Source organism: Rhinoraja longicauda, chromosome 14 (assembly GCF_053455715.1).
Source record: "Rhinoraja longicauda isolate Sanriku21f chromosome 14, sRhiLon1.1, whole genome shotgun sequence".
NCBI lineage: Eukaryota > Metazoa > Chordata > Chondrichthyes > Rajiformes > Arhynchobatidae > Rhinoraja > Rhinoraja longicauda.
This window is the reverse complement of record NC_135966.1, coordinates 3768205-3912383: the sequence shown is the minus strand read 5'-3', so window position 1 is coordinate 3912383 and position 144179 is coordinate 3768205. Positions and strand designations below refer to the sequence as shown.

General features: G+C 43.6%; 3 protein-coding genes across 5 annotated transcripts in view; 1 reads left to right on the top strand and 2 right to left on the bottom strand.

The window, feature by feature from the left end:
* The window catches only part of LOC144600005 (rho GTPase-activating protein 7), a 110594-nt gene extending 99477 nt beyond the window's left edge, over nt 1-11117 (top strand). For 2 of the 3 annotated variants that reach the window (XM_078411314.1, XM_078411313.1), the window contains 5 exons: nt 1493-1607; nt 4014-4211; nt 5798-6015; nt 8487-8660; nt 10636-11117. In XM_078411314.1, coding sequence (XP_078267440.1) covers nt 1493-1607; nt 4014-4211; nt 5798-6015; nt 8487-8660; nt 10636-10753 — 823 coding nt within the window. In that variant the 3' untranslated portion in view covers nt 10754-11117. The remainder of the gene's footprint in view (nt 1-1492; nt 1608-4013; nt 4212-5797; nt 6016-8486; nt 8661-10635) is intronic. The other variant, XM_078411315.1, reaches the window with a different exon arrangement.
* A 3288-nt stretch (nt 11118-14405) lies between these two features.
* On the bottom strand, nt 14406-56580 carry rars1 (arginyl-tRNA synthetase 1). The gene is made up of 15 exons (XM_078411316.1): nt 56509-56580; nt 49573-49707; nt 44108-44296; nt 42694-42802; nt 40933-41033; nt 38927-39048; nt 36995-37115; nt 33597-33726; nt 30598-30702; nt 28691-28869; nt 27485-27594; nt 25990-26095; nt 23506-23678; nt 19613-19860; nt 14406-16234 (listed from the first exon to the last, which is right to left on the bottom strand). Exons 1-15 carry the CDS (start codon nt 56551-56553, stop codon nt 16125-16127), a joined length of 1983 nt encoding a protein of 660 aa, XP_078267442.1. The 5' UTR covers nt 56554-56580; the 3' UTR covers nt 14406-16124.
* A 3911-nt stretch (nt 56581-60491) lies between these two features.
* LOC144600003 (protein KIBRA-like) lies at nt 60492-128453 on the bottom strand. Its single transcript, XM_078411312.1, has 23 exons — nt 128106-128453; nt 104565-104674; nt 101953-102156; nt 100797-100873; nt 99861-99940; nt 92375-92504; nt 91038-91184; nt 89804-89877; nt 89005-89247; nt 88027-88116; nt 87008-87690; nt 82952-83072; nt 82590-82667; nt 82013-82099; nt 81192-81384; nt 80000-80167; nt 78083-78183; nt 76262-76427; nt 75266-75427; nt 73692-73784; nt 70469-70699; nt 69470-69597; nt 60492-68986 (listed from the first exon to the last, which is right to left on the bottom strand). The coding sequence occupies exons 1-23, from the start codon at nt 128246-128248 to the stop codon at nt 68920-68922; spliced, it is 3576 nt and encodes a 1191-aa protein (XP_078267438.1). The 5' UTR covers nt 128249-128453; the 3' UTR covers nt 60492-68919.
* Nucleotides 128454-144179: the final 15726 nt, after the last annotated feature.

Here is a 144179-nt window from a genome sequence, read left to right as displayed (position 1 = left end):
CTACCGCTGCGCCACCGTGCCGACCTGCAAACCTGGGGTTTGGGCCTGGGTTTTGTTTTAGTTTAGCTTATTGTCGCCTGTACTGAGGTACGGTGAAAAACCTTTCTGTTGTGTGTGGAAAGACTATACTTGATTACGATTAAACCATCTACAGGATAAAGCGAATAATGGGATAGCATTTAGTGCAAATAAATGGAATAGTATTTAGTGCAAATAATGGGAATAATGTTTAGTGCAGGATAAATGGGATAACGTTTATAGGCAATAGGTGCAGGAGGAGGCCATTCGGCCCTTCGAGCCAGCACCGCCATTCAATGTGATCATGGCTGATCATTCTCAATCAGTACCCCGTTCCTGCCTTCTCCCCATACCCCCTGACCCCGCTATCTAGCTCTCTCTTGAATGCATTCAGAGAATTGGCCTCCACTGCCTTCTGAGGCAGAGAATTCCACAGATTCACAACTCTCTGACTGAAAACGTTTTTCCTCATCTCCGTTCTAAATGGCCTACCCCTTATTTCTTAAACTGTGGCCCCCTGGTTCTGGACTCCCCCCCCCCAACATTGGGAACATGTTTCCTGTCTCTAACGTGTCCAACCCTTTAATAATCTTATACGATTCGATAAGATCCCCTCTCATCCTTCTAAATTCCAGTGTGTACAAGCCTAGTTGCTCCAGTCTTTCAACATATGACAGTCCCGCCATTCCGGGAATTAACCTAGTAAACCTACGCTGCATGCCCTCAAAAGCAAGTTTAGTGCAAACGCACTGCAGTGAGTCAGGACCCAGCTGATATGTGCTTGTAGCAACTGGTTGGCTGTCGAGTGGCCTGTTGTTTGTGTCTTGACACAACGGGGGCTGGTTCTGTCCCAGTCTCTACTGCTCACTGAATGCAGTCGCTCGTGTGAGAGAATGTTGGGTTATCTCCCGCAGAGGGAAACTGCTTTGAATTTCTGATTACAGATAAAGCCGCTCTTTAATTTTATCTGGCCTGACTTCAAAGCCGTCAGAAACGCTGGCTGCAGGCTTGCCGCTTCCTGAGAGTTACGGCTCTCTGCTGGAGTCGAGGAAGGCTGTGAGATAGGCTTTTTCTTAGACTAAATGTTACTGTATATTAGGGTTGCCAACATCCTCACACCCAATTACGGGACAAGGTGACATCGCCGCCCCGCGTGACCTCAACCAGCCAGCGGCCACGTGCTCCCACCCGTCCCGGGCGGCCGCCATTGGTAGAGCGGGAGCACGTGGCCGCTGGCTGGGTGAGTTCACGTGGGGCGCGGGGCGGTGACATCACCCTTTGTGCCTTATTTGGGAGTGAGGAAGTTGGCAACCCTACTAATACGGGACAAACCAATTTAGCCCAATTAACGGGATGTCCCGGCTAATACGGGTCAGTTGGCAACCCTGCTGTATGTACACCTCCTGCTCAATGGATGACACCAGCTAACCGGAGAGGAATTGTGAAAGTTAATTTTATTTTCTCGTCTCTCTAGGGTGGGCCAGAGGAAATACAGTCTGGGCAAACCGGACCAGAGAGACCTGAGTGAAAACCTTGCAGCCACACAGGGGTTGGCCCACATGATTGCAGAGTGCATTCATCTCTTCTTGGTAATAATGATCTGTAAACGCGAACCCTTTTGCTCGTTGTGAAATCCATTCTCTATTTAATTATTATTTACTCTCAAATCATTTTATTTAGAGTCTTGCAGCGTGGAAACATGCCCTTCAGCCCAACATGTCCCATCTGCACTAGTCCCACCTGCCTGCGTTTGGCCCATATCCCTCTAAATCTGTCCTATCCATGTACAATAACAGCTAAGAACACACGGAAAACAGACAATTTATGTATCTTTTATTTATAATGAATGATCTCTTGCTCTCTTGAGATCCTCTTTGCTGCTGTAACGCTGTAAATTTCCCCGGTGTGGGACGAATAAAGGAATATATTATTATTATTACCTGTCCAAATATTTCTTAGACGTCACTGCCTCAACTACCTCCTCTGGCAGCTCTTTCCATTCACCTCTCACCCTTTGTGTGAAAAAGTTACCCCTCAGATTCTTATTAAATCTCCCCCCCCCCCCCCCCCCCCCTTCACCTTAAACCTATGTCTTCTAGTTCTCAATTCAGTTTAGTTTAGTCTAGTTTATTGTCACGCGTACAGTGAAAAGCTTTTGTCACACGGCGAGCAGTGAGCGGAAAGACAATGTATGATTACAATCGAGCCGTTACAGTGCATGGATTGCTGTCGGGGCAGAGATTTAAGAGTGTGGAGCGATTGTAATGTGTGATTGTAGATCTGCTTCTGTGGCTGGCACGCAAATAGTCGCCTGGGTTGGGCGCCAACCTCCCCGAACCTAAATTCATAAATCACTGAACGTAATGTTGGCTTCTTGGTTTCATAATGAATCTTGGAAGTAAATATCTGGCTCGGGACATATACTCAATATCCAACCTTCTTGCAAGTTACTTGATTAAAACCCCTATCTAGTGACTGGAACATGAAGGTTAACAGATTAACTACCGTCTGACTAAAGAAGTTCCTCCTCACCTCCTTTCTAAAAGAGCGCCCTTTAATTCTGAGGCTGTGGCCTCTGGTCCTAGTCTAGACTCTCCCACCAGTGGAAACATCCTCTCCACATCCACTCTATCGATGCCTTTCGTTATTCTGTAAGTTTCAATGAGGTCCCCCCTCAACCTTCTAAACTCCAGTGAGTACAGGCCCAGTGCCGACAAACGCTCATTTGCTAACCCACTCATTCCTGGAATCATTCTTGTAAAATTTCTTGTAAAAGTTGTCAAGCAGGGCTAGAACCATTCACCTGTGCATAACCCATGTCTCTCTAAACCCTTCTCATCCATACATCTGTCCAAGTGTTGTTCAAAAAATCGCATTTGTGTTTAAAAGACGCAATTATATCATTAAAAGTCTTAATTACATCATTAGAGTCGTAATTGTGTCGTTTTTTTTAAGCCAGAGTTAAATCGCTGTTGACCTGGAGTGAGGGAATGTAGTGATCCTTGTGAGACAGGAAATGAATGAATTCAGGAATTTCTACATTCTTGCCATAGAGGGAGTACAGAGAAGGTTCACCAGATTGATTCCTGGGATGGCAGGACTTTCATATGAAGAAAGACTGGATAGACTCGGCTTGTACTCGCTGGAATTTAGAAGATTGAGGGGGGATCTTACAGAAACTTACAAAATTCTTAAGGGGTTGGACAGGCTAGATGCAGGAAGATTGTTCCCGATGTTGGGGAAGTCCAGAACAAGGGGTCACAGTTTAAGGATAAGGGGGAAGTCTTTTAAGACCGAGATGAGAACGTTTTTTTTCACACAGAGAGTGGTGAATCTGTGGAATTCTCCGCCACAGAAGGTAGTTGAGGCCAGTTCATTGGCTATATTTAAGAGGGAGTTAGATGTGGCCCTTGTGGCTAAAGGGATCAGGGGGGTATGGAGAGAAGGCAGGTACGGGATACTGAGTTGGATGATCAGCCATGATCATATTGAATGGCGGTGCAGGCTCGAAGGGCCGAATGGCCTACTCCTACACCTATTTTCTATGTTTCTATGTTTCGACAGGAATTTTGCTGAATTTGCTGGGAAATTTTATGATTAAATTATTTTCTTTTCCTCCGTCACCGGCCTTTCTCCTCTGCTCCCCCCCCCCCGCCCCTCAAATAGCTTTTTATTAACTTGGTTTTTAGGAATTTAGGTATTCCTGAAGGTAATTATTTTTGTTGAGCAAAACAGAAAGCTCTGGAGGAACTCAGCAAGTCGGGCAGCACCTGCAAGTCAGGCAGCACCTGCAAGTCGGGCAGCACCTGCAAGTGGGGCAGCATCTGCAAGTCGGGCAGCATCTGCGGAGGGAATGTGCAGATGACCAGAGACGTCACCGCCACAGATGATGCCGGACCTGCTGAGTTCCTCCGACTCTCTGTGCCTTTGCTCAAGGTTCCAGCATCTGCAGTTTCTCATGTCCCTGACGTTCTTTGTTCCTTCGTTCTCTCCAGGTCCCTGAGCAGTGGGCTGGGCAACACGTGACCAACTATCGGCATGTCCATCATGGTTTGCACGACTCTGAATGGTATTGTAATGCCAAGGCGACGCTGCACAACTCTTCGCTGAGCCTCCTGAGGGAAGCGAAGGAGAAGTTTAGAAGCTGGGTCAGTTGCTGTGGATTGGAACATGTAGAGATCGCATGCAAGAAGGTAAGCAACGGCCACAGTTTAATGTCAACACTGCAAGACTGTTTTGAAAAGGGACAGAGGTGCACAGACGGATTATGGCGTGAAGACCAATAGTCCAATATTGCCACCTGTACCGAGGTGCAGTGAAATTCATTTTTATGTACAGATCAGCACAAGTATCACTATACATAAGCACATAGATACCCCTTAAAGTAAAAGAGTTTTACAGAGTAGAAATAGACCCTTTGGGCCAACTTGCCCACAACGGCCAACAAGTCCCAGCTACACTAATCCCTCCTGCCTGCATTTGGTCTATATCCCTCCAAACTTGCGCTATCCGCGTACCTGTCTAATTGTTTCTTAAACGTTGGGATAGTCTCTGTCCCCAAGATCATCTCTGACCCCTCTCACCCTGGCCACAAACTCTTTGAAGCACTTCCCTCTGGAAGGCGACTCCGGACTGTCAAAGCAGCCACAGCCGGACATAAAAACAGCTTGTTTCCACCAGCAGTAGCTCTACTCAACAACCAAACGTCTGTCACCTCCTTTTGCTCTGGTATTTTATTTCATTCTTCACATGTTTAAACTATAATGTTTTATTCTTAATGTTTTAATGTTTCATGATTTATTCTTAATTGTTTACTGTACGTCGTGTTGTTACTTGTGAGCGGAGCACCAAGGCACATTCCTTGTTTATGTACATACTTGGCCAATAAAATTTATTCAATTCAATTCAATGATTCTCCCTTTAATCAGACTGAAACCATGGTGTGGAGGGATATGGGCCAAACGCAGGCAGGTGGGACTAGTGTAGATGGCACATGGTGGGCTGAAGAGCCTGTTTCCACGCTGTATGACTCTATGACGCTCTGTATTTGTAGTTGTAGAGTAGGGGTTGAAAGCCATAAATGCAAGTTAAATTGTTGGTCCACAGGCCCAAGTGGAAAGACGTCCACTGTCAATGCGTTAACTGCTTCCAAGATGGCGCCCAACCCAGGCGACCATTTGCGTGCCAGCCACAGAAGCAGATCTACGATCACGTATTACAATCGTACCACGTTCTTAAATCTCTATTCCTACAGCAACATTTCTTACTTTAGCTATGATATTCAGGATGGCACGGTGGCGCAGCGGTAGAGTTGCTGCCTCACAGCGCCAGGGATCCAGGTTCCATCCCGACTGCGGGTGCTGTCTGTACGGAGTTTGTACGTTCTCCCCGTGACCTGCATGGGTTTTCTCTGAGATCTTCGGTTTCCTCCCACACTCCAAAGACGTACAGATTTCTAGGTTAATTGGCTTGGTATAAAAGAAATGTAAATTGACCCCAGTGTGTGTAGGATAGCGTTAATGTGCGGGGATCGCTGGTCGGTGCGGACTCGCTGGGCCAAAGGGCCTGTTTCCGCGCTGTATATCTAAATTTTAAAACATTTGCTTATCATGTGTCTGTACAATGTAAGTGGCTCGATTGTAATCATGTCTTGTCCTTTCCGCTGACTGGTTAGCACGCAACAAAAGGTCTTCAATGTACCTCGGTCTGAGTGACAATAAACTTAAACTGAATTTAATCTCTTAAGTCATCGATGGGCGTGATGTGCTTATGTTTTCAGATGGATGATAATCATCCCTTGCGTTTGTGGAAAGTGTCCATTGATGTGGAGAAGTCACCAGGGGAGATACTAAACCGTTTACTTCGCGAGCACCAGCTTTGGGAGAAGGACCTGCTCCACTCGAAGGTGGTGGAGACGCTGGGCCACGATACTGAAATATATCGTTACACCATCAGTAGCGCCTTCCCACACCCACACAGAGAGTACGTTGTTTTAAGGTGAGCAAAATTCAAAAACGTGAGCGTCATTTAGCAGTTTCCTCAGAGAGAGGAAATCCACTTTAGCGCGATCACAGAAAACATTGACCTCCAATTTTAGGTAGCATAAGAAAATAACTGCAGATGCTGGTACAAATCGAAGGTATTTATTCACAAAATGCTGGAGTAACTCAGCAGATCAGGCAGCATCTCAGGAGAGTTATCCACTTTGGTGGCAAGAACAGGAAAGCAGAGTATTACCTGAATGGTGAACGATTGGGAGAAGGGGAGATGCAACGTGACCTGGGTGTCATGGTGCACCAGTCATTGAAAGCAAGCGTGCAGGTGCAGCAGGCAGTGAAGAAAGCGAATGGTATGTTGGCATTCATAGCAAGAGGATTTGAGTTTAGGAGCAGGAAGGTTCTACTGCAGTTGTACAGGGCCTTGGTGAGACCGCACCTGGAGTATTGTGTGCAGTTTTGGTCTCCTAATCTGAGGAAAGACGTTCTTGCCTTAGAGGGAGTACAGAGAAGGTTCACTAGATTGATCCCTGGGATGGCAGGACTTTCATATGAAGAAAGACTGGATAGACTAGGCTTGTACTCGCTGGAATTTAGAAGACTGAGGGGGGATCTTATAGAAACATATAAAATTCTTAAGGGGTTGGACAGGCTAGATGCGGGAAGATTGTTCCCGATGTTGGGGGAGTCCAGAACCAGGGGTCACAGCTTAAGGATAAGGGAGAAGTCTTTTAGGACCGAGATGAGAAAACATTTCTTCACACAGAGAGTGGTGAGTCTGTGGAATTATCTGCCACAGAAGGTAGTTGAGGCCAGTTCATTGGCTATATTTAAGAGGGAGTTAGATGTGGCCCTTGTGGCTAAAGGGATCAGGGGGTATGGAGAGAAGGCAGGTACGGGATACTGAGTTGGATGATCAGCCATGATCATATTGAATGGCGGTGCCGGCTCGAAGGGCCGAATGGCCTACTCCTGCACCTATTTTCTATGTTTCTACGCCTTCGTCTCCCATCGTTAAAAACAGGGGCCAAGTTATAGAATGACAGGTGACAGACACAAGGACGAAAAAAACAGCCCGTTTCATTTTCAATTAGAAAACTTTACTTTAGTTTATTGTCAGGTGTCCCGCGGTACAGTGAAAAGATTTTATTTGCATGCTAACCAGTCAAAGCAATGACTATACGTGATTACAATCGAGCCGTCCACAGAGCACAGATAAAGGATAAAGTGCACTACATTCAGTGCAAGATAAAGTCCGATTAAAGATAGTTTAAAAGTCTCCAATGAGGTAGATGGGAGGTCAGGATTGCTCTCTAGTTGGTGAGAGGACGGTTCAGTTGCCTGATAACAGTCCCTGAATCTGGAGGTGTGCGTTTGGCAAGGGATGTTGGTAGGATTGCCAACTGTCCCGTATTAGCCGGGACGTCCCGTATTTTGGACTAAATTGGTTTGTCCCGTACGGGACCGCCCTTGTCCCGTATTAGTAGGGTTGCCAACTTCCTCACTCCCAAATAAGGGACAAAGGGTGCCGTCACTGCCTCGCGTGACCTCACCCAGCCAGCGGCCACGTGCTCCCGCTCCACTAATGGAGGCCGCCCGGGTGCCTTCCCTGCAACCTTTCCAGCTGGCAGATGGGACGAGTGCAGGGGGACCTTGGTTGGCTATATTTAAGAGGGAGTTAGATGTGGCCCTTGTGGCTAAAGGGATCAGGGGGTATGGAGAGAAGGCAGGTACAGGTTACTGAGCTGGATGATCAGCCATGATCATATTGAATGGCGGTGCAGGCTCGAAGGGCCGAATGGCCTACTCCTGCACCTATTTTCTATGTTTCTATGTTTCTACGAGAGAAGGAATGGGCGACGTTTCGGGTCGAGACCCTTCTTAAGAAGCATTTTGTGAATAAATACCTTAGACAGTGATGTAGAGATATATAGAACAAGAGAACCTTCATCGGACTGACGTCCAGAGTCCGAAGAAGGGTCTCAACCTGAAATGTCACATGTTCCTTTTCTCCAGAGATGCTGCCTGTTCCGCTGAGTTACTCCAGCTTTTTGTGTCTATCTTTGGTTTAAACCAGCATCTGCAATTCCTTCCTACATTGAAGGTAGACACAAAATGCTGGAGTAACTCAGTGGGTCAGGCAGCATCTTGGGAGAGAAGGAATGGGTGACGTTTCGGGCCGAGAAGTCTGAAGAAGGGTCTCGACCCGAAATGTCACCCATTCCTTCTCTCCTGAGATGCTGCCTGACCTGCTGAGTTACTCCAGCATTTTGTGAATAAATACCTCCAATGTTAGGTATGTGCGCGTGTTATGTATGTGCGTATGTGCGTGCGTGTATATATATTTTTGTGTGTGCACACAAGATTCAAAACTAACTTTGATCTCCTGATATATATAAATAATGCACAAGTTTCTCAGTCTTATGGACTTGTACCAATCCTAACTTTAACTCTGCTTCGATTGTCCTTCAGAACCTGGCAGACAGATTCGCAAACTGGATTGTGTGTGTTAGCTGCCACATCGGTGGGTGCCAAAGAACTTCCTTCGCAAGGAGTCCAAGCAAATGTAATCACGTCCCAGTATCACATAGAGCCTGTGGCAGCCTCAAAATCTAAACTCTCTCACATCTGTCGAATAGACACAAGGTAATTAAATAATTCGGAGGCAGAGGCAAGTTTTTTGATGTAGCATGGTGTCAATCTATTAGAGACAAAGTGCTGAGTAACTCAGTGGGTCAGGCAGCATCTGTGAAGAACATAGATAGGTGACGTTTCACAGAGTGCTGGAGTAACTCAGTGGGTCAGGCAGCATCTGTGAAGAACATGGATAGGTGACGTTTCACAGAGTGCTGGAGTAACTCAGCGGGTCGGGCAGCATCTCGGGAGAGAAGTCAAGTCAAGTCAATTTTATTTGTATAGCACATTTAAAAACAACCCACGTTGACCAAAGTGCTGTACATCAGTTCAGGTACTAAGAAGGAATGGGTGATGTGTGCAATCTTTGTTGGCATGGATGAGTTGGACCGAAGGACCTATTCCTGTGCTCTTTGACTCTCTCCTATGTAAAATTGTATTATAGGGCCTCCTCCTCCCTCTAGATGTATTTTAAAAGCTACATATGCCACCTTTTGTCACAGCAGGGTTTTTTTTAACAAAAAAAGACAGTGCTGGAGTAACTCAGCAGGTCTGGCAGCATGTTTATGTTCTCCAGAGATGCTGCCTGACTTGCTGAGTTGCTCTTAAACCTTTGTTGAATTAAGGGGCCACAGTTTAAGAATAAGGGGTAGGCCATTTAGAACTGAGATGAGGAAAAACTTTTTCAGTCAGAGAGTTGTGAATCTGTGGAATTCTCTGCCTCAGAAGGCAGTGGAGGCCAATTCTCTGAATGCATTCAAGAGAGAGTTAGATGGAGCTCTTAAGGATAGCGGAGTCAGGGGGTATGGGGAGAAGGCAGGAACGGGGTACTGATTGAGAATGATCAGCCATGATCACATTGAATGGCGGTGCTGGCTCGAAGGGCCGAATGGCCTCCTCCTGCACCTATTGTCTATTGTCTAATTAGTACCCAGCGAAGATGTGCTGCTGCAGCTATTGCGGAGACAATATTGCACTGTGGCAGATTCAAACAATCTGTTGTAGCTCACAGATGTTGAATTTTTAATGGCAAGTAAAAATGCAAGCATGTTTGAACTGGAAAAGACAATCATCCTCAGACAATCATCCTCTCCGATGTAACTGAAAAAATAGGTGTGCATACTTGTAATGCAATTCCCTCCCAGTTATCTGATGGAGATCTTTTAGAGGTAATCTTATAAAGGTGTACAAAATCATGACAGGGATAGATTGGGTAAACACACAGTCTCTTGCCAAGAATAGGGGAATCAGGAACCACAGATTAAAAAATATATATATTATTTTTACTTTTTTAGAGATACAGCGCGGAAACAGGCCCTTCGGCCCACCGAGTCCGCGCCGCCCAGCGATCCCCGCACACTAACACTATCCTACACACACTAGGGACAATTTTTACATTTACCCAGTCAATTAACCTACATACCTGCACGTCTTTGGAGTGTGGGAGGAAACCGAAGATCTCGGAGAAAACCCACGCAGGTCACGGGGAGAACGTACAGACGGCGCCCGTAGTCAGGATCGAACCTGAGTCTCCGGCGCTGCATGGCAGCAACTCTACCGTTGCGCCACCGTGCCGCGATGAGGTCTAAGGTGAAAGGGGGGGGGGGGTAGGGGGGGAGAGGGAGATTTAACAGGGGCCTGAAGGGTAACCTTTACACAAAGGGTGGTGGGTGTAGGGAACGAGCTGCTGGAGGAGGTAGATGAGGCAGGGACTATCGCAACGTTTAAGAAACATTTACAGGTAGGTATATGGATAGGACAGGTTTAGACAATAGGTGCAGGAGTAGGCCATTCAAGCCAGCACCGCCATTCACCGTGATCATGGGGCATGTTGGTCGGGGTGGGCGAGTTGTGCTGAAGGGCCTGTTTCCATACTGTATCACTCTCTGAGTTGTTGACATGCTAAATAAACTTGGGACATTCTGCCTTGTTAAAGATGCTCCATCAGGGAACACAGCTTCACTCTGTCACTCCGCTCTCTCTGCAGGGGTCGGACTCCAGAATGGTATAACAAAGTATTCGGCTATCGCTGTGCTGCCGAACTCCTCAAGATTAGAGATTCCTTCAGTGCGTCCGACACTGAACTGCGAGAGACAAATATATGAGCGTGTAATCTGAAAGAACCGCAGATGCTGGAAATCTGAATTCGATTGGGAAGCTGCTGGTGAGGCAGCATCCAAGGGAGGAGGAAGAAAGAAACACGTTAATGTTTTGGCTCCATGATTTTTTTTTCTTCTTCAGAACTGAAATGTTAACTATGTTTCCCTTATTTTCTACGTTTCATGATGGAAATGCTATTCACTTTAATGGCTTGGTTGTGAAATGTTTAAACTAATGCGAAAATGCGTTTTTTAACAATTGCATGCCAGAAAATGCTGGCAACACGACAGTGATCATTGGAAGAGTGGGAGGGAACCCAGCGTGTTTAACACTGTTTTTAATTTGCTGGGCTGTTTCTGGACAACAGGTGGTTGGGGGATGGAGGGATGGATGGGGGGAGGGGAGGGTTGGTTGCTGGGGAGGTAAAGAGGCTTCAGTTTTGAAGATCACGGGAGTTTTTTTTCTCAAAGCATCAAGTAACATCTGTGACTGTCATTGGAGTGTATTGATGGTGAAACGTTGTCCCAAATGCTTGTAGGTTGTGGATCCATTTTCCCCACCCTGTATGTCGTAGCATTTAGAAATATAGAAAATAGGTGCAGGAGGAGGCCATTCGGCCCTTTGAGCCAGCACCGCCATTCATTGTGATCATGGCTGATCATCCACAATCAGTAACCCGTGCCTGCCTTCTCCCCATATCCCTTGATTCCACTAGCTCCTAGAGCTCTATCTAACTTCTTCCAACTTGTTTCGGTTATCCAAAGGGAAATACTTAAATCACTCGAGCTACGAACAGTTGGTGAGGGATTCGCACATGATCCTCATGGCAAACGTTGTCCCAAGTGCTTGTAAGTTGTGCACCCAGTCTCCCCCCTGTGGGTATTGTGTTTCTTCTAACTCCAAATGGTAAATCTTGAAATCACTTGTTACAGATAGTTGTTCAGGAGTTCATTCGCCTTCGATCCTCATGGCAAACTACGTCCCAGGTGCTTGTATGCATCCCCTGCACCCTGTGTAGTAGCATCTCTTCCAACTTGTTTTGGTATTCAATGGGGAAATATTGAAATCATTCCAGTTACGGATAGCTGGTCAGGAGTTTGCCAGTGATTCTCATCGCAAACTGCCCACTTGTAATGCTGGTCACTTGCTGACTGGTGACGTAGGCCTGGTCTTGTGCAAGAACATTGGACATGGTCGTATTGGAGGGAGAGGGAGAGAGGGGCCATGGCAGAAGCCCAGAGCTTCCTCAGGAGGCAGAGACCTGTCATCCTCTCAATCAGACGACAATGTTTAAAAACCTAGCCTTTTGAGTCTTAGCTTATCACTAAACCCACAGAGAACACCTTTCGTCTCTGCTGGCTTGATTTAATCTCTACACCAGACAAAAGATGCTGAGAACTTTGCACTTTTATATTCAAAACTCTTATTCTCAATTTGTAATTAATTTGGGCTCAAAAAAGCCACTGCGGTCGGTCGGTCCATGTAAATGTTTTAACGTCCCCTTTCTCCAACCCCATCTCTGAAATTGGCTACTTCAGCAATACATTAAGTTTTTTTTTGTTGCAGATTTAAATACACATTATACATTGGTAAAGCCAATAGCAATTCTTTTCATTAAGCAGGGTGTCACAGTCTGATCTGTCTGCATTAACTTTGACTAACGTCACTAAGCAATGATGCTGTAAATCTTCTGTTTTATTTGGCAGTTAAACGTTATCATATACAAGATTAAAAACGTCAGTAATGTGGCCATAAAATTAATTCAATTTAGCAGTGACAATTCCCCCCACAGCAGGAGAAGTGCACTTTACTTTTTATGGACTATTATTAATGACTTGGGAAACTACATCTTCAAAAAATTAGAGTCTGTGTGCCTGTTCCAAATGTGTATTTTAATTGTGCTATTAACTTGAGATAATGAAAAGTAACGATGGAAATCCACAAATTAGTTGGCAGGCATCTGCAATGAGAAAACCGTGCAACAGAGGCTTTGAGTAAGATGGAAGATAAACAAATTCTAGACGTAAAGAATGTAAAACATTTGGTGTTCTCCAATGTAACAAGTTACTGGGTTTGTTTTTAAGATTCTAAGTTAAAATCTTAACTTAGATTTTAAGTTAAGATTTTAACTTGAATTAAGACGGTATGGTGAAATTTTACTTTAGATCTTGAATCCTGATTCTTTACCGAATCTTGTAACTGTGAAGGAAAAAAACTGCAGATGCTGGTTTAAATCGAAGGTAGACACAAAATGCTGGAGTAACTCAGTGGGTCAGGCAGCATCTCGGGAGAGAAGGAATGGGTGACATTTCGGGCCGAGAAGTCTGAAGAAGGGTCTCGACCCGAAACGTCACCCATTCATTCTCTCCCGAGACGCTGCCTGACCCGCTGAGTTACTCCAGCATTTTGTGTCAACCTTGCAACTGTGAATTACCTCACATCTCTTAACAGTTTGTGACCTCAGTGGTAAGATAAATTTGTCCATTAAATCAGGCTGATTATGTGAAAACTGTTCAGTAATTGTTGATGGAACAAGATTCAGGCAAAGTAACCAAGGATAAGCTGACCGGGTACACACACTTTGTCTGTAGCCCACTTTGCTCGTTTCTGTGTTCTGCCAGCCTTTACTGATTTATAGTGGAGACACTGATGGCACTTTTTAATTTGTTAGTGGCAATGTCAGATCGTGACAAATCAGCGATGAACTGTTTGAAATACTTCTGGCCAGTGGTGAATGATTTAAAAAGTACATAAAATTCAGAATATGCAGAGCAGCTTTATATCAATAACTGTGCAAATAATTCAAGTGTAGCCTTGCCCAAGTTGTTTCACGTGATGACATTACAGTAAGTTAATGGATGTTAAACCTTGGAATAAATACTTGTCCTTGCAGATACTGGATTGGCAAAAAAAAGCAGCTATTTATATTTAAAGTTGATTTATGACAATTTTATTCATACAGCCAAAATTAAGAATCAAAGTACTATTTTTTCTATTTATGTATAATCTATACATTTTGTACTTCATTTATGTAAATATTTACTGCATTTGTAAACTCAATGTCCAATAGCTCACTATCCCATTTATTGAAAATGTAATGACAACTGTTTAATGTAGGATTGTATATAATGTGATATAAATCTTCAATTGCACTAGAGTATTTGTCTTGTTCCCGATCTTCAATGGTATCAGGCTGTGTTACCAGGACACTGGGTCTTCTACATAAACCAAACTTCAGAGATGAGGGAAGTATCGAGATCAGGGGCCAAGTTTGCAACGAGCTACACGTTTACGGTTGTAATTAAAGATCATCTAACTGCAACGTAAGACACAAGGAACTGCAGATACAGATTAGGACAAAGTGCTGGAGTAGCTCAACAGGTCAGGCAGCAGCATCTCTGGGGAACATGGATAGGTGATGTTTTGGGTCAGGACCCTTCTTCAGGCTGATTGGGAGGGAGGGAGGCATGCTGGAAGAGAGCTGGGGCTAGGACAAGTCTGAAAAGTCCCAATCTGAAACGTCACCTATCCATTCTCTGGAGATGCTGCCTGACCCACTGCGTTACTCCAGCACTTTGTGTTTACCTCTGGCAGGACAAAGCCTGGCACGTGATTAGGTGGACCCCCCCCCCCCCCCCCCCCCCAATCCACCTCATGTGTATCCACCTGTCACTTGCTAGGCTTTGTCCTGCCCCCAGGTCTCTTCCCAGAAGAGTCCCGAGACTCTTCATAGCGAGAGGATTTGAGTATAGGTGCAAGGAGGTCCTACTGCAGTTGTACAGGGCCCTGGTGAGACCACACCTGGCGTACTGTGTGCAGTTTTGGTCTCCTAATTTGAGGAAGGGCGTTCTTGCTATTGAGGGAGTGCAGCGTTTGTTCATTCCCGGGATGGCGGAACTGACGAGATTGGATCGACTGGGCTTGTATTCACTGAAATTTAGAAGGATGAGAGGGGATCTTATAGAAACATATAAAATTCTTAAGGGTTTGGACAAGCTAGATGCAGGAAAAAATGTTCCTGATGTTGAGAGTGTGGGGGGAGAGAGTCCAGAACCTGGGGTCACAGTTTAAGAATATGGGGTAGGTTATTTAAGACTGAGATGAGGAAAAACCTTATCAGCCAGAGTTATGAATCTGTGGAAATCTCTGCCACAGAAGGCAGTGGAGGCCAATTCACTGGGGATATTCAAGAGATAGTTAGATAGAGCTCTTGGGGCTAATGGAATCAAGGGATATGGGGAGAAAGCAGGAACTGGGTATTGATTTTGGATGATCAGTCATGATCATATTGAATGGCGGTGCTGGCTCGAGGGGCTGAATGCCCTACTCCTGCACCTATTTTCTATGTTTCTTTGACCCAAAATGTCACTTATCTGTGTTCCCCAGAGTGCTGTTCAACATCGTGAATACTTCCAACACTATTTTGGTTGTTCCACTAAATAGCAGTCAGGTGAACCAGGGTTGTGCAACATTTGATGAATTTAAAAAAACAAAGTTAGAAAGCCAATTGTTGCCAGTTGCTTAATGTGGAGAGATAACACATTGTTTAATCAAAAATTATATACGTCAAACTTCTTTGAATTTTGGTCCAGTAACACACTTGCTCCCTTCATGTGGAAGGGCTACCTCGTTTCTCACCTGCTAAAGATCTGCTTGACACCTTGAGTTAAACTCCAACATAACAAATTAATACTTAATTCATAAGTGATAGAAGAATGAGACCATTCAGCCCATCAAGTCTACTCCACCATTCAATCATGGCTTATCTATCTCTCCCTCTTAACCCCAATCTCCTGCCTTCTCCCCATAATCTCTGACACCCGTACTAATCAAGAATCTATCTATCTCTGCCCTAAAAATATCCATTGACGGCCTCCACAGCCTTCTAGAAACATAGAAAATAGGTGCAGGAGGAGGCCATTCGGCCCTTCGAGCCAGCACCGCCATTCATTGTGATCATGGCTGATCATCCACAATCAGTAACCCGTGCCTGCCTTCTCCCCATATCCCTTGACTCCTCTAGCCCCTAGAGCTCTATCTCGCTCTCTTAAATTAATTCAGAGAATTGGCCTCCACTGCCTTCTGTGGCAGAGAATTCCACAAATTCACAACTCTCTGGGTGAATTTTTTTTTTCTCACCTCAGTTTTAAAATGGCCTCCCCTTTATTCTTAGACTGTGGCCCCCTGGTTCTGGAGGCAATGTGTTCCACAGATTCGCCACCACTCTGTGCAGCATTTAGCTTGGAGTTATTTTACAAAGTATTTGGGTGTGAGAATTACAGTCAAATTGTTGAGATACTTACAAACAAGCACATGGTCCTCACATTGAATTTTTATTGGATGTTATGGCAGAGCCACTGTTAAAAGTAAGAGGAATTACATCTTCTGTACAGGCTTCAGTCCCAGGATGGCAAACCCCTTGGCCATGACAGCGGCAGTGGCTTCACACAGCAGCATCCGCCACATGTTCACCTTGACAACCTCACCTGAAAGTTAAAGATCACGGATTTTTAATATTTAAATGCAATCTGGACATTATTACCAGTGATGGAATACAAATGAAAGTGTTGGGGGGGGGGGGGGGGTAAATGTTATTCATGTTATGCACTAAACATTATTCACGTTATTCTCTTTATCGTGTGATTTATACACTGTGAATGGCTCACTTGTAATCATTTATTGTCTTTCCACTGACTGGTTAGCACGGGACGTAAGTATTTCACTGTACCTTGGCACATGGGACAATACACTAAACAAAACCGAATGTTGCCAGTATCTAAAATTAGGCTAAAGAAACCTTGCTCTCCAAGTCATTACGGTAGATGTAATTGGCTAAGCACCAGTCAATCAACCAGCTAGTCTGAAGAAGGGTCTTGACCCGAGACGCCACCCATTCCTTCTCTCCATAGATGCTGCCTGTCCCTCTGAGCGACTCCAGCATGTTGTGTCTGCCTAGGTTCACCAGTTGCTGGGTCTTTGGCCTCCCAGAGAACGTTTGCATGGTTCAAGCTGTAAGCAAGGCTTCCACTGGGCAAGTGGCCAGGCTATGCTCCCCAAATGACTTTAGCAAGGGGGTCAGGTAACCACCCAAAGAGTTAAAGTTGGGCTGGAATGGTTGTAGATATCTTTGGAATTCAAAAGCAATTAGTTATCGAAAACTAACAATGTTGGAAAAGCACTCTACTTCCAGCAGTTGTTCGATTATAGTGGAACCTATTATCTGGCAACAGAATTCGCAGAGTCAGCAATCTCAGGCAGTCGATGCCACCCGGTTAGGATGCCCTACATTCCACGGATTGCTGAGAGCTTGCTGCATTTTCACACAGCCATTTAAACAATAGCAAAATCACATAGCTCTGCCATTTTAGTTTTAAAGATACAGCGCAGAAACAGGCCCTTCGGCCCACCAAGTCTGCACAGACCAGCGATCCTAGCACCTTGACACTACCCTACACACACTAGGGACAATTTTACGTTCATACCAAGCCAATTAACCTACAACCCTGTAGGAAAAAAATCTGCAGATGCTGGTTTAAATCGAAGGTAAACACAAAATGTTACAGGGAACCCACGCAGGTCACGGGGAGAACGTACAAACTCCGTACAGACGGCGCCCGTAGTCAGGTTGGAACCCGGGTCTCCGGCGCTGTGAGGCGGCAACTCTACCGCTGCACCACCGTGCCGCCCATTGTTTAAGCAGATCAGTTCTAATGACTCTAACACAATTCCAGTCAAAATGGCGGCGCTGCCATAGCAGCTGCGACTTACCTGCGGTCCATTTGTCGTTGTTTTTTTGTCTTAATTGTAGTTGTGATGTCGTGTTTTTGTGTTTGTGTACTATGTGTGTATGTGGGGGGGAGGGGGGGGAACTGTAAAATTGTAAATATGTGTCCCTTCCGAACGGAGACCCGACCTTTGTTTTCTGGGTGTTGTCTCCGTTCCTGCTGCGGCCTACCATCGGCCCAACTCCTGGAGCTGGCGGCCTCCAGGGCTCTGGTTCGCAGAGCCCGCGGATCGGACTTACCATCACCGGAGCCGGCCGTCCTCGGAGGCTGCGGGAGCGGCTGCGACTTGCCTTAGGCTCGGGCCGCGTGGATGCCGACATCAGGAGCTCCGGCAGCGGCAGCGGGTTCGCCCGCCCCGGATCGCGGGGCTTGGGTCGAGGACATTTCACCGTCCGGCGCGGCCTAAAAGAGGCCGCGGGATATTTCTCTGCTGGGCGGGGGCTTCAATGTCGGGAGCCACGACCGCCCCGACGTGCAGCAACAGCGGCAACAGCAGCGTGTTCGCCCGCCCCGGATCGGACTTATCATCGGCGGAGCCGGCCGTCTTCGGAGGCTGCGGGAGCGGCTGCGACTCGCCTTGGGCTCGGCCCGCTGTGGACCGTCCGGTGCGGCCTGCAACCACAACAACCTGACTGCGGGCGAGGACAGCAGGAGAAGGGAAAGACATTGTGGCCTTCCATCACAGTGAGGAGAGAGAGGACTGGAGGAGGAGGAGACTCACTGTGATGGATGTTTCTTTTTTTGTGTGTTTTTGGGGTTGTGTAATTTGAATGCCTATTTTATGCTTTTATTGTTGGACTGTGGGTGACTGAATTTCGTCCAATATTGGATGACAAATAAAGCTATCTTGAATCTTGAATAAACAAGCCCCAGCCTTTGTTTAAAAAAAAATCTTAAAACCTCATAACCACAAACATTTTTCAGACTGAAGAAGGGTCTTGACCCGAAATGTCACCCATTCATTGTCTCCTGAGATGCTGCCTGTCCCGCTGAGTTACTCCAGCATTTTGCGATACCTTCGATTTGAACCAGCATCTGCAGTTATTTTCCTACACAACATTTTTCTCCCTTTTATCTTTTGAGTTTAATGCCTTTGCAGTCCATATTAAATACTGAAGTGGCTGTATAAAGCAACCTCTCCCCTCTCCCAGTAATGCACGAGTCTACTAATGTACACAGAGCAGTGCAGCATCGGAACCACAATGTGTATGAAGGAAATAAATGAAGGTATAAATGTGCAGTGAAATGAAAAATGACCCGCAGTTCAACAATAAGACCAATAAGAATAATCAATAAAAATGTAACCCATACAATCATAAACCAACACCAAACAAAAGAAACATCCATCACAGTGAGTCTCCTCCAGTCACCTCCTCACTGTGACGGAAGGCCAGAATGTCTTTTTCTCTTCCCTGCCGTCTTCTCCCGCGGTCAGGCTGTTGTAGTTGCCACGTCGGGGCGGTCGTGGCTCCCGACATTGAAGCCGGTTTAAACCAAAGATAGACACAAAATGCTGGAGTAACTCAGCGGGACAGGCAGCATCTCTGGAGAGAAGGAATGGGTGACGTTTCGGGTCGAGACCCTTCTTCAACTGAACTGATCTCTTCTGAAAATGGACTCTTTAATGATTTTGACTATATGAAAGGTGTTCGCAAAAGTGCTTGTTCAGCGATTTAAAAGGCACTTTGCTGTATTCATTGGTATTAACCACCAAAGAAATAAACAAAAAAAAGATGACAACATGGAATCAAAGGGTTTGCAGAATGCTGCAGGAAGGAATTGCAGATGTTGGTTTAAACCAAAGATAGACACAAAATGCTGGAGTAACTCAGTGGGTCAGGCAGCATCTCTGGAGAGAAAAGGAATAGGTGACGTTTTGGGTCGAGACCCTACTTCAGAAGAAGGGCCTCAACCCAAAATGTCACCTTTAGTTTAGTTTAGTTTAGCGTTTAGTTAAGCTGATTCCAATTCACCTATAAAGGAATCACCTAATCCTTTTCTCCAGAGATGCCGTCTGACCCGCTGAGTTTCTCCAGCTTTTTGTGTCTGTCTTTGTGTGCAGAATGCTGTTTGACTCACCCGTCTGTCTGTCCTTCTCCACACAATAACAACTGTCGTAGAACTCGGTGAAGGTTGTGGCCAGTTCAAAGAGGTAGTCACAAAGGGTGTGCAGATAGAGGTCTTCCAGGATTTTGTGCAGGATCTCTGGGAATCGCAGGATGCATTTCCCCAGCTTCCACTCTTTGTCGTGAGTCAGCAGGATAGTTGTTTCAGCAGCCGCTCTCTGTAGAGTTGCATCATCGATGCTTGCAAGTCGAGTTATGGACCTGCAAGGAGATTGATTGATTGAAAGATGCAGAATGGAAAACAGGCCCTTCGGCCCGTCGAGTCCACGCCGACCAGCGATCACCCGTTCACACTGGTCATATGTTATCCCACTTTTACATCCACTCTCTCCACAGTCTGTTCCTTTCCTATATGTAATCTGACAAGTTTCATATCCACTATTCGTAATCTATCTTCTGTAGGTTCGCCAACTGTCCCATATTAGCCGGGACATCCTGTATTTTGGGCTAAATTAGTTTGTCCTGTACGAGACCGCCCTTGTCCCGTATTACTAGGGTTGCCAACTTCCTCGCTCCCAAATAAGGGACAACGGGTGACGTCACCGCCCCGCGTGACCTCACCCAGCCAGCGGCCACGTGCTCCCGCTCCACCAATGGCAGCCGCTCAGGCCAGGAGGCACCTTGTCCCGTATTTGGGAGTGAGGAAGTTAGCAACCCTGATCTTCTGTGCACCAACCATCACCAGATACCCGCATTTTAGCTGAGTGTTTTAAAAAGGGTCCTAAAAACAGGAGTCAAAAACATTGAAATCTCCAGGACTCTGTACTAAGAAGGCAAGTTTGGTATCAGCAGTACAATTCTTCACAGCTATAATTCTACTTCCTGCGGAGATATAGTTAACAGACTGGGCCTATCTCGAATAGACCCGGTTAGACTAAAAGAGCTTTTTAATTATTTTTTAAATTTGATAGTTTAACAAGACAAATATTTTCTCTGGACCTGATGTTTCACCTATTGAGTCTGAAAAAGGGACCTGACACGAAAGGTCACCAGTCCATTCTCTCCCCAGATGCTGCCTGACCCGCTGAGTTCCTCCAGCACTTTGTGTTTTGCTCAAGATTCCAAAAACTTCAGTTCCTCGTGTCTCAATTTCCTCTGGTTGACAGGTTAGTAAAATTATCACTGAATTGGACAACAGCAAATCTAAAACCCTCGTTGAAAAACCAAGCAGCCAGAATAGTCAGCTAAACCATACTGAACCATGATGGTTCAGTTGCCTGAGAGCAGCTGGGAAGCAACAACTAATTTTGCTGGAATTTAATTTTTGTCTAAACTATGATTTTGGTGAGGGAAAAATTAACTGAAACTGTTATGCAGAACTACCATGTGTTATAGTTAAATATTAAATTCTGCAGCTTGTAGAAGAATCTTGTTGCATTTTAATGCATTGAATACACCAGGTCTATTGGGAAATTAATTGTAAAAGTGGTATTGAAGCAGGCCATTACAACTTGACTACAAGACACAAGTTTTGAAAGTACCTTGGCAGGTCCCTCTGCTGATGTACAAATCATTTTTTAAGTTATGGAGATTTAATCTATCATGAGGTTAAATTTGTGTCAGAGGTTACGTGGCGAAGTCAGGAGAATGGGGTTGTGGGGGAAAGAAAGATCAGCCATGATTGAATGGTGGAGTAGACTTGATGGGCCGAATGGCCTTATTCTGCTCCGAGAATATATGAACTTATGATTAAGTGAAATATACTTAGGTCTTTAAAGACAACTAGACCAAGTGGACCCGTTGGGCCCAAACCTCTCCTGCATTGGTGCGGCACCCTGTCCTCCCCCCCTCCCTTCTCCCCCACTCCCCCCCCCTCCCTCCCTCCTCCCCTCCTTTTAAACTTAAAAATGTGAATAACTTTAAAAATATAACACCGATTTCAATAATACTACTTGCATTATCACTAAAGTGACAATGGTGAGGAAGGTGGGCCTAAAATTGTCGCGCTATCGTGTACCGTTTTGGCTGAAGTTCAGTCACAAACAAGATAACAAACGAGAGTTTTTGTATATAGATAATCAGGATAAAACAATATAAGGGTTCCTATAATAGTTTGAGTTGACAGCAAGCCAGCATGGACTTTTTGAAAGCAAGAATTATGTGAAACCAGGGAGAACTTAGAACAATACAGCACAGGAATAAGCCCTTAGGCCCACATTGTCTGGCAGACACAAGGTCATAACTGGTAGGAGCAGAATTAGACCATTCGGCCTATCAAGTCTACACCACCATTCAATCATGGTTGATCTATCTCTCCCTCCTAACTCCATTCTCCTGTCTTCTCCCCATAAACCCTGACACCCGCACTAATCAAGAATCTATCTATTTCTGCCATAAGAATACACATTGACTTGGCCTCCACTGCCGCCTGTGGCAATGAATTCCACAGATTCACCACCCTCTGACTAAAGAAATTCCTCCTCATCTCCTTCCTAAAGGCACGTCCTTTTAATGAGGCCAAGTTAATAAATACAACTTCAAGACAAAGCTAGATAAATAAGTGAAGTAGGCAATATTCAGGGGATTAAGGTGTGACTGTTTTAGCAAAGTGCAATAACTAAATACGGAGTTCAAATGTCTCTTTTAATGGAGAATAACTTCTGTGGTGCAATGGGATCCTCTAGTGGCAGAATGCAATTATTACAGTCAGACAATATTTCATGTTCAGTTAGAAGATGAACATGGTTGATCTATCTCTCCATCCTAACTCCATTCTCCTGCCTTCTCCCCATAATTCTAGTGGAATTCTCTGCCACTAAAGGTAGTTGAGGCCAGTTCATTGGCTATATTTAAGAGGGAGTTAGATGTGGCTAAAGGGATCAGGGGGTATGGAGAGAAGGCAGGTACAGGATACTGAGTTGGATGACCAGCCATGATCATATTGAATGGCGGTGCAGGCTCGAAGGGCCGAATGGCCTACTCCTGCACCTATTTTCTATGTTTCTATGTAAGATGGGCTAAGTTTGGGTGAATTCTATTAGTCCAATGGGATTAATTTATTTTCGATTTACGTTCAAATAGAATAGATTATAGAAGGTAATATTTAAGAAAAGAAGAATTCAAGGTAGTTGGCATCATTGTGCATTGTGGCAATTGAAAAGGGCGGTGAATCTGTGGAACTCATTGCCCCAGATTGCCCCAGAAGCACTTTGATTTTAACAGTGCCAGGAACTTCGAACAGCTTGCTAACAAGGACATATAACAGGATTGGCTCAGTCTGAAGAAGGGTCTCGACCCGAAAAATGTCGCCCATTCCTTCTCTCCCGAGATGCTGCCTGACCTGCTGAGTTACTCCAGCATTTTGTGAATAAATCTCTTCGATTTGTACCAGCATCTGCAGTTATTTTCTTATAGGACATATTGTTGTAATACGAGACTGTATAAAAACGCAACTGCTATTTCATTGGATTGCTTTACGCAATGGGCTTTTAAACAAAGTGAGGACCTAGACTAACATGCTTGCAACCATTACCAATGGTCACTCCCCCTTCTCCCCTCTCCCATCAGGCAAGAGGTACAGAAGTTTGAAAACGCACACCTCCAGATTCCGGGACAGTTCCTTTCCAGTTGTTATGAAGCAAGTGAACGGCCCCTCACCAGCTAGAGTGGGTTCCTGACCTCCAATCTACCTCATTGGAGACCGTTGAACTTTATCTTGAACTAAATGTTGTGCCTTTTATTCTGTATCTGCGGACAGCTTGATTGTAACCATGAATAGTCTCTTCTTTGACTGGGTAGCATGTCAGAAAAGCGTTTCACTGTACCTTAGTACATGTGACAATAATAAACAAAACTAAATTAAACTAATTCCTAAAAGGAACAACTTTTGCCCAAAAGGGGTCTCACCTGATTCTGGTGAGGGCGTACAGCAAATAGGCTGCAGTGTTGCCCCGATCATCCAACATCTTGTCGAAAGAAAAGACGTAATCATTGGTCCTGTTGTGAGAAAGGTCAGCATACTTAATGCACCCAAATGCCACAGCCTCTTTTGCTGCATTAAGCTCATCAGGGGTCAAAACCTAGGAAAGGACATTCAAAACAAAAATATTTTTCTTGGTGGGAACAGCAGAAAACATTTTTTTGCATAGCATTACCACATAACATAATGGAGACAATAGACAATAGGTGCAGGAGTAGGCCATTCGGCCCTTCGAGCCAGCACTGGAGTGTGTAGAAAGGAACTGCCGATGCTGGTTTAACTCAAGCATCTCTGGAGAGAAGGAATGGTTGATCTTTTGGGTCGAGAGCCTTCTTCAGACAGGAGTGTCGGAGGCTGAGGGGATACCCAATAGAAGTTTATAAAATTATGTGAGGCACAAATAGTCAAAGCCTTGTGCCCAGGTAGGAAATGTCAGGCACTAGAAGGGAAAAGTTGGAAGGAGATGTGTGAGACAGGTTTTTTTTAAATAAACAGTGTTAGTTATGGAGTCATAGAGTGATACAGTGTGGAAACAGGCCCTTCGGCCCAACTGCTGCAACCTTTCACAACCATCTTCACTATCTGCAAAACCGCTAACTTTTGTATCATCAGCAAACTTGCCTGGAATACACGACTAGGGCAGGTGGTGAAAGCACCTAGACAATGACGTTTAAGGTGACTGAGGTAAAACCTCCTCCACGCAATTATCCAAATCTTCCTGTATTGAAGAGAAGAAATGGGGAAAATGCCATGGATTCCTTACAGGGAGTATAATCAAGGGAAGCACGAGTGTGAAAGTTAATGGGTTTGAAGCATACTGGCTGTTAATCTACCCCTGAAACAGTAAAGGTGGAGAAGGAGAAAGGATGTGGACCTGGTGAGACCAAGGGAAATGTTGCAAAGATTTATTTTTTCCACAGCTTTTGCAAATCTTGTCAAACTACACTTCCAGTAAACCTTGAGACATTTACATATCCCTCCACGGATGCTGCCTAATCCGCTGTGTACTCCAGCACTTTGTGTTTTGCCCGAGAAATCATGCTTGACAAATCTACTGGAATTTTTTGAGGATGTAACTAGGAAAATTGACAGGGGAGTCAGTGGATGTGGTGTACCTCGACTTTCAGAAAGCCTTCGACAAGGTCCCACATAGGAGATTAGTGGGCAAAATTAGGGCACATGGTATTGGGGGTAGGGTACTGACATGGATAGAAAATTGGTTGACAGACAGAAAGCAAAGAGTGGGGATAAATGGGTCCCTTTCGGAATGGCAGGCAGTGACCAGTGGGGTACCGCAAGGTTCGGTGCTGGGACCCCAGCTATTGACGATATACATTAATGACTTAGACGAAGGGATTAAAAGTACCATTAGCAAATTTGCAGATGATACTAAGCTGGGGGGTAGTGTGAATTGTGAGGAAGATGCAATAAGGCTGCAGGGTGACTTGGACAGGTTGTGTGAGTGGGCGGATACATGGCAGATGCAGTTTAATGTGGATAAGTGTGAGGTTCTTCACTTTGGAAGTAAGAATAGAAAGGCAGATTATTATCTGAATGGTGTCAAGTTAGGAGGAGGGGGAGTTCAACGAGATCTGGGTGTCCTAGTGCATCAGTCAATGAAAAGAAGCATGCAGGTACAGCAGGCAGTGAAGAAAGCCAATGGAATGTTGGCCTTCATAACAAGAGTTGAGTATAGGAGCAAAGAAGTCCTTCTACAGTTGTACAGGGCCCTGGTGAGACCGCACCTAGAGTACTGTGTGCAGTTTTGGTCTCCAAATTTGAGGAAGGATATTCTTGCTATGGAGGGCGTGCAGCGTAGGTTCACTAGGTTAATTCCCGGAATGGCGGGACTGTCGTATGTTGAAAGGCTGGAGCGATTGGGCTTGTATACACTGGAATTTAGAAGGATGAAGGGGCATCTTATTGAAACGTATAAGATAATTAGGGGATTGGACACATTAGACGCAGGAAACATGTTCCCAATGTTGGGGGAGTCCAGAACAAGGGGCCACAGTTTAAGAATAAGGGGTAGGCCATTTAGAACGGAGATGAGGAAGAACTTTTTCAGTCAGAGAGTGGTGAAGGTGTGGAATTCTCTGCCTCAGAAGGCAGTGGAGGCCAGTTCGTTGGATGCTTTCAAGAGAGAGCTGGATAGAGCTCTTAAGGATAGCGGAGTGAGGGGGTATGGGGAGAAGGCAGGAACGGGGTACTGATTGAGAGTGATCAGCCATGATCACATTGAATGGCGGTGCTGGCTCGAAGGGCTGAATGGCCTCCTCCTGCACCTATTGTCTATTGTCTATTGTCTAACATTTCTGGTTAAGAACGATAAACTCAGGATCTTGTAAAAAGCACATTTGGCTGCATTTTTGAACAAGGCAGACAATAATAATGGCAACTAAAGGCATTACCATCTCTCGCTGCTTTTCCAACAGTTTATCCATTGATCTTTTCAGACCCTCATCCAGCAGGTCCGCTAATCTCACAGTTTCACCAGATCTAGTTTTGAACTTCTTTCTGGTAGAAAATATTAAAATAAATTGTTGTTAGAAAATCTTGTTTTAGAATACGATTCAATTGTTACTCCAAACCTCTCAGCTTAAAGAAGCTTGTGAGAACCCTAATGTGTAAAAAGGAACTACAGATGCTGGATATATGCCGAGGACAGACACAAAGTGCTGGAGTAACTCAGCAGGTCAGGCAGCATCTGTGGAGAACATGGATAGGTGACGTTTCACAGAGTGCTGGAGAAACTCAGCGGGTCAGGCAGCATCACTGGAGAAAAAGGATGGGGGACGTTTCACAGAGTGCTGGAGTAACTCAGAGGGTCAGGCAGCATCTCTGGAGAACATGGACAGGTGACGTTTCACAGAGTGCTGGAGTAACTCAGCGGGTCAGGCAGCATCTCTGGAGAACATGGATAGGTGACGTTTCACAGAGTGCTGGAGTAACTCAGCGGGTCAGGCAGCATCTCTGGAGAACATGGATAGGTGACGTTTCACAGAGTGTTGGAGCAACTCAGCGGGTCAGGCAGCATCTCTGGAGAAAAAGGATGGGTGAGGTTTCACAGAGTGCTGGAGTAACTCAGCGGGTCAGGCGGCATCTCTGGAGAACATGGACAGGTGACGTTTCACAGAGTGCTGGAGTAACTCAGCGGGTCAGGCAGCATCTCTGGAGAACATGGATAGGTGACGTTTCACAGAGTGCTGGAGCAACTCAGCGGGTCAGGCAGCATCTCTGGAGAACATGGATAGGTGATGTTTCGGGTCGCAACTGAAGAACATCACCCATTATCTTTCTCCAGAGATACTGCCTGACCCGTTGAGTTACTCCAACACTTTGCGTTTATCTGTGAGAACCTTAAAATGTGTTGCTGCCTGGGATCAGTTTTATAAATGATAGATATTTAACTGCTTTTCTCGTTCTGACATCCTAGTCACAAAATGCTGGAGTAACTCAGCGGGACAGGCAGCATCTCTAGATAGAAGGAATGGGTGACATTTTGGGTCGAGACCTTTCTTCATACTCCATTTCCTGTGGAAACAGGCCCTTCGGCTACGGGTGCCGTCTGTACGGAGTTTGTATGTTCTCCCCATGACCTGCGTGGGTTTTCTCCGAGATCTTCGGTTTCCTCCCACACTCCAAAGACGTGCAGGTTTGTAGGTTAATTGGCTTGGTAAATGTAAAAATTGTCCCTAGTGGGTGTAGGATAGTGTTAGCGTGCGGGGATCACTGGGCGACGTGGGGCGAAAGGGCCTGTTTCCGTGCTGTATCTCTACACTAAACTTATTTTGATAGTACCTCTAAATACTATTTGAATATTGTAGGATGACACAAAGAATTATGAAAGTCATAATCAATTATATGCAGAGGGAAATGATGAAAATCTGGATGAAGACTACTTACTTATCTTCACCTAATACCACACCAAATCCGGTATGCTCCACTCTAATCTCCTTAGGGTCATACCAACCAATCATCCGTGCTGCTGCAAAGACGGTCTGGAAATGGACACTCTGGTGTGGAAGGGAAAAAAACGTGATCAAGATTAGACTAAGGTGGGAATTCAAGCAATCTCCAATATTGATGCAATGAGAAATCTTTAGACTTTAAACATTAGTGATACAGCATCGAAATAGGCCCCTGGGCCCACTGAGTCCGCGCTGACCAGCATTCCCTATAGACTATAATGCTATCCTACACACTAGGGATAATTTACAATTTTTATCAAAGCCAATTGCGAGCGGAGCACCAAGACACATCCCTTGTATGTGTACATACTTGGCCAATAAACCTATTCATTCACCTACCAACCTGTACGTCTTTGGAATGTGAGAGGAAATCCACACAGTCACGGGGAGAACATGCAAACTCCATACAGACGGCACCCATGGTCAGGATTGAACCCGGGTCTCTGGCACTAACTACAGAAACAGTGTTCACAAACCACAGATTGACAGCATCAATTAGTACAACTGCTTGCTTACAATACCTCAATGTAAATTTTACGTTCCTGTACAAATGACATTTCAATCCATTCCCGAGAATCATCTGAGAATTCATAATTATTAGTTTTGAGATCGATTGGAAATCTTTTTTAAAGATAGAAAATGTGACTGGTTCCGCTTTTGATATGTGGAACAAATGAGCAGTGTGGAAGTGGGTGCTGTGTTTCTATTAGTCATGAATAATTCTAATCAACAGATTTCTTCCAAAGTAACAGGGCGCAGCGATAGAGTTGCCACAATCAGCGCCAGAGATCCGGGTTCGATCCCGACTACGGGTGCTGCCTGTACGGAGTTTGTATGTTCTCGCCGTGACCTGCGTGGGTTTTCTCTGAGATCGTCGGTTTCCTCCCACACTCCAAAGACATACAGGTTTGTAGGTTAATTGTCTTGGTATAATTGTAAATTGTCCGTAGTGGGTGTAGGATAGTGATAGTGTGCGGGGATCGCTGGTCGGTGCAGACTTGGTGGGCCGAAGGGCCTATTTCCGTGCTGTATCTCTAAACTAAACTAACAAAGGTAAAATGCACAGTGAATGGAGAACAGGTATCTGAGATATTTTATTGGTCTGAGGGACGGAGGTACAAGATTTCAGCGTTTAACCCACCTGACCATTATCCACAACGTAGATAATGATATCAGCCTTCTCGTCAAAGATCCTGTGTCGAAGAGCAGCCAAGTCTGAAGTATCGTAGGTGAAACCACCGTCCGACTTCACTATTGTCAGTGGCACCTGGCAGCCTGGTGGAAAAACAATCTTTCGCCCTTCATCAAGTTGGACCAAACCTATTGGAGAGAATTATGCAGGCCTGGGATCATACAGCTGGAAAACTGGCAAAACAAAACAAAATACACTGATCACAACGGCTTCTTCACGCAAATGACAAGTCGGTAATAAACCAGTGCAGAATGGCTCTTTGGGTATTTATTTTATAAATTCAACTGCCAATCAATAACAGAATACTAAAAGGTGTAGAGGTGCTCCTCAACTTACGATGGGGTTACGCTCTGAGAAACCCATTGGAAGCCGAAAATATCGTAAGTGGAAACACATTTAATACACGTGATCACGAGGCCGGAAGCGAGCGGCACCCTCGCAAAGTCGAAATATCGTATGTCGAAGCATCGTAAGGTGGGAAGCAACTGTACATAAAATCTCAGATGAGTTTTTAGTACGATGTAAATTCTTCTCTCTCGGGCGCCACGGTGGCGCAGCGGTAGAGTTGCTGCCTTACAGCGAATGCAGCGCCGGAGACTCAGGTTTGATCCTGACTACGGGCGCCGTCTGTACGGAGTTTGTACGTTCACCCCGTGACCTGCGTGGGTTTTCTCCGAGATGTTCGGTTTTCTCCCACACTCCAAAGACGTACAGGTATGTAGGTTAATTGACTGGGTAAATGTAATAATTGTCCCTAGTGTGTATAGGATAGTGTTAGTGTGCGGGGATCGCTGGGCGGCGCGGACTCGGTGGGCCGAAGGGCCTGTTTCCGCGCTGTATCTCTAAATCTAAAAAGAAATCTAAATCTTTACTGTCAGCAATTTATTTAGTATAATTGTTTAGGATATGTAACAAGTAATATATTCCAAAGCTTTCAAATTTAATTAACTAGGCTGCCATAACTTGAAATTATTATTGATTATCCAAATCGAATGCATTTTACTTTTCGACAGAATAATCAGCCTTTAACTTACTAACGGGCAAGTTTATTATTATTTGGCTGAATAATAAATAAATCAGTGACTTCAAAGAAAATTGGCAGGTATCAATTCATTTGTCCACTTTATTCCCATTTACAACTCCAGATTTAGAGATACAGCGCGGAAACAGGCCCTTCGGCCCACCGTGTCCGCGCCGCCCAGCGATCCCCGCACATTAACACTATCCTACACCCACTAGGGACAATTTTTTTTACATTTACCCAGCCAATTAACCTACATACCTGCACATCTTTGGAGTGTGGGAGGAAACCGAAGATCTCGGAGAAAACCCACGCAGGTCACGGGGAGAACGTACAAACTCCGTACAGACGGCGCCCGTAGTCAGGATTGAACCTGAGTCTCCGGCGCTGCATTTGCTGTAAGGCAGCAACTCTACCGCTGCGCCACCGTGAAGCATGAAGATTTGGAGTTCTTTTAAATGATGCAGAAATTTCAATATTCTTCACATCAGCTTAGCTTAGTTTAGTTTACTTTACTACAGTTTAGAGATACAGCGCGGAAACAGGCCCTTCGGCCCACTGAGTCCGTGCCGACCAGCGATCCCTGCACATTAACACTACCCTACACACACGAGGAACAATTTACACTTTGACCAAGCCAATTAACCTACAAACCTGTACATCTTTGGAATGTGGGAGGAAATCAGAGCACCCAGAGAAAGCCCACGAGGTCACGGGGAGAACGTACAAACTCCGTACAGACAGCACCCGTAATCGGGATTGAACTCGGGCCTACTGGCGTTGTAAGGCAGCAGCTCTATCGCTGCGCCACGGTGTTGCCCTTAAGCCTCCTTACCTTTCTCCTCAAATGATTTCACAACATCCTTCATCATGCCTTGATAGTATGACTCCCCCCTCTCGATAAGTTTTATATCCAGTCTCTCATAAATTTTTTGAAATTCTGAAAGAAAAAAAGAATTGGAGAGGAATTGAGAAGAAGGCAGCCATAATCAGACTAAGGATTGGGAGGGGGGGGGGAGGGGGAGGGGATAAATGCATTCAAGAGTAAATCGCAGTAATACAGGGAAATAGAATATTCCAAATCATGGGTCATAGAAACATAGAAAATAGGTGCAGGAGGAGGCCATTCGGCCCTTTGATCCAGCACTGCCATTCAATGTGATCATGGCTGATCATCCAAAATCAGTACCCCGTTCCTGCTTTCTCCCCATATCCTCCTGATTCCATTATCAAGGGTCATCCTGCAAGGCTAGTATAAATAATACTATTCAACCTGAGAAAGGAAATGGTCAACAGAGAAAAAAATGAGCCAAATGTAATACCCAAAGAAAAAGACAGCAAAATATTCTGGGATTGAGTTTTCTACCAAGAAGACATCAAGGGCCTTTAAGGTGGGAGGGGCATAGAAACATAGAAACTAGGAGCAGGAGACCATTTGGCCCTTCGAGCCAGCACCGCCATTCGAATTTTGCCGACTGGCCCGCTGCAGACTGCAGGAGTACGTGCTGAGGGACGCACTGAAGCTTGGTGCAGCCAACGCCAAGGCTCTGTGAGGGAGGGCCACAGTCTAGGGTCCTTCCGCTGCTGGACATGGGGGGCAGGGTGTGGTGGAGACGCCCCTCCAAATAAGGGATTCTGTGTAAAATTGGAAATGAATATCTGCATTGAACGTGTAACCTCCGGAAATGTCGGATGGGGTTTTTGAAAAGAAGATGTTTTGTAAATATTTATTACTTGAATAAAGTATTTTTGATATTAAAAAAAGCGCCGCCATTCATTGTGATCACGGCTGATCATCCACAATCAGTAATCTGTGCCTGCCTTCTCCCCATATCCCTTGATTCTGCAAAGTTTGAAGGAGATGTGCGGTGTAATTTTTTTTACACAGATGGTGGTGGAGTGCCTGGAACGTGCTGCCTAGGAGGTGGTTTAAGGAGATATGTTGGTGGCATTTAAAAGATTTCTGGTGAGGCACATGGATAAGCAGGGAATGGAGGGTTATGTGCTAGGTAGATAAGTGATGGTCTCGGCATCATGTTCAGCACAGACATTGTGGGCCGAAGGGCCTGTCCTTGTGCTGCACTGCTCTATTTCCGAAGGGAAATCGAGATAGCCCAGGAAATTATTGGCCGGTGAGCCTCACGCCAGTGGATGGGAAGCTACTGAAGAGGATTCTTTGTGATAGGATTAGCTCTCATTCGGAAGAGAATGTCAGCAAGCATGGTTTTGTCTGAGGCAAGTTATGATTTATCAACTTGATTTGTGATTTTTGAGGAGGCACGAAGGTACTAATGAGGACAAGGGACTGGAGGTATCTATTTCACAAAATGCTGGAGTAACTCAGCAGGTCAGGCAGCATCTCAGGAGAGAAGAGAAGGAATGGGTGACGTCTCGGGTCGAGACCCTTCTTCAGACTGATGTCAGGGGGGCGGGACAAAGGAAGGATATAGGTGGAGACAGGAAGATAGAGGGAGATCTGGGAAGGGGGAGGGGAAGAGAGGGACAGAGTTGGAGAAGTCAATGTTCATACCGCTGCAAGCTGCCCAAGCGAAATATGAGGTGCTGTTCCTCCAATTTCCGGTGGGCCTCACTATGGCACTGGAGGAGGCCCATGATAGAAAGGTCAGACTGGGAGGGGGAGGGGGAGTTGAAGTGCTCGGCCACCGGAAGATCAGGTTGGTTAAGGCGGACTGAGCGAAGGTGTTGATCGAAACGATCGCCGAGCCTGCGTTTGGTTTCGCCTAAGAACCAGCTCTGCTAGGCGGAGGAGAGTGTTAGTAGATGGGGATTGGCTGGTTCTACGGTCGAGGAAGAAACGGAAGGCTTCAATACCATCCTTGTGGGGGATGGAAGTGTAGAGGGACTGGATGTTGTCTACATGAATTTTAGAAAGGAGATGTGTTGGGCAAGTTTTTGTGGTGGGTGCCTGAAACGCGATGGGTGGTGGTGCAGGCAGATGTGGGAAATAAGCTGCTTTTAGACAGGCACATAGATATCAAGGAATGGAATTTATATGGATCACGAGGGCTAAAGGGCCTGTTCCTATACTGTACGGTTCTAGAAATCTTCCAAGGACAGAATTCTAACTTCAGAAACAGTATATCTGTGAGTCTTGGTAATTAACCTAAACAAGGAATGCCATGAATGCCCATTGACTCTCCAAAATAACAGTTTCCACACATCAACCGTCCAGCACGGCCTGGAACGTGGCAAGTACAACAGCCTGACTGTGGGAGAGGACGGCAGGGGAAGAGAAAAGACATTCTGGCCTTCCATCACAGTCAGGAGGGGACTGGAGGAGACTCACTGTGATGGATATTTCTTTTTTTTGTGTTTAGTGTTGGTTGGGGTTGTGTCATTTACTTATTTTATTGCTCTTATTGTTGGAATGTGGGAGACGAAATCTCGTCCAAAAAACAAGACTGAGGAAGTCTTGAACCGAAACATCACCCATTCGTTCTATCCAGAGAAGCTGCCCATCCCACTGAGTTACTCCAGCAATTTGTGTCTATCCTCAGTGTAAACCACTATCTAAAGTTCCTTCCTACACAGAACACAAGGAGATACGTAGTGAAATTACTGGCGAAACAGTTTTGCACGAGTAGGCCATTCAAACCTTTCAACTCTAATTTTTTACTCAGCTTCAGTTTGACTACTCTGGACTTAAACCATAATTATCTCCCTTCGGTCCTCATCCTTTGATATCTTTACCATGAAACTTTGAAGTTTCTCATTTCCAACCAGGTTTTTCTATCAGGTGGGCTAATCCTTTTTTTTGACAAATCCCAGATCTCAACTAAATCCTTTCCATTATTCACTGGATTGCTGGCTTACCCTTGCGAGAAACATCGCAGATCATATTCCAAGCCTTAATAACATCTGGATCGTGGTTCTGTAGTTTTACCACGCACTGGTAAGCCCTCTTCTTGAAGGCTTCCTCCTCGTCAAATCTTTTTTTGGATTCCTGTAAAGAGGTGACAACTGCTGAGAATTGCAATGAAGTACAAGATGAAATTAATGGCCGAGATAAAGGAAACACGTTTTTCAGATTTATTATTGAACTAAGGAGGGATGGGTTGACAAACAGATACGATATTTTAGGTGTGCAAAGAAATGTGGTTAGACCGCACAGAATACTGTGTTAGATGTTCTGGTCTCCTTATGACTAAAGGGTTTTAGAGACAGGCGAATATGTAAAAGGTTTTACTATAATGTTAAAGGTAGACACAACTGGAGCAACACAGCAGGTCAGGCAGCATCTCTGAAGAGAAAGAATACTATAATGTTAATGGGTTTGAAAGGTTGTAACCAGGTGATCAGTTCCAGTAGCGTGAAGATAAAAACAATAATTACAACATCTAAGCAATGAAAAAAAATCTACCAAACTATTTACTCTGGTATTGGAGTTGAATTTACTTATAAGTTCTGCCCAGTCAGGAAGAACCAGGTAAACTACATTTAATAATAATATATTCCTTTATTCGTCCCACACCGGGGAAATTTACAGTGTTACAGCAGCAAAGTGGATAGCAAGAGATCATTCATTATAAATAAAAGATACATAAATTGTCATCAGTTTTCTGTGTGTTCTTAGCTGTTATTGTTGACTGGTCTGCTGGGAGCAGTGCTGGTTGTGCAGTCTCACAGCAGCGGGAAGGAAGGACCTCCTATATCTCCCCTTCACGCACTTGGGGTGAAGGAGTCTGTTACTGAAGGAGCTACTCAGTGCAGTGACAGTGTCCTGCATGGGGTGGGAGTCGTTGTCCAGCAGCGATGTTAACTTTGCCAGCGGAAGTGGCGGCGCCTAACGGCAGCGGCTCGCTAGCAGTCTGTTCGTCTTTTTTCCTTTTTTTTTTTGTTGTGTGTCGGTGTTGGGATGGTTTTTGTATTTTTTTTTGGTTGTGTATGTGTGGGGGGTGGTGGTGTGGGTGGGGGAAACTTTTCTCTTCCTCACGGCGCGGGGTGCGGCTCGGCTGCGGGGCCTAACATCGCCCGGTGCGGCTTGGCCGCTGGACTTTACATCGCCCGGTGCGGCTTGGCCGCTGGACTTAACAGTGCCCGGTGCAGCTCGGCCGCGGGACTTAACATCGCCCGGTGCGGCTCGGCTGCGGGACTTTACATCGCTGGTGCGGCTCGACCACGGGACTTTTCATCGCTGGTGCGGCTCGGTTGCGGGACTTTACATCGCCCGGTGCGGCTCGGCTGCGGGACTTTACATCGCTGGTGCGGCTCGACCACGGGACTTTACATCGCCCGGTGCGGCTCGGCTGCGGGACTTTACATCGCTGGTGCGGCTCGACCACGGGACTTAGCTGCGCAAGGCTTGGTCGCGGGGCCTTCCATCGCCCGGCTCGGCCGCGAGACGTTCCAATGCCCGGTGCGATTCGGCCGGGGGGACTTCCATCCCCTTGCGGGGACTGTGCGGGTCGGTCGGGGACGAGCTGTCTGTCCGTGGGCGTGGGGAAGAGAGTGGAAGTTTTGTTGCCTCCATCACAGTGAGGGGGTGTTTGGAGTCACTGTGATGGACGTTTGTGTTGGGGCTATGTGTCTTGTGTTCTTTTTTTCTATGACTGCTATGTAGTTTCGTTCGGTACTTCGGTACCGAATGACAAATAAAGCTCTGTTATACTGTTATACTGTTATTACTTAAAGGTGCAATAGTCATGCGGGAATCAGCAATAGGAAACAATGATAAAAACATAATATATTTAACTTTATGTGTATTTTTAGTTGGTACAACACAGCAGCTTGCATAAAGGTTGTGAAACTTTATGATATTGTTTTTAATCGCAGCAATGTCTTTCGGGGGGGTAGTTGATACGACTATCAATTACAGAATCAAGGGATATGGGGAGAAAGCAGGAACGGGGAACTGATTTTGGATGATCAGCCATGATCATATTGAGTGGTGGTACTGGCTCGAAGGGCCGAATGGCTCACTCCTGCACCCATTTTCCATGTTTCTGTGAGTAAGAAACTGTTTTTTTTAAACCTTGAAGGGATACGTAGAACCATTTAAAAAATATTTAGGAGCAAAACATTTGTATTTCTCACACAGGTCTTGACCTTTTAATTGAGTGATGGAACCAAACAGCTTATTCCTTTTTTTAAATCGCACAGGATAATGATCAGACTGATTACCTGAAATGATTCAACTCATTTTGAGGCATGGTTGCCGCAGTGACGATTTTTTGCAACAAATGAATGCATCCAGTGAAATATAATTTGTGTACAGGAAGGAACTGTAGATGCTGGTTTACACCAAAGATAGATACAAAATGCTGCAGTAACTCAGCGGGACAGGCAGCATCTCTGGAGAGAAGGAATGGGTATCGCTTCGGGTCAAGCTGAGCCGAGCTTCTGAAGAAGGGTCTCGACCCGAAACGTCACCCATTCCTTCTCTCCAGAGATGCTGCCTGTCCCGCTGAGTTACTCCAGCATTTTGTGTATAATTTATGTTGGTAGCTAAGACACAACACCCGGCACTGTGGCACAACTGATAGAGCTGCTGCCTCACAGCACCAGAAACCCTGGTTCGATTCAGACCTCTGTGTGGAGTTTGCACGTTCTCCCTCTGGGCTCTCTGGTTTCCTCCTACTTCCCAAAGGGTTCGTAGGTTAGTTAGCCTCTGTAAACTGCCTCTCATGTGTAGGGAGTGGATGAGAAAGTGGGATAACATCGAAGCTGTAAAGTTCTTATGGAATGCAGTCCAGCTCCTCCAGGAGCAGCAGCTACCCGTGACCCAGAAAGAAAATGAACTACTTACTGCAAGAGAATCATATTTATTTTTAGGATTGTCATGAAAGTCACAAGATGTTTTATCTCACGCAAAAATCAAAAAAAGAGAACTAAAGAGAAAATATGCGTAAGAGCCAGGATGACAAGTGACAAGCCTATGAATGGAAAATGAAAACGATGGAATAAAGAGAAGTAACGATAGAAAGATATGACTGGCAGATCTACTTTCGTAACATCACAGTTACTTTACAAACATTGATGTTACTTTCTTAAGTTTACGTATACATTGAGCTAGATAGAGCTTTTAAGGATAGCGGAGTCAGGGGGTATGGGGAGAAGGCAGGAACGGGGTACTGATTGAGAATGATCAGCCATGATCACATTGAATGGCGGTGCTGGCTCGAAGGGCCGAATGGCCTCCTCCTGCACCTATTGTTTATTGTCTATTGAACAATAATCCTGAAACACCTTGTGCAGCACAAGAGAAAACTTACTTTATAGAAGAATTGAAGGTCACTGATGGGAGGGGAAACGTTGAGGTAATCTGGAAATTTGTCATGCAAGTGAGCGATCAACATCCCAAACTGTGTCCCCCAATCACCGACGTGATTCAACCTGAAACCAATATACACCTGGCGTTAAAACTCCAATATAAAGGGCTGTAACCAGGAAGGGGCGGAAAAGTGTAAGAAATATTTCCATATAACCACAGTGGAGTGCATAAATCACACCTTTACACTTCCTCACTGATAATCAATATACTTATTTATTGACATTGCACCATTATTGTTTGTTTGTTTATATATATATATATATATATATACACACACACAAACAGTAGTGGAATAATGAAATTCTTACTTACACAGCACAACAGGTATATAAACATAGTACTCTGTAAAAACCATAATAAACAACAAAAATATTTTATATATATATATATATATATATATATATATATATATATATACTGCGATGTCTTGAGAGGTCGGGAGCTTTTCTCTTGAAGGTTGGGAGGTGTGGGTGCCGGAAATGAAGACAGCAACGTTCTTGTTTTCAAACTTAAATTCCATATATTTAGTCTTTACCAAAAACAGGTAAACTTAATTGTTTGCAGACAGGTACACAAAACCAAAACAGGTAGTTAAATCAAAACTGTAGCTTGCTGCCTTCATACAAAATATAACTCAAACACTGCTTCTCTCCTTCTCTGCTCCAGTCGTTGTCTCTCTCCTTCTCTGCTCCAGTCGTTGTCTCTCTCCTTCTCTGCTCCAGTCGTTGTCTCTCTCCTTCTCTGCTCCAGTCGTTGTCTCTCTCCTTCTCTGCTCCAGTCGTTGTCTCTCTCCTTCTCTGCTCCAGTCGTCGTCGTCTCTCTCCTTCTCTGCTCCAGTCGTCGTCGTCTCTCTCCTTCTCTGCTCCAGTCGTCGTCGTCGTCTCTCTCCTTCTCTGCTCCAGTCGTCGTCGTCTCTCTCCTTCTCTGCTCCAGTCATTGTCTCTCTCCTTAAATATACTGCTTCCCTTCCTTTCAGCTCTCTCACTGAGGCAATCAGCTCATCTGGTTCAGCTGGGCAGCAATCAGTGTCAGCAGCAATCATTGTCAGCAGCAATCAGTGTCAGCAGGGCAGGCAGCCCTGCTGACTATGGGTTTTGTAGTCGTTTGCTGGCAGCCATGATGGTTTGTAGTCCTTGTTGCATCCACCGGGAGGAAATGTATCTCCCCTCTATGACTCTACCTCTCATGATATCACAATACATACACAAACTGAATTTTCTTTTTGTTGTTTACTATGGTTTTTACAAAGTACTATGTTTACATATTTGTTGTAGTAATGCAAGCAAGAATTTCAATATTCTGTTTCGATCATATGACAACTGTTGACACTTGAAATATATGAAAGATAAATCATCTAATGTGCTTGTAGAAACCAAGAAGTGCAGATGCTAGTTTATAACCAAAGATAGGCACAAAAAGCTGGAGTAACTCAGCGGGTCAGGCAGCATCTCTGGAGAACATGGATAGGTGACGTTTCACAGAGTGCTGGAGTAACTCAGCGGGCCAGGCAGCATCTCTGGAGAACATGGATAGGTGATGTTTCACAGAGTGCTGGAGTAACTCAGTGGGTCAGGCAGCATCTCTGGAGAACATGGATAGGTGAAGTTTCACAGAGTGCTGGAGTAACTCAGTGGGTCAGGCAGCATCTGTGGGGAGAAAAAGGATGGGTGACGTTTCAGGTCGGGACCTTTCTTCTTGCTGAAACGAAATGTCATCTATCCATGTTCTCCAGAGATGCCACCTGACCCGCTGAGTTACTCCAGCATCTTCTGTCTATCTTTAGTTAATTTTGATTTTTTTGGTCAGAGAATAAACGAGCAAAGGCTGATTACTAACTTTCTGTGAATTAAATAGATACATTCCTTCTACTGACCTTAAAACATCGTAGCCCACAAACTCAAACAAGCGACACATGCTGTCCCCAATGATAGTCGATCGTAGGTGACCCACGTGCATCTCTTTGGCAATATTTGGAGAGGAGAAATCTATCACCACCTGAAAAGAAACATAACCAGTCCTCGATCATTCATTCAAATATAATGCAGCATTACTTCTAAGGAATTTAAATTAAAAGAAGAGAACGACAAACACAACAAAATCGGTTCCCATAGACACAAAACGCTGGAGTAACTCAGCGGGTCAGGCAGCATCTCTGGAGAAAAGGAATAGGTGACATTTCGGGTCCAGTCCCTTCTTCAGACTGAGAATCTGGGGAAAGGGAAACGAGAGATATAGACAGTGATGTATAAGAAAATAACTGCAGATGCTGGTACAAATCAAAGGTATTTATTCACAAAATGCTAGAGTAACTCAGCAGGTCAGGCAGCATCTCAGGAGAGAAGGAATGGGTGATGTTTTGGGTCGAGACCCTTCTTAAGACCCGAAACGTCACCCATTCCTTCTCTCCTGAGATGCTGCCTGACCTGCTGAGTCACTCCAGCAATTTGTGAATAAAAACCTTAGACACTGATGAAGAGATATATAGAACAAGAGAACCTTCATCAGACTGAAGTCCAGAGTCCGAAGAAGGGTCTCAACCTGAAATGTCACATGTTCCTTTTCTCCAGAGATGCTGCCTGTCAAGCTGAGTTACCCCAGCTTTTTGTGTCTATCTTTGGTTTCAACCAGCATCTGCAATTCCTTCCTACACAAATCGGTTCCTAAAATAAATGTTTCTCTAACATTTTACTGAAGCTTGAAAACATTTAGGCAGCAATGAAACCTCTGGGGATTCCAACATTGTGAAGGACAGTACATAAATTTTTTTTAAATTCTCATCTCTGAATATTCTCGCTGTGTGTGTGCTGATTGGGGTCGGGACCGTTCTTCATGCTGCAGTCACCCTGCACGCTCACAAATGTTTCCTTTCGATCTTCTACCACTTTCAGGTAGTGTGCTCGGCTGTGCTTCCTTACTCTTGTTCAAAGGCGATCTCCCAGAAAGATGATGCAGTGGACTATTCTACGTTTAGCAGTGAGAGGCATTCCTTCAGCACTCCACTGCATTACCAGATTGTAGAGTTATAGGAGTCATGGAGACAGGCCCTTCGGACCAACATGCCCACAGTGGCGACCTACATTAGTCCCACCTGCCTGCATTTGGCCCATGTCCCTCTCAAACTATCTTATTTAGATTTAGATTTTTTTTTTAGATTTAGAGATACAGCGCGGAAACAGGCCCTTCGACCCACTGAGTCCGCGCTGCCCAGCGATCCCCGCACATTAACACTATCCTACACACACCAGGGACAATTTTTTTACATTTACCCAGTCAATTAACCTACATACTTGTACGTCTTTGGAGCATGGGAGGAAACCGAAGATCTCGGAGAAAACCCACGCAGGTCACGGGGAGAACGTACAAACTCCGTACAGACGGCGCCCGTAGTCAGGATCGAACCTGAGTCTCCGCCGCTGCATTCGCTGTAAGGCAGCAACTCTACCGCTGCGCCACCGTGCCGCCCAGTATGTACCTGTCTAAATGTTATGGAACATAATATGAATTATAGATAGACGCAAAATGCTGGAGTAACTCAGCGGAACAGGCAGCATCTCTGGAGAGAAGGAATGGGTGACGTTTTCGGTCGAGACCCTTCTTCAGACTGAAGACTTAACTTGACCTGAAACATCACCCATTCCTTCTCTCCATAGATGCTGCCTGTCCCCCTGAGTTACTCCAGCATTTTGTGTCTAACTTCGATTAAAACCAGCATCTGCAGTTCTTTCCTACACATAATATGAATTATGTTACATGTTCAATTTTCTGCGGAAAGATCTTAACCCATGATCTCTAACATTCGAAGTTCAATGTCATTGAGCCAAGCCACTCCTTCATTTGAAAGTTAAATATTCTGCCATAACCCAATGCAAAATTATATACCTTTTTCTTTGGTCCCACAAGGGGAGGCTGAACTCCATTTACAAGAAGATTTTTCAGCAGTTTAGAGACAAATTCTCTTTTCAGATAAACATTGATAAAACCTATGACAAATTATAAAACAAGGTTATGCAAAATCATTTTCAAATTTGACATTTGCAGTAAAGTATAACATCATCAAAGTATTTGTATTTATTTTTCAAATAATAACAGATGAGAGTGAAAAACTTTTTTGTATGTTATCAAGGCAATATATTGTTGTTCCTCCATCCATCATTTCTGGACTTGAGTCCCAAAACACTTTCCCCAACAATAACATGGAAATAAAATTGTCAGAGAATTATAGTGGTCCAAGAAGGTTGCACACCATCTCCCTCTGAGAAATAATTAGGGATCTATGATGCTCTATAGGGCGCTGGTCAGACCACATTTGGAGTATTGTGAGCAATATTGGGCCCCATATCTAAGGGAGGATGTGCTGGCTCTGGAGAGGGACTAGAGGAGTTTTACAAGAATGATCCCAGGAATGGCTGGATTAACATATGGTGAGCGTTTGACGGCACTGGGCCTGTACTCGCTGGAGTTTAGAAGGAAGGGGAGGGGGGACCTCACTGATACTTACCGAATAGTGAAAGTCTTGGATAGAGTAGATATGGAGAGGATGTTTCCACTAGTCAATTGGGAACATTTTTCCTGCATCTAGCTTGTCCAGTCCTTTTATAATTTTATATGTTTTATATGTTTTTATAAGATCCCCTCTCATCCTTCTAAACGTGGGTGGGGGGGGGTGGGGGGAAATATTTCTTTTTTTTTAGGTCTCTTCCGCAGGGCCTTCCATCGCCCGGCGCGGCCACGGGACTGAACAGCGCCCGGTGCGGCTCGGCCGCGGGACACCATTCTGCTTTAGTTAAACATTTTGTTCAAGATGGCCGTGCCGTTGTGTTTGGCTGCCTGCCACTGTATGTTTCTTTTTTTTTTTTTCCTAATCAGATGTGCAGCACTTTGGTCAACGTGGGTTGTTTTTAAATGTGCTATACAAATAAAATTGACTTGACTTGACTAGTGGGAGAGTCTAGGACTAGAGGTCATAGCCTCAGAATTAAAGGACGTTTCTTTTGGAAGGAGATGAGGGGGAATTTCTTTAATCAAAGGGTGGTGAATCTGTGGAATTCTTTACCACGGAAAGCTGTGGAGACCAAATCAATGGATATTTTTAAGGAGATAGATGGATTCTTGATTAGTACGGGTGTCAGGGGTTATGGGAAGAAGGAAGGAGAATGGGGTTAGGATGGAGAGATAGATCAGCCATGATTGGCAGAGTAGGCTTGATGGGCCGAATGGCCTATTTCGACTCCTATCTCTTATGACCTTGTGTGTCCGAATACTGAAAAATGAAATGGAAAAAGACGACTGTGAAGGTTATTTTTACCCTAATTAATCTACTTGGTATTGGAGGTATTTATTCACAATATGCTGGAGTAACTCAGCAGGTTAGGCAGCATCTCAGGAGTGAAGGAATGGGTGACGTTTCAGGTCGAGACCCTTCGAAGGGTCTCTCTTCATCTTCTCTCCTGAGATGCTGCCTGACCTGCTGAGTTACTCCAGTATTTTGTGAATAAATACCTTCGATTTGTACCAGCATCTGCAGTTATTTTCCTACACTACTTGGTATTGGAGAAAGCTTTACCAAAAACAGAGTCTCACCAAACATTAATTAAGAAATATGTTAATGGACATACGGTTAACCATTAAAATCACACCTACCTGGTCCAGCAATATCAACATTTTCAATTATATCATTATTTGGAATGTTATTGACAATTTTCTGGGCAATCTCTCTGGGATTACTCTTCTCTCCCTCGGCTTTCAAGAGCTGAAAAATAAATTCAGTCATAAGGAATGTTTAATGTTCTAGTTTCAGAGAAATGTTTTGAGGCATAAATCACGAATTTGATCTTCATTCATCGAGTTGCTTTTGATGCTCTTTTTCTGGTAGTACGAGTCGAAAAACAGGCAGAAACATTTATAAATGCAGGTACACCGTCGATTTCCCGGCACCCTTGGTGCCTCAGGCTTACCGGATCATCCATTTTGTTGGACCAACAGAGGTCATGTAATAGGGCCATTCTTTGGAAAATGAACCAAAATGTCACACACGTGACCGTACCTCATCGCATAAAGTAATACATTAAAAAATTCTTGTAAGAGATTAATCTTGCTCATTGCTATTTTCCTGCCTACAGAACTATAATGCCTGTCTTTTTTTTAAAATTCACAGAGTTTGTAAGATAAAGCTGAGTTATGAGGTCGCACACGTGACCAGTCATATTTGACCACTGACCCTAAACAAACATTGTCAGCATAACCTATAAAATTTTCGCTTGATAAACTTCGACATGTACAAGTCTTATATACAGCACAAAGCAATACACCGGCAATGCTTTCAGAACGGGAAGAGATGTATTCCACAATCTTTCACATTTTTGGCCACACACGTGACTAAGAATGGCCCAATATTAATTCAGCCATACACCACTGAACCACTTGTTCTACCAAGATGCAGGACAGAACGTCTCATGAGATCCTTCTTCCCTGTGGCTATCAAACTGTGCAACTCCTGGGATAAATAAAGCTCTATCATATCGTATACCTCTCCCGTGTCTCCAAAATACCATGGACTGCTAGCTAGAAACTTAAATTTAAAAATAATAATTAACAAAGAAGTAAACAATTAATTCTTTCAGGATGGAGGCACACGTCCATCTGCAGATGCTGGTTTAAACTGATGATCGACACAAAATGCCGGAGTAACCCAGCGGGACAGGCAGCATCTCTGGAGAGAAGAAATGGGTGACGTTTCGGGTCGAGACCCTTCGTCAGACTGAAGTCTAGAGTCTGAAGAAGGGTCCCGACCCTAAACGTCACCCATTCCTTCTCTCCAGAGATGTTGCCTGTCCCACTGGGTTACTCCAGCACTCTGTGTCTGTCTTCTGTGTCCAACATCTGCAGTTCCTTCCCAACCAAAGACAATTAAAAAAATTAAAATAAATCTATCTACTCACTGTTAGCAAAGCTTCAGCAAATGGAATCAAATACTGAGACTAGTCCCTCGTGATTATCTAAACCATGTCAATCTTTGCCAAGTAATCGTGTTCTATACTTCAAAACTTTTCCGTACCTGAGATATTGCCATGGCACTATTGCATTGATAATCTCCAAATTTTGAACCTTGGCTTGGTGTAACTGCTAATGGTGGGTTTTCAAGGTGAGGGTGGGCCAGCTTAATGGCAGTACGGAATATACCCTGCAAGCGCTGATTGATGTTTATCATGCTTGCTCCTCCTTTGCTTTCCTCCTCTTGCAAACTCTGAAAGAAAGCACAAACACACAAAAAAGGAGCTATTATTGGCATCAGAGAAAACGGTTATCTGGAGTCCAGGAAGAGAAAGGGTGAGGGTTTAGTTTAGTTTAGCTTAGAGATACAGCACGGAAACAGGCCCCTCGGCCCACCGAGCCCATACTGACCATCCATCACCCGTTCACCCGTTCAGTCTGGAGACGGGTCTCGACCCGAAACGTCACCAATTCCTCCTCTCCAGAGATGCTGCCTCTATCCCGCTGAGTTCCTCCAGCATTTTGTGTCTGTCTACCCGTTCACACTAGTTCTATGTTATCCCACTTTCACATCCACTCCCTACACACCAGGGGCAATTTACAGAGGCTCATTAACCTACAACCCCCACATCTTTGGAGAAACGGGTGCAACCGGAGAAAGCCAATGCGGTTACGGGGAGAACGCGTAAACTCCACACAGACAGCACCCGAGGTCAGGATGGAACCCGGGTCTCTGGCGCTGTGAGACGGCGGCTATACCTGTGCCACTGATATTTGTGGATATCATTTTTTTCAGTATTGTGACATTAGTGGATCCTCTCAGCCAAATGTCAAAGGGCTTAAAAGCTCTTGTGAGAGCACAAACTGTTATGGCTGATAGCACGCAAACCATGGGACAAAGTGGAAGCCCACAACAAAACAGTGCAGGTCACAGCCTGAACCACACCAAGGAGTGAGGAACACTGCTAGAAACTGCACAGAATAAGTGATTTTTCAAAACAAAAACACTACAATGAATTCCATCTGAAAACAAAACAAATATTTAAATATATAAAAAGACTTGTGGATTTTATTTGGCCCAGAGGTGCTTCCACTCTTGCTGGTAACAAATAATAATAATAAAATCTTTGTCATTGTCCAAGAACGAGATTAAGATTGCAACCTCCGTATAAGAAAATAACTGCAGATGCAGGTATAAATCGAAGGTATTTATTCACAAAATGCTTGAGTAACTCAGCAGGTCAGGCAGCATCTCAGGAGAGAAGGAATGGGCGACGTTTCGATACGATAAAAAAAAAAAAAAAGTTAAAAAAAATAAAAATAATAATAAATAAGGTGAGAGTGCAAATAGGTCCAAATGGGTCCATGTACACTGAGGTTAAAAATTACAGCAGCTGTCACTGTGTTGTGATCAAGTCAGTTCTGCCAGATGATTATGGGGGCAAAGACAGATTAGGGGGGGCGCTTAGCAGACTGATTCAATGCTGTTATAGCTCTAGGGAAAAATCTATTTCTCAGTCTGGAGGTGCGGGCATAGAAGGCCTTATAATGTCTGCCAGATGGAAGGAGTTCAAACAGACTGCGGCATGGGTGTGTGGAGTCCTTGCAGATGCTGATGGCTTTTCTGAGGCAGCGTGCGTTGTAGATGTCCTCCAGGGCTGGGAGCTGTATCCCAATGATCTTCTATGCTCTGGAGACGACCAGCTGAAGAGCTCTCCTATCCGCCACTGTGCAGCTGAGATACAATAGACAATAGATAATAGGTGCAGGAGTAGGCCATTCAGCCCTTCGAGCCAGCACCGCCATTCAATGCGATCATGGCTGATCACTCTCAATCAGTACCCCGTTCCTGCCTTCTCCCCATATCCCCTCACTCCGCTATCCTTAAGAGCTCTATCCAGCTCTCTCTTGAAAGCATCCAACGAACTGGCCTCCACTGCCTTCTGAGGCAGAGAATTCCACACCTTCACCACTCTCTGACTGAAAAAGTTCTTCCTCATCTCCGTTTTAAATGGCCTACCCCTTATTCTTAAACTGTGGCCCCTTGTTCTGGACTCCCCCAACATTGGGAACATGTTTCCTGCCTCTAATGTGTCCAATCCCCTAATTATCTTATATGTTTCAATAAGATCCCCCCTCATCCTTCTAAATTCCAGTGTATACAAGCCCAATCGCTCCAGCCTTTCAACATACGACAGTCCCGCCATTCCGGGAATTAACCTAGTGAACCTACGCTGCATGCCCTCCATAGCAAGAATATCCTTCCTCAAATTTGGAGACCAAAACTGCACACAGTACTCCAGGTGCGGTCTCACCAGGGCCCGGTACAACTGTAGAAGGACCTCTTTGCTCCTATACTCAACTCCTCTTGTTATGAAGGCCAACATTCCATTGGCTTTCTTCACTGCCTGCTGTACTTGCATGCTTCCTTTCATTGACTGATGCACTAGGACACCCAGATCTCGTTGAACTCCCCCTCCTCCTAACTTGACACCATTCAGATAATAATCTGCCTTTCTATTCTTGCTTCCAAAGTGAATAACCTCACACTTATCTACATTAAACTGCATCTGCCATGTATCCGCCCACTCACACAACCTGTCCAAGTCACCCTACAGCCTTATTGCATCTTCCTCACAATTCACACTACCCCCCAGCTTAGTATCATCTGCAAATTTGCTAATGGTACTTTTAATCCCTTCGTCTAAGTCATTAATGTATATCGTAAATAGCTGGGGTCCCAGCACCGAACCTTGCGGTACCCCACTGGTCACTGCCTGCCATTCCGAAAGGGACCCATTTATCCCCACTCTTTGCTTTCTGTCTGTCAACCAATTTTCTATCCATGTCAGTACCCTACCCCCAATACAATGTGCCCTAATTTTGCCCACTAATCTCCTATGTGGGACCTTGTCAAAGGCTTTCTGAAAGTCGAGGTACACCACATCCACTGAATCTCCCCTGTCAATTTTCCTAGTTACATCCTCAAAAAATTCCAGTAGATTTGTCAAGCATGATTTCCCCTTCGTAAATCCATGCTGACTCGGAATGATCCTGTTACTGCTATCCAAATGCTCAGCAATTTCGTCTTTTATAATTGACTCCAGCAGCTTCCCCACCACTGATGTCAGACTAACTGGTCTATAATTACCCGTTTTCTCTCTCCCTCCTTTCTTAAAAAGTGGGATAACATTTGCTATCCTCCAATCCACAGGAACTGATCCTGAATCTATAGAACATTGAAAAATGATCTCCAATGCTTCCACTATTTCTAGAGCCACCTCCTTAAGTACCCTGGGATGCAGACCATCAGGCCCTGGGGATTTATCAGCCTTCAGTCCCATCAGTCTACCCAAAACCATTTCCTGCCTAATGTGGATTTCCTTCAGTTCCTCCATCACCCTAGGTTCTCCGGCCCCTAAAACATTTGGGAGATTGTGTGTATCTTCCTCAGTGAAGACAGATCCAAAGTAACTGTTTAACTCATCTGCCATTTCTTTGTTCCCCATAATAAATTCCCCTGCTTCTGTCTTCAAGGGACCCACATTTGCCTTGACTATTTTTTTCCTCTTCACGTACCTAAAAAAACTTTTGCTATCCTCCTTTATATTATTGGCTAGTTTATCATATCATATCATATCATATATATACAGCCGGAAACAGGCCTTTTCGGCCCTCCAAGTCCATGCCGCCCAGTGATCCCCGTACATTAACACTATCCTACACCCACTAGGGACAATTTTTACATTTACCCAGTCAATTAACCTACATACCTGTACGTCTTCCCTCGTACCTCATCTTTTCTCCCCGTATTGCCTTTTTAGTTAACTTTTGTTGCTCTTTAAAAGAGTCCCAATCCTCTGTCTTCCCACTCTTCTTTGCTATGTTATACTTCCTCTCCTTAATTTTTATGCTGTCCCTGACTTCCCTTGTCAGCCACAGGTGTCTCTTACTCCCCTTAGAGTCTTTCCGCCTCTTTGGAATAAATTGATCCTGCAACCTCTGCATTATTCCCAGGAATACCTGCCATTGCTGTTCTACCGTCTTCCCTGCTAGGGCCTCCTTCCAGTCAATTTTGGCCAGCTCCTGCCTCATGCCTCTGTAATCCCCTTTGCTATACTGTAATACCGACACTTCCGATTTTCCCTTCTGCCTTTCCATTTGCAGAGTAAAACTTATCATGTTGTGATCACTGCCTCCTAATGGCTCTTTTACCTCTAGTCCCCTTAGCAGATCAGGATCATTACACAACACTAAATCCAGAATTGCCTTCTCCCTGGTAGGCTCCAGTACAAGCTGTTCTAAGAATCCATCTCGAAGGCACTCAACAAACTCTCTTTCCTGGGGTCCATTTCCAACCTGATTTTCCCAGTCTACCTGCATGTTGAAATCTCCCATAACAACCGTAGCATTACATTTTTGACACGCCAATTTTATCTCCTGATACCACACAGAGATGCCGTATGTTAGGATGCTCTCGGTGGTGCAGCGGTAGAAAGTCACCAGCATCTGTTGGGGCAGACCAGCTCTTTTCAGCATCCGCAGGAAAAACAGCCGTTGCTGTGCTTTCTTGACCAGTGCAGTGATGTTACTGGACCACGTGAGGTCCTCTGAAATATATGTGCCCAGAAACCTGAAGCTGGACACTCTCTCCACTCTGTCCCCGTTGATGAAGACTGGAGCATACTCCTCACCCTGTGACCTTCTAAAGTTGATGATTACCTCCTTGGTCTTCGCTGTATTTAGGGACAGGTTGTTCTCCGAGCTCCAGTCGCCAGGTTCTCCCCTCATCCCAGTCAGTGCAATGAAAGACTCAACTCAATGATAAACCACTTTCAAGATTGAGAGATTGTTACGAAACCCCAATTTATCAAGCATTGCTCACGTGTGTTATTGTTTGATAAGTAATCAAAGCACATCACTTTGTAATTAAGCTTAAAGATTATCAATAGGTGGCAAAAAAAACTACAAGTCATTCGCAAAGAAAAAAAACATTCTTACAATTTGATACCTCGAGACAGACACCTTGCTTTGAGTACAGTTACAGTGAAATTCATTGCCACAGAAAGCTGTAGAGGCTAAGACAATGGATATTTTAAAGGCAGAGATAGATTCTTGATTAGTATGGGTGTCGGGGGTTATGGGGAGGAGAATGGGGTTAAGAGGGAAAGATAGATCATCCATGATTGGATGATGGAGTAGACTTGATGGGCCGAATGGCCTAATTCTGCTCCTTTCACTTATGAACTTACAAATGGACAAACAAATGTCAACAAAAGAACAGCAATGTTCACTATGTCCAGAAAGATTACATTGTTTAAGGAAGGAAGGACAATAGGAGAACACATTTTTGCTAGTTTCCTTTGGCTCAGGCACAATAACAACGTTTGTTAGTTGACTGCATCTACTTTCCGGTTAATAAAAAGTTCCCAACTACATCCTAGGATGCATCTTTGGTGTATTTTTCTTCCACCCCATGAGCCCGATTTCTAAACAGGTTACAAAGTGATGGGGTAAAAGATTACTCACGCGCTTGAGAACATTTAAGCGGTATTTAAGCTTGGCGTTCTCCTCCAGCATCTCATTCAGTCCCAACGATGAATCGGGCACCACCAGGTTTTTCAAACTCTCGATTTCAGCAACAAGTGACCTGATTTCTTTCTCCTAGAAAAATAGTTAGTAAATTGAACCACCTTTGAAGATTTCGTTTTCGTATATTTGTTTGTATATTTATCTGTTCCCGAAATACAGCCAAAACGGTACACGACAGCGCAACAATTTTACGCCCACCCTACTCACCATTCCCCTGCAGTCTCAATTGATCAAGTTGTTACATTTTAAAACCAATTAGACAATAGACAATAGGTGCAGGAGGAGGCCATTCGGCCCTTCGAGCCAGCACCACCATTCAATGTGATCATGGCTGATCATTCTCAATCAGTACCCCGTTCCTGCCTTCTCCCCTGACTACGCTATCCTTAATAGACGCTCGGGGGTCGCGTAACTATTAACTTAATAAACTTTAATAAATGCGCCCCCCCCCCCACCCCGCTGGGAAGACTGGCGCCCGTCCCGGCGTGCCCCGCGCCTGATCTTCCTCCCGTGGTGCAGCGTGGTGGCAGAGGGTCAAACAAGATGGCCCTCGCCGTCGAGCTGCCGCTGCAGGAGAGGTTTCCACCCAACGGGTCCACGATGGCCGAGGTGAGTGGCTCCCTCTCCCCTTTCCTCGCCCACCCACGGCCCCTGGCTGGCAACGGGTCCACGGATCGTCAGTTGGGGGAGGGTTGCCGCGCCCGCAGGAGAGCTTTGGATCAGTTGGGGGAGGGTTGCCGGGCCCACAGGAGCGGTTTGGATCAGTTGGGGGATGGTTGCCGGGCCCACAGGAGCGGTTTGGATCAGTTGGGGGAGGGTTCCCGGGCCCACAGGAGCGGTTTGGATCAGTTGGGGGAGGGTTGCCGGGCCCACAGGAGGGGTTTGGATCAGTTGGGGGAGGGTTGCCGGGCCCACAGGAGGGGTTTCCACCCAACGGGTCCACGCCCGTCTAGTCAGTCTTCACTTTGATTCCTCCTTCAATGATTTGAAATGATCCAGAAAAATGTCAGTACTTTTGCTGGCTGACTAAATATCTGGCCTTTCCGCCCCAGTGCAGTGTACCTCCATGTTACTGATGGGATGCATCCTAGAAAATCGTCAGTATTGTGATTTTCCCGATCAAATCGTTTTCCGCATTGAATTCCTTGTTATAAGTGGAGGTGCAGTCTGCCGGAATGTTTGTCTCGCAACTGTACTGCCCCAGGGGTATGCAGTATGTAGGCAAAAATTCTGATTGTGTTAGAACATAGAACAATACAGCACAGGAACAGGCCCTTCGGCCCACACTGTCTGTGCTTAACATGATTCCCGAGACCAACTCATGTCTGAAAAAGGGTCAGGACCAGAAACGTCACCCATTCCTTCTATCCCGAGATGCTGCCTGTTACTCCAGCACTTTGTGTCTATCTTCAGAGTAAACCAGCATCTGCAGTTCCTTCCTACACATTTATCCACCTACAGGAAGTTTGGGCAAAGAATGGGGATTGTCACTTCAGTTTAGAATGCAGAAACAAAGAACTGCAGATACTGGTTATACCAAAGATAGAAGCAAAGTGCTGAAGAAACTCAGCGGGTCATTTATAACTTTCAGTCTGAGCCAAAGCGTCACCCATCACTTTTCTCCAGAGATATTGCCTGACCCGCTGAGTGACTCCAGCACTTTGTGTCTACCTTTGGTATTAACCAGCATCTGCAGTTCCTTGTTTCTACAACTAAATAGGAGATGTACTTCAGATCATGAAGTCCCCAGTGAGATAATAACCCAGTAGAATGCTCAACAGTTCAGCAGTGTCAATTGAAGGGTTATGTGTTGGCCAAAGCGTTGAGAAGCTCCTAATCAATATAACCTCAGGTTGTTGGATAAACATTGCAAAATAAATTATACCAAGTAACTTCACCGTGAGCCTGATCAGCACATTCTGGAAATGTTAATTTTATTTAGTTGGAGACCAGATATTCCTGGAAGCCTTTTCTACAAAATGAGATTCCAGGAATTTTTCAATTTACAAGAAATTCCATAAAATATGCAAAGCTGGACCAATTGCGGCTCTGTTCTCTGAGCTTTATTCCGAACTCTACCTGCCTCCAGCGTATGTGCTTGCGAGGAAGCTGGGATAATCGTTTTCATTGTTTGCTGGAGTGAGCATTCTACAAATAAGCTCCAAGAAAATTCACAGCGTTGATTAACCCCAGAAATTTCCTGCACAACATCATTTGCAACTGGGTCGCAGTGTTTTACTCAGTTGGTAGTCAGGATGTGGTGGATGAGAGGAAGTCAAGAGTGTTTAATTGTCACGTGCACTGCAGTGGAACAATGACATTCCTCCTTGCTGCAAAGTTGAATAAATCCACAAGGATCTGAAGAAGGATCCCAACCCAAAACATCACCCATCCTTTTTCTCCAGAGATGCTGCCTGACCCACTGTGTTACTCCAGCACTGTGTATCTATCTCCTATTGAATTGATTGATTGATTGAAAGATTCTAAGTATAGAAACAGGACTTTCGGCCCACCGAGTCCACATCAACCATCGATCACTCCCTACACACTACGGGCAATTAACCTATAAACTTGCGTGTTTCTGGGAAAACGGGAGCACCAGGAAGAAACCTACGGGTCAGAGGGAGAACTGGCAAATTCCACACAGACAACACCCTAGGTCAGGATCGAACACAGTTCTCTGGCGCTGTGACGCAATGGCTCTACGAGTGGCACCACTGTACTGCCCTTACAATTCTAATTACACTTCAAACATGCCCCACTGCCAGTTACAGGTTTGAATATCATGAAACCTATATACAGACTTGGGGGCATTATTTTTGTGCTATTATTGTCTATTTATTCGTCTGTTTGTTTCGTTATTCGTTTGTTTGTTTGTGCTATTATTGTCTATTTATTCGTCTGTTTGTTTCGTATATATATATATATATATATATATATATATACGCTGAACTTTGTTGTTGTTGTTTATTCTGGGTTTTACAGAGTACCATGTTTACATAGACACAAAATGCTGGAGTAACTCAGCGGGTCAGGCAGCTTCTCTCCCGAGATGCTGCCTGACCCACTGAGTTACTCCAGCATTTTGTGTCTACCTTCGATTTAAACCAGCATCTACAGGTTTTTTTCTTACACCATGTTTACATATCTGTTGTGCTGCTTGAAGTAAGAATTTCACTGTTCCATTTCGGGGCATAAAGCACTCTTGACACCAACATAGAAGATGTCTATCATACAATAAACAGATATTTCTTTCCTTCCTTTGAAATGACTTTACTGTGGACAACAATGTGATAGTGTATATCTATAAATCAGCATGAAAACATGTATTATATTATATGTATTAAAACATGTCTACCTTGTATTATACATTTGAACAGATTTTCAGCATTTTCTGTATTTATTTTAGACTCCGAGACGAGCTCTGGGTCTTCTATTCTCAACATTCCTAAATCAGCGATTTTCACTGCGGCCAACGTTCCCAAATTCCCCTCTCCTCTGCTTATCTGCTGCCCAAATCCTCCTCTGTCGCTCCATTTTGTCGAGCACAGGAGTGACCCTCAGCTTGCACGCGACTGCCAGTTTAAATCACAATCTCACTGCAACAATCCTTGTTCTGGCTGCCTGCATTCTTAAAATTACACCCAAAGCCAGCTTCTGTTTGGTCACGCTTCATGCAGCCCACGAGAGCGGTCCTAACCTACCATCAACCTCATTGGAGGCCTTCCGACTATCTTTAATCAGACTTTATCTTGCACTAAAGAGCCATTCTTTGGAAAGTGAACCAAAATGTCACACACGTGACCAGACATCATCACATAAAGAAAAATTCTTGTAAGAGATTAATCTTATTCATTGCTATTTTCCTACCTACAGAATTATAATGCGTGCCTTTTAAAAAAATTCACAGAGTTTGTAAGATAAAACTGAGTTATGAAAAAAATACTTCCGCATGAGGTCGCACACGTGACCAGTCATATTTGACCTCTGGCAAACATTGTCAGCATAACATATAAAAATTTCACTTGATAAACTTCAACATATATAAGTCATACGGTACAAAACAGTACACCTGTAACGCTATCCGAATTAGAAGAGATGTATTCCACAATTTTTCATATTTTTGGTCACACATGTGACTAAGAATGGCCCTAAAGATTATTCCCTTTATCATGTAAATATGTACACTGTGGTGGGCTCGATTGTAATCATAGTTTTTCCGGTGACTGGTTAGCAGCTTTTTCTGGTAAGGCTAGTAAAGCTTTTCACTGTACCTCGGTACATGTGACAATAGACAATAGGCGCAGGAGGAGGCCATTCGGCCCTTCGAGCCAGCACCGCCATTCAATGTGATCATGGCTGATCATTCTCAATCAGTACCCCATTCCTGCCTTCTCCCCATACCCCCTGACTCCGCTAGCCTTAAGAGCTCTATCTAGCTCTCTCTTGAATGCATTCAGAGAATTGGCCTCCACTGCCTTCTGAGGCAGAGAATTCCACAGATTCACAACTCTAAAATAAACTAAACTAAACCATTCCCAGTTAACATGCAACAATAAGCTTTTCACTGTACCTCGATACACATGACAAATTGCTATGGAGGGCGTGCAGCGTAGGTTCACTAGGTTAATTCCCGGAATGGAGGGACTGTCGTATGTTGAAAGGCTGGAGCGATTGGGCTTGTATACACTGGAATTTAGAAGGATGAGGGGGGATCTTATTGAAACATATAAGATAATTAGGGGATTGGACACATTAGAGGCAGGAAACATGTTCCCAATGTTGGGGGAGTCCAGAACAAGGGGCCACAGTTTAAGAATAAGGGGTAGGCCATTTAGAACGGAGATGAGGAAGAACTTTTTCAGTCAGAGAGTGGTGAAGGTGTGGAATTCTCTGCCTCAGAAGGCAGTGGAGGCCAGTTCGTTGGATGCTTTCAAGAGAGCTGGATAGAGCTCTTAAGGATAGCGGAGTGAGGGGGTATGGGGAGAAGGCAGGAATGGGGTACTGATTGAGAGTGATCAGCCATGATCGCATTGAATGGCGGTGCTGGCTCGAAGGGCTGAATGGCCTACTCCTGCACCTATTGTCTATTGACTATAAACTAAATTAAACTAATCTGCAGTTCCTTGTGTCTCCAGTTTCCTTCCAGATCAATTTCTGCTCCATTGAGATGCATCACGGCCTGGTTCGGCAACTTGAACTTGTCCATCATGGGCTCTGACCTCTCCACCACCAAGGGATTTATCGGAGTTGCTGCCTCAAAAAGGCAGCCAGCATCATCAGAGACCCACACCACCCTGGCCACACTCTCATTTCACCCCTGCCATTGGGAAGAAGGTACAGGAGCCCGAAAACTGTAACATCCAGGTTCAGGAACAGCTTCTTCCCTACAGCCTACTAAACACCACAACCTCAAATAAGCTCTGAACTACACTAGACTATTATTATTATTATTGCACTAATATTGTTTGTTTTTTTGAGTATGTGTGTGTGTATGTATGTGTGTGTGTGCATGTGTGTGTGTATGTATGTGCGTGTGTTTATGTATGTGTGTGTGTGTGTGTGCATGTGTGTTTATGTGTGTGTGTGTGCATGTGTGTGTACATGTGTGTGTGCATGTGTGTGTGTATGTATGTGTGTGTACATGTGTACGTGTATGTATGTGCATGTGTGTGTGCATGTTATCATATCATATCATATATATACAGCCGGAAACATGCCCTTTCGGCCCACCAAGTCCGTGCCGCCCAGCGATCCCCGTACATTAACACTATCCTACACCCACTAGGGACAATTTTTACATTTACCCAGCCAATTAACCTACATACCTGTACGTCTTTGGAGTGTGGGAGGAAATCGAAGATCTCGGAGAAAACCCACGCAGGTCACGGGGAGAACGTACAAACTCCTTACAGTGCAGCACCCGTAGTCAGGATCGAACCTGAGTCTCCGGCGCTGCATTCGCTGTAAGGCAGCAACTCTACCGCTGTGCTACCGTGCCGCGCATGTGTGTGTGTGCGCGTGTATGTATATGCGTGTGTTTATGTATGTGTGTGTGTGTACTTGTGAGTATGTGTATATATGCACACTGAACTTTTTTTTCTATTTTTTGAGGCAGGAAACATGTTCCCAATGTTGGGGGAGTCCAGAACAAGGGGCCACGGTTTAAGAATAAGGGGTAGGCCATTTAGAACGGAGATGAGGAAGAACATTTTCAGTCAGAGAGTTGTGAATCTGTGGAATTCTCTGCCTCAGAAGGCAGTGGGGGCCAATTCTCTGAATGCATTCAAGAGAGAGCTGGATAGAGCTCTTAAGGATAGCGGAGTCAGGGGGTATGTGGAGAAGGCAGGAACGGGGTACTGATTGAGAATGATCACCCATGATCACATTGAATGGCGGTGCGTACAGGCTCGAAGGGCCGAATGGCCTCCTCCTGCACCTATTGTCGCCCTTAGATAAAGGGGCCCTTAGATAAAGGGGATAGGGAGCAGCCGTGAGAGGGAATGGAGCTGATGGGCCGAGTGGCCGTATTGTGCTGCTGGCCCTCGTCACCACGTGACTGACCCGGTCCTCCCGCCGCGCTGCCCCCCAGCGGCCGGGCGGACGCCACACACCCGCCGCGCTGCCCCCCAGCGGCCGGGCGGACGCCACACACCCGCCGCGCTGCCCCCCAGCGGCCGGGCGGACGCCACACACCCGCCGGGGCAGGGGCAGGGCGGCCACGCAGGCAGTCACAGCCGCCTGCCCACCGGCTTCCATCCTCTCCCTCTCTCCACCCCCCTCTATCTCCATTCCCCTCTCTCTCTCTCCCTCCCTCCCTCCCCCCACCTCCGGCCCCGGGCGGGCTGCGGGCGGGCGGGCGGACGGACTGACCTGCTCCTTCAGGCGCGCTCTGTACTCGTCCGCCGCGCTCGCCATGTCCCGCTGCCTCCGCCTCCCTCCCCCTCCCCCTCTCCGCAGCGCCGCCAGCGGCCCGGAGGATCAATAGCGCCGTCTGGAGACCAACAGCGCCACCTGGAGGATCAACAGCGCCACTTGGAGACCGACAGCGCCACCTGGAGGATCAACAGCGGCCGCCTGGAGAATGGACAGCGGCACCTGGAGGATAGAAACATAGAAAATAGGTGCAGCCTGCACCGCCATTCAATATGATCATGGCTGATCATCCAGCTCAGTATCCTGTACCTGCCTTCTCTCCATACCCCCTGAACCCTTTAGGCGCAAGGGCCACATCTAACTCCCTCTTAAATATAGCCAATGAACTGGCCTCAACTACCTTCTGTGGCAGAGAATTCCACAGACTCACCACTCTCTGTGTGAAGAAATGTTTTCTCATCTCGGTCCTAAAAGACTTCCCCCTTATCCTTAAGCTGTGACCCCTGGTTCTGGACTCCCCCAACATCGGGAACAATCTTCCCGCATCCAGCCCGTCCAACCCCCTGATCCCTTTAGCCATTGGTCTGTCATCTCCTTGTTCCCTATGATCAATTCACCTGTTTCCGACTGCAAGGGACCTACATTTGTCTTAACTAATCTTTTTCTCTTGACATATCTATAAAAGCTTTTGCAGTCTGTTTTTATGTTCCTTGCCAGTTTTCCCTCATAATCTATTTTCCCTTTCCTAATTAAGCCCTTTGTCCTCCTCTGCTGGACTCTGAATTTCTCCCAGTCCTCTGGTATGCTACTTTTTCTGGCTAATCTGTATGCTTCATCTTTTGTTTTAATACTATCCTTGATTTCCCTTGTTAGCCATGGATGCACTACCTTTCCTGGTTTGTTCTTTTGCCAAACTGGGATGAACACTTGTTGTAGTTCATCCATGCGACCTTTAAATGCCTTCCATTGCATGTCCACCGTCAACCCTTTCAGCATCAATCGCCAGTCTATCTTGGACAATTCACGCCTCATACCCTCAAAGTTACCTTTCTTTAAGTTCAGAACACTTGTTTCTGTATTGACTTTGTCACTCTCCATCCTAATGAAGAACTCTACCATATTATGATCACTCATGCCCAAGGGGCCTCGCACAACAAGACTGCTAACTAACCCTTCCTCATTACTCAATACCCAGTCTAGAATGGCCTGTTCTCTCGTTGGTTCCTCGACATGTTGGTTTAGAAAACCATCTCTCAAACATTCCAAGAAATCCTCTTCCTCAGCACCCCTGCCAGTTTGGTTCACCCAATCTATATGTAGATTGAAGTCACCCATTATAACCTCTGCACCTTTAGTGCACGCATTTCTAATTTGCTGCTTGATGCCATCCCCAACCTCACTACTGGTTAGGTGGCCTTGCCCAAGGGGCCTCCAGTGCCACCTGGAGGACCGACTGCGCCTCCTGGAGGACCGACAGCGCCACCTGGAGGACCGACAGCGGCACCTGGAGGATCTACAGCGCCATCTGGAGACCAACAGCGCCACCTGGAGGACCGACAGCGCCACCTGGAAGACACACCTGGAGGACCGACAGCGCCACCTGGAGGACCGACAGCGGCACCTGGACGACCGACAGCGGCACCTGGAGGACCGACAGCGGCACCTGGAGGATCTACAGCGCCACCTGGAGACCAACAGCGCCACCTGGAGACCAACAGCGCCACCTGGAGGACTGACAGTGCCACCAGTGGCCCAGAGCTGTAGCTCCCCCCTCTACTGGCAACTCCATGCAACAGCAATGGTGCGGAGGGCAGTGGAGCCCAGACCAGACCAGACGAGCTGTATGTTGTAGACAAAGCTGGAGTAACTCAGAGGGTCAGGCAGCATCCCTAGAGTAAAGAAATAGGTGACGTTTCGGGTCAAGGCCCTTCTTAAGACTGAGAATCAGGGGAAAGAGAAACAAGAGATATAGACAGTGATAAAGAGAGATGTAGAACAAATTAATGAAAGATTTGTAAAATAATAACTACGATAAAGGGAACGGTTGGTATCTTCATTTCTCTAACTTTAAGTAACCCTTGCTTCCCCTCTCTCCGTCCCTCCCCCACCCTAGTCGTTGCGCTAGTTTCATTGTCGTCCTGAGTTTCACTGTCTGTATAACCTGTTATCACCTATCCCACAGCCAACAATAGACCAGTGTTCTCCACCTTTCCTTGATTATCGTTACTTTTTGCATTTCTTTCATTCATTTGTTCTATATCTCGTTTTCCTCTCCCTAGACTTTCAGTGAAGGGGCTCGACGTGAAACGTCACCTGTACTTTTTCTCTAGAGATGCTGCTTGACCCACTGAGTTACTCCAGTATTTTGTGTCCATCTCCAATTTGTCAACATGGTCAGCAGGGGAAAGGTGGGCTGAAGGGCCTGTTTCTGCGGGCTTTATTTTATTCTGAAGTGCTCCAACCAGAAAAGTCAGCTATCCACAGATAGGCACAAGGTAGACACAAAATGCCAGAGTAACTCAGCGGGACAGGCAGCATCTCTGGAGAACATGGATAGGTGACGTTTCACAGAGTGCTGGAGTAACTCAGCGGGTCAGGCAGCATCTCTGGAGAACATGGATAGGTGATGTTTCAGAGTGCTGGAGTAACTCAGCGGGTCAGGCAGCATCTCTGGAGAATATGGATAGGTGACGTTTCAGGCCATATCTGACGAAGGGCAATGTTCACTTGTGTGAATAAGGTGATTGATGGTGGACATGAGGTCAGTGGGATGAAGGGCCCATTTCCCTGCTGCATCTTTCAATCAAACAATTATGGGACAGCTGTTCATTAGGAAAGCTTTTGACTGCTGGGAGCAGTTACTGAATAACAAATGGAGCCTTGATCAATAACAAATAGTCTATCCAGTTTTCTTATTGTGTTTTCGACTTAGGCATAATTGAATGGCCTGCTTGGCCATTTTGGATGTTGGCTAAGTACCGGCTATAGGAATGGAATCACATAAGCTAAACCAGCTAAGGCTGACAAATTTCCTTACCTTACAGGCATTTGTGAACAAGGTGGAATTTTACACCAGTCCAGTAGTTTCATGCTCAATATTTTCAAGACTGGATTTTATACATTAATGCCGTTTGCATTTCTGATCAAAAATCTCAGCTCTTGATGAAGCCAGAAAATGCAGGAAGCGACCCACTGTAACAGCCTGGAATAACTAAGGTCATAAGAGATAGTAGCAGAATTAGGCCATTCGGCCCATCTGGTCTACTCCGCCATTCAATCATGGCTGATCTATCTCTCCCTTCTTCTCTTAGGCCCCCTTGGTCTTGGCTAACCAGGGGTGATGCATCCCAGTTGGCTGCTTGCTCCACACCTCGGCTAGAGCAGCGTCGCTGGTGGCTGAAGAGACCAATGCGGGAGTGACAGTCTCTGTTGCAAAGGCCACATGTGTGTGGGGACTCTGGTCTGTTGAAGTTGCTGCGCTCCGTTCTGCGTGCCCGCTTGTCTGCCGCTGCGTTCATCAGATTCTCTTCCCCCGTTTTGAGATGTTGGTTCAGGGTACCTCTCCACCTCGTGCGGTCAGCTGCAAGGCTCTCCCAGGACTCCTAACCCCATTCTCTTGCCTTCTCCCCATAACCCCCGACACCTGTACTAATCAAAGAAACTTAAAAGAACTTAAGAAAGAAAGTAGTTAAAGAAAATTTAAGAATTTAAAGAAAAGTTAAAAGAACATTTACGAGCAGAGGTGATACTTGAGGGCTCTGGTCCAGTAGGTCACTGTTCTTGTTGGTCTCTCATCCAAAGGTCACACTTTGCCTCAACACCTTCCGCACAATAACACGAGCGATTAATTGATAAATAATTAAACAATTAAAATCTTTACCTGAATTTGGGAGAAGTTCTTTTCCCCCTAGGGATTCAAAAACCAGATAGGCCATTTTTTTTCTAAAATACATATTTATTTTTAAATCAATGAATTGATAAAGAACAAAGCTGAAAACAGACATCATTCAAATGTAATATATTACTGGAAGGTAAGCTACACTTATTTACAGACCTAAAGTTTTGGTCATGATTAAAATGCTGGTCCTTATTTGCTGGTTGTGTGGCATGTTCACACCTTTCAGGCCTTTTAGTGCAAACGTTTACAAGCAAGATGAGAGAAACCATACAGTTTTCATCTGATCGCAAATTGCCATTAAGGTTAAAGGTTATAGAATCACCAAATAGCATCTCAACTTAAAACATGCCGAGGTAAAATTAATTTCTCTTAATTTTATAAAAGAAGAAAACTAATTGCGTCAAATTATGAATCGGTGACAAAAGGAGTAAGGAAATAGTTGGGACGTGGTCAGTCTTTGGAGAATTATAACAGGGACACAAATTCAAAAGATAAAATCATCACACAACCCAAGCATTTCATGAATATTTGTTTGTGCAGTACAAATACTACACATCACGACCAAATGCTTTAGATTAAACAAGTCTAGGTAGGCAATATCCCAAATGTCAAGCACAGAAAGAGGTGAAGAAATAGATTTCCCTCTTGATGGCAACAGCTGCCAAAATACGTTCAGTTCAGGATTTTACTGCGATAAACTTCACCGGAAGAGTTGTGGGAGCCACTCTTGGTGATGATGGACGCAACTACTCAGTCTCTTGGCAATAAAACACAAGCTCTTATCTTGTCTCTTACAGCAATTTTCAGAAGTTATCTTCCAGTTCTTCTGAGCAAGGAAATATAGCCGTTCATGATCCCGCAACTCCGTCGAATAGTTCTTCGCTGTTAGTTTTGGAATAAGTTCAACTAAGCATTCAACTATTCACAATAGCATAAATTCTTTAATGCTAGTACTACAAAGGTGCAGCTGTAAAAAAAAAAAGTCATTTATGGCATGTTTAAGGAAGTTTTCCTGAAAAAATCAAACAACTATGAGAACAGCAAACAGCAAAATTTCTGGCTCTCATTTGCTTTTTCAGACATGAAAATTGTACCAGTAGTTATGTAAAGTATGTTAATGAGTGGGGAAAAATGTGAAAATGACTTGTTTTAAAAGATTCACTGACCTTGCCTAGGGAGACAGTGTTAGCCCAAAATGCTAATACACTATCGGTAATGATTGATACCAAATGAAGCAATACATTAAAATCAATCAGACAGCAATGAGTAATTTCCTGGTTGCATGTTGTGTTCCATCTCTGTGTTGTTAATATATTGAAAATGAATAGAAATCAGATCAAGACAGAGCACTGCGTGTGTTCATAATGGAACCCTGGATTTACTCAAGGATATTCCATGCATTCTTCATCACAGGGATGCAATATCAATATGACAGAGGGGACAAAATTTGAAGGAATTGCAAAGGTAAACATGATTTTCAACAGAATATAGCTTATGTCCATTAAATGTTTATTCTTCCAGTGGTGCATTAATACTTGGCGAAAATTGATTAAAGAGTAACATTTGAACAAATGATTATCCAATTATTGCTATCCAAGATCCAATGAAATTGAACAGATTAAAATTGCAGACGTGGAATTTTTAAATACTTTAGTTGGATTTAGTTAAATTTATTGGATTCAGTGAAAAGTTTTATTCTTGGTAGATTCAATTGGTATTGGTTGATTGTCACATAGTGGAAAGCTTTTGTTTGTATGCTATCCAATTAAATCAGATAATACTATACATGAAAGCAATCCAACCAAAAGATATGTGAAATTGCAATGAAGAGCTGAATTCAGAATCAATCCTCATTATTTTTGTTGGTCGTTACATTTGAGCAATTTCAGTTAATTGATATCACAGATGACAGAGGTTTAATAACTTGCTTTTCCTGATAAGTTATAAAACTTATTATTTAAAATGTAAGGCGCATTTCCAGTATCCCAACTAACGTTCCTTTCAATTAACACCTTTAAGACCAATTAACCGTCAAAAAGCATGTCTTTGTCTTGATTTGATGTATGTGGTTAGAAAGTGGAATGTGGTACCATGAGCAATTGAGGTAAATAGCAGAAATGAATTTAAGGAGAAGAAAGCATTTGAAAATCGGGCCGTGGGTAATGGTAGGGTAAAAGAAAACTTGGAGCTTGCATTCGATTAATTGGGGTAAAGAGGTCTACATAACTTCCATGACTGCTTTTCAAAAATAAATATTTGTTTCTGAAGTGCTCTGGGATATTTCAGAGAATGACGCTGGGGAATTGTATAAATGTGTGTGTGCGATTTTTTTTTTAAAGTGCTGATTTGAAAAGGTTTTCATTAAAGTTATCAGGACATTTCAAATATTCAACCATTTCACAAAAAACAAAGCATACAGCGTAATGACAAGAGTTTGAACAATAATATTCTCACTTCATCAGAGAGATATCACACTTGAATAAATCAGATGGCCGATGGCAGGTTGGTCAGAAGCATTTGGTCACTGTGGACAGAGTTTGATTCAGCACAAGCATCAACTCAGATTTCAAAAGTCTTAATTCTCCTCCGATGACCTTATTCCTCCAAACAGATGGAATGATTGTAACTTCAGTCAGAAAAGTAAACATAGAGGGATATAGAAGTGATACTATCCTGGTTTCACAAGCTTTCATGAGGATGGAATGTGTATGTCTAAACATGTTAATTGTACAAGCCCCATAGAAGCAGCAAATTCGATCATCAACAAAAGCTTTGAGTAGGGCAGAGAATTCTGTTCAAATAGTGGAGCCATTTGTTAAATGAGTAGATTAAAAGTAAAGTAAAACAAAAAAAAGTCACAAAATTCTAGCCCCCTTCCGCCCTTCTCCATATATTAAAAAAGCTCAAACTCTAAAACAAATTCACATTTTGGACAATAAATAAACTTAACAAATGAACACTACAAAATCAAGAATGTGATTGAATATTCCTATTCTGTGCATGTCAGAAAGTAATAAAAAGTTAAACAGCAGCTTTGACAGTTTACTGCCAGGAGAGATTGATTTATTGTAATAGAAGTGGCAAGAATGTCACAAGTCAGCTCTTCAGCACAAATATTTTAAAGCTTGTGCCAACCTTTGTGGAAATCCAATTGTCCACACAAGTCAGCAAGCACAAGATTATCAAGTTGGCAAATCCAGAGAAAAAGACCTGCGCAGTGTATTTTTGCTAAACCAAAAAATTAGACTGAGCAGACGTTACACAGTCATAAACATCAGTCAGGATATTTATGTCAACTTTTCTCCATTCAAAAAGGAGTTCATTTCCTTCTCATTCCTGTTTTGTACCTGGGACAGATGGCATAAATCTCAGCAACTGTGTTTTAGTTGCCATTTAACCCTTTCCTTTAGAAACTGACCCAAAAGTGAATTTATAGTGAAGCCATAACTATTTGTAAGAAATAGGTACAATTTTGTCATTTAATTTGGATACCTCTCCCCTTAATTGTATTGCCTAACATGTTTACATTTTAACAGAAACGTGGTCCATTATCTAATATCGCACATGTTCAGTCAACTTTGTAATCATACTCAATAATTTTTTGCTTCAGTAAATTATAGCTCTGCCAAACAGCCACAAATTGTTCCACTATTCCGAATATAAAGTTTTCTGGTGGTCATATTTAAGAACGTGAATATTGAGCCAATTGTATTAAAAACTTATTTCCGCATTAAATTCTTTCCAATAAGATACTATGAGATAGAACAGTAGCATCAATACCACTAAACACTTCTCAGGCAAAACTTTTTATAAGAGGAAGATTTGCCTCCAACAATCTCTCCTTATATTCAAGTATCAATAGACAATAGGTGCAGGAGGAGGCCATTCGGCCCTTCGAGCCAGCACCGCCATTCAATGTGATCATGGCTGATCATTCTCAAATCAAATCAAAAGAGATGTTCATTTAATGGGGCAATAAAGAATTAGTGACCCAGTGGCATGAATTAATAGTGTTAAATGGCCAATTCAAAGAAGACACTCAGACCATGACAAATGTATCTCAAACTCCAATGAGTACCATTTTAGGTATGACATTAATTTGTTGTGTTCATTAATGATGAAGTACGTCATTTATTGAATGAAAATAAGTTATACATAAAATGAGGCGTTTTGCTTTTCACGAAAAAAAATGGCTCATTTAAAGCAATAGCTTTAATTAATTAATTAAATTTAAACCGTTGAAAACAGCGACACGGTGGTGCTGGTTTCCGATGGGCACGATGTGTCCGTCAAAGCAATAGCACTTTTGCAAAGCCAATCATGATGATAGAAACTAAATATCCAAACCAGCAAGTTCACAAAACCCCCCCATGAGTGGAGGAAAGAATTGAACTCCCTTCTGGTTGTCTTATGGTCAGCAAAACAGCAAAGTTAGAAGGATATTTGTGCAATTTAATACTTTAAAAAATTTGTGCTCTCCTTGTTAACTTCTTTTTTTTTCCAATCATTACCGGGAAGTAAAATGAAAATGTAATGATAGCAAAGCTGACTTGGAATAGAAATCCAGTGATAGACTAAAGACAGATAATTGGAGGCTCTCTCTCCCTCTCTCACTGCGATGAAACTGGGACAAACGCTGGTTATGTCAGCAAGTACCTCCTTTTCTTGCAAATCTCCAGGTGAAAATTCACAGATACAATCTCTGCCAATATAATATCCTCAAATTTTCTGAGGCGAATATATTCATTTTGACAAGAGATGTATTTGTAGACTAAAATTTGTTGCTTCCTAGATTTGGCTATTTTCGCTCAAATGCATCAGTTAAAAGGAAAAAAAAAATCAATTAATACCTTTTTAAAAAAAAATGTAAGTACCTAGGCTGGTATAGTTGATTGATTGAACTGGAATATCTCCTTAGTTCGTGTGATTGAATAATTGCTTGTGCAAACACCCATGAAGTGGTGAATAAACTGATGGCTCGTTTCAATAAGTCAGTAGGAGTAAACAAGCTAGGAGCAAAAGCAGACTTTAAAAAGAAAAGTTGGTGGTACAAATTTTCCAATTTCAGGTCACATCTTTGCAAGCTCAAAAACAAAAGGCTTAAGAAATCTGTAGGAAAGAACTGCAAATGCTGGTTAGACACAAAATGTTGGTGTAACTCAGCGGGACAGGCAGGAGAGAAGGAATGGGTGACGTTTCAGGTCGAGACCCTTCTTTACTCATTCGGGTCGCGACCCTTCTTCAGCTTAAGAGATCTGCCATACATTGATCACAAAGAACCTGGGTGTGGGGGTTTAGAGCATGGAAGATTATCTTTACTAGTGGGCACAACGTTTAACACATCAAGTGCAGAAGAATTATGAGCATTCTTCTGTGGGGCCTTCTGTGCATTTAGAGTCATTTAACGCAATAAAAGATCCTTCAGCCCAACACGTCCATGACGACCAAGATGCCCATCTACCCAATCTTATTTGCCCAAGTTTGACCCACGTGATCATTAAATGTGTGCAGTAATCCCGCACAATTTCCAAAGTTGGGGGAGAAGCATAGATTCCAGCAATGGCACGGGTCTGAAGGCAGCAGTTCCCAATATGAACCATTACTAGGTGTTACTCAGTTGGCTGGGGATTGGAAGTAGAAGCTGGCATCATTGCCGTTTACAAATATTGGGACATTGAACTGTCATAAGTGTGCCCCTTCAACAAAGAAAGCGAGTCCCATTTCAAACACTGAAAGAATTAAGTCAAAGACAAAATTTCAGTAGCAGTCACCCTAGCATTGGCTCAGTTAAGGAGGACCCTATAAACTTTGCTCAAAAAGGAATTATGTTCCCATTTAGGTTTGCCCATGCGCTTATGACCCAAGATAGTGTTTTCAGAATGTCAAATGTTCTGCAACATTGCATGTTGAATGACATCACTGCTTTACAATGAGTGACCTTTATGTGAATAGATATCACGTGCACATAAGGTTTTAGAGTTTCTAGAGATTCATAAATTTAAAAATAATTTCTCCCAGGCTACCTGAACTTCTTTATGGATATTTGATATGTATACTTTTAGTTGTTTGTTTATGCTTGGTGTTAAATTTTATGTAGGTTTAATCTTTTTTATTATGTCATTTAATTTATTGCCCGATTTGTATTTGGTTTTTTTAAAATTTCCTTGTGCTCAGTATATTCAGTTGGCTATCCGCAGCAAAATACATGTCAAGTGATGTTATTGGATAACACCCTTAGTGGCGCAGTAGTAGAGTTGCTGCCTTACAGCGCCGAAGACCTGACTACGGGTGCTTGGCTGTACGTTCTCCCCGTGACCTGCGTGGGTTTTCTCCGAGATCTTCGGTTTTCTCCTGCACTCCAAAGACGTACAGGTTTGTAGGTTAATTGGCTTGGTAAATGCAAAAAAATTGTCCCTAGCGCATGTAGGGTAGGGAGATCGCTGGTTGGAGCGGACTTGGTGGGCCGAAGGGCCTGTTTCCGCGCTATATCTCGAAACTAAACCTTAATTGAACAGTCTTGTCCCAGGTTTTCCCCAGGGATGACCCTCTAGATGCTATATTCTGCTTTTTTTTGGTTCTTTTTATTGTCCCACCAGTTTTACGATCTCGCCAGGGTTTTCAATTACGTAGACGAGCAACGTAAAAGTCAAAGGGAGACATGCTGCTTAATTGCCTTAGTTCAAATAGCCAAATGCTTCATCATCTAATTAGTGACACGCATGAATGGATGAATGAGATTCCCACTGTCCCTACCTACTGTCTAGCAAAACCACAGCTAAGGGAACGGGCTAAGCAGAATCAGTGGGGGAAGGAAGACCTTGTTGAGCCCGATTCCAGTCTGGTGCTGCCGATTCTCCCTATGAAGATGACCCAGTCCCACTGAGTATCTCCATCAGATTGATTTTTTTGCTCTATTTTAGAAGGAGACCAATTTAAAAACAGGAATCTAATTTGAATTTTGTTTAACTTAAAGCTAGTGTAGGTGTGGATGTCCAGGCAGCAGAGGCCTCAAGTGTATTGTAGATAGAACATGCTCCCTTTCCAGGGACTCTAGAGAATGTAATCGCAGAAGAAAAATGGTCAACTAGGCTGAACAACCCTCCAAATGATGCATTACATTCCTATAAATGGCCTAAATAGCCAGACCGTGGAACTGTTAAACAAAAGGCAAAAAAATTTAAATGGCCAAATATTGACAAGTCCTTCGAAATTAGACAGTAGAGCTGCGTCCAGACAGATTTTCAAACCGTGGACTAAATTAAGCCACAGAATTTGCCCACAGCTTGCAAGTCTTTGTTTGAATCTGTGTGGTTTATCAGGGGCACCTTGATTTTCCAATTTCAATTAATGGTGTTGGATAACAGCAATTGTGAAACATCCACGCTGTGTTATGCATCGTATTACCATTAAGATAATTTTAAATAGTTGGTAATCTCAGTGCATCAATGTTACCGTGATGGGACATTGGGTATAAGCAAGCCAATCTGCACCTTTCTAAATGGAATCAAGCATCAAGTTAGAGAGTTTAGTATAATGCATGTTCTGTTGATAATGAATGTACAAAATCCAGTCTTGCATCAATTGGAAGTGAATTTATGCTGGTATTTGACGAATCCATATCTTAGTTATCTGTAACTGTCAGCTAAAATAAAGGAGAGGTACTTGATGCCATAAATTGCTGTTCAAATTGGCACTGGCTCATTATATAAAAACAAATTTTGTAGTCTTGCAATTTTCCCAGTTTCAACAGCAGGAGAGCAGAATGAACATTTCATAACAGAAACAGCACTCATGAAGATGAAATTCTATATTCCTAACTGTCATTTACCTGGTCCTAAAAACCAGCCAATGTCAAAACTAAATTTGTTTCGTCAAAATAAGGATCATTTAACTTGCACACAAATACAGTACAGTGTTTTAAAACTACATTCGATTATTTTCAGAAGTAATTTCCCCCCCCAAAGTTTTATAAATATATTGAGGAGAAAAAGGGGGCTTATCTTTTCAATATAACAGACTATTTTAATAGAAGAATATAGAGTTTCTGTTTAGGTACCTCAAAATAGTGACATCACAAACAATACTGAGTGTTATTTAGTCACAGTTTCTAATTGGTGCTTCAACCTATCTATTGCAGTTTAACATTTATAAAACTAATTACTATACAATAACCCAAAAGCAATATTTCCTTCCGAATGAATGCATTTGATTTGTTCTTGGTGCCATTTTATCATCATTTCTTAAAAAAAACCAAATGACTGACATATAAACTGTACAAATTAGTTTTAACATCAAAGTATGCTACATTTTCTCTGTAGAAGTTCGACATATAATCAAAATGTAGATTTTGTATACATTCAAACAATGCAAAGACTGCGTTGATTTCTAAAATTTACAAAATATATCTGTACTTTGATAATGCACAAAAAGAATCATCAGTAAAGTAGTGTTAAGAATTCAGCAGCAAGGGTGATTACTGCACGAAATTCAAATACTTAAAAAAAACACGATCACACATCATCTGCAGGTAATGGAAGGAAACTTCCCCTTCCTCGTGTGAAAAATGCCATCTTCTCCCTGTAACAACATGCACAATTCACAATTAAAAGTCCATTTTTTAATGGTTTAGTAAGTGAAATGTTGAAGAGTCTCCACAGATGGATTATAAATTTGGATTTAACTAACAGGCTCTGCAACATTTCCAACAAATGTTCCCCCTTTACAAGCACCCGAGTATAAAAATCAAATAAAACAGAGGGACTAGCTAACAACTAAACTCTGAATAATCTACAAATCTTTACTTTATGGCTATGGGAAGGTCTGCAAGCAATGATTATCAGGTTATGGAGAGAAACATGAAAAGAATATCATGTATATTTAGTTATTGAATCACAGCATTATACTTCTTAACCAGCGGAACAACATATTGCTGGTTCGATCATGGTAGTGGGGTTTTAGAAAGGTATTGAACAGGGAAAAAGAAATTAAGTTCTAAATTTGGGAGAAAAATACAACTGTTCATTGCAATGGCACAATATTTCTCAATATTTTCTAACTTACCAGAATGACTGCATCTCCAGGGGCTCTTTCTGACTCTGTTCTCGTAACTTGTGGACCTCTTTAGATGTTTTCTTCATTAGCCTTTGAACTTTACTCTCCTGTTTCTGTTGTTCTATTGTTTGCTCCGCCTGGTACAGTACAATATTAACATTTTATAAATTTGCCTTTTAGTTCCAAAGACAATGACATAGTTCTAAAAAAGTGGCTTTGTGTGCAAAACAATGTGGAGTATATTGGTCTGGTTAAATGAATCTATTTCTTTCGTGCAATACTAAACGCATTTGTTACCAAAAGAGCCAAACTCAAATGAATTGATGAAATCACGAAATGTTTAAAATGAGCAAATAAAATCAATTTGCTAATTTGGATTGATTTTCACATGAAGTGTGAAACGTGATCTGGAATTAAAACGGCTCATTGAATAAGAAGGTCAGGAGTTTCTTTGCACTTGATATGCCTAAAAAAGAGCATGAGGGCGCAGTATACCCAACATAAAAAGCACCAAGTGACTTTCAATACTAATATCTCACAGCGACAATCATTTGTCATCTTGCAAATCTATCTTACAAAAATCTAACACCACACTACGATGTTAATAATAAGCATACAATTCCCCAAATGTATATTATGAATTAAAACTAATCTATTCCGTACCTCACCCAAGGAACAAAAAATCTCCTGCTGAGTTCATTTTAACAGGTTGCAATCTTAACCCAATTATTTTTCCTTCAAAAAGTTGGAGTTTGAAAGTTGAGAGTTTAGCAAATTTGTAAATGCCTGTTACCTTATTAAAAAAAATAGATTTCCTCCTAGTTAATAATTGTGAGAAAATTCACAACTTTTCCTGACAATGATAGGATTGTAAACAGTAATTTGTGATTACAAGGCTCAATTCAGCTTCAAGTTAACAAGAGAATTGTGGTGCATATATATTGAGGCGATTCCTTCTCATCATTCTGCACAGCTGAAGACTAAGTACTAGACCTGCAGGTACATTACCTGTTTTTCAATTTGCTTCAGCAGGGTTTGAAATCGTTCATCCTCCTTAACCGATTGAGGCAGCTCTGTGTCTCCTCTGGCTTTGGCCTCATCAATTTGCTGTTTCAAATCCCGCAAGATGTCCAGTTCCTGAGATAATCTGTTTTTCCTGGTTCTTGAAGCCTGAAGGTCCAACTCCAAATCTAAAGAGGTTCGTATCAGTCTTTCTGGTCCCACTCTTCTGATTGAAGGCTAAAATAAATGACAATTATTGGCCTTAAATAATACATTTCTTTGATGGGGCATTATGAATGTACCCAACAACATTTTTCTGTAATAAAAACAAATGAGTTTTAGCCCTTTTTGACGAAGCTGTTTTTTTAGTCCTAAAATTAGTTCAGATTATTCAAAGAGGCAGAAAACTTTGCACAATATGAACTAATTTTCTTCGACGTAGTCAAAAAAGGTTACATCAGGTCAGCCATCGTTAGGCAAAGCACAAGATATTTGGTTCCGTTATGGAATTAATACCTAATGTCATCGGCCATTCAGTTCCACTGCTCAAAACAAAATGTCTATCCTTCTGTGTCACGGTTCAATTTTACAGACTTTTGATAACCTTTTTATATTAGATTTTTTCAGCTCTCACATTTTAGTTGACTTAAATAAGCAAGTTCTAAAACCCAATTGGAGTCAGTGGCTTTCAATAGTATACTTGCAAAATGTACAGCCAAGTTTAATTGGCAATTATTATTATTTTATGACTCAGAAACTCAGTGTTTGTATTCAGTGGCATGTCCCTCATGTTCATTTACAAATATGAAAAATGTGTCACCCTTTATGCTGCTGCTCCAGTAGGGGACTGAGTCATACAGCACATACACAGGCCCTTCACCCAACACATCCATGCTAACCAAGATGACCCATCTAAGCTAGTCCTGCATTTAGCCCATATAACCTTCTAAACCCTTCCTTTCCTACCCTATTAGATAATAAGAAACCTTTTCCTTTAGCAAAGGCAGTTGCAACCAGAGAACATATCTTTAAAGGAGAGGAGTTCTAGCGGGGATTTGAGGACATTTTAAATCATCCAGAGGGCGATTCAAATCTGGAGCCTAAGGAGATGTGGAAGTAATTGAAGTAGTATTTAGGTGAGCATCTGATACACTATGACATTAAAAGCTCATAGAGTCATAGAGTCATAGAGTCCTACAGCACAGAAAGAGGCCCTTCGGCCCATCGTGTCCGCGCCACCCGTTACCATAGTCTCATTTTAATCCCATTTTCCCGCATTTGGACCGTAGCCCTGAATGTTGTAACATTTCAAGTGCCCATCCAAATGCCTCTTAAACGTTGTGAGTGTTCCCGCCTCCACCACCACCCCAGGCAGTGAGTTCCAGACTCCAACCACCCTCTGGGTGAAAAAGTTCTTTCTCACATCCCCCCGAAACCTCCCTCCCCTTACCCTGTATCTATGTCCCCTCGTTGTTGAACCTTCCACCAGTGGAAGAAGTTCCCCGCCATCTACCTTATCTATGCCCCTCATGATCTTGTACACCTCGATCATGTCCCCTCAGCCTTCTCTGCTCCAGGGAAAACAACCCCAGTCTGCTCAGTCTCTCCTCATAGCCGAGGTCCTTCATCCCTGGCAGCATCCTGGTGAATCTCCTCTGCACCCTCTCCAAAGCTATCACATCTTTCTATAATGTGGTGACCAGAACTGTACACAATACTCCAGCTGTGGCCTCACCAATGTTCTGTACAATTCCATCATTACCCCCCTACTTTTATATTCGATGCCCCGGCTAATGAAGGCCAGTAACCCATATGCCTTTTTGACCACCCTGTCCACCTGTCCTGCTGCCTTCAAGGACTTGTGTACCTGTACTCCAAGGTCCCTCTGTACCCCTGTCTTCCCTAGGGTCCTTCCATTCATGGTGTACTCCCTCTCCAAGTTATTTCTGCCAAAGAGCATCACCTCGCACTTTTCAGGATTAAATTCCATCTGCCACTGCTCCGCCCATCTGACCATCTCATCTATATCTTCCTGCAGCTTGCAGATCCCTTCCTCGCTATTCACCACCCCCCCTACCTTTGTGTCATCTGCAAACTTGCTGATCATGCCCTGTACGTTGACATCCAGATCATTTATGTAGATTACAAACAGTAAGGGACCCAACACCGATCCCTGCGGCACCCCACTGGACACCGGCCTCCAGTCACAGAAGCACCCTTCTACCATCACCCTCTCTGCCTTCTGTCACTAAGCCAGTTTTTTATCCATTTTGCCAAGGTGCCCTGGATCCCATGGGCTCTTACCTTCTTGACTAATCTCCTGTGTGGGACCTTGTCAAAAGCCTTACTGAAATCCATGTATACCACATCCACTGCACTACCCCCATCTACCTCCTTGGTCACCCCTTCAAAAAATTCAATCAAGTTAGTCAGACACGACCTTCCCTTAACAAAGCCATGTTGACTATCCTTAATTAACCCTCGATCCTCCAAGTGAAGACTGATTCTGTCCCTCAGAATCTTTTCTAGCAGCTTCCCCACCACCGATGTCAGACTCACCGGCCTGTAGTTCCCAGGTTTATCCCTACTGCCCTTTTTAAATAATGGCACCACATTAGCTATCCTCCAGTCCTCCGGTACATCCCCTGTTGCAAGAGAGGCTCTGAAAATTTGTGCCAGAGCCCCCGCAATCTCCTCCCTTGCCTCTCTCAGCATCCTGGGATACATCTCGTCAGGGCCCGGAGACTTATCCACTTTTAAGCCTGCCAGAGCCTCCAGCACCGCCTCCCTGTCAATAGCAATATGCTCAAGAACATCACAACCCTCCTGCTCCATTTCTAAGTCCGCATCGCCCTCCTCCCTCGTAAAAACAGATGCAAAAAAATCATTTAAAACATCTCCTACATCCTCTGGCTCCACACACAGCTTTCCACTATGGTCCCTGATGGGCCCCACTCTTTCCCTCGTTATCCTCTTACCCTTGATGTGGAACCCTTGACCCTTACTAGCTGTGGAATGAGTGCTGAAAAATATGATCAGTATAGACAGGAGATAGACACAAAAAGCTGGAGGAACTCAGCGGGACAGGCAGCATCTCTGGAGAGAAGGAATGGGTACGTTTCGGGGCGAGATCTTTCTTCAGACTTGGTGGCCAACATGGAAGTGGTGACCAAAAGTCTGTTTCTGTGCCTGTTAATTGTAACTAAGAGTATTCCACAATAATCCTTACCATTTTCATTCGCAAACTCCGCCTTTCCATGGCATTACGAACAAAGGGTGATCTCTTTGATAATGTTGAGCTGTCACTATCACTTCGATTTAACTGAAAATAAAATCATTGTAAATTATTAGCAACATCTCACAAAGAGATTGCTCATTTGACACTTATATTTCTTCACAACATAGTAAATGTCAGATTATCTTATATTTGATCCACAGAATTTCACGCAACAAAAGCTTGCCTATTTTTTTTCACATTCAATATTTTAAACATGAAGCACCCATTTCCTCGAGATGCAACAATTGGCCCTATTCCCTGGAAAACCCTATCCAAAAACTCTTCCTTCAGTTCTCCTCACTAGTCACTTTCATCTATATGCGGCACACCCCCACATTACAGCGGTTCGGGTAACAGGTATTCAACTTTACTAAATTCAAATCACTGCCATAAAACTTTTGAAACACAGAATAAAAATCCATTCAAGGAATTTATATGAGAAAAAAAGAACACCAAATACAAAATAATCAACAACATTTGCTGTTATTGAAAAAGAATTATGTTTTTTTTGTGAACATAACAATAAGTTCGTACAATGACAATAAAGGCATATTATTATTATTATTATTATTATAACCCCTCAATTTGGATTGAATTGCCCATGATTTGGAATGAGTTCAGCCTTCTTCCCCAAGATAAAAGGAAATCTTGCTCCCAACAAGTATTTTTAGTAAACATATTTAATGTCACGGCTGGAGGGCAAATACAAAAGGTACCAGGATGTGTTCAGATATCGAGTAGTAATGACTTGATTATACACTTTACAAAAACTACTTAAAGTACCATAACCTTTCATTAGGCTCCAAATCAAAATATTAAGATATTAGAAATAAAGCCAACTCTTTGCATCCAGAAATAAAGGAATGAATCATCATGGATATTATATGACTTTGTGCACCAATGGGACCAGAAAAGAATTACGCAGTTCCTATATGCTGTGGGTACTGCGGATATCCCATCGTAAAGTGATAAAGAATAGTTTGAGAAGGGACCATAATCACCCTATAAAGATGGGAAGGGTCAATTATTTGAAGTGACAGACAATATGCTAGCTCAAGGCTCATACAAGGCTGTACTTAAGTGAAATGTGTAACATGACTGCCGCTTTTCGAAAAGAAAGGAATCAAAAGTGATGACATGCAACCTTTGACGTCAAATTGCCACAGAAGACTGGAGGCCAAGTCAATGGATATTTTTAAGGCTGAGATAGATAGATTCTTGATTAGTATGGGTGTCAGGGGTTATGGGAAGAAGGCACGAGAGGAGGGAGAGATAGATCAGCCATGATTGAATGGCGGAGTAGACTTGATGGGCTGAATGGCCTAATTCTGCTCTTATCACTTATGAACATAAATAAAATGGGGAAAATGTGAGACTGGAACAAAAATGGAGAATGTGTAAGATACAAGCTCAAAGAATGCAGGAAAAAATAATTTCAACGGGGGCAGAAACTGAATCCCAAGCATTAAGAAAGTTATATATTTTTTGAACGTTTAAGAACGAAATCAAACAGAATCATTTCCTACCCTGCACACGTAGGAATTCTGTGCACCTGGAGAGAAAGTTTTTGAACGAATAATAGCACTGCCTCTCACAAAAGGGCTCTGCTGAGTGCTAGAAATTCTATCCTTTGGACGCACTGCAGAAGTTGTTGCCACAATCTCCTCTGTACTGGTCTCTTTATCAATCTGTGGAGATAATTATTTATAATCAACTAATTTTGCCAGTCATCAGTGCGATGTGAAAATCAAACTTTTTTTTTTAAACACACCAATTCATTATTGCGGATAGGTGTTTTCTAGCCTATTGCTTTAGATACATTTTAATCAAGACATTAACACAGCATATATGAGAGAAGATTGCTTAAATGGGTGATTTTCTTAATTAACCTCATGCCATTTTTACACAATACAAATAGCTTTCTAACAGTTAAACAATCCTGACACCCCATCGCTTAAATTGCCCTTTCATAGCACAAAATCCAGGTCTGAAAGACCAAAAATTGTACTTATTGTCATTCTATGTACAAAACAGTTAAACCACAAATGTTAAAGATATGTCATATACTTTGCAAACAAATTTAGACCAATTAGCAATTTTATAACTAAAAGACAAAGTTATCTCTTTGTTATAAGGGCATAAGAGGTCAGAATTTTTATTTTTATTTTGAATTAAAGGATTGATTTCATAGAAAGACAGCTACTCAGACATTCAAAGTAACTTTGTTTCTGTGATATAGTACTTGGATTGCGAAATGAAAACCTCATCTGAATTGAATTCTCTGTGCTCTCGTTTTGCTTGCAACCCTTTCTCCCAAATTCATTCATTAATCGGCTCAGTTAGTAATTCCACTAACCTCCAACGATTCACAACTTATAGCAGCCTCAAACACCACAATGATTCACAACTTATAGCAGCCTTCAACGCCACCTTTTGTACCTCTGCAATTATGCAATCTGGGCCCAGTGTTGGTTTACTTATTGGCATCCTAATGGTTATTCAGAGCGATCCATTATATTCACCTTCATCGCAGCGACTGCTGTGACAGTCGACCAGCTATCAGTAAGTTCATTAGCCGTCTCAGCATCATTTTCATTTTCCCATGGAACTCCAATGTACACATCCTGGTCTTCATCCTCAGCTATTTCGTTTTTACCAAAGTCACCTTCCTCTGCTGGAACTTCATGCCTGGAAACAAACAGACTGCACTGTATATATATTTCCAATCGCACAGGTAGACTTGTGTTTTATTTGAAAAGCATTCTCCATCCTTTGGCCCCTTTTGTGCTTACACCTACTCAAGGCAAGATAAATCATGTGTTTTCCAGTTAGATTGTGTGACCATTTTGTTCTTTCCTTTACATATGAATCTTTGAACTGCTTAATATCTGCTTAATTTTTAATCAAATTTCTTACAAAATAAGAGTCAACTCATCAATCTATCCTAACTCAGAATTTTTCTCTCAGAACCATTGCCCACTTAGCAACCTATTTTTCACACACATCCCTTTCCTGGTCAAAGGGAGGATATGCAAACCTCACACAGACAGTCTCACACACAATGTGCTCTCATATCTTACACAAAAGTAGAACAATTAATATGTGTTGAATTATTACAGATAAACATCGCAAGTGCAAGTTATTACAATTTAAAACAGAAAATAGCAAGTTAATTGCTTAGATTCTCATTGTATTTTCTCACATACTCTAGCCTTTCTAATTCAAATAAACAAATCACCTGGCATCAAATCTTTGGTTAAATCACAGTCAGTGCAAATGTCAGATTAATAGATGGATTCGCACATGTTATCTGACATGACTTAGGGGGTGTCAAAGGCACCCTAGACAACTCCAAGATAAAACAGACAAAGCTTTAACCAGAGTCAGCTATTTAGTAAACCAAAATTCCAGAAGATTTGAAATCCTCATTTGAAGAGAGCTTTATTGAAGCCCTTAGTTTCTGTTTTGGTTTGGAATATCAAATCCCAAATCTTAAATGTAACTTTTAGGGACACATAAAACTGATTTTGGGCATCCTTCTCTATTGTGTAGACATTTAATTGTCCACCTTCTTGAAAACTGCTTAATTTTAATTTCTATTAATTTCACAACACACACAGAAGCAAAAGTTTCCCCTAATTCAAAACCGCAGCAATTTTTGCAGCAAGGTATGTATGCTGATGTGCAATTTTATTTTTCAAGAGGATGAATGAGCGTATTTCGAGAAATTCCATGGCATCTCTGAGGCCACACTAATCACTAACTTATAAATTCAGCAGCACACAGGGCCTCAATGCTGGCAAGACCCAATCTTGCAGTCCTATCCCAGTGCTCTGTGACAAATCCAGGAGTGGAGAAAATATAGGTGGACAGTTACCTGTTGTTGACTGGTGAAATTATTGGTCAGGACACATATACAAACTGGTTTTGGGCAACCTTCTCTATTGTCTAGACATTTAAACTGGCAGAATAATGGGGTAGACACAAAATGCTGGAGTAACTCAGCGGGACAGGCAGCATCTCTAGAGAGAAGGAATGGGTGATGTTTCGGGTTGAGACCCTTTTTCAGACTGGTTAGTCAGGGTTTCTATTCTTAATTGTTACCTGAAAGCTCCTACAAATTAGATGTGTGGTTCCGAAGATGTCCCACAATTATATAGTCTAATGATGTGGATTTACTCATGATTTCGCTCACAAAATACTGGGAAAATTGTGCAAATGGAACAACAAACGAACAAGACGTAGAGGATAGTAATGGAAACTGCCAGAACAAAAAAAAGATCTACTTCATACAAAAGAACTTGTAACACATACGGTTATGAAAAGGACTTGATAATACATACCATTCCTCTTCTACACTCAATATATTTCTGTGGCTTTCTAGTCTTCGTTCAACTGTCTCCAGCTCGGCAGCTGTTTGTTCCAGAAGTGTAGATACGGAATCCTACAAAAACACAATAATAATCTGAAAAATGATACTGAGCTTTTCCTTCTAACTGTATTATTGACAGTCAGATTCATTTAACTAAAACAATCTTGGAAGGGAGTCACAAATCTTAGATTCATGAACGTTTCAATTATATAATGAAAAGCCTTTATTCACAAAATGCTGGAGTAACTCAGCAGGTCAGGCAGCATCTCAGGAGAGAAGGAATGCGCAACGTTTCGGGTCGAGACCCTTCTTCAGATGGATGTCAGGGGGGCGGGACAAAGGAAGGATATAGGTGGAGACAGGAAGACAGTGGGAGATCTGGGAAGGGGGAGGGGAAGAGAGGGACAGAGGAACTATCTAAAGTTGGAGAAGTCAATGTTCATACCACTGGGCTGCAAGCTGCCCAGGCGAAATATGAGGTGCTGTTCCTCCAATTTCCGGTGGGCCTCACTATGGCACTGGAGGAGGCCCATGACAGAAAGGTCAGACTGGGAATGGGAGGGGGAGTTGAAGTGCTCAGCCACCGGGGGATCAGATTGGTTAACGTGGACCGAGCGCAGTTGGTCATGAAGACTGCTTGATGCAGACAGGGCATATTTTTTAAAACATTACAAACCTCAGCAACCTTTTCAAAGAATGAAGAATGGGATTAAGAAATAGCAACTCAGGACGTTGGAGGAGCCTGTGGGTGCACGATCGAGTCTACAGTCACAGTCTAGCACTGGTCTCTACAAACTTCTAAAGATTAGTTGGGTACATGGAGGATGTTATTCTCCACTATGCTAGAATACTTGTGAGATTGCATACCATAGAATGCCTGCAAAAGCTTACCGTTGATTTACTGTATAATTTGTTTTTATGTGTTGCCTGAATCTATGTGCCGATGAGGCTTCTGTAAGCAAGCCTGGTCTTCAGCGTATTTGTGTTTATGACTTTACCCGTCCTTGTCTAAAAGGCAACTCCAGATTCACTGGTCTTCCTGAAACCTGTTGCTCTACCAGGACAATGAGATGGTTGTAAGTGAATGCTGCCACCTGACACATTCCAAGCTGTAGGAGTATGCGCTAAGTTAGTTGCAGCCTTTCCGTCCTGGGCCTCCTCCATTGTCAGAGTGAGGCCCAGCGCAAAGTGGAGGAACAGCACCTTATATTTCGCTTGGGCAGCTTACAACCCAGCGGTATGAACATTGACTTCTCTAACGTCAAATTGCCCTTTCTTTCCCTTGCTCTCCATCCCCTCCCCTTCCCAGTTCTCCCACCAGTTCTCCTTACTGTCTCCGACTACATTCTTTGTCTGGCCCACTCCCCTGACATCAGTCTGAAAAAGGGTCTCGACCCGAAACGTCACCCATTCCTTCTCTCCCAGAGATGTTGCCTGTCCCGCTGAGTTACTCCAGCATTTTGAGGCAGCCAACATAAAGGTTATTTGGGGGGAGGATTGCAAGCCAAGGTCTTGCTGCCACTGAGCAATGAGGGGCTGGATCTGGAATAAAAGCCCACAAACATTTGAAGGGTATATTGTGGCATTGATACTTCATCCATTGAATATTTTAAATTAATGTATAGTTATAATATTCCAATGAGACTGGATAATACTGAATGTAAAGAAAGCCACGTCCTGTTTTTCATGCCTTGTACACGTTTTATGAATAAAGTTTATTTTCAAAATAAAAAAGTGATTGACTCTTAAATTCTTCTGAAAAACGCATTATGTTGCCTGCAAAATAGGAAATAGAAAACTTTCTATATAGTAAATGGATTTGAACTAACAATCAAAATCACTATCTGTCATTACAATTACACCACCCCTCAAAGACTTAACAACGTACTTTCTTCTCTGATGTACTGTGATTAACTTCTGATTGAAGAACAGCTTCATCTTGTGCACAGTGCCTTATGTTTTGCTCTTGTAGATAAGGGTGACTCAGGAGGTTGTACCAGTGCATTGATCTGTCCCCAGACCTATTCACATTTGCCAAGCTGATTTGAGCTCCGCCCTGTTAAAATTTAAAAATAGAATATCATTCAGATTATTATTCACAATACTATGTAAAGAAGTGTTTAAGTAAGAACATTTCTGTTGTTTCACGTGATTTTTGATTCCATCTTAGTTACTTGGTTACACAGCCCCACTGAATTACTTTCTTTTAGTGATGGTAAGGAGGGCTCCAACCCCTCAGGTTACAGCAGGATTCGGTCCTCAAGAACTGCTGAAAATCCGGATAGTTTGCAAGTCAGAAGTGAAGCCGCAAACAGAGTTCCCAGACAGCAGGAGGTGCCTGCAGCTGCGGAAACTACCGATCAGCCAAATGCAAATATGTACAGGGTGTGCACAGGCCTGGCATTTGGAACCTGGGGAGGGCCAGTACTCAGCATTGCACTATCTTCCAGTTCTCCAGGGGTATGGGGAAAGATGATATTATTAGAAGACACTATTATTGACACCTGGACACAATAAATGAAAGCACTGCAAAATGTAATACCAAAACATGAAAGACAATCCCTTATTCTTATGTGGGAATCTGTGTCTGTTCACTATCACAAATCTAAGAACCACAATGATCTGGAGCAATTAGAGGTTGTGTTATCTTATTTACTATCTTTAAACTATTTGTATAATTTTACCATAAAACACTTCGTTATTTGTCTAGACTATTCCAACATCTTTTTCAAAACATACAACCTCAACCACCACCAACTCTAATTTGGTATATGGGCATTGCCATTCAGATTCCCTTCCACATTGTATGCTGCACTGCATTGAAAACACATTGCCATTCCTTTTGTTGCTGGGTCTAAATCCTGAGAAATTCCCCAACACAAGGTCTGCAACAGTTCCCCTCCATCTTTTCAATGTGATGGGTGGTAAATGACAGCCTTCCCAGGGATGCTCACATCTCAAATTTTAAAAAAAATGGAAATAGAAAAGGTTGTATAAAAATCACCTGGACAATTTTTGCTGGTACAAGTTATAAGTTAGGAAATGCATTTGAAGTTGTCATAGTTAATACATTTACTGACCAAACACTTTTCCCGGTGAGATTTATCCACAGAACAAAGGTCAACTCGCAGTGTCTTTTGACGCAATGCAGAAAAGGAAATGGTGTCCCAAAAGACCTCATTGAATGCCACACTTTCAGCAACCTCTAGAGCCTTGGTGCGGAAGAGACAACTTGCATTTTCAGAGCACGGAAGCACAGCCACTCGGACATATCTGCATTAAAAAAAAAAGTCAGAGTCTATCACAATATGGAATTTCAAAAGGAATTCTGTTTGTAAAAGGTTTTCTCAAATATTACCCTTTAGTTAAGACTGTTCTAGAGTCAGTTTAATGTAGTGGTTTTTGGTATGGCCCTGCCAGTATAGCATACTGGCTTCTCTAAAAAGTTAAACTTCATTATTTTGTTTTTGGCCATGTAAATCGCCTTTTTGGTCTACAAAAAAGCACTGTAGAAGTAACTAGGACGGCACGGTGGCACAGCGGTAGAGTTGCTACCTTACAGCATTTGCTAGGTTCGATCCCAACTATGGGTGCTGTCTGTACAGAGTTTATACGTTCTCTCCGTGACTGCGTGGGTTTTCTCCAAGATCTTCGGCAACCTCCCACGCTCCAAAGCCGTACATGTTTGTAAGTTAATTGGCTTAGGTTTGTACGCTTGGTATACGTGTAAATTGTCCCTCGTATGTGTAGGCTTGTGTTAATGTGCGGGGATCGCTGGTCGGTGCAGACTCGGTGGACCGAAGGGCCTGGTTCCACGCTGTATAACTAAAACTAAAAAGCGAAAGTGTCCCAAAAGGTGGTGATTTCACACACAATCTGATCAAAGTTTTTTCATACTTACATTGTCTGGTTCTGTGGTATTATGAGTGCTGCCGGATTATTTAACTGAATAATAAATATTGCAAATCTTTTGCTTTTATCATCATACCTGTAAAAAAAGTTACTGTTAATTAAATTTGCAGAGTAAATACACACTAAATATCTGTGTGAGTTAAGCATATTAAAACATTGAAGAGAAGAATCAACATTTCATTAACGCGAGCTGAGAAACAAAGCAGCTTGATCATAGAACATGGAGCAGTGCAGCACAAGAACAGGCCCTTCGGTCAACAATGTCTGTGCCGAAAGTGATGTCAAGACCATCTCTTATCTACCTGCACATAATTCATATCCCTCCATTCCTTCATATCAAACCCCTCAAAGATTTCTCTTAACATTCAAATGTTATTGCGAGTGCATTCAATTTGCCCTTTATCCCCACTTATACATGCAGCTATTTATTTTAATTTTCAGAATTTCAATACGTCCTTTACAAAGTCAGAAGTTGCGTTCAGTTTTAAAAACGAGAAATGGTAGAAATTAGTGAAAAGCATTTTATTTTAATGTTTTAACAATGTTAAGGAAAATGTAAACCTCACTTCATTGCTATTTGGAGTCTCGAAGCACCCAGTGCCTCTATTTCTTCATCAAAAAGTGCATCTTCCGTCTCACATGATCTAGAGTTAGAATAATACAAGTAGTGACATACAGGTCAACTTGCTAGACAACAGGATATTTTGCATCATTTCAATAATTTATTTGGATTCTATTCAATTTTGTTGAAGGAATATGGTCACTTATGTTGATGAGTTTTGAAATAAAATAGAACATAAAAAGATCAAAACCTGACACCATTTCAGAAGAGCACAGGTTGAAAATAATGAGAAATTAATTTTTAAACAGAAATAGGACCATAGTAAATTGATAATTTCAGTCAGAAAAGGATGGACTTTGAAGGTACCTTTTTACTGCTTCATATACACCACTGTCCCCTGCTACTGACTCGTCTGATACTGCTGCTGAAACACAAGCAATTTTGGGATGTAGTATTGGTCCAGGCACCTCGGTTTGTGTGCTGGCATCTACAAAATGGATAAATCAATAATGTTTTACTTTTCCAAACATAACTATAATAATAATAATTTAATTACATTTCTGGTTTAAAAACTACAATAGAAAGGACAACTATAAATCCTGGAAAATTGAAACTAATTGGACAAAGTGCTAGAATTAACTGCTTTAAATAACAGCACCAATTACTAGACAATTATTAATGCCAAGACTGTCAGTGTAAAGACTAGGATAAAATTTGACTGATGGATGTGATCATAACTTTTTCTGTAAAAATCATAACATCGCGATTTTAACAATTTTAATGATTTTCAATCTTTTTTGCATCCGGATACATCAACAGTAAATCAAATAACCACACGAGAGTGTGACATAATGTGACATGGATTTTTAAAACCATCAAGGTTGGAGAGAGCATTCAGATGTCCGAACAACAAAGTCCCGATGTTCTCACGAGTCGGAAGGGATTTGTGGAAATCGCTCGTCCATTTGTGGCAGGTGAGAGATGGAAATCAAGAAGCAATAGAAGAATTAAACTGATGGACTGAAATTGATTGAAACAGGCCCTTCAGCCCACTAAGTCCAAGTTGACCGCTGATCACCCATTCACAGTAGCTCTATTTAGCCCATTTTTGCATCCACTCCCTCTGTATTAAGGCCAATTTCTTTTTTTAAAGAGGCCAATTAACCTACAAATCCGCACGTCTTTGGGAAGTGGGAGGAAACAAACACACCCACACTGTCAGAGAAAATGTGCAAACACCACATAGATAGCACCAGAGGTCATGATCAACGTGCTGCTACGAGGCATCAACTCCACTAGCTGTACCATTCTGAAACCCACAATTACTCATAGATATTAAGAGATGATTTATCATGTTGCAAAGTTCTGATCAGAGTCAGCATAGATATACAAAGGATTGGCCATGACACATAAACTTGATTACATTCTTTTGAAGACATGTGGAAAGATGAATGCCTATAGTAAAAGCTGATGTAATGTTGCAATTATTCATAAGAGGTTGATGACTAGTTTGGGGATTGATTTTATCACCATACATTCTAATCAACAGCATTCCAGAAGAACTTCAAAACTAATTAACATTTTTCCTCACCATTGACCACACCTTAAAACTATCAAAGCAAATCAAGACCAGGCTGTTGGAACCTACATTTGCTGAATAATATATCATATTTCATGTTGATTTATGAGTAAAGCAGAGATTTTTTTAATAGTTCTTGACTTGGAAATAAAGCATATAGACAAAGGCCAAGTCACAAGTGATGTAAGCAAGAGCTTACAGCAAATTTCATAGACCTATAATATCTACATAAGAATGGGTGTAGACAAACAGATGACACACGTGAGGAAGCTGCATTCTCTGCAATCACGGTTGATACAAATACACAAGATTAACAAAAAATATTGAACAGCAAGTAGCTCGCTGTGTGACTCAAAAACAATAGGCCCTGACAAAATTCTGGATAGAAGGTTGCCGAAGACTTGCATAACCAATTGTTCCCCTGGCCAAACAACTTCACACCAGCCATGAAAACGACCAGTACGTAACTTAGTTGAAAACATGGGCAAATAAGTGGAGTTTATTGTAAGAAGAACGTACATAATTAATGGCAGGTCCCTCAACCATATAACCATATAACAACTACAGCACGGAAACAGGCCCGTTCGGCCCTTCCAGTCCACGCCGACCACTCTCCCTGACCTAGTCTCATCTACCTGCACTCAGACCATAACCCTCCAATCCCCTCTTATCCATATACCTATCCAATTTACTCTTAAATAATAAAATCGAGCCAGCCTCCACCACTTCCACCGGAAGCCCATTCCATACAGCCACCACCCTCTGAGTAAAGAAGTTACCCCTCATGTTACCCCTAAACTTTTGTCCCTCAATTCTGAAGCTATGTCCCCTTGTTGGAATCTTCCCCACTCTCAAAGGGAAAAGCCTACCCACGTCAACTCTGTCCGTCCCTCTCAAAATTTTAAAAACCTCTATCAAGTCCCCCCTCAACCTTCTACGCTCCAAAGAATAAAGACCCAACCTGTTCAACCTCTCTCTGTTGCTTAAGTGCTGAAACCCTGGCAACATTCTAGTAAATCTCCTCTGTACCCTCTCCATTTTGTCGACATCTTTCCTATAATTTGGCGACCAGAACTGCACACCATACTCCAGATTCGGCCTCACCAATGCCCTGTACAATTTTAACATTACATCCCAACTTCTATACTCGATGCTCTGATTTATAAAGACAAGCATACCAAATGCCTTCTTCACCACCCTATCCACATGAGATTCCACCTTCAGGGAACAATGCACAGTTATTCCCAGATCCCTCTGTTCCACTGCATTCCTCAATTCCCTACCATTTACCCTGTACGTCCTATTTTGATTTGTCCTACCAAAATGCAGCACCTCACACTTATCAGATGCAATGTTGAGTATTGTTGGCAAGTCCAAAGCTTCCTGAAATTGGCAATGTAAGTAGATAGGGTGGTTAAAAAAAGAGTTACGGCATATTTGCTTTTATTGATAAGGACAATGAGTATAAAAGATGGGAAGTCACATTGCAGCTGCATACAACTTTGGTGAAGCCACATTTGTATATTGTGTGCAGTTCTGATCACCTTATTGCAAGAAAAATGAGAAGGCTATGGAGAAGATGCAAAAGAAGTTCACCAGAACATTGACTGTAAGAGAGAGGATTAGCTATGAGAGGTTGGACAAACTTGAATCTTTTTCTCTGCAGTATTGGAGCCAGAGATATAACCTGATTATGAGGCATAGATATGGTAAATAATGTAGGAAGGAACTGCAGATGCTGGTTTAAACCGAAGATAGACACTAAATGCTGCAGTAACTCAGCGGGCCAGACAGCATGACAATCTGAAGAAGGGTTATGACCCAAAACGTCACCTATCCCTTTTCTCCAGAGATGCTGTCTAACCCACTGAGTTACTCCAGCTTTCTGTGTCTATCTAGGGTAAATAGTATTTTTTCTCAGAGTAGGTAGTGGAAACAGATATGATAGCAATATAGGCATTTAGATAAGCACATGAACAGGCAGGGGATGGAGGGATATTGACAAAGTGCAGGCAGATGAGAATAGTTTAAAGTGACATCATGGTCAGCACAGACATAGTGGTCAGCACAGACAGAGTGGGCAGCACAGACAGAGTGGGCAGCACAGACAGAGTGGGCAGCACAGACAGAGTGGGCAGCACAGACATAGTGGGCAGAAACGCAGGTTCCTGTGCTGTCACATTTTCCATTAACACATAAATCTAGCTGCTCATAACCTGATGTAAACCACGTACAGGACATAACCACAGCATGCAATCATTAAACTACAGCCTTTTCCAAATTAACAATGATATAAGCACCATCAAACACCACCCGCATACAAATAATTTTCCTAACAATGGTCAGTTTGGATTTTACCAAAACTTCTCATTGATTTACACCCTTGATCCCAATGATGTTGCAATGATGCCTGTAACAGACATTTAAAAGAAATGGCAACAAGGAGCCCGGGCAAAACATAAATCAAGGCAGTCTAAAGAAAAATCCACTCATGGCTGTTATTTCCAGTTCCAAAAGGAATGTGGCTGTTGCAAACGAGTATTTTTTATTTACAGTACGCGACCAATTGCTGGAAATGTTATTAGTTATCATCTCTTGACACTGATTTCCATTAATAGCAAATATAAATTGGATCTTTTTTACTTGATCTGGCAAACGGTCGATTCCATTTTACACTTATTTGCCTGATGTTACAAATCACAAAAAATATACTTTCAAAATCCTGCAGAAAATACTGTTGAATGAATCATTCAGAAAGATGTATTTTGATATTCAAACACAGGTGAAATTAACAAGATATTTAAACCAGCACTTTCAATGTCATAACAGATTATATGCCTTACCTTCTATAGCTTCATTAGATTTGGTAGAAATTCCAGCCTCTTCACTCTTAAGGTTTGATGAATTATTAAATGGTCCATCTTCAGACTTGTTCTCAGTTTCCAAGTTTAAACAAGGTAAAAAGACTGTATCTGAAGGCACAGATTCTGAAGGAATCTGGTCATCATTCGCAGTGTGCAAACTAAAATTAGTAATTACATCAGGAAGCTCTGCATCCTCAAAGTCTGTGTTGGCATGGCTCAAAAGAGATTCCCCTGAAGATATCAAAAAATGGATGTCTCTAACCACAGGAGAACCAGGTGGTGATAGGGAGGATAAGGACGACCTTGGGCTCAATGAAGTCAGAGACTTGGGAGTCTCAGATAAAAATCTCCGTGCATGAATCTTCTTTGAATTTCCATAATTATCGGTGTGCGAGGAACAATTACGAGTATTTGCCACCTCATTTTCATGTATGGTGGTTATAGAGTTTGCAGGTCTATTACTTGTGCTATCCTCCTGTAGCAAGATATCCAATTTATACTGATAGTCTAGGTCTACTGTTTGTTCCGGGTGATCATAGTACAGGTCAGTAAAGCTAATAGAACTTGAAGATCCCATGCTGGATGCACCAAGAGATCCGTGGCTGGACGTCAACGACCCTTTGCTGCTGCCAGATGAGAGTGAAAGAGTGCTGGTTGAAAGACTAGGAGAGGGAAATAAAACCCACAATCATTAGTTCTGCAATAAAATACTTTTGACAATATTACAAGTAGTAACGTTTTTACTGAATTAAAACAAAGCATATAGAAACAAAAGTAGTTTCGGGATTAAGGGTTAATGAGTTAGGTGAAATCTAACCACTCAAGAGGATTACAAATCTTTGGAAGCTCTTATCCATACAGATTTTGCACTACGCAATATACTTCTAAACCCGTAGTAGCTCTATAATCTTGGGGGGAAAAAAACCCCAAAAGTAGCATTGTCAATTCTTTGATCCCAACAATATTTCAATGATGAACCCGTCCACATTCACACCTACCTTTGCAGTTGTGAATGTAACGTTGATGCTATCCGTGTTGCTTCTTCTAATTCCCTCAACAAATAGTTCCTCTTGCTGTGCATCTTTAATCTGCAAAATAAAGTTATCATGAATCTAAAACAGCTTTAAAATGTATTTAATTTTGTAACAATGCACAAAGAATACTTGTTAAAATGTATTACTTAGCATTTAAAATACAGAACAAAACTATTAGTTCAACAGGTCCAGCTCTCATCTGTTAATTTAGTTTTGTTTAGTTATACAGCGCGGAAACAGGCCCTTCGGCCCACCGAGTCTGCACCGACCAGTGATCCCCGTACATTAACACTATCCTACACACACTAGGGACAATTTACACTTATATCAAACCTGTACTTCTTTGGAATGTGGGAGGAAACCAAAGATCTCGGAGAAAACTCACGCGGTCACAGGGAGAACGTACAAACTCCGTACAGACAGCACCCAGAGTCGGGATCTAACCCGGGTTTCCAGCACTGCAAGCGCTGTAAGGCAGCAACTCTACTGCTGCGCCACCGTGCCGCAGTTAATTCTGAGACTCATTTTCCAGTTATATTTTAAAAGATGTTTCTAAAGAAAATATCAGTTTTAAAGACAAAAAGCTGGATCTTTAAAATAATCCAAACTAATCACCATCTTTATCCCAAAATTGGACTAGCATCATGTTAATTAATTTCTTGGGGCCAGCTGTAAAGAAGTTCACCAAATATTTTTTGCTTCCTCATTGGTATTTGTCAGTAAAGTAGTAGTTTGATGCCAAGATATATTATCAACTTGTTTCCATTATTCTTGTACCTGACTGAACAGTACAAGATAATTAAATCAATTCGATAATTTTTTTTTGTCATTTTTCATTTACCAAGTACGAATTATTTTATTTGCATAGGACACATTTGAATAATTATCACTATCAACTATTCTTAGAACATTTAAATTATTTCAATAAGATAGATTACAAACCTTTCTGTGAGTGCCTTGCTTTGTGTATCTCTTGCTACCTGGAGGTCTTCTGCCAGTTGTTTTCGTTCCATTTCCAGTCGCTCCACCTCACTGGGTACCCATTTGCGAGGGTTTATAAACTGCAGTTCCTTCAATAGTTCTTCTTTCTCATTAATCAGTATCAGCCTGTCTTGTTCTGCATCCAATACTCCAGGCCATGCCTCACTAGTGAGTTTAGCTAGCTCAATTTTTATGTCTGAAATCCTGTCATAAAATAAGATTAATTGAAAACTAAAACAAAAAAAAGCAGCCGATCATAGTTTGACATTGAATGTGACATTGAGCTTACACCACACATCACAACTTCCACCAGTAGAGAGTAAGGGCATACAAAGTGAGATGCAAGCATAATTTAATGCACTTTTATTAAAAATGAAAATATAACCGAGGTAGCATTTTTGTTAATTTTTCACAAGTATATCAATAACGCTCAGGAACAGCATGAACATATAACAATTTTCCTTTTGGAGATTGGGATTATGAAGATAACTTGCATCATAAAATGCCCCAGAATTCCTTCAGTTAACTGAAGTATACTGACCTAATAACTATGAAGTGATTTTAGAAAAAAGGTAATTAAAAAAATATTTTGAACCAAATAATCAAAATTATTTGGAACAAGATTAATTATAGTCTTAAGTATGTTGTTTCCTTTATCAAATTTAATCATGACTATTAAAAAGCAGCTATTACAGCCTCACATGATGATCACATTTGTAGCAGCACAGGGACAATTTTACAATTTTTGCTTTGTACTGACCTTCTCTTTGACTCTTCATACTGCAGGCTGAGTCTCACCTTTTCAGCCAATTTAGTGTTTCTGCCACAAACAAACTAAATACAAAACAAATTACAAATACATTTATAGTATCAATCACAACTGAAAGAAGAAAAGCCTTTTATAGCATTTTCAATTTTAGATCAGAACGTCATCGTTATTTGCACAGGAAATAGCTCTGAATTACATTGACAATCATTTTAGAGCCAGATTTGTTCTGCATAAAGAACTTATGCAATATGTAGCACGGTGGGAAAACAAACTGTGAGCAAGGCAAATGCACCAGTGATGGGATGTGAACAAATAAACTACATGGACACAGTGGTGACAGATACAGGGTGATATGGGGAAATGTGTGAAGTTCTACCACAATAATTTAATATGCAAGTGGCAAGCATTAATATTTAGAGCAGGTCTTAACTGGGAGGTTACAATCTCTGTCAGTTCAATCCTAGGCCACTTACAGTGAATCTAATTTACTTTAAGGGAGTTTCCTTCACATCTTCTTACCCCAGTAATGTTCACTGCGACTGTTTCACTTTTTAACGATTGCCTTGTATCTCACAGAAACCTCCATTATCCTCCCCATGAGCTGATCTTTCTCTTCTACACCCCTCAACTCCAGCACCAACCTCCTCCTCAAGTAACCTGATCATCTCCCTCGCTATATCTCCATCCATCTCATCCATCTGCCATTGAACATAGCCACACCTCTTCCACTTCCCATTTTCCTTCTGCAATCCTTTCCCCAAGCATGTCACATTATCAATACTGATTACTTTGGGCAGCACAGTGCGTAGCGATAGAGGTGCTGCCTTACAGCGCCAGAGACCTGGATTCAATCCTGACTATGGGTGCAAATGGATGGAGTTTGTACATTCTCCCTGTGATCACGTGGGTTTTCTCCGGGTGCTCCCACACTCCAAAAACGTACAGGTTTGAAGGTTAATTGGCTTCGGTAAAATTGTAAATTGTCCCTAGTGTGTAGGATAGTTCTAGAGTACTGATCGCTAGTCTTTCTTTCACCCAACCTTTTCAGTTGCTCTGCGCTCTCTCCATGATCGTAGATTTGGCCACTGACCACTACAAAACATCAATGCACGATCCCCAAGTACCACCTCAAATATGTGGAAAGGCAAATTTATTGTCAGGTAAGGTAGGTATGCACTGCGTATCATCGTCATTCAAAATGAAACACAAGAGAATCTATACTCACATCTCCTGAAATATCTGTCTGGGACCCAACGTCTGAGCAGTGGCGACTGACAGATTGGCTTGAATTTACTAATGAGGGATCACTGTTCCAGAGATCAGATTGAAACTCTGTTTTAAGTTGGAAACCATCTCTCAATCTGGTCAGAGACTAAAAAAAAAAAACAACAACATTTTGCATGCTATTTACTCAGTGTATCGCACAATTGCATGGAATTGAAAAATTCAAAGGACTTGCAAGCATTTTTTTAAACTCACCGTATAATACTGGGTTTTATTAGCACAATACAATTATAACTAAAATATATCCCAACTGTAGAGCATACACTATACCCTTTCGAGATGGTTCTGTCATTCAAAGGCCAAAGATGTTCAGTAATCTCAAATCCATGTTCCAGCCCTAGTCTTTCACCAAAGTGAGCACTCTCCCTTTTCTTCATAATATACCCGACAGTGAATGGGCAAGGAAGCTACTGTACTGTACCTCAAAAATTAGAACTTTACACTAATGAAGCTTCTCAAAGTCCAGAAATAATTATTTTATAATATTCAGGCATGCAACCATAAATTTGTAATTTATTATATCCATCCTGTTTTAGTTATCCTCCATGCAGCAATTTAGCAGACAATGCAGGAAATAAAGGCCCTGTAAGTTTAAATACAGTGTGGGTAACAGACACTCAGTATTTCATCCACACAGCACCAGGAAGCCACAACCTATTCACATTAGGAACAAGGTGCGGGGGAACCCAGCAAGTCTGTGCATTTGATCATTGTGTGAGCACCATTTGTGTGAGCATCATTTGATCATTGTGTTCACATTAGGAACACATGTGCACCCATCTGTTTATACAAGCACACATGGCCGCTAATATGCAACACTCTGATCTCCTGTTATCTTGGACTGGTTGCTCTTGGATCAAAATCTTATTTTGTCTAGTCCATATCATAACTGGTATACAAATGTGACCAAAGTTTAAAATAATTCACAAACAGGTATCAATCCATGATAGACACAAAATGCTGGAGTAACTCAGTGGGACAGGCAGCATCTATGGAGAGATGGAATGGGTGATATTTTGGGTTGAGACCCTTTTTCAGACTGATCAATCCAAGATGCATCTGAAGAGATCTTCTGGTGCAGTGTATGTTAGCACGTATAATATATTTTTAACTCTGCTAAAGTTTTGGGAAAAAATATAAACATGAACAAATTTAATCAACATTTGTTACTTATAATTTCCCGATCCAAATTCTTCCACAAAATTGGAAATAAGTCATAATTCACATTTCACATTTCAGAGTGGATGACTGTTTGAAATACCTGGTCTGTACTCTTACCTGAATGAGGTCCCTTTTTTCCTTCTCTCCTGAGCTAATAGCCTTTTTGATGGTTTTCATTTCACTCACAATTGCCTTTGCTTCATCAAGTTTGTATCCTCCCTGAGCCCCTGACATCTTTAGGTCAATTCTAGAATTAAAAATGCATGCAACAGGCTTCAATGGAAATGGAATTATCCAACATTTCGGACCCCAGCAAATTTATTTTTCCAGTAAGCAAAAGATAAAAATATTTTTGTACAATATTTGTACAATATTTTCTTCAACAAATAATTCTCAGTGCTGTTTTACACAAATGTTCTCCTGTAAAAATCACGTCCCATTATAAAAACTGTAATTCAAAAGTGACAATGTAAACATTCACTTGGGTAAACCATGCAAATCCAATAGATAATATAATAAATTTGTGAGATAAGCCAATTAATAAAATATTGAATGGCTTTGTGTTCTAATGAATCATAATTTCAGGTAATATCTATCCAGCACAGTGTTTGAGTTCTCAAGGAGGAATTGGTAAGATGGGCAAACCGCAGAAAGTCTTTTTTTCATTTGAGAGCGTGAAGAATTCTTATTAATTGGGATCTTGGTTGGCATGGGCAAGTTTGGCCGAAGGGCCTGTATGACCCTTTTGCATTTTAAACCAGAGCTAGTCAGCTGAAAGACAAGAAATCAATAGCATTTTGCAGAAACTAGAACAGGAAAAATGAAATAAGAAAGGATAGTAAAAACATTTCCTTTCCAAAGCTTGAGCAACAAATAGAAATCTAAAGGAATGAGAATCCACATCTTTAAAGTTAATTTTCGGAGCCAGTCAGTTTACGTAGCCAAATTTAGATCCTTTATCGCTTAATCATTCACTTACATGCAAATAGAAAAATCTATATTTTCCATCCATGACTAGTTAATATTGAGAAGACTGCTTGCTACCTCAACTTCACCACTTGCATGATCTAAGCAGAAATTGCTGAGAAGCTGGGTAAATTACAACAAGCGCAGGTTTACTGCACAAAATTCAGGCTAAATATAGTGACAATGCAGAGAGGAATTCCCCAGTGAATTATTAAACACAAACTAAATTGAATTAATCTGAATAATTTCTGTGCAGCGCTCCTCTAGTCAATGTATTTTTTTCAAAATATTACCCTGATTTTAAAGAACATTGCTGTTGTGATTGCGATCTTGCTTTTAAAGTAGATTCTAGTTTGTGTACATTGATTTTGTTTACTGTGAGTCGAGATTACAGACCCCTCCCTGCTTGACACTCATTCATTGACACAGTAAATCGATAAATACAAATTTATTATATCACCCTCCTTTCAGTTAATGAGTGCATTGAAGCTCAGACTAAGAAAATATCCCAGTCACACGGTGAGATGGTTGCCTAGAAACCAGAAATCACAGCACCATACTTATATACAATTCAACAAGAAATCAAATAGAAAGGAAATGCAGAAACTTGCTTCATTCCCCTCCACCCCCACCTCAACGAGTTCTGGGTCCGCCACGACGTAGAACTTTCTTCCGTCAACTCCGCCTCCGCGCATTTCTCTATGGGAAGAGCGTCCTCACCACCCAGTGATGACCCCTTCTCCCATTTCCACCGGTCCCCCTCCTCTTGGGACTCCCCCGAACGGCCTTCTACCCTCTCTAGACCTTTTTATTTATAACAGCCGGCGTGACATCAACCATCTCGAATTTTCCATCCCCTTACCTACTCTCACCTCACCCCCATTGAACAGCCCTCTGCTCACTCTGCAGTAACCCCAACATTATCATCAAACCCGCCAACAAGGGAGGTGCTGTGGTAGTCTGGCGCGCTGACCTCCACCTCACTGAGGCCAGCTTTCGGACACCTCCTGCTACCTATCATTGGACCATGATCCCACAGATGAGCACCAGGGCATAATCTCACAGACCATTTTAGATTTTATCTCTTTAAGCTGTCAGCCTGGCTGCCACAGCCTCCAACCATATCATTTCCCAGCCCCGCTCCCCAAAATCCATAAACACAACTGCCCTGGCAGACCCATTGTTTTTGCCTGCTCCTGTCCCACTGAAATGGTTTCCACATATCTCGACTCCATCCTATCCCCCCTGGTCCAATCTCTTCTGACCTATGTCCAAGATACCCCATACGCCTAGGCCTTAAAGCCCTCAGTTTCTTCCACGACCGTAGAACCATCCAATTTCCCTCTGTGTAGCGGAGCTGGTCCTCACACTTAACAACTTCTCCTTCAACTCCTTCCACTTCATCCGTCCAAGTTGTAGCTATGGGCACCCGCATGGGTCCCAGCTATGCCTGCCTCTTTGTAAGCTACGTTGAACAATCCCTGTTCCAGGCATATACTGGCCCTATCCCTGAACTCTATCTCCGTGACATTGAAGACTGCATCGGTGCTACCTCCTACACCCGTGCAGACCTCATGGACTTCATCAACTTCACCACCAATTTCCATCCTGCACTTGGACCATCTCCGACACCCCCCCCCCCTCCCCCCCCTTACTTGATCTCAGTCTCCATCACAGGAAATAAACTATTGACTGATATCTATTTCAAACCCACAATTATCTCGACTACACTTCTTCCCACCCTGTTCCTGCAAAGACTATCCCCTACTCCCAATTCCTCCGTCAATGCTGCATCTGCGCCCAAGATGAGGTATTCCATACCAGGACATCCGAGATGTCCCCATTCTTCAGGGAATGGGGGTTCCCTTCTCCATCATAGAGGAGGCCCTCACTCGTGTCTCCTCGGTACCCTGCAGCTCCGCCATTTTCCCCCCTCCCCCTAGTCGCATCAGAAACAGAGGTCCCCCTAGTCCTTACCTGTCACCCCATCAGCTGTCGCATACAACACATAATCCTCCGAAATTACCACCACCTACAACGGGATCCCAACACTAGTCACTTCTTCCCATCTCCATCCCTTTCCGCCTTCCGCAGAGAGCGTTCCCCCCACAACTCCCTGGTAAACATCCCTTCCCACCCAAACCACCCCCTCCCCAGGTACCTTCCCCTGCAACCGCAGAAGATGCAACACCTGTCCCTATACCCCCTCCCTCCACTCTGTCCAGGGACCCCGACAGTCCTTTCAGGCAGAGGTTCACTTGCACCTCCTCCAACCTCATCTACTGTATCCGTTGTTCTAGATGTGGACTCGTATACATCTAACATAGACTGGGCAATCATTTTGCTGAACACCTTCGCTCAGTCGGCCCGAACCTACCTGATCTCCTGGTCGCTAAACACTTTAATTCTCCGACCTATTGACCTTTCTGTACTAGGTCTCCTCTATTGTCAGAGGCTAAACGCAAATTGGAGGAACAGCATTTCATATTTCGCTTGGGCAGCATGCAGCCCCGTGGTATGATTATTGACTTCAAGTAGCCCCTGCACTCCCTCTCTTTCTATCCCTCCCCCACCCAAATCGCACCAGGTTCTCATTTTCACCCAACAAACAGCTAATAATGGCCTGTTTCCTTTTCGTTACTTTTTTTGCATATCTTTCATTCATTGTTCTTTACCTTTCTACATAATCTTCTATTTCTCTCGTTTCCCCTTCCCGTGACTTTCAGTCTGAAGAAGGGTCTCGACCTGAAACATCATCCATTCCTTCTTCCCAGAGATGCTGCCTGTCCCGCTGAGTTACTCCAGCTTTCTGTGACTATCTTCAGTTTAAACCAGCATCTTCCTACACAAATCTCCTTCCTGGTCCCCTGTGTCCTGACATGCATGAAAGAAACCAGATATGCCTGAGCAGGTCCCAGCCAAAGTGTTTGGTAATTTCAGCAGGCAACTGATAGGTTTCCTTTATTGCCCTGACTTGGCTTTCTCTGCCCAAACACAATCCACTCAATTGTATCCTACTGTCCACACATCACCTTCTCTGAGCCTGTAGGAGCTATTTTGCAGTTATTACGAGAAGCTGGCCGCTACAGAGCCTATGGGTACAGACATGCATATAATTAATCTAATCATAGATTTTCTGACCTCACCCTCCTGTGCAATTGATTAGATACTGGACCCTCAATCTCCCTCAGTCAATGCTCACTAAGCCCTACTATCAACCTGCCCCCATGATCTTCTTTCCAATGTCCACCTGACATCCATCCTTCCAGTGTCAGAATCAAGGTTCATCCTTCCCATTCCCAAAGGTTAATTCTTCCTATCCTTGGTCATCCCTTCTGATTCCTTCCGGTCAGTTATCCTGCAAAGGAAACCCCTATGTGGCCATAGGCCGTGTTAGCACCACCCAATGCCTTGGCCTTGTAAACTACTGAATGCTCTTTGCACAAAGGTTTACCAGTCTGCTACACATGAACAGCTTAATCATCTAAGCAGGGGGCATTCAATCTCTAGACAGGCATGTTCTTTTCATTCCGGTAAACCAATCTTCATCATATAAACTACCTCCCTCCATACAGCAAGGGAAAAAGTAGTTTTTTGGGGGAGGGGGAGGGGGGTGGTTGTTAGTTAACGATTATCTCTTTTCCTGACAAACAAATACCACAAAGATTACCATACTTTGTCAGATCTCTGTTCATCTTCTCAAACCTCAGCAGTGATAAGAGCAGTCAAGAGTCTTCATGCTCCTTTGCAACATTAACACCCAGTTTTCAGCAATAATAATTCAAAACATATAATAAGCTGAGATAGAAAGTAACAATTCATTTCAATAAAGGGTTTATGTTACATTTTCGCTGGTGCATGTATCAGCTCATTAAATGGTTGCAGCGCAGAAGGCAATCACCAATTTGAGCTTGGATATTCAACACGAAATGAGGTTTGTCTTCCGAACACGCAAATAAAATTAGTTAAGGCATGGACCATGACATGATTTGGTGGGGTTAAAAGTAAGCATTATAGAGAGGGCAGTGTGGTCAGGTCCCAAAGATAAAGGGTGGCTTCCATGGCTGCATGGATCAGTGATGGTGATGGGTGGAGATTCATCATTGGGGAAGGACCCATAATTGGCAGAGCAGAAGGAATGTGATGGGGCAAGTACAGTAGTAGGCCTCTGAAACGTCACTCCAATGTGCTTGTAAATCCTGAAAATAGCAACAAGCCATGCATTGTACCTCACTGAGAATCACTGCACATGTATTAGATGAATGGTGGAATCTGGAATGAATATCATGTACTCTTGATTCAGTTTGTTTACAATTTCTATTCATGTTTTATTTTGCAGAGAAACAGGATCGTGCGACACAATAAAAATGGGGCACGTGATCTAATTTCTAGGCAATCACCTTTCCAGTTGTTGCAGTAAGCACCTTTCAGTCCGAACAAACAAAATGCCGTGAACAAGAACAAAAAGCTCTCCAACAGCACAAACATAATGTGCAGTTACTAAAACAGGAAACAAAAATGTATGCAAAGAAGCAAAGGTGAAAAGATAAAGGATCTTGTTTTAAGTTTCCATGCATTTTGTTATCAACAAAGCCACTGCTAATCAAAATTTAGGACACATTCCAAAGGCACTTATCTACAAGCCTAAACAAGATCATAAGGAGGTATCATAAAATCTTAGTAATTTATATGTCAGGAGGCAGCTATTCTGCCCATTACATTAATGCTAACTGTGAATAAGCCATTCACTTTCAAACTCTCAGTCAGTGGCCTTGAACATTAAGGCCTTACATGTGATCATGCAGATACTTTGTTAATATGATGGTTTCTGCTCCATTAATATTTCAGGCAGCAAGTACCACACATCGATCACACTTTAAATGCAAAAATATTTCCTCAATATCCCTACAATCCTTCCACCCATTACCTTAAATCTATGGGATTTGTTATTCATTTTTCTACATCTATCTTTCAGAAACAAACCCAAACTGAGAACAAAACTTCTTCAGTTCCAGCAATATATTTTAAAATATCTTCTCTATGTTTCCAAGTGTTTATGATGTGGTAATTAATGAACTAATCATGGCCTAACCAATATTTTGTATCATTTGAGAATGGCCTTCAGGGAAGAAAAGTGTCCTGTTAGCCATATTAACGATATATCTACATGCCTTGCTACTTTCAGTGTTCAGTGGGCATTCACTTTGCAGTATTCGACCAATGACTCTGCCTTGTTTCCTCTATTTAACTTCTATTTTTTAACCAAGTAAACCCTCACAGCCGGGCGTGACGGTGAAAGTCAGTCGGTCTGCCTGCTATAAGCAAAATCCATTATAAAGAAGTCCGTAATAACAAATGTTTACTGCACTGTTTTTTGCAATCTAACCAATCCTTAGTTACCTTTCTGTAGTCTATAGCTTTTTCCTTCACTGGCTCATAATCCATGCAGTTAGTTTGTTAAATTGTTATGTGCAACAAAAACCAATGAGCATTACACCGAGTTCATCTTGTTACCTCAATCAAAATTTAATCAAACTCAAGTGGTCCATCAAGAATTCAGATGACATGGAATATGAACATATTCTGCATCTTGTAAATTCTTTGTGTAAATGAACTATAATTTCTCTTGTCATTTATTTGATTTTCCTTAAATCTCTCTATCATATCATATCATATATATACAGCCGGAAACAGGCCTTTACGGCCCTCCAAGTCCGTGCCGCCCAGTGATCCCCGTACATTAACACTATCCTACACCCACTAGGGACAATTTTTACATTTACCCAGCCAATTAACCTACATACCTGTACGTCTTTGGAGTGTGGGAGGAAACCGAAGATCTCGGAGAAAACCCACGCAGGTCACGGGGAGAACGTACAAACTCCTTACAGTGCAGCACCCGTAGTCAGGATCGAACCTGAGTCTCCGGCGTTGCATTCGCTGTAAAGCAGCAACTCTACCGCTGCGCTACCGTGCCGCCCTTATATTTCATTATACAGGTTAAATATTTCCATTTGCTTTCTTTTAAACTCAGTTAATCTTTGTTGAAATGCATTTTTCATTGGACCTTCAAAATTAGCCACACCACACATTTATATTAAGACATTTTAATTTAATTCCCCAATTACCATACGAAATCTTGTTGGCGTCTCAACAAGTGATATTTCATTTGCTAAATATCGATTGCTAAATAAGTGTTTGCTCACTTCCATTCTTTAGTATCTCCATGTACATCATAACATTGAACAAATCTCCATTCCCAAAGTGAAGTCTTGCTGGACCAAAGCCAGATAGGACAGTAGCACCAAAGTCACAATTTCTGACTCAGTCTCCTGTGATTAAGTTTTGTGCTTAAAGGGATAGTTTTCATTTTACCTTATCTTTGGTACTTTGTTCAAATTATTTGATTAACATTGTTAAATATTTAATTAATCATCAAGGCCAGGATTTGATAAATACCCATTTTCTTGTTTACATTAAAAAATGAAACTACCACCATAATTTATTTGTTGTCTACAATTCCTGTATCCACAGAACATACATTTGAAAGGAAAAGCTATTTCTATTAAAGATGGCACTTCCGCCATTTAAGGAATGTAGCTTGTACAAAAATAATCTCTTTGAACTTTATACTCACGCTTTGAGAGTTTCAAATCCTTGCTCTTTGTACTGTAGTTCATGCCTCATATGAGTCAGCTCTCTCTTCAATTTTTTCACCTGTTGTGAAAAAAAAGGATTCTGGGATATTTTTGTTAAATCACATCTTAGTTTTTAAAGAAAACCACATGTAATGCTGATGTTTAATCAATTGTGTACCTAAAAAGGCACATTGTGAAGGTATTCTAAATTCTTAGTAAAGGAAATGCAAACTTAAATGTCTAAATTCTGCAATGAATACAGCAAAACTTCATCGTATTGGTTCAGGTGATGATCATTTTAGTATTGGAGATTCGGATGATCAGGCTAATGCCCAGGTGGTCTCATTGAATCAAATAAAATCCTCAAGGGGCTTTAAAAGGGGTTAAACGGTAGATATGAAATTGATCTTGTTTATGGCTGTCACAAAATATGTTGTTGACCTTTTGGGACAGAGATGAAGATTTCTTGATCGAAAGACTGCAGAGAATCTTTTGAATTCCCTACCAAGAGTTCGCTCACCGAACATTTGCATGATAGATTTTTAGGCATCAGGACCATCAAGAGATGTGGTTAGTGTTCAAAAGTGGCAAAATAAAAGATGAGCCATGATCTTATTGCAGAGGGGCTGCAGACATACTGAATATTAAACAATCGTAAGCAAAACTCCAGTTCTGAACTTATGACAAAAGCAAGTTCATTGATCAAGCACCTGAAGATGGCTGGGTCTAGGAGACTGTTCTGGGCTCAATAAATATTTGTTTTTAAAACATACATAAACAGAAGCTGTTGGACCCATCATTTTTTGTTTACGAATATGAATCAGTTCACAAATATGAATCAACACTCCACAGCTCTAAACTACTGCTGAATGCAGCCAACATGTGACTCCACGTAAACTGATCATCACAATTTTAAAAATTACTTCTCCTCTTACCCTAGATTTGGTTGTAGAAATTTCTGCTTTGAGAATGTCTGGATCATATTTAGTACTAGACGAAGAGCCTGAGAATACTGGGGGAAAAAAAGATATTCACTCAAGCATTTTGGCTTTTAAAAAGTCTAAAATATAAGATAACATTTAAATTACCATAATCTTCAAGAAACTTAAGGTAGAAGAAATTGCCATCAATTATATTTTAGAAATCAAGACACCATTCTTTCCAGATTGCAAAGCCTTACTTGACAAAACATCTACAGGCCCTGAATGTCATCGAAATGCCAATAGTTCCACATGGAATTACCAACAATTCCCCATACTGCTGTCAGGAATGTTGGTACAACACCAAGATTGACTTGGGTCCAATTTGGAATGGAATAAGCATACTTAACAAGATTGTTGGTGTTTCAACAGAGGACATGCCATTGTTAAATAATGATCACTATAGAAATACTTTGTTCACATCTATATCTTTAATACTTTTCTGAATGATTATGTATAGTAAATTCTGTGAGAACTCCTCCTCTCTCCAACAACTGTTCTGCGAGATGCTCAGCCCGTGATCCAGTTCACTCACTAAGCTTTGTCCTGCCCCTCCCCTCATCCAGCTTTCTCCCCCTCCACCTCACCTTAAGCAATCTGAAAGGTCCTGACAAAAAAGGCCACCCATCCACGCTCTCCGGAGATGCTGCCTGACCCGCTGTGTTACTCTAGCACTTTGTGTTTAAAAAAAATGATTAATAAACCAGCATCTGCAGCACTTTGTGTCTACATTTTATTAATAGCCTCTTAAAAGGTAAACCAGTGTCAGGCTCAAGCCAACTGCAGAGTCAAAGCTGATATTGGAAGGCAAATGGCAGTGCTCCCAGGGAATTCATATTCAATGATCTATGACTTAAAGCAACGCATAATACTAGTCAATTCTCCCAATAGCTTTTGCCCCAAAGTAATAATCTAAACAACTTGAACCAAGGAACTCTTTAACCAAAAGGAAACATTACAAATTCTAGTTCAAAAAGAAACTAAGCTTCCAAAGCTTCATTGCAGAGCGTGTGCATTTGGATCAGTGGAAGAAACAGTGTACAATGTATTAAAAATTAAAGAATACTTCTGTGTGTAGAACAGAAACAGCTGGACTGGGAACAGTACTCACAGCTAGTCTGGGAACCAGATTTATCTTTCCAAACATCATATAACTGTTTGTATTCATGTTGGGCCAATTCTAATCTCTGTTGCTTCACTTGGTAGATTTCTTTCTGTGCGGTTAATGCATCCTGAGCTACTACAAGATAGTCCTTTAACATTAGTTCCTGTTCTTTTCGCCATTGAGCCCGAGGATCCTCCACCTGTGTTGTCTCTGAAAGGCAATAAGCCATGGATGATGTTAACGTTTAATTTTAAATATTGAAGAAAATGTGCAAAATGTACAAGGTTACAAGTTCATTTATGCCATAATTTAATTGTGGGACTTAATGCTTTGACAGCATAAACAAATTTACACATTTATTCACATTAAAAAAACGCAAAAAATTGGAAATGTGGATTATCATTCGTCAAACATTTGGAAAATAAGAAATAAGAGCAGCAGTAGTCCACATAGCTCAGAGCCTGCTGCACCCATCCATGCTCTTTATTCCACTTTCCTGCCCAATGCCCATAAAACTCTGATTCTCCTGCAATTCAAAAAGGTATCATTACATCAAAGATTCAACATCCACAACGTCATAGTGCAAAATTACAATGATCTAGAACGCTCAAAGCAGAAATTACTTCAAATCAATCACAAACGACGGACTTTTTACTGCAAGGCAATTTCCTTGTTCCACACTCACCACAAAATAGCTGCAAAGCTTCAATTCTGTCCCTTCAGAATCTTGCATTTCAATGAGATCACCCTAATTATTTTTTAAATTCTTTCAAACTGCACCAAATATATCCTTCCTGAAAAACTCCTACGTTTGTTCCATAATTCACTTGAAAAACAACTTTCTCTCCAGAGATGCTGCCTGCCCCACTGAGTTACTCCAGCATTTTGTGTCTACATGCAATTTAACTTAATTACTTGTTGAACTTTGTGTGTGCATATTTCCTTATAGTACCCACCAGGTCTATGCCAGCTCACAGTGAAATCCACTGCCCCACAAATTTCACCCGTAATCTATTCATCTCCTCATTCCCATCAACTTATCCGAGGTTCTCGCTACCAAAGACAATTTAAAGTGGCCAATTAACCTATTTACTGCAAGTCTTTGGGACATGGGTAGAAACCAGAATTCAAGGACATCCATTCGGTTACAGATAGAACCTGCAAGCTCCTTACAGACAGAATTGGAGGTATGGACTGAACCTGGGTCACTGAACCTGTGAGGTAGCAGTTTTATTAGCTAAACCACTGTGACACCTTATATGAAGATACTGAGATTTCTCTTTTTTCCCTATTCGGTCATTTTACCATCCCTGTGTCTACCTCAATTTACTTTCCACATATTTCTGCATTGTCAAAAAAGTTAGATACATTGTACTTAATTCCTTCCTCTGACATGTACATAGATAGCAAACAGCTGAGGCTTTGATTCTGGAGTCACTCCATTTGAAAATGATCCCTTCATCTATCAACTAACAAATAACTCCCATGAGCCTTTCGCTTGCACAGTAATATTGTACATGAGACCTTATCGAATGCCTTCTGGAAGATCAAATATGTAAGATCCATCAACTTTCATTTACTTACTCAATAATTACATCCCAATGAATTCTGATAAATCGGTTGAATACAATTTATTTCATAAAAATCATGCTGCTTGGACATCATCATGTTCGGTCTTTCTGTCCTCTAGCACTTAACTATAAATTCTTGGATTGCAGCAAATTCCAATAATTAATGCTAGACCACCTGACTTGTAGAATTGCTGAGAATTATGATTTTTTTTAAATGTCTGCCTCTCCTTATTTATTGTCAAACCTTTAATCTAATTTCTCAATATATCACCTCAATGCTCATGGAAAAAAAACTGCAGATGCTGGTATAAATCAACGGTAGACACAAAATGCTGGAGTAACTCAGCAGGTCAGGTAGCATCCCAGGAGAAGGAATGGGTGACGCTTTGGGTCGAGATCCTTCTTCAGACTGATGTCAGGGGAGGGGGCGGGACAAAGATAGGATGTAGTAGGAGACAGGAAAACTAGTAGGAGAACTGGGAAGGGGATAGAGAGGGAAAGCAGGGACTACCTGGTCAATGTTGGGGTCTAAACTGCCCAAGCGAAATATGAGGTGCTGTTCCTCCAATTTGCACTGGGTCTCACTCTGACAATGGGGTCTTCCTGTCTCTGACTACATCCTATCTTTGTCACGCCCCCTCCCCTGACATCAGTCTGAAGAAGGGTCTCGACCTAAAACGTCACCCATTCCTTCTCTCCTGAGATGCTGCCTGACCCGCTGAGTTACTCCAACATTCTGTGTCTACCTCATTGTTCATGCCTATGTAATTGTCTTTATTTAATTTAAAGACTATAATTTCTGACAAATTTAACTTTGCCACACGAAGACTGAATATGATATTCTATATTATGGTCACACCACCAGAGGATCTTTGATATGATATTGTCCATTAATCTTTTCTCATTACACAAAATGTTTTGACGGTACCAATTATTTGATTGAGTTAGCAAAGCGTTGTAGGGAATTCACCTTAAATGCATCCAATTAACTTGCCGGCAGATACCCTTCGAGGTGAAGCAATACAATTCCATAATTGGAACACTTACTTGTATTGTGATCAATGTAATAAACTCCAACTTGTGCATCAAATGCTTCTTCCCAGCCCAATGGTAATTCATCTCCTACACAATCACCAAATGAAAGTGGTTTGGTCCATCTAGAGAACAAATAACAAGAGCCACTCTTATTCTTAGTTACCATGGATTAATAATGCACTTCATTGCAGTCATTCTCATAAATCTATCCCAATGTACTTTTATGTTACATTCACAGCATCATACATTCATATCATGTCCTTTACAAAAATAACATGCTTCGGAGGCAAAATTGAACTGAGGAATCTCGAAGTTTGATCGAAAAAAGTTAAAAATCGGATTTCACAGAAAGTTGGAGCTTTTTATATTTTTGAGAAGTTGAGCTATTTTTCATGCATGGAAGCTGTTTTGTGTTGAAAAAGATCACAATACAGACCACCCTGCATGACCGCAGGGGGGGTTGCTTTCCTAGAGAGCAGTCGGTATCGCTATTTTCTGTAACACAGAGCCATGTTATCTGCATATGCGCTAAGAAACGAGAGTTCAAAAACAATAAATTGGTTTCAGTTATTCTCTCTTCACCGCACATCAAATGTGTGAGCGCAAATTTTATTCTGTATCTCATATTTCTGGATAGTGATTTGTGAATTCTGTTATGAGCGAATATCCATTAGATGAACAGCCGTAACTGAGAAGTTGCCCGTCCCCGTTCTTTCAAGATATCAGGCTGAAATCCACCAGGCTCCAGTGACCTGTCAACATGCAGCTTGAAAGTTTTTTTTAACCACAACTTTCCTGATAATTATAATTTTCCTTCCTCACAATTTCTGATTTACAGCCATTTCTGGGATTATATTAAGCAGACCAACAAATTATCAGCCAAGGAATTATTAATTATTAACATTATGCTTACTGTACATCAATAATAAGCTGATCTTCAGAAAACAGTAATTAAATACCACTTAAAAAATCTGGCTGTTGCAGGATGCTATCTGAGCTTCAAGGCAATGAAAAATGAGGCAGATCCCAACAGTTTAAGGAGAGCCATGAAGGACAACAATTGCTAGTTATAAAGTAAAACTCTAAAATAATGTAGTCAATTACCCAAGCAGCAAAACAACTGAAATATGTTCAAACTCATGAACCGAAACCAAGCATTGACATCAAATATTTCATTATACTGGCAGTGATGAATAAGCGGAATTGTAAGTCAAAAAGGGCATTTGAAGCCTGCAGATTGGAAATATTTAAGAAACAGTAGACTGGTATTTTGATCCTGAACTAGTGACTGAAAGATAAATGTGCAACTGTTTCCAAGGATTCTCTCCCTGTATTCACAAATAATTAAGTGCTGCCACATTCAGGAACAAAGTCAGAGAGACAAGTGGATGTACACCATAGAACCGAGTCCTTTCGTCCATCAGTCATTGCCAATCATCAACCATCCATTTATACCAATCCTACATTAATCTCAATGTGCTCAGAAAAGGTTACATGCAGGAAAATTGCAAAACCTATCCACTTATATGATGAAATTAACAATAGTTTTGAGCTCTGAGTGCACAAATGCAGACATTGTTTGTGTATTGTAGCTCAATTACTGAAATTAAGGTGATCTTGGTTCATGAGTAGCCACTGAAGTTTCCACATGGGAAATTTCACTTAAATCAGTGGTGAGTTGAAGTCCTGCAATAGGAAATATTGGAAACAGGAATGGTGCAATGAGACAGCTACATCTTAGTGAAATCTGGGACTAACATGACGTGCTGTCTGCTATATTTGCAGCACACCCACAACTCAAGCAAGGAGATCCATAAGACCATTAACAGTTGAAAAATAATATCTCTGGAACAGATAATATCCTTCAAGTACAGCAGAAGTACTTCCAACACAATTTCATGACCTAATTTCCCTGTACAAGAATGGGGATAGTCTGCCATTGATATGGAGATCATTATCTTTTGAGAAGGGAGACAATTCCAATTGTGGCAATTATAGTCGTGTCTTACTGTCTGCTGCAAGGAATGTCAATCTAAGAATTCTCCCCAACTGGCCCCCTGCTGTGGGTGGAAAGATCCTGCCAGTGTCACAACGTGGATTCTGCCCATCAAGAGGCATGAAGAACATTATATTCACTACATGACAAAAGCAAGAAAAATCTAGGGAGCAGTATCAGTTACTTTTGCTGGACACTTTCCTCTTTCAACCAAGGATTTACAAAAGGTCCTTCTCAAATTTGGACACCCTCAAAAATGTGTTAATTTTCTCTATTTGTTCAATAACATAACATATATAACATATAACTACAGCATGGAAACAGGCCTGTCCGGCCCTACCAGTCCACGCCGACCATTCTCCCTGACCTAGTCTCATCTACCTGCACTCAGACCATAACCCTCCAATCCCCTCCTATCCATATACCTATCCAATTTTCTCTTAAATAATAAAATCGAGCCAGCCTCCACCACTTCCACCGGAAGCCCATTCCATACAGCCACAACCCTCTGAGTAAAGAAGTTCCCCCTCATGTTACCCCTAAACCTTTGTCCCTCAATTCTGAAGCTATGTCCCCTTGTTGGAATCTTCCCCACTCTCAAAGGGAAAAGCCTACCCACGTCAACTCTGTCCGTCCCTCTCATAATTTAAAAAACCTCTATCAAGTCCCCCCTCAACCTTCTACGCTCCAAAGAATAAAGACCCAACCTGTTCAACCTCTCTCTGTAGCCTAAGTGCTGAAACCCAGGCAACATTCTAGTAAATCTCCTCTGTACCCTCTCCATTTTGTCTTGATCCTTAATGGATCCATCATAGACACAATAGCTTAACTGAAAACAACTGGATCAAACAACACATTAAAAAAATAGTATCGCACTTAGCAATAGTATAGAAAAGTATTGTATCAAAATGCACGATCTGGACAAACTGTTGGCTGTTTTATCCTGCAAGGGGACCAATCAGAAATCTGCAGTACTTCTATTGAGAACTGATACAATACCAAAAGATTAGCTGCAGTCCTCAGATTGCCTTCATCCCAAGACTCACATTGATTATCCTCATATACACACACATGCAGTCAACAGCTGCAAAACAAACCAATTCATTCCAGGTTAACAAAGTAGGTTAATTTGAGACTAAATTGTAACACAAGTATCCATGATAAGGAAAAGTAATTTCCATTTTTGTTTTTTATGGAGCAGTCATGAAATATAAATTCCACGACAATTTGTTCATTCGTCCATTTATAGCAAAGCAATTGCTAACTAAGGATTACTCCGTTTTTAATTAAATGGACAACATACTTAGGTTGCACTTTAAAAAAAAATCCAGTAGCAGATGTGCGGATTAAAGGTGCTCTGCTACAATCCTATAGCTGATTAACCATATGATGTGCAATAAAATTTGTTCTCAAGATCATGGGGATGCAAGCATAACTGGAAAAATAACAATTTTTCCTGAACACTAGGGAATGGATACTGTAAGAAAACAAAAAAATGTCAACCTGAGACGTTATCCCATGCATATTACTTGTGGAAGAGGCAAGGAAGTGGAAGATGGAACTTCACTTAACAAGGTCAAACAACAAAGTAGTTATATAATACACAATAGAAACATTTTTGTTTCTTCTCAGCATGTTTTCACCTTCCACCTCCTCCTATTTTTTCCCCCAATCACTCCAGAACAAAATTGAAGACATGTAGCAAATGTCGTGATTACATTATAAAGTGTTCCCAAATTTTCTTTCACATCTCTCTATCGGATCCAAAACATTGTAATATAATATAAACATCATTAGTCTTGATTTACCCAAGAATTGTTGTGTCAGAGACTTTTAGCTTCATCAAAGTAAAAGTATGTGCGCTTTGCTGTGATTTATTGATGATCAATAGAGCCACATATTCTGAAGTAGGGTCTAAACCTGAAATGTCATCTAGCCACCCCCTCCTCCCTGCTACTACTTTGCTCTTTTCATCTTTGCCAAGCACTACAAATTTAACTTCAAACTCAAAAGAAGTTAGAAACATGAGATGTAAATGAAAAAAAGAATCCTTTGTAAATTTGCAAACCATCCTGTTAATTGCTGCAAAAAAATGACAGCACCAGGTCCAGTGTATTACTTAATTACACCCAGAGCAAATTTTCAGAGCATAAATTATAGCTCACTTCATTAACTCAAATTCACAATATTGAAAATTAATATGCATTCAGCATATCAACTACTTCTAAAGTTTCAACAAGAAACGAACAAATCTGTAAATGGCTGCTGTCACTCAAACTGTCAAAATTCTCTCACCAGCCACATACTACTACATTCCTCTTCCAGCAAAACCTATGAGGCTGAACCAGATTATTGGTTCTCTCTCTCCATCCCTCCGCCACCCCAAGTCGCACCAGCTTCTCGTTTTCACCCAACAGCTAACAATGGCCCGTTTCCTTTATCATCGTTACTTTTTTGCATATCTTTCATTCATTGTTCTTTTTCTCTCTACATCATTGTCTATATCCTTCGTTTCCTTCGAAGGTAGACACAAAATGCTGGAATAACTCACCGAGACAGGCAGCATCTCTGGAGAGAAGGAATGGGTGATGTTTCAGGTTGAGACCCTTCTTCAGTCTGAAGAATTAAAACCAAAATTAAATCTCTGATCTTGATCTCTGAACCTGCAGAGTGGCGAACACAGTCCAATCCATCACTGGCTCGGCACTTACTTCCACCCAGTCCATCGTCACTATGCATTGCATCAAAATGCTGAAAGAACTGTCAATTATGTCTGCCAATCTGGCCACTCCCCTTCCTCTCTTCTGCATCTGAGAAAAGATACAGGAGCTAGAATTTGTCTAAACGCAAGAACAGTTTCTTCACCATTGCCATCAGACTCTTTCACGTACACTCCCCAGAAGAGCTTCCACGTACTTCTACTCTTTAACTCTACCCCACTCAGCTATTGTTGCTGTATCTAACATTACCATTTATACTATTAACTCTTTGAGCTCTATGCAAGAAAATAATTTCATTGCACCCTGGTGTATATGACTGTAAACTAAACTGAATCTGAATTTGAATGTGAATCTGGTAAAACATTTCTCACTATTCAGTTCAGGAAGTATCAGTAGATAACGCAAAAATGAATCTATATTATAGATGAATAATGGGAATGGTAAGTTCTGAGAACAAAAACAGCATTGTACCTGAAATTGGGGAATTCAATTTTGAGTTTCAAAGACTATAATGAGTTGGTCAAACAAGGAGAGTTCCACATATCTGACACAATAAATCTGCTACCCATGCAAGTTAACAAAGCAACATGTTTTTCTCCCTCCAATCTGGTCTACTTACTTTGTTGCTTATGATGTGAGTTTCTATTTTGGAGAAACTGACCAGAAATTGTGGAACTGCAAACTAGCATTCAATCTGCAGATGTGACTGGATCAATCACAAAGTAAACTCATCAATGCCTCATCAGATTTTGAGAAGACTCGGCATGTCGCTGAATACTCTAGCAAACTTCTACAGGTGTACGAGTGTGCTGACTGGTTGCATCTCGACCGATTCTGTAACTCAAACACCCAAGAGCAAAGGAGGCTGCAGAAGGTGGTGGACATTGCCTATTCCACCATTTGTTTTGAAACATAGAAAATAGGTGCAGGAGTAGGCCATTCAGCCCTTCGAGCCTGCACCGCCATTCAATATGATCATGGCTGATCATCCAACTCAGTATCCCGTATCTGCCTTCTCTCCATACCCCCTGATCCCTTTAGCCACAAGGGCCACATCTAACTCCCTCTTAAATATAGCCAATGAACTGGCCTCAACTACCTTCTGTGGCAGAGAATTCCACAGATTCACCACTCTGTGTGAAAAAGAACTTTCTCATCTCGGTCCTAAAAGACTTCCCCCTTATCCTTAAACTGTGACCCCTTGTTCTGGACTTCCTGCATCTAGCCTGTCCAACCCCTTCAGAATTTTGTAAGTTTCTATAAGATCCCCCCTCAATCTTCTAAATTCCAGCGAGTACAAGCCGAGTCTATCCAGTCTTTCTTCATATGAAAGTCCTGCCAGGAATCAATCTGGTGAACCTTCTCTGTACTCCCTCTATGGCAAGAATGTTTTTCGTCAGATTAGGAGACCAAAACTGTACGCAATACTCCAGGTGTGGTCTCACCAATGCCCTGTACAACTGCAGCAGAACCTCCCTGCTCCTATACTCAAATCCCCTTGCTATGAATGCCAACATACCATTCGCTTTCTTCACTGCCTGCTGCACCTGCATGCCTACTTTCAATGACTGGTGCACCACGACACCCAGGTCTCGCTGCATCTCCTAATCGGCCACCATTCAGATAATAGTCTGCTTTCCTGTTCTTGCCACCAAAGTGGATAACCTCACATTTATCCACATTATACTGCATCTGCCATGCATTTGCCCACTCACCTAACCTATCCAAGTCGCGTTGCAGCCTCCTAGCATCCTCCTCACAGCTAACACTGCCTCCCAGCTTCGTGTCATCCGCAAACTTGGAGATGTTGCATTCAATTCCCTCGTCCAAATCATTAATATATATTGTAAATAGCTGGGGTCCCAGCACTGAGCCTTGCGGTACCCCACTAGTCACTGGGGGTTTTGGGGTTGTGTAATTTGAATGCCTGTTTAGCGCTTTTATTGTTGGACTGTGTTTTTGGGGGTTTTGGGGTTGTGTGATTTGAATGCCTATTTAATGCTTTTATTGTTGGACTGTGTTTTGGGGGTTTTTGGGGTTGGGTAATTTGGGTGCCTGTTTAGTGCTTTTATTGTTGGACTGTGTTTTTGGGGGGTTTTTTGGGGGTGTAATTTTGATGCTTATTTAATGCTTTTGTTGTTGGACTGTGGGTGATTGAATTAACATTTTGTTCAAGAGGGCGGCACGGTAGCGCAGCGGTAGAGTTGCTGCTTTACAGCGAATGCAGCGCCGGAGACTCAGGTTCGATCCTGACTACGGGTGCTGCACTGTAAGGAGTTTGTACGTTCTCCCCGTGACCTGCGTGGGTTTTCTCCGAGATCTTCGGTTTCCTCCCACACTCCAAAGACGTACAGGTATGTAGGTTAATTGGCTGGGTAAATGTAAAAATTGTCCCTAGTGGGTGTAGGATAGTGTTAATGTACGGGGATCACTGGGCGGCACGGACTTGGTGGGCCGAAAAGGCCTGTTTCCGGCTGTATATATGTGATATGATATGATGATATGGCCGCGCCGTTGTGTTTGGCTGCCTGCCACTGTATGTTTCTTTTTTTCTTTCCTGGTCAGATGTGCAGCACTTTGGTCAACGTGGGTTGTTTTTAAATGTGCTATACAAATAAATTGACTTGACTTGACTTGACTGCCTGCCATTCTGAAAAGGACCCGTTTATTCCTACTCTTTGCTTCCTGTCTGCCAGCCAGTTCTCTATCCACATCAATACTGAACCCACAATGCCGTGGGGAGGAGCAAGCGCAGCCTCAAAAATACAGCTAATTATCAAAGACCCATACCACTAAGACTGTTCTCATTTCACTGCTACCATCGGGAAAATGATACTGTAGCCTGAGAATCGTGATCCCCCTGTTTAAAGAACAGCTTTATCTCCTCAACCATCAGCCTCTTGCAACACTAATGCTCCCCACAGATGTTACCTGATCCACCAGCACTTTGATTTTTGCTTAGAAAATACACCATTACCCAGAGGTAATTAAACACCTTCAATCGATTACCAAAGTGCAGTAATTATTTTCTGCATAAACCTGCTGATTTAGAGACACAGTGCGGAAACAGGCCCTACAGCTCACTGAGTCGGAGCTGCCCAATGATCACCCCGTGCATTCTTCTTACGCCTGTAATTATTTGTGGTTTGCTCCACATTTTTGTTGTCCTCATCTTTTTTATACCAATGCAAATCCTAGTTTTTTTTCCCCAACCTTTCCGTGGTTTAATAAGTCAACTAATACAAAAAGGCCTTAGATTCCATGTTACATCTGTGTTAAATGAACTAGGCTCACTAAGGGCGATGAAACTAACATTATAATCAACTTCAATGTCCAAAATGACCGAGAAAACTTTGGGAAGTTTGTTACTGAGCAGCTGGAAATATGTTCTTAAGCACCAGGTATGGCAAAAAGTTATGTAAGGAAACAACACAAATATGTCACGTGCACTATTATTAAAATGGTGCCATCTGTTTGCAACAATACAACTTGTATGAAATCGACATATAAACTGTACCATTCATGAAATCCTTTCATTAATTTGAAACATGTTATCGGCACTGAAAGCCCAAAATTCAATGGCAATTAAGATTTCTTGGAATTCCTCTTCCAATCATATATGCCAATCTTTGATACAGTTCCAAATTAATGATTAGATTTAGGTTATTTCTTACACAAGATGAACCTATCCCAGTAAGCATTTACAATGCAAACCTGGAACATTTGTATTTCATTGACTGCTTTCAAGAAATGCTGTACATTGATGGCTTGGTCTCCATTCACAGCCCATCAGCGTTGGTAAATTTAAGCAGTCAGAGAGGATAAGAAATGAACAGCAACAGAAAGAGCCATCAAACATATACCTCACAGAGAATCTGCTGAATATTTTTTAAGATAGATGACCTATTGTTTGGGCAAGGCAATAGGGGTGAAGAAATGTTTTAAAATGGGTGGGAAAAGTCAAAGCTAAGTTAAGGACAAAACTCTGGACATTAGAGCCACATTAAAAAAAGCACAGCCACCAACGATGGAGTAAAGAAAATTGAAAATGTTTGACGGTCAGAATTGGTAGAGTGCAATCATCTTGAAGGGTTGGAGGAGATGTCATGGAAGGGTGATAAAAGGATAATTTTGTTTGCCATTTTTCATACTTAGTACACTGAATCTCTTAATAACCATAGTCTCGTTTCCAAGAGCCTTAAGTTAAAAAGTGTGTGCACTTCATATTAACATTTCTTAAAAGATTGTGTGCAAACATATAATTAAAATAAAGCCACGATTTTAAGGATTAGATTAAGGCACACAACCTTAAATTATAATACTCAACCAAGCATCATCGTTTTAGTATTTAATAACATTTCATTCTTTGAATGTCAGGTGGATTCTTACACCCTCCAGCACATTGCACCACAGCATTTGTCACATTCCATTGATTCAATAAGCCTTTTATTAACATTGTATTCACTCTGGAAAACATGCTTTTAGCACTAAGATTATCATCCGGGTGTTTTACATTCCAAAATGACTTTAAAATGCATGTCTAGGATATTATTTGAGTCGTAAACAGACACATAGGTAACTTTCACTTACACAATTGTCAGCATGAAGTTTCATGACAACATGTACCCACAAGTATAGAAGTTGGGACGTCATGTTGCAGTTGTATAAGAAGTTGGTGAGACCGCATTTAGAGTATTGTGTTCAGTTCTGGGCACCATGCAATAGGAAAGATATTGTCTAGCTTGAAAGGGTTCAGGAAAGGGTTCAGAGAGGATTTACAAGGATGTTGCCAGGACTTGGAGGGTCTCAGCTATAGGGAGAGGTTGAGTAGGCTGGGTCTCTATTCCTTGGAGCGCAGGAGGATGAGGGGTGATCTTATAGAGGTAGAAGATCATGAGAGGAATAGCTCGGGTAGATGCATAGAGTCTCTTGCCTAGAGTAGGGGAATCGGGGACCAGAGGACATAGGTTCACGGTGAAGGGGAAAAGATTTAATAGGAATCCGAGGGGTAACTTTTTCACACAAAGGGTGGTGGGTGCATGGAACAAGCTGCCAGAAGAGGCAGTTGAGGCTGGGACTATCCCAACATTTAAGAAACAGTTAAACAGGTACATGGATAGGACAAGTTTGGAAGGATACGGACCAAGCACAGGCAGGTGGGACTAGTGTATCTGGGACATGTTGGCCGGTGTGGGCAGGTTCGGCCGAAGGGCCTGTTTCCACACTGTATCACTCTATGACTCTAAGTTTGGCTTAATTAGAGTCAGGTTATCAACACTTTCTCATTACCAAATGTTAAATAATAGATATTTATTACATTAATGCTACTTGCTTTAACCAATAGATTTTTTGAAATTTACCTCTTCTCCTTTCCCTGTGGCAAATATGTTATTGTAGCGCGTCGATAAAGGCAAGGAGCCAGGTATTTTGGGAAGGTATATTTATTGGTTCGTGGGTCTCAGACGGGTCTAGTCTGCCGGAATGGCTTGGCGCCCAAACCTTGTCCTTATATTCCTGAGTCCAGGACCGCCTCCCGGGACTGGTCCATTCCCGTGCCGAGGGGTCGGTAGTAGTATGGCCCGACCTTTGGGAGCCGCCACAGTACCCCCCCCCAGATCCGGAGGCACGAAACGCACTGGTGGTCGCACAACCCGACCTGACCGCGTACGGTAATCGGTCGACAGAGGGGCCGGCGGAGGCACAGTTGGAGGGACAGGCGGTGGGACCCGCAAAGGGGGGCGACCTCGTGGCCGAGGCTGGGCCACCCGCACCGGTTGGTCGATGTCTAAGTGGGCTGGCTTCAGGCGGTCAATTGACACGGCCTCCGGCCGGCCCCCCATGTCCAAAACAAAGGTTGTCTGTCCGTGCTCCAGCACCCGGTACGGGCCTTCATACGGCCTCTGGAGTGGCGCCTGGTGGGCGTCACGGCGCAGGAAAACAAAGGCGCAGTCCTGGAGGGCCGATGGCACGTAAGGGCGGAATGTCCCATGGCGGGACGTCGGCACGGGTGCGAGCTTGCCAACTCGCTCTCGGAGGCGATGTAGGGTGAATGAGGGCGGTTCCTCTCGCCCCGGCAACGAGGGCACGAACTCCCCGGGCACCGTGAGCGGAGACCCGTATACGAGCTCCGCTGAGGATGAAGCCAGGTCTTCCTTGGGGGCAGTCCGGATGCCCAGCAAAACCCATGGTAGCTCGTCCATCCAGTCGGGGCCGGCGAGTCGCGCCTTCAGCGCTGCCTTCAGCTGCCGGTGGAACCTCTCCACCAAGCCGTTTGCCTGCGGGTGATAGGCCGTGGTGTGGTGCAGCCGCACGCCCAACAGGTGGGCCATGGCCGACCACAGCTCGGAGGTGAACTGTGGCCCCCGGTCCGATGAGATGACCACCGGCACACCAAAGCGAGCAATCCAGTGCGCGGCCAACGCACGAGCGCATGTGACTGTAGACGTATCAGCCAATGGTATGGCCTCCGGCCACCGCGTGAAGCGGTCCACCACCGTGAAGAGGTGGGTGATGCCCTGGGACGGCGGGAGGGGGCCCACAATGTCCACGTGCAGGTGGTCGAAACGGCGGCAGGGTAGACCGATCCCTTGGAGTGGCGCCCGGACGTGGCGTTGAATTTTTGATGTCTGGCACGGAATGCAGGTGCGGGCCCATTGGCCAACCTGCTTGCGCAGACCATGCCACATGAACCGCGCAGCTACCAACGAGATCGTTGCCCGGATGGATGGGTGAGCCAGCCCGTGGACCACGTCGAAAACCCTCCTGCGCCACGCGGCCGGGACGATGGGGCGCGGCTGACCTGCCGACACATCGCAAAGTATCGTCGTCGCACCAGGGCCGAGGGGAACATCCTCAAGGCGGAGGCCAGTCCGGTAGGCGGGCATCTCCCCGTCCGTTAGTTGGGCCTCCGCCAGGGCAGAATAATCAATGCCGGGTGCCACTTCTAACACGGCATTGATGGCGGGGCGAGACAATGCGTCGGCCACCCGGTTTTCCTTCCCCTCGATAAAGCGGATGGAGGTGGTAAATTCTGATATGTAGGCCAACTGGCGCTGCTGTCGGGCGGACCATGGGTCGGAGACCTTTGCCAGGGCGAAAGTGAGCGGCTTGTGGTCCGTGTAAGCCGTGAACGGGCGGCCCTCCAGAAAATAGCGGAAGTGACGAACGGCCAGGTACAGGGCGAGGAGCTCGCGGTCGAAAGCGCTGTACTTCTTCTGGGGGTTGTTGAGGTGCCGGATGAAGAAGGCCAGGGGGCGCCAACCCCCGTCCGTGAGTTGCTCCAGTACGGCACCAACCGCCAACTCTGAGGCGTCCACCGTAAGGGCTGTCGGGGCATCCTCCCGTGGGTGAACAAGCAGCACAGCCCGAGCCAGGGCCTCCTTCGCGCCGTCAAAGGCTGCCACGGCCTCGTCGGTCCACACGACGGTCTTACGCTTGCCCGCCAGCAGCTCGTATAGCGGCCGCATGATGTGGGCCGCGGATGGCAGGCACCGGTGATAAAATGCCACCATGCCGACGAACTCCTGCAGGCCACGCACCGAGGACGGACGGGGAAACCGGCGGATGGCGTCTACTTTGTCCGGCAGGGGAACCGCTCCTTGCGAGGACACACGGTGGCCGAGAAAGTCGATTGTGGCCACGCCAAAGCGGCACTTGGCGAGGTTTATGGCCAACCCGTGTTCGCTGAGCGGCTGGAAAAGCTGCCGGAGGTGGGCACAGTGCTCCTGCCGCGAGCGGCTGGCTACCAATATGTCGTCAAGGTAGACAAATAGGAAATCCAGCCCGCGACACACGCCGTTCATTAACCGCTGAAATGACTGCGCGGCGTTCTTGAGGCCGAACGGCATTCGTACGAACTCGTAGAGTCCGAACGGCGTGATGATTGCCGTCTTGGGTACATCCTCCGGGTGGACCGGGATCTGGTTGTAACCTCGCACCAGATCCACCTTTGAAAATATCGTGGCCCCAGCCAAATGGGCGTTGAAGTCCTGGATGTGGGGCACGGGGTATCGGTCCTCGGCGGTAGCGACGTTCAGCCGCCGATAATCCCCGCAAGGCCTCCAGCCCCCGTTTGCCTTGGGGCCATGTGGAGTGGAGATGCCCATGGGCTGTTGGAAGGGCGGACGATCCCCAAGGACTCCATCGTGCGGAACTCCTGTCGTGCCAGGCGTAGTTTCTCAGGCGGGAGTCGGCGTGCTCGTGCGTGGAGGGGTGGGCCGGTAGTTGTGATATAATGGTACACCCCATGCTTGGGGGTCGACGACCGGAATTGCGGGGCCATAATATCCGGAAAGTCCGCCAGCACCCGAGCGAAATGGGAGTCCACGGACGACAGCGGGCGTATAATGGGGTCATTCAGCCGCAACGCGATGGGCTCCATCGTGGCGGAGTGGACCAAGCGCTGCTGCCTGACGTCCACGAGGAGAGAATGCGCCCGCAGAAAATCGGCCCCGAGCAACGGCTGGGAGACGTCGGCGATCGTAAACAGCCACGTAAAATGACTGGCACCGAAAACGATGTGGACCGTGCGGACGCCATATGTGTGAATAATGCTCCCATTTGCCGCGGTGAGGATGGGCCCCCGCTTCCCAGAACGAATGTCCAGCGGCGAAGGGGGCAGGACGCTCAGCTCCGCCCCGGTATCCACGAGGAAGCGGCTCCCGGACCGCCGATCCCAGGCGAAGAGGCGGTGAATCTGGCCAGCCACCGCAGGGACTATTGGTAGCCGGCCCGGGCGTTTTCCGGAAATGTGCACGGCTGGCGGCATTGTCGGGCTGCCGCACCCCAGCGCTGGTGGTAATAACACCAGTACCTCTTGCTGGTGCTGGCTGGAGCCTGCTGGTGTGGGACTGCAGGTGCACGACCCGCAATGGCCACCGGGGGCGATCTTGCAGGCCTCCGGGACGTAGCTGTCACTCCTTCCACAGCTCCCCCGCCCGACCGTAGAAAATCGGGCGCTTCTCGAGTGACGTTAAGCGCACTGACGTCATCACGGCGCGCCGCCCACAGCGCGTCCGCGCGCCTGCCGAGGGCCCGGGTGTCTGCAAAGGAGGCGTCGGTGAGCTGCAGGCGAATGTCGGCCGGCAGCAGGTGCAGGTACGTATATTCAAACATCAGGCACGGTCTGTGCCCGTCGAGTAACGCGACCATCTCCTTCAGGAGGCTAGATGGGCGCCGGTCACCGAGGCCTGGCATGTGGAGGAGCCTTTCGGCCCGCTCCATTCGGGTTAGCCCGTAGGTTTGGAGCAGCAGCTCCTTAAGGGCTTCATATTTACCGTCGGCCGGTGGGTCCTGGAGGAACTCCGTTACCTCTTCGGCCGCGTCCTGGTCAAGGGCTCCCACCAGGTGGAAAAACCGGGTGTCATCCGTTGTGTTGCCCCGCAGCTGGAACTGGGCCTCCGCTTGGTAAAACCAAATGCGAGCCCGGGTGGTCCAGAAGGTCGGGAGCTTAATTCCTACCGCGTCGACAGTTGGGGCCTGGTCGGCCTGCGAGCCGGACGGGCGGTCGGAATATGCTTCTCTGTCCATCCTAATGAATGGACCGTCGAGGTCACCAATGTAGCGCGTCGATAAAGGCAAGGAGCCAGGTATTTTGGGAAGGTATATTTATTGGTTCGTGGGTCTCAGACGGGTCTAGTCTGCCGGAATGGCTTGGCGCCCAAACCTTGTCCTTATATTCCTGGGTCCAGGACCGCCTCCCGGAACTGGTCCATTCCCGTGCCGAGGGGTCGGTAGTAGTATGGCCCGACCTTTGGGAGCCGCCACATTATATTATATGGTGGTAGAAATGTAGTTAATCTCCTGTATTCCTCTTAATTTCACCTAATGTTTCCAGTTCCACTTTTGTAGCTCTACTTTCTTACTCTATTATCTCACCTGGCTGCTCTACTTCCTTGTCTTGTATGATATCATTCCTCTACCTTTACATTTTGAAGCCAAGTTAATCATTCAAAATTATATTATTTTCAGTTGCTTCCATAATATTTATTCTTTCCAGTTTTGCAATCTCAGATGCGTTGCATCTCATTTATAAAATCCTTTATCACTTTCCTTTATACCAACCTTTTAGAACAAACATTTTTTAACACTTCATCTTTATTTGATATTGCACAAGATTTAGAAGATGGTGACTCACTAAGAAAAAGCATATTTAAAATGTACTATATTTATCCCAAGAATTGCCTTTCATACAATCAGCACTGAACAAAATATCTGTAGACTTAATACACAACTTATAGATTCAAAACAGGCCCTTCAATCCATCACATTCATGCTAATCATAAGGCATTCTACACCAATCCCATATTTCCACTAGCATCCTTATCAGCACATGGGAGAAACAGGGAGAATGTGCAAACTCCACAGACAGCACCCAAGATCAGGTTCTCACCTAATTCTCTCAAATGCTCTGGTCTTTATTCTTCTTTGTTCTCAATTACTTATCATCATGATATGATCTGAATATGTTATCAAATGGAAGCCTTGTGATCTTTCATTAAATTACTTCTAGTGGATGGAAGTTTCGCTTGTGCCTCAGTAACCAGATCAATATGTCAAGATAAAGTCTGACCAAACTATCAAAAAGAACAGGTTTCAGGTTGCAAACTCCTGCATTGACCACAGAATAAGAAGGCTGCCTGCATCAAACAATTCCAAATGTAGACCACATTGGAAAATTGAGCATTAAAATGTCGCAGCTCCAGTAGAACACCCTGCCCCAAGCAACTGTGGGCCTTCAAGTCTATTGTGGTACATTATACATTGCCCACAGTACACTGTGGCCGGATTGATTGTAATCACGTATAATCACGCTGAGTGTAATAATAATAATATATTCCTTTAATCGTCCCACACTGGGGAAATTTACAGTGTTACCGTAGCAAAGTGGATAGCAAGAACAAAAGCATGAACAAAAAGCTTTTCACTGTACCTTGGTGCACCTGACAATAAACAATAAACTAAACTAAAGCTTTCAAGAAAATAAATTTGAATCCATCAAGCCATGTACTGATGGAGTCACACAGCAAGGAAACAGGTCCTTCAACCCAACTTGCCATGCTGACCCATCTACACTAGTCCCACATGCCCACTTTTGTTAAACTAATCAATGGCCTATAATCAGGAAATTGGAGGCCTCCGACAACATAAATTAGAGACTTGCAGGATAACATACATTGTGCAGGATAACATACATTGCCCTCCATAATGTTTGGGACAAAGACCCATAATTTATTTATTTGCATCTGTGCTCCACTATTTGAAATTTGTAATAGAGAAAAAAAAAAATCGCATATGGTCAAAGGGCACGTTGTCAGATTTTAATAAAGGCCATTTTTATACATTTTAGACCATAGACAATAGGTGCCAGCACCACCATTCAATGTGATAATGGCTGACCATTCATAATCAGTACCCCGTTCCTGCCTTCTCCCCATACCCCCTGACTCCGCGATCATTAAGAGCTCTATCTAACTATCTCTTGAAAGCATCCAGAGAATTGGCCTCCACTTCCTTCTGAGGCAGAGAATTCAACAGAATTACAACTCCCTGAGTTTCACCACGTAGAAACTACAGCAATGTTTATACATAGTCCCCCCCATTTCAGGGCACCATAGTGCCATACAGCAAATGCCATGTAAATGAAAGTAGTCATGTTTAGTATTTTGTTGCATATCCTTTGCATGCAATGACTACTTGAAGTCTGCGATTCATGGACATCATCAGTTGCTGGTGATGCTCTGCCGGGCCTGTATTGCAGCCATCTTTAGCTTTTACTTATTTTGGGGGCTAGTCCCCTTCAGTTTTCTCTCCAGCATATAAAAAGCATGTTCAATTGGGTTCAGGTTGGGCAATTGACTTGGCAATTCAAGAATTGACTATTTTTTAGCTTTGAAAAACTCCTTTGTTGCTTCAGCAGGATATTTGGGATCATTGTGTTGCTGTAGAATGAAATTTCTATTATAAATCTCAAATTGTGGAGTACAGAGGTAAATAAATAAATGATGGGTCTTTATCCCAAACATTATGAAGGGCACTGTACATCTTTCTCACCCTTTCATTTGCATACCCTACTTCAACAAATACCTCCACACACCAACATTGGCAGATGTACAAGTCACGTGGCGGCGCCTAACGGCAGCGGCTGACTAGCAGTCTGTGCGTCTTTTTTTTTGTTGAGTGTCGGTGTTGGGATGATTTTTATATATATTTTTTTGGTTGTGTATGTGTGGGAGGGGGTGGTGGTGTGTGGGGGGTGGGTGGGTGTGGGGAACTTTTCTCTTCCTCACGGCGCGGGGTGCGGCTCGGCTGCGGGGCCTAACATCCCCCGGGGCGGCTCGGCCGCTGGACTTTACATCCCGGTGCGGCTTGGCCGCTGGACTTTACATCCCGGTGCGGCTTGGCCGCTGGACTTACATCGCCCGGTGCAGCTCGGCTGCGGGGCTTAACACCGCCCGGTGCAACTCGGCTGCGGGACTTTACATCGCCCGGTGCAGCTCGGCTGCGGGGCTTAACACCGCCCGGTGCAGCTCGGCTGCGGGGCTTAACACCGCCCGGTGCAACTCGGCTGCGGGACTTAACACCGCCCGGTGCGGCTCGGCTGCGGGACTTTTCACCGCTGGTGCGGCTCGGCTGCGGGACTTAACACCGCCCGGTGCGGCTCGGCTGCGGGACTTTTCACCGCTGGTGCGGCTCGGCTGCGGGACTTAGCTGCGCAAGGCTTGGTCGCGGGCCTTTCATCGCCCGGTTCGGCCGCGAGACGTTTCAGCGCCCGGTGCGGGGACTGTGCGGGTCGGTCGGGGACGAGCTGTCTGTCCGTGGGCGTGGGGAAGAGAGGGGTAGTTTTGTTGCCTCCATCACAGTGAGGGGGTGTTTGGAGTCACTGTGATGGACGTTTGTGTTGGGGTTATGTGTCTTGTGTTCTTTTTTTTTTCTATGACTGCTATGTAGTTTCGTTCGGTACTTCGGTACCGAACGACAAATAAAGCTCTGTTATACCTGTTATACCTGTTATCTCCTGAGAACCCTTAGCAAGAAACTGTTAGTGAGAGCCAAAAGAAAAATAAACAAAGCTAACACAGTTAGCGTTCACAGCTAACATTTGGAGAGTAGCAGAAGATCTAGGATTTTAACTATTTTTTTAAAAATCAGAGTATTAAGCGAATGAATCAAATAATGGAAAAGCTCCAAGTAATTAATAACATTAGTAGAAGAAAACAGACAAATTCCAATGCCCCATAGCCCTTCTAATGCACTTACAAACAGAAAATTGTCAGTGGGCATATATTTACCGCAGATGTGTACAATTAACAAGGATGCAAAGCACACCTCCAAAAACAGTGAACCACCATTCATCAGCCTTTTCTTGCAAAACTAAATATGACCTGGATATGCATATGAGGTCAGAGTTGTGAATCTGTGGAATCAGTCAGATTGATTCCACAATCAATCTGTGGAATTCTCTGCCTCAGAAGGCAGTGGAGGCCAATTCTCTGAATGCATTCAAGAGAGAGCTAGATAGAGCTCTTAAGGTTAGCGGAGTCAGGGGGTATGGGGAGAAGGCAGGAACGGGGTACTGATTGAGAATGATCAGCCATGATCACATTGAATGGCGGTGCTGGCTCGAAGGGCCGAACGGCCTCCTCCTGCACCTATTGTCTATCTAAACTGAACCGATTACTCGTGAGCTTATGAATGCTACAGAAAAAGAGTAAACATTATTGGTGTTAACAAGATAGACTTGGATAGCTCGGTGGATTGGAGGAGGTGCATTTTACAGTAAAATTCCAATAATATGGCACCATCAGGACCAGGACATTGGTGGCACCTGATTAGCAAATTTGATACAATTCCTATTAAGAAACAGACATACTTTTAACTCAATTTATTTTAGAAGTTACGCAGTAAAATAATGTTTCTTGCAAGCTCCTTTTGAGCTAGGAAATGGGGTCTTGTGATCCAGATGTCAAACCATCAGAGCTTTTGAACAATGGGACAACAAATTATAACTTGATTGCTTTTATACGTCAGGAAGGAATTCAGGATACCACAGAAAATGTTCCTCACAAAGTATGCCAGAGAGGGTAATATATTAGCATAACGTTTACTATAACCATGAATAAAGGATAGGCTAATTAATGCAAAACAATGTCAGGAAAATTTAGTCTGATCAGTTTGAAAATTAACAAATTTTCCTGCCATTGTTTCTGTGTGATCACTACTGTAAATAACTTACAGAAAGATCAGAGCCAAGGCCTCAGCTTTTTAGAATCTGTTATAGCATTCGATGAAAGTACCAATTGTATTGCAGCCATGTGTGTTGATGATACACAAGGTGCAACTACAAATTGAATAGACACAAAACGAGTCTGCAATAGAATGGCTAAAGCACATGTCAAAACATTGACAGATACAATTAAATGTAGGGCAATAAGAAAACATAATATTGTTTACATAGACAATACAAAACTCTTGATAAGAGGGATCTCAATATCCTGGTACTTAAAAGTGACATACTTCCAAGACAAGGAACTTGCAGTTTGTTCTGCTACCATGTACCTGCTGGTCCTGTCCTACTTGGTAGGAGTGATCACAGCTTTATATGGTTTAGTTTAATTTAGAGATATAGCGCGGAAACAGGTCCTTCGACCCACCAAGTCCACGCCGGCCAGCAATCCTCGCAAATTAACATTATCCAACACGCACTAGGGACAATTTTTACATTTACCAAGCCAATTCACCGACAAACCTGTACATCTTGGGAGTGTTGTTGAATTAGTTAATGCAAGTAACTGCAGTGGATTTTGTTAACATTGCATACTTCAACATCATGCCCCAGTTGTGGGAAAGATTAACTTTGTTATTGAATGAGATGTCACAGAAAAGGGTGGTTTAATCCTATAAATGTTGGGCTGCTGGTGTTGTTCAAGCTGTACTTCTTCAGGCAAGCGGGGTTTCTTAGCCGTGACTGATGCATGTTGCACATTCCACCAGATTCAAGAACAGCTTCTTCCTCACTGCTATTAGACTCTTGAATGAATCTCTCACATGCCAGGGATTAATTCTAATCTTCATGACTACCTCATTGTGCACCTCGCAATTTATATTTATTGTCTACACTTTTGCTATAGTTGTAACACTATATTCTGCACTCAGTTTATTTTCTCTTTGTATCCACTCATGTATGGTATGATTTACCTGGATAGCACACAAAGCAACATTTTTTAAATTTTATCTCAGCACATATAACAATAATAGACAAATACCAGATTGGGGGGAATGAGGTTGAACAGGTTTATCCGTTATGTTGACTCATGTGTGACATAGAAACATAGGTGCAGGAGTAGGCCATTCGGCCCTTTGAGCCAGCACCGCCATTCAAAATGATAATGGCTGATCATCTAAAATCAGTACCCCGTTCCTGCTTTTCCCCCGTATCCTTTAATTCCTTTAGCCCTAAGAGCTAAATCTAACTCTCTCTTGAAAACATCCAGTGAATTGGCCTCCCCTACCTTCTGTGGGAGAGAATTCCACAGATTCACAACTCTCTGGGTGAAAACGTTTTTCCTCATTTCAGTCCTAAATGGCCTACCCCTTATTCTTAAACTGTGACCCCTGGTTCTGGACTTTCCCCAACATGGGGAACATTTCTCCTGCATCTCACCTGTCCAATCCTTTAAGAATTTTATATGTTTCTATAAGATCCCCTCTCATCCTTCTAAATTCCCGTGAATACAAGCCCAGTCGACCGATTCATGGCGGTCCCGCCATCCCGGGAATTAACCTGGTGAGCCTACACGGCACTCCCTCAATAGCAAGAATGTCCTTCCTCACATTAGGAGACCAAAATTGCACAGAATATACCAGGTTGGATCTCACCAGGGCCCTGTACAACTGCTGTAGGACCTCCTTGCTCCTAAACTCAAATCCTCTCACAATGAAGGCCAACATGCCATTAGCTTTCTTCACTGCCCGCTGTACCTGCCTGCTTACTTTCAGTGACTGATGTACAAGCATACCCAGGTCTCATTGCACCTCTGCTTTTCATAATCTGACACTATACAGATAATAATCTGCCTTCCTGTTCTTGACACCAAAGTGGATAACCTCACATTTATCCACATTATACTGCATCTGCCAACTCACCCAACCTATCCAAGTCACCCTGCAGCCTCATAGCATCCTCATCGCAGCTCACACTGCCACCCAGCTTTGTGTCATCCGCAAACTTGGAGATGTCACATTTGATTCCCTCGTCTAAATCATTAATGTTTTAAAATCGTTAATAGAGGCAGTCTAGCACCTATTTCATAGACTATAGAACAGAACAAGAACAGGCCCTTCAGCCCACAATGTCTGTGCTGAACACGATGTTAAGGCCATCACTTACCTTTCTGCACATAACTCGTATCCCTCAATTCCCTGCATATCCATATGGTTATCTAAATGTATTTAAATGTCACTAATGTATCTCCTTCAACCACCACCCCCTTGGCGTGCTCCAGGCACTCACCACCCTCTGTGTAAAAAAGGTGTCCCGCACATCTTTAAACTTTGTCCCTCTCACCGTGAAGCTATGTCCTCTAGTGTTTGATATTTTCACCCCGTACAAAAGGGTCTGACAGACTACCCTATCAATGCCTCTCATAATATTATATACTTCTGATAGGCCTCCCCACAACTTCCAATGTTCCAGAGAAAATAATCCCAGTCTGTCCAACCTCTCGCAGAAGCTAATACCCCTAATTGCAGTAAACCTCCAAAGCCTCCAGATGCTTCCTGTAATGGGGCAACCAGAATTGCACACAATACTGCAAATGCAGCCTAACCAAAGTCCTATAAACTCACATCATGACGTCCTGGCTTATATTCAATGCCCCAGTCTTCGAAAGCAAGCATACATATGCCTCCTTTTCTACACTGTCTACTTGTGTGGACATTTTCAGGGAGTGATGGACTTGGACCCCAAGATCCCTCTGTACATTAATGCTGTTAAGGGTCCTGCCATTAATTGTACATTTGCTTCTTACATTTGATCTTCCAAAATGCAACACCTCAGTTGCTCCGATTAAACTCCATCTGCCATTTCGGCAGCTGATTTATATCCCACTGTATCCTGACAGCCTTTCACAAATTCTACGACTCCCACAATCTTGGTATAATTTTTAAACTTGCTAATCAACCTATTTACTACGTTTACGTCCAAGTCATTTCCATATATAGCACAAATAGCAGGAGTCCCAACACAGATCCGTGCGGAACTCGCAAAACTAATTTCGGTGCTGAAAAGATCATCTACGCCATTTATTGAATTGAATTTGTGTAAGAAATTGTCAGAGAGAGGAGAACTTCTTTTGTCTGAAGAAGGGTCTCGACTCGAAACGTTACCCACTCCTTCTCTCCAGAGATGCTGCCGGTCCCGCTGAGTTACTCCAGCTTTTTGTGTCTACGTATTGAATTGAATGATACAACATGGAAACAGGTGGCTCATCCCACTGAGAGTATGCCAACCATTGACCACCCCTCCGGGTCCATTTTATCCCACCTTCACCTTGAACTTTAAAGATGTCAAAAGTTAGAGTAAGAAGCAGGAGAATGGGGTTGAGAGGGGAAAATAGATCAGCCACGATTGAATGATGGAGCTACAAGGCATACGTCGATCTTAGCAGTACATTCTGCTTAAAGATTTAAAAGTTTCACAGTATATCATCATGTCTTTTTAAAAAGCCAGGTTGTGCCATTTATCTCAAGAGTGGCTAATTGTCATATGTACCAAAATTAGAACAATGATGTATCCGAAAGAACTGCAGATGCTGGTTCAGATCGAAGGTAGATACAAAATGCTGGAGTAACTCAGCGGGACAGGCAGCATCTCTGCGGAGAAAGAATGGGTGATGTTTCGGGTCGAGACCCTTCTTCAGACTTAGAACAATGACATTCTTCAGAAACAAGGAACTGCAGATGCCACCTGACCTGCTGAGTTACCCCAGCACTTTCTGTTATACAAGTAGAAACAAAGAACCGCAGATGCTGGTTAATACACAAAAGGACACAAAGTGCTGTAGTAACTCAGCGGGTCACACAGCACCTCTGGAGAACATGAAAAGGAATCTGAAGAAAGGTTCCGACCCAAAACGTCACCTATCCCTTTTTCCAGATGTTGTCTGACCCCCGGAGTTACTCCAGCGCTCTGTGAAACGTCACCTATCCATGTTTTCCAGAGATGCTGCCTGTCTCGCTATATTACTCCAGCACCGCGTGTCCTTTTGTGTCCTACAATGATATTCTTACTTGCTGCGGCTTTACGGGCACATTAAATGCAGAAACACCACAACAAACAAACATCCATATGTGGGAGCTAAATAGTGATGAGAATCCCACACTGGACACCAGAGTGGTTTTGTTTCATGCAGAATAATACATCCTTTTTAAAAAAAAACAACAGTCGTGCTGGGGTTTTTTGTGTATGTGTTTTTTTTAATTTCCCACGGACCAACAATCCCTGGAATGTGAGGCATGTGAACTGTGGTGGTGACCTCTGCAACAGAGAGGGAGAGGCAGGAATGTCGCGCTTGCGTACCAAGGGGGGGGTGGGAGGATGGAGCCGGCTGAGGCCAGCGCGCAGGCGCACCGATGCCGGCGGGCCGGCGACCATCGGTGCGGCGCACGCGCAGACGCATCGGTACCGGCGGGCCGGCAACCGGAGGCGGCGGCGCGTGCGCAGTGGGACCATATTTGGCAAGTGGGCGACCGAAAGGGGGGGGGGGGGGGGGGGGGGGAGAAAGAAAGAAGAGATGAATTAATGGAGGTTCCGAGAGGGGGAGAGGACGCAGAACGCACCTGTCGCGGGGATCCACCCAGCTCGTCTGCCTGGCGTTGTGGTCGATGTAGTAGCGTTTGCCGTCGTGGTCGGTGGCCTCCTCCCAGCCGGGCGGCAGCGGCGGCGGCAGCAGCAGGTGTCGGCCGCACTCGGGCCTGGGCATGGCGTGGAGTGGAGTGGTGGCGGGCGGGCGGCCAGGTCAGTGCGCTCCATAGGAGAGGGGGGAATAGCCGTTCCCCTTCGACGGCCGCACTCACTCCCGCACTCACTCACGGGTCGGGTCGGTGTTCCTCCTCAGCTCAGGCGATCTTCTCCTCACACCAGCAACAACACCACAACAACCTCCTCCTCCTCCCCCCTCATCGCCTTTCCTCTCTCCCACACCCCCTCCCTTCTTCACACACCGCGTTGATGGCGATCGCTCGCTCGCTCGGTCAATCTTCCTCAGGGCAGGCGGCGACCGCCTCACACACAGCAGCAGCACCACCACCAATGAATGCCTGACGAAAACCGCCTTTTCTCTTCCCACCGCGTTAATGGCGATCAGTCGATCTGTCGCGGGTGTTTCTCCTCACGACGGCGGCGTCAGCAGCGGCCGCCGCTAATTCAATTTGCTCGATCTTACTTCGCCTCACAACAATCTCTTCACTCGTTTCCCGGCGTTAAAAACCCGCCCCCGTTCTCAGTGACAGTGTTAATGGCGGTCGCTCGGGGGATGTCGGCGTCTCTCTAACGGGCTCAGACGGACGCTGCTCCATTTGCTGGACGGGTAGGAGGTGCCCGCCCCGTTCCCGCCTTCCCCTCGCGCCGCGGCAATGGTGCCGGCGGCCGTTTGTTGTTCAAATCCCTCCCCCGCGAGCACGCGCACGCTCCACCACCCCCACCCCCCCCGCGGGCACGCGCACGCTCCATCCCCCACCTCCGCGGGCACGCGCACGCTCCATCCCCCACCTCCGCGGGCACGCGCACGCTCCATCCCCCACCTCCGCGGGCACGCGCACGCCCCCCCCCGCGGGCACGCGCACACCCCAGACGTCAGCCAGGTTTGAACCGGTCAGGTGCGCGGCCGCCCGTAATCACCCCAAGAACGGCTCGGCGCGCACTGAACGGGGGACTCGTTACCGTAATGCTCCTAAAACACCTATCCCCCTCTCTCTCTCTCTCCCTTCCCTCCTCCTTCCCTCCCCCTTCCCTCCTCCCTTCCCCTCCCCTCCCCCTTCCCTCCTCCCTTCCCTCCTCCCTTCCCTCCTCCCTTCCCCTCCTCCCTTCCCCTCCTCCCTTCCCTCCTCCCTTCCCCTCCTCCCTTCCCCTCCTCCCTTCCCCTCCTCCCTTCCCTCCTCCTTCCTTCCTCCTTCCCTCCCCCCTTCCCTCTCCCTTCCTCCTCCTACTCCAGTTTTTTGTGTCTGTCTTTGATTTATACCAGCCTCTACAGTTCCTTCCTACATAAAAGAGACATGGTGCTGAAGTAACTCGGTTGGGTCTTGCAGCACCTTCGAGTCCTTCTCTTTCTTTGGATGTGGATGTAAAGAACTGCAGCTGCTCATTTATGAGTAATCACACAAAGTGCTGCAGTATCTCGGCGGGACGGGCGGCACCTCGGAGTTCTTCTCGTTCTTCGGTTGTAGATACATGAAATTGCAAATGTTGCTCTCCAAAAAAAAACAACCCAAAGTGCTGGAGTAACACAATAAGTCAGGCAGCACTGTCACAAAGTCATAGAATATAACAGTGTGGCAATAGGTCCTTCAGCCCAACTTGCCCACACTGGCCTACATGTCCCAACTATATTAGTCCCACCGGTCTGCATTTAGTCCATACCCCTCCAAACTCATCCTTTCCATGTACCTGTCTAACTGTTTCTTTAATGTTGGGATAGTCCCTGCCTCAACTACCTCCTCTGGCAGCTTGTTCCATACACCCACCACCCTTTGTGTGAAAAAGTTACCCCTTAGATTCCTATTAAATATTTTCCCCTTCACCTTAAATCTATGTCCTCTGGTCCTCACCTACTCTGGGCAAGAGACTCTGTGCATCTATCTGATCTATTTCTCTCATGATTTTATATACCTCTATAAGATCACCCCCTCATCCTCCTGCACTCCAAGGAATAGAGGCCCAGCCTACTCAACCTCTCCCTATAGTTCAGTCCCTCTAGCCCTGGCAACATCCTTGTAAATCTTCTCTACTCTTTTCAGCTTGACAACATCTATTATATAACATGATGCCCAGAATTGAACACATTACTCTAAATGCAGCATCACCAATGTCTTATACAACTGCAACATGACCTCCCAACTTCTACACGCAAGTCCTGTCGAGTTCTCAAGTCTTCGTTGGTCGCCGTGGACCATGGAAGAATTTCATTGTTCCATTTTGGTACACATGGCAATAAATCACTCTTGCCTCTTCAGTTTACTGGGAGGTCCTGCCTCTGTGCTGGATGACTCCATGACGCTTGCTATTTCACAGCACAGAAAAAATGATGACACAACGAACTGGAGGTGCTGACTTACAAAAAAAAGGGCACAAAGTGCCTGTTTCTAGGAAATTACTTCATGAAAGAGAATGCTAAACAAATGCTGGGCGATGGGATTAACATAGAATGGTGCTCGCTATCAGCGTGCACGAGTACAGCCCAGGTCAACAATATCAAATACTTACCCCACCCCGGTCATTTCTCCTTCTTTCTGCTCTCGTTGCAGGAGGATACAGAAGCTTAAAAGCACGCACCACCAGACTCGGGAACTGCTTATTCCCCTCTGTTATCAGGCTTCTGAATGGTCCTTTGATAAGTTATGGTACTGTCCGATTCACGTCTACCCCACTGTGGAACTGATGCACTACAATGCTGAGAACCATATTCTGCATCCTGTTTCTTACCCTTTGATCTACCCATTGTATTTGAGTTTGACTTGATTGTATTTATGTATACTGATATCTGATCTGTTTGGATAATCTGCAAAATAAAGCTTACCACTGTACGTCGGTACGCTTGACAATAATAAGCCTAAACTTAAATCTGAATGTCCTGTTTACATGCTGCAGTATTCTCTGAAAACATTGCCTCAGGCATACACGTCAAAATTTAAAATATAAGTAGGAACAAAAAAGTATTTTTATGGAAACAGGGAGCACGTTGAATTCTGAAGGATTACTTAGCAAGTGCCCCTGGAAAAGACCTGTGGGTCAGGTAGCATCTGTGGAATGAATGCACAGGTGACGTTTTATGTTGTGACCCTTCAGCAAAGATGGTTTGTGCAGCAGTAGCGGGGTTGATTGATTGAGCGGTGAAATGGGCAGGTAAATTACTAATGCAATTAAATGTGAGCATTAGAAGACGGGAAGAACGATACTGCAAAGTAATATAACTGGTAATGTCAGAATTATAATAGCAGGAACTTGGATGTACAGATTCACAAATCCTTGAAGGCAAGACAAGGTGATAGGTCCAGGAATGCCGAGGCCCTGTTGAAGAAGGGACAGAGCCGGCTGTACTGTTTTGTACTGTCTGCTCCTTCAACGTCTGCAGTAAGGTGCTGCAGATGTTCTACCAATTGGTGGTAGCCAGTGCCATCTTTTTCACTGTCCTGTGCTAGGGCAGCAGGGCGAAGGCTGCGGACGCCAATAGGATTAACAAACTCATCAGGAAGACTGGCTCTGTCCTGGGATCGAAGTTGGATTCATGGGAGTTGGTCTTAGAGGGGAGGATGCTCCTCAAACTGCAGAGCATCTTGGACAATACAGCTCACCGCCTCCATGACAAACTGGTCAACCTGAGGAGTACCTTCACCAACAAGATGGTTCAGCATAGAACGCCACAGAAGATCATTCTTCCCTGTGGCTATCAAACTGTACAACTCCTCCCCCTTCTGTCGTGGGGTAGACTGACTTCCCTCCCACCCCCCCCCCCCCCCCCCCCCCCCCAATCTTTCCACATCCCCAATCCTTTCCACTCATCACTTTAATTTCATGTGTCATGTATTTTTGTGTTTTATGACTGCTGGCAGATCAATTTCCCTCCTGGGGTACCGTAGATGGAAGTTCAGATATCGAAGGATATCAAGAGGCAGTGGAATTCAAAATGCAGAAATCACGCTAAACTCTTACAAAACATTAAATGGCTACAATGCAGAATCCCAAGGACAACACTAAGATTTAGGAGAAGAAGAAAAGGAAGCTTACTGGAATGAAACCATGGATACAGTTATCAGGAAATATTTAGTATCACAGAATGGTACAAAAGCTGTCCATTTTATCCTTTGAGAGTTTGCCAAGTCTTTGGCAATAATATTCAGTGAATGCTATTCATCCTGCTCTTTTCCCACAGTCATTATTATTTTTCTCCCTTTGAGTATTTCTCGAATTCTATTTTAAAATTGACTTGGTGTCTGCTTCTAGTATACAAAGGCAGTGCCTCATAGTTCAACTATGCAAACAAATTCCCTTGCTATTCCCATTTTGGCTTTCTGATCCCAGAAATTGGGCGGATAAAAATAAGAGGGGGATAATGAGGATACTTAAAATAATGAAAAGTGTTCATGAAATATTTACTGAGAAGCTGTATCTGGTGACAAATGAGGGTAACCAGAGCTCATAAATTTATAATCACTGGCAAAAGAATTGTAGAGGAAAGGAAGATAATATTAGCCTGCCCACTGTCATGATCTAGAACATGCTACTCAAAAGGGTGATGGAAGTAGGTTTCTCAGCAATTTCTGATGAAAGGGGATTGACCTGATTATTACTGTCTTTGTACCTGCTGCTGTTTCTTTTGCCCAGCATTTCTATTAGTACTTTCAACGATCAATTAGTCACATTCATGCAAGAGTTCAAATCTACAGAGATAAGGAAGGAAGAAAAACTTGGACCCAGAAATGGTTAAAATTGGAACAAAATTGTCATTCTTATTTTCCGGAGCAAAGTTTTTTTTAACAAGACGTCCAACTTGTGTCTAGCTTTGATGCGGCAAGGCATGTAATTGTACCTGCTCTCTGTGTTCTTATCTTTGCACATTTAGGTTTATAGTATGTAGGAAAGAAAACTGCAGATGCTGGTTTAAATCGAAGGTGGACACAAAATGCTGGAGTAACTCGGCGGGTCAGGCAGCATCTCTGGAGAGAAGGAATGGGTGACGTTTCTGGTCGAGACCCTTCTGAAGTTGTACAGTTTGATAGCCACAGGGAAGAATGATCTCCTGTGGCGTTCTGTACTGAACCATCCTGTTGGTGAAGGTGCTCCTCGGGTTGACCAGTGTGTCATGGAGGGGGTGAGCTGTATTTAATTTTGACGTGTATCCATGGAGTTACTCCAGCATCTTGTGTCCACCTTAGGTTTATAGTATGTTCCGTGTGGCAAAATGTCACAGTGATGAAATGTGACCTGTGTGAACACGGTATCTGCTTAGTCTGAAGAAGGGTTTCGACCCGAAACGTCACCCATTCCTTCTCTCCAGAGATGCTGAGTTACTCCAGCATTTTGTGTACCTTCGGTTAAAATGAGCATCTGCAATTCTTTCCTACATAGTATCTCCTTAGCCAGCCATTTTGATGGATCGTTAATTTAACAGTGCCAGGATTGAAAAGATAGTTTAGAGTGGGTAAAATCATCGGCAAATAATATAGAAAAGGATAAAAAGCAGAAATATAAAGATACAAGGAACTGTGAATGCTGCAAATCTTTAGTAAAACACAAGAGTGCTGGAGGAATTCAGTGGGTCAGGCAGCATGGATAGGGGGCATTTTGGGTCGGGACCCTTCAAAAAAAGTAGTTTGGATTTAGACAGAGAATAAAAGCCATGTTATAAAATAATCTGCCAATATTTGACATCTCATTAACTATTCATATAAGGAATGAGCTCCATCCCTTTAATAGTTAATTTTAATACCAAAGTTGCCAGAGTAATTAACACAAATCCCTTCATACGTTTTTCTCCGCCGCGACGCCCATCGGGCACCGCTTCAGAGACCTTATGAGGGTCCTTTCAAAGTGCTGAAACACGGCGAGACAACTTTTGTGTTGGACATGGGGGGCCGACCGGAGGCCGTGTCAATTAATCGCCTTAAACCAGCGCACTTGGACATTGACCAGCCGGTGTGGGTTGCACAGCCTCGGCCGCGCGGGCGCCCCCCCTTTGCAAGTGCCTCCAACACCGCACCCGCCGATCCCCTCATCTCGACCGGTATTTGTACCCCCTTCTCCGCCCCCGTTTGTCCCTCCAGCTGTGCCCCCGCCAGCCCCCCCCGGTTGTCCCTCCAGCTGTGCCCCCGCCAGACCCCCCGTCGGACGGGTACCGTACATGGTTCGGTCGACTAGTGCGACCACCGGTGCGTTTCGTGCCTCTGGTTCTGGGGGGGGGGGGTCCTGTGGCGGCTCCCGAGGGTCGGGCCATACCACTCACGACCCCTCGGCACGGGAATGGGTCGATCCAAGGAGGCGGACTTTGGCCGGGAGTATAAAGGTCAAGGACCGCATGACTCTCACTCTCCTTGAGTTCCAGCTAGATACAGTAAACTCACTTTTGCTAACACCTGACTACTTGTCATTATTTCGGCCTACTTGGCACACTACACTATGAAACAAAAATGGTCTAACTTTCCATGGCCAGTTGTGTTTGAATTTAGTGCAGACGTAGAACCACTTAAGATCTATCAGCACCTATCTGTGCCACGGAGACCTCAGGAGGGAATCCGGCAGTGTTAGTGCAGCGGTCAATGATGGAGCTGACCGACGGACGAGACGGACATGTGAAGTAAGGACGTCGCTGCCAAGGGAAAGAACGAAGGAGGACTCGGCATAGGGGGGCCGCTGTGGGGGAGGGGTAGGAACAATGGAGGACTCGGTGTGGGGGGGCCGCTGTGGGGGAGGGGGAGGAACAATGGAGGACCCCTCGCTGTGGGGGAGGGGGAGGAACAATGGAGGACTCGGCGTAGGGGGACCGCTGTGGGGGAGGGGGAAGAACAATGGAGGACCCAGCGTAGGGGGACCGCTGTGGGGGAGGAACAATGGAGGACCCGGCGTGAAGGAGGGGGGAAGTGCAAAGGTGGAACTGGGGGGGAGGGGGGATTTGTAACTTTGTAAGTGCCCTTCGTGGGTGACTTGCATACCTTGGCACGGTCTGCAAGCAAAGAATTTCACTGTGACTTGTCACATGACAATAAAGCATTCAGTCGCAGGTAGATCGGGTGGTCAAACAGACTTTTGGCCAGCGTGTTGAGTATAGCAGTTGGGAGGTCATGTTGCAGTTGTATAAGACATTGGTGAGGCCACATTTAGAGTATTGTGTTCAGTTCTGGGCACCGTGTTATAGGAAATATATTGTCAAGCTTGAAAGGGTTTAGAGAGGATTTACAAGGATGTTTCCAGGACTTGGAGGGTCTGAGCTATAGGGAGAGGTTGAGCAGGCTGGAACTCTATTCTTTGGAGCGCAGAAGGATGAGGGGTGATCTTATAGAGGTGTATAAGATCATGAGAGGAATAGATCTGGTAGATGCACTGTCCCTTGCCCAGAGTAGGGGAATAGAGGACCAGGTTTAAGGTGAAGGGGAAAAGATTTAATAGGAATCTGAGGGGTAACTTTTTCACACAAAGGGTGGTGGGTGTACGGAACAAGCTGCCAGAGGTGGTAGTTGAGGCTGGGACTACCCAACATTAAAGAAACAGTTGAAGACAAGTACATGGATAGGACAGGTTTGAAGGGATATGGACCAAGTGCAGGCAGGTGGGACTAGTGTATCTGGGACATGTTGGCCGATGTGGGCAAGTTGGGCTAAAGGGCCTGTTTCCACACTGCATCACTCTATGAGGGAGTTCATGCAGTTACGTCAGAGAGGAGCAGCTTGGACACCACTTATCAGATTTTTATGCCTAACTGTCAATGTGACCTTTACTAGAAGTTGCCCTACCCATAAGTAACTGCTATTGCCATGTCCCGTGTTGTTGTTTTGTCCATTATAATCAACCACACAATTATTTTGGCGGCAGTCTTATCTTTGAAATCTTTACTCGTATTATGGCTGTAACATGTTGAAAACAATTTCCCAGCTACGATCTTTGCTGCAGTCAGCAAAGCCCAGACATCTCCATTGAGCACACCTGGAGGAGTTTCCAGAGATACAAAGAGGTGAGGCCAAAGAAGGATTTTTAGATTTTCTGGTGATTTTTTAGATTTAGGGATACAGCGCAGAAACAGGCCCTTCGGCCCACCGGGTCCGCGCCGCCCAGCGATCCCCACACACTAACACTATCCTACACCCACTAAGGACAATTTTTACATTTGCCCAGCCAATTAACCTACAAACCTGCACGTCTTTGGAGTGTGGGAGGAAACCGAAGATCTCGGAGAAAACCCACGCAGGTCACGGGGAGAACGTACAAACTCCGTACAGACGGCGCCCGTAGTCAGGATCGAACCTGAGTCTCCAGCGCTATATTCGCTGTAAGGCAGCAACTCTACCGCTGCACCACCGTGCACCGGTTTAAACGCAACTATGATATTTTAAAATCAAGACATTGCTTTTCACTTAGAGGTTGGTGTGTATATGGAGCTGCCAGAGGAGTTAGTTGAGTAGGGTTGCCAACTGACCCGTATTAGCTGGGACATCCTGTATTTTGGGCTAAATTGGTTTGTCCTGTACGGGGCTGCTCTTGTCCCGTATTAGACCCGGGGGGCGCTGTGGGCCCGGACGGTGCTGTATGCCCGGAAGCTGAAGGTACGGAAAGTGTAGGACCGGACAGTGTAGGTCCGGACAGTGTAGGTCCGGACAGTGTAGGTCCGGACAGTGTAGGTCCGGACAGTGTAGGTCCGGACAGTGTAGGTCCGGACAGTGTAGGTCCGGACAGTGTAGGTCCGGACAGTGTAAGTCCAGACAGTGTAGGTCCGGAAGCCCGGGCGGCCGCCATTGGTGGGGCAGGAGCACGTGGCCGCTGGCTGGGTGAGATCACAGGGGGCGCGGGGCGGTGACGTCACCTTCTCCCTTATTTGGGCGTGAGATAGTTGGCAACCCTATAGTTGGAACACCTGTGTTCGGTCCGCATTAACCAAACTGATCTCCCGGTGGCTCAGCACTTCAACTCCCCCTCCCATTCCCAGTCTGACCTTTCTGACATGGGCCTCCTCCAGTGCCATAGTGAGGCCCACCGGAAATTGGAGGAACAGCACCTCATATTTCGCCTGGGCAGTTTGCAGCCCAGTGGTATGAACATCGACTTCTCCAACTTTAGATAGTTCCTCTGTCCCTCTCTTCCCCTCCTCCTTCCCAGATCTCCCTCTATCTTCCTGTTTCCACCTATATCCTTCCTTTGTCCCGCCCCCCTGACATCAGTCTGAAGAAGGGTCTCGACCCGAAACGTCACCCATTCCTTCTCTCCCGAGATGCTGCCTGACCCGCTGAGTTACTCCAGCATTTTGTGAATAAAAACCCTATAGTTGAGGCAGGTACTATACCAACATTTAAAAGACATTTAGATAGGTGCATGAATAAGAAAGATGAGGTGGCTAATTAGAGATTAGAGAGGTACAGTGCTGAATGAAACAAGCCCTTCGGCCTGCTGAGTCCACGCCGACCAGCGATCCCCGTACACTAGCACTATCCTACACACTAGGAACAATGTAAATTTTTTACCAAAGCCAGTTAATCTACAAACCTGTACGTCTTTGGAATGTGGGAGGAAACCTGAGCACCCGGAGAAACCACACATGGTCACGGGGAGAACATGCAAACTCCGTACAGACAGCACCCACAGTCAGGATTGGACCCAGGTCTCCTGTGCTCAAAAGGAGAAAAGCACTGCCTCTTTTAAATTTATGGAGTGTGTCAAATATATATTTCCATTCGTACTGCTGTGAGAACTGGAGATTGAAAACCCTACAGGACATTATGGTGGGGTCTCTCTCTGCCAGAGTTCCAGGTTGTTCAGCCATTCACAGTTGATGCTGGATCTCTGCCAGTGGAGGCAACCCACACATGTCAGGACATTCCTCACTCACCCCCAGTGGGGTGGCAAGGCAGCAACTTCATCAATGAATGGCCAGTCAGATTGTTGGCTTGCTTCCTCCAACCAGAAAAGAATTTAATCGAATTGAATACTTTAGTGTCACAGTGAAATTCCTTGCTCGCATACCTAAGGTATGCAAATAGTCGCCCATAAAGGGCGCTTACAAAGTACCCCCTCGCAAGGTCCCCCTTTGTTCTACCCGCCCACCCCCACCTCATGGCGGTACCCCCCCCCCCCCCCCACCATGCCGGATCCTCCATTGTTCTTCCCCCTCCCCACATGCCAGGTCCCCATTGTTCTTCCTCCTCCCTCACGGTGGTCCCCCCACGCTGGGTCCTCCTTTGTTCCACAGGTAAGTGTTGGGGGTCCAGCACGCCACAGGTAAGTGCTGGGGGTCCACCACTCCACAGGTAAGTGCTGGGAGACCAGCACTCCACAGGTAAGTGTTGGGAGTCCACCACTCCACAGGTAAGTGTTGGGAGTCCACCACTCCACAGGTAAGTGTTGGGAGTCCAGCACTCCACAGGTAAGTGTTGGGAGACCACCACTCCACAGGTAAGTGTTGGGAGTCCACCACTCCACAGGTAAGTGCTGAGAGTAATTGCTCCCATCAAAAGGCTCCAACCTGATATCCCACCACAGAGTAAGTCACTGCATACAAGCACACCATTAAATATTAACCAGGAGAAGGTTGGGACATCCCCGTAAATCTCTGCACTCTTTCCAGTCATCCTTCCTATAGTAGGGTGACCAAAATTAAACATAATACTCTTATGTACGGCCTCAGTCAGTCATGTCGCATTCTCTAAAATGACACAAGGTGCTGAGCAGGTCAGGCAGCATCTCTGGAGAATATGAATAGTTGATGTTTCAGGTCAGGACCCTTCTTCAGACTGGGGAAGGATCCCAACCCAAAATGTCACCTCTCCTCATTCTCCACAGATGCTGTCCGATCCGCTTAGTTACTCCAGCACTTTGTGTCCTTTTGTGCAAATCAGCATCTGCAGTTCCTAGTTCCTACGGGATATAAAGTCGGATTAATCATACATTTTAGCAGCAGATTTAGGCCATTCGGCCCATCGAGTCTACTCCACCATTCCATCATGGCTGATCTATCTTTCCCTCTCAACCCCACTTAATCTTTGCACTTTTTGAATGCAGGTTGCACCAACTCCTTGGATTCACCGATTGACATTGCCTGAGTCAGGCGAGTTACGTTTGTTCACTTTAGTTCTGTTTATTGTCACCTGTACCGGGGTGCAATGAAAATCTTTTTGTTGCGGGCTAACCCAGTCAGCAGAAAGACAATACGTGATTACAATTGAGCTATTCACAGTGTACAAGGGAAGGGAATAACGTTGCTATTCACGTTGGTGAATTCCATTCACCAATTAAAGTGATGGCTTCCCCAGGTAGGACTGCTGGACGTTACCACAAATGCCCTGGAGATGGTTTTCAAACATGTTAAAATGAGAGTTGTAATGAATCCGCAGGAGGTCAGCTCTGCACAAAAAGCATCAAATTCTGTGAAGAACTTAAAATAGACCAGAGAGTCGATGACCCAGATGGCACCCCTCTGTTCATGTTATGGTACGCTTTGCATACATCATGGATTAAACAGAAAGCCCTTGTGTCCCAATGCATCATGTGGCACATTCACATTGAATGGAGCACTTTCTTAATGAGGCTCTTCTGATACATTAGGTACAAAACCCAAGACTGCGCAGCTGGGAAACGTTACGGTGTATGGCATTGTTCCTTTTTATCACCCAAAAAAAAAAAAAATCCCCACTATTTTGTTAAACTATTTGCATAAACCGAGGCCTGGACATTTGAAAGAGATAGCTGAGAAGCAGACCTTTTCAGAAAGGAAAAGACGAGAGCAGAATGTACAATTTATTTCCTGAACAAACAACCTTAGTTGCAAGCATCCCAGACAGTTTAAATGTAATGAATGCAGGATATGTTTTGGGATTTTCTTTCTTCAGAAGAAAATGATCCAGAAATTCAGGGCAGCACTGTTGTTTGATCCTTGTGTGTTGCCAAAGAGAAAAATATAATAACATCATCAGGAATGCTTCCGTTTTTGTCATAGGGCTGATTCAGCATTATGCACCATCTCTGGTATACTGTGTATACACACAAATCTCTGGAAGAATTAGAACAAGATAATAAAGCTTTAGGAATCATACAGTAATACAACACAGAGGCCATTCAGCCCATCATACCAGTGACATCCCATTGAAAGATCCCCATCCCCGGGCACTTTCCCCTGCCAACGCAGGAGATGCAACACATGTCCATTTACCTCCCCCCTCAACTCCATCCAAGGACCCAAACAGTCTTTCCAGGTGAGACAGAGGTTCACCTGCACCTCCTCCAACCTCATCTATTGTATCCGCTGCTCTAGATGTCAACTTCTCTACATCGGCGAAACCAAACGCAGGCTCGGCGATCGTTTCGCTCATCACCTTTGCTCGGTCCGCCTTAACCAACCTGATTTCCCGGTGGCTGAGCACTTCAACTCCCCCTCCCACTCCCAGTCTGACCTTCCTGTCATGGGCCTCCTCCAGTGCCATAGTGAGGCCCACCAGAAATTGGAGGAACAGCACTTCATATTTCGCTTGGGCAGCTTGCAGCCGAGTGGTATGAACATTGACTTCTCCAACTTTAGATAGTTCCTCTCTCCCTCTCTTGCTCTCCCCCTTCCCAGTTCTCCCTCTATCTTCCTGTCTTCACCTATATCCTTCCTTTGTCCCACCCCCCTGACATCAGTCTGAAGAAGGGTCTCGACCTGAAACGTCACCCATTCCTTCTCCCCTGAGATGCTGCCTGACCTGCTGAGTTACTCCAGCATTTTGTGAAATAAATACCTCCCATTGAAAGAGTTATCTAATGAGTCTCACACCATTGTTCTATTTGTCAAAATAATGCAAATTAATTTCCATTCAAGTATTCATTTAATTTTTCTTTTTGAAATACATGTCTAGAAATCCACCATTTAAAGATTTTTTCCAACAATTCATCTCAATTTGAGCAGAATTTTAATAAATAAAAAAGAAAGAATCATATTGCACTTGAGACAGAAAATGCTTTCTTCGTTATTAAGACAAAAAATGCAGGAGTAACTCAGCAGGTCAGGCAGCATCTCTGGAGAGAAGGAATGGGTGATGTTTCAGTCTGAAGAGGGTCTCGACCCGAAACGTCACCCATTCCTTCTCTCCAGAGATGCTACCTGACCCGCTGAGTTACTCCAGCATTTTTTGTCTACCTTCGATTTATACCAGCATCTGCAGTTTTTTTTCCTAAACGTCTTCGTTATTAACATGCATACTGGAACAAGAAAGTTAAATTGCAACTGTAATTCAGGTGAAGTCGCAACAAGGATGCGTACAGTTGCAATTTAACTTTCTTACTGCAGTATGTGTTGTGTGCACTTTAAGAAAATATATACTTGTCACAGAGTGAATGAAGCCAAGATTGACCTGATTGGATCCAGGGATGTCAGTCTTGCTTTACGAGAGAGATTACTATTTTCTTGAGTTTAGAAGAATGAAAAGAAATCTCAACAAAACATATAAGATTATTAACAAGCCAGATGCAAGGAAGATATCCCCCCTTACTGTGGAGTCCAAGAGTGGGGCAAATAAGCCAATCAGTCACCGTAGACTGGTGAATTATCTACACATCGATCTATATTTGTCATTCAACACGCATGAAGAATCTATTTAACACATTTAATGCAATCTCAAAGCTAAGCTTATTTCGCAAAAAATGAATCAATTGGATGCTCAATATCGATCAATAATACCCACATCATCATGGACCCAATAATAATGAAGGACATCAAGACATTTCAGTCCCAGTTGTTTTCTCCTAAGTTACAATTTAAGATTAATGCTGCAGTTTATAGCATGGCTTAGATATGTTAGGTTTACATTCTGAATAGGTTTGGAACTAAGGTTATTCCACCGAGATGTGTGAGACAAACAAGAGCATACAGTCAATGAACAATAGACAATCGGTGCAGGAGGAGGCCATTCGGCCCTTCAAGCCCTTCAAGCCCTTCAAGCCAGCACCACCATTCAATGTGATCATGGCTGATCATTCTCAATCAGTAACCCGTTCCTGCCTTCTCCCCATAACTCCTTAAGAGCTCTATCTAGCTCTCTCTTGAATGCATTCAGAGAATTGGCCTCCACTGCCTTCTGAGGCAGAGAATTCCACAGTCCTTTAGTGATTGGTGGATGATGGGTGGTGTTCAGCAGTTCTTCCTGCCTCTGGAATGGCAGAGCAAAACTGTGCAAAACACAAAGTGCTGGAGGAACTCAGCAGGTCAGGCAGCATCTGAGGAGGGAATGAACAGGCAACATTTTGAGTCGGGGGCCCTTCTTGCAGACTGGTGAACGGAGAACTTCTTCAAAGTGGAGGTATCACAAAATGCTGGAGTAACTCAGCGGGTCAGGCAGCATCTAGGAGAAGGAATGGGTGACGTTTCAGGTCGAGACCCTTCTACAGACTGACCCTTCTTCAGACTAGGAGAGAAGAAATATGAAATATCTGAAATATGAAAAAAATATGAAAAATAAGAAATGGGTGACGTTTCAGGTCTCCATCAGTCTGAAGAAGGGTCTCGTCCCGAAATGTCACCCATTCCTTCTCTCCTAGATGCTGCCTGACCTGCTGAGTTACTCCAGCATTTTGTGATACCTTCGATTTGTACCAGCACCTGCAGTTATTTTCCTACACTTCTTCAAAGTGGAGATATTTTGAGGAGGTTTCGCACTGCGGCAGTAAAATGGAGACGCAAGGGACTGCAGAGGCTGGGATCCTGAGCAAAAAAACAGTTCTGGAGGAACTCAGAGGGCAGGCAGCATCTGTGGAGGGAATGGGCAGGTGACATTTTGGGTTGGGTTCCTTCTTCAGAGTTAAACTGTGGTTGCTGACATAAACTTCAGATATTTTGTTTCGGCTCGTAAATTTAAATGATGGTAGCTTTCCTTTTCCAAGTGTCCTCCAAATGATCTTTAGGCCATATATTCAGGACAGTAGCATATTAATCAATCCATGGCTCGGCTTCTTTCTCAGCCTTTATTCAATTGTAGCGCCATAATCTTAATTGGAAACATCTGCTATGCCAGCATGCAGACTTTTTTTTACCTGCTCAGCATTTCCGAGCAAGTAAAAATAAACTTCTTTGCTTTTCCTGCTTACCTGCAATATAAATAGGATAACCTATTTTTCTCTGAGTATGTGTAAAGGTTTATAAACAAAGTTGATTTTTCGAACCAACTTTGTACCTTGTATTAGGAAAAACTGCAGATGCTGGTTTAAATCGAAGGTAGACACAAAATGCTGTAGTAACTCAGCGGGTCAGGCAGCCTCTCGGGAGGGAAGGAATGGGCGACTTTTCCGGTCGAGACCCTTCTTCAGACTGATGTCAGGGGTTATATCTTGAAGTAATGTTAGAATATACACACGACTGTGAATATTTGAAGTTGTGGTACAGTCTAGCGAGTATAAGGTATAGTTTACAGCGTTGTTTCCAACCTTGTTTATCGTGAATTAAAGGTAAATGAAAGTGAGATTTCATCTTCCATTTTTTTCAATTTATTTGTTCCTTTTTTTCCCCATTGTTGCAATAATAATTGCTCTAATAATTAGTTTGGATACAAGTGACTTAAGATTGTCAAAACCATGGGGCAAAGCTAAGACACACCAATGCACCATAAATTGAACTACTCATTAATTTTGAGCCATTCCTTTTCGAATCTTTTTATTAAATTTCAAAAAATAATAAGCATAACAGTGATATTGATACATAGGGATCAGGATTACATTAACAACAAATGTAACCTTAATATAAATCCAGTTTCAAAATACATATAGGGTATAGACCTCCCAGTCTCTATGTAATTATTGATAAAAGGTTAAAAGAGAACTTATATATATATATATATTTTTTTTTAAGATAAAAAGAAAAAAATAAATTAAAAAAATTGCCCCCCCTAAACTAAAATAAGCAGACAAACAAAAAAAAAAAAACAGAATCTGGGCTGCAAAAAAAAAATGTCAGCAGTTTAGACCCCTGTTTGTCGTTA

Bases quoted from the DNA above. Each gene is read 5' to 3' on its own strand.
- rars1 (XM_078411316.1), bottom strand. From the start codon at position 56,553: ATGGCGAGCGCGGCGGACGAGTACAGAGCGCGCCTGAAGGAGCAG. The intron at 37,116-38,926 runs GTCAGTAGAAGG...TATTGGTTTCAG, and splicing joins GTGGGCTACGATGTTTTAAG to GTTGAATCACGTCGGTGATT. The intron at 28,870-30,597 runs GTAAGGAGGCTT...TCTCTCCAATAG, and splicing joins GAAATCATTTGAGGAGAAAG to GTTTGGTCCAACTTGATGAA.
- LOC144600003 (XM_078411312.1), bottom strand. From the start codon at position 128,248: ATGCCCAGGCCCGAGTGCGGCCGACACCTGCTGCTGCCGCCGCCGCTG. The intron at 88,117-89,004 runs GTTTGTAATCTA...TTTATTTTGCAG, and splicing joins AGCAAGGCACTCACAGAAAG to ATTAAAGATGCACAGCAAGA. The intron at 83,073-87,007 runs GTAAGGCATATA...TCCATTTTGTAG, and splicing joins ATCTAATGAAGCTATAGAAG to ATGCCAGCACACAAACCGAG.